Raw genomic sequence first — 135,466 nt, forward strand, 5'->3', positions numbered from 1 at the left:
AAGTCAAAATTATGACATAAAAAGTCGAAAATATGAGATGACTTTCTTATCTCATACTTTTGACTTTTTAGTGTCAAAATTATTTAAACCTTCTTATCTCATAAATTTGACTTTTTATCTCATAATTTTACAACTTTTATCTCATAATTTGGAAGTTATGACCTCATGATTATGACTTTTTATCTTAGAATTATGAAAGCTTGTTTCCACCACTAAAAAATAAAATAAAATATGCCAATGGTAAATCATAATTGTGAGATAAAAAGTCGAAATTCTAAGATAAGAAAGTCAAAATTATGAAAGAAAAATTCATAATTATGAGATGAAAGGTCGAAATTATGAGATAAAAAGTAATAGTTATGAGATTAAAAATCAAAATTATGAGATAAAAAAACTAAATTATGAGATAAAAATTCGAGATAAAAAGTCAAAATTATGACATAGAAAGTGGAAAATATGAGATTACTTTCTTATCTCATACTTTTGACTTTTTAGTGTCAAAATTATTTAAACTTTCTTATCTCATAAATTTGACTTTTTATCTCATAATTTTATGACTTTTATCTCATAATTTGGTATTTATAATTTCATGATTATGACTTTTTGTGTTAGAATTATGAAAGCCTGTTTCCACCACTAAAAAAATAATAAAAATACGTCAATGGTAAATCATAATTGTGAGATAAAAAGTTGAAATTCTAAGATAAGAAAGTCAAAATTATGAGATAATAATTCATAGTTATGAGACGAAAGGTCGAATTTATTAGACAAAAAGTAATAGTTATGAGATTAAAAATCGAAATTATAAAATAAAAAAAACTAAATTATGAGATAAAAATTCATAATTATGAGATAAAAAGTCAAAATTATGACATAAAAAGTCGAAAATATGAGATGACTTTCTTATCTCATACTTTTGACTTTTTAGTGTCAAAATTATTTAAACTTTCTTATCTCATAAATTTCACTTTTTATCTCATAATTTTACGACTTTTATCTCATAATTTGGAATTTTGGACCTCATGATTATGACTTTTTATCTTAGAATTATGAAAGCTTGTTTCCACCACTCAAAAAAAATTTAAAATATGCCAATGGTAAATCATAATTGTGAGATAAAAAGTCGAAATTCTAAGATGAGAAAGTCAAAATTATGAAAGAAAAATTCATAATTATGAGATGAAAGGTCGAAATTATGAGATAAAAAGTAATAGTTATGAGATTAAAAATCAAAATTATGAGATAAAAAAACTAAATTATGAGATAAAAATTCGAGATAAAAAGTCAAAATTATGACATAAAAAGTCGAAAATATGAGATGACTTTCTTATCTCATACTTTTGACTTTTTAGTGTCAAAATTATTTAAACTTTCTTATCTCATAAATTTGACTTTTTATCTCATAATTTTATGACTTTTATCTCATAATTTGGTATTTATAATTTCATGATTATGACTTTTTATATTAGAATTATGAAAGCCTGTTTCCACCACTAAAAAAATAATAAAAATACGTCAATGGTAAATCATAATTGTGAGATAAAAAGTCGAAATTCGAAGATAAGAAAGTAAAAATTATGAGATAAAAATTCATAGTTATGAGACGAAAGGTCGAATTTATGAGATAAAAAGTAATAGTTATGAGATTAAAAATCGAAATTATGAGATTAAAAAAACTAAATTATGAGATAAAAATTCATAATTATGAGATAAAAAGTCAAAATTATGACATAAAAAGTCGAAAATATGAGATGACTTTCTTATCTCATACTTTTGACTTTTAAGTGCCAAAATTATTTAAACCTTCTTATCTCATAAATTTGACTTTTTATCTCATAATTATGTCTTTTATCTCATATTTTGGAATTTATAATCTCATGATTATGACTTTTTATCTTAGAATTATGAAAGCTTGTTTCCACCACAAAAAATAAAATAAAATACGCCAATGGTAAATCATAATTGTGAGATAAAAAGTCGAAATTCTAAGATAAGAAAGTAAAAATTATGAGATAAAAATTCATAGTTATGAGACGAAAGGTCGAATTTATGAGATAAAAAGTAATAGTTATGAGATTAAAAATCGAAATTATGAGATAAAAAAAACTAAATTATGAGATAAAAATTCATAATTATGAGATAAAAAGTCAAAATTATGACATAAAAAGTCGAAAATATGAGATGACTTTCTTATCTCATACTTTTGACTTTTAAGTGCCAAAATTATTTAAACCTTCTTATCTCATAAATTTGACTTTTTATCTCATAATTATGTCTTTTATCTCATATTTTGGAATTTATAATCTCATGATTATGACTTTTTATCTTAGAATTATGAAAGCTTGTTCCCACCACTAAAAAAAAAATTAAAATATGCCAATGGTAAATCATAATTGTGAGATAAAAAGTCGAAATTCTAAGATAAGAAAGTCAAAATTATGAAAGAACAATTCATAATTATGAGATGAAAAATCGAAATTATGAGATAAAAAGTAATAGTTATAAGATTAAAAATCGAAATTATGAGATAAAAAAACTAAATAATGAGATAAAAATTCGAGATGAAAAGTCAAAATTTATGACATAGAAAGTCGAAAATATGAGATGACTTTCTTATCTCATACTTTTGAGTTTTTAGTGTAAAAATTATTTAAATGTTCTTATTTCATAAATTTGACTTTTTATCTCATAATTACGACTTTTATCTCATAATTTGGAATTTATGATCTCATGATTATGACTTTTTATCTTAGAATTATGAAAGCCTGTTTCCACCACTAAAAAAAAAATAAAAATACAGCAATGGTAAATCATAATTGTGAGATAAAAAGACGAAATTCTAAGATAAGAAAGTAAAAATTATGAGATAGAAATTCATAATTATGAGATGAAAGGTCGAAATTATGAGATAAAAAAAACTAAATTATGAGATAAAAATTCATAATTATGAGATACAAAGTCAAAATTATGACATAGAAAGTCGAAAATATGAGATGACTTTCTTATCTCATACTTTTGACTTTTTAGTGTCAAAATTATTTAAACTTTCTTATCTCATAAATTTGACTTTTTATCTCATAATTTTATGACTTTTATCTCTTAATTTGGAATTTATGATGTCATGATTATGACTTTTTATCTTAGAATTATGAAAGCCTGTTTCCACCACAAAAAAATAAAATAAAATACGCCAATGGTAAATCATAATTGTGAGATAAAAAGTCGAAATTCCAAGATAAGAAAGTCAAAAATGAGATAAAAATTCATAATTATGAGATGAAAGGTCGAAATTATGAGATAAAAAGTCGAAATGATGACATACAAAATCGGAATTATGAGATTCAAAAAAAGACACAGTTACGAGATTTTAAAAATCGAAATTGTGAGCGAAGAAAACTAAAATGATGAGATAAAAGTCGAAAAGATGTCAGGAGATAAAAAGTTATGATTATAATAAATGTGAATAAAACACAGGCCATATATTTCTAGGCAAACGAGCAAATATTGCTCTCATCACACTCTACTAACAAAACAATACACGGCAGATACTACTCTTGGTATCGAAACTGTCGACATTTGTGTCGGCTCGCCCATCTCTCGTGCTCGGACCCGGAGGTGCATCCTGGATCCCCATGCCACGTTACAGTTACACAACCCTCCCACTGACACACACACACACACACACACACACACACACACACACACACACACACACACACACACACACACACACACACACACACACACACACACACACACACACACACACACACACACACACACACACACACGCACACACGTTTTAATAACTTTTATTGATGATTCTAATCCCTTTTTCACCCGGACTTCAACATGAAAGTGCTTGTGATTAAGGCCACTTCATTAGGCACACCTTTACAATGACAATTCAGAAACTTCATAGTTGAACACATTTATGGTCACTTCTCTTCTGGATTTCCAAATAAAGGTGCCCAAAAGTGCGAATGGACACTTCATTAGGCACACTTGCTCAATGACATACAGTATAAATACAATTTAAAAAAAACACTTTCATTGCTGTTTTCATTTCTCAATCCATCCATTTTCCTACCGCTTGTCCCACTCAGGGTGGAGGGGGTTGCTGGAGCCTATCCCAGCTACACTCGGGCAAAAGGCGGGGTACACCTTTCTTTCAAAAAAAGAAGTGCTTATGGACACTTCATTAGGCACACCTAACATACATTAAAACTATTGTTTTGCTGTTTTCGCCATATTTTAAAACCTGGATTTAAAAAAGCTTCCAATACACAAGAAAAAGATCACTTTTAATGACGTTTTTATATTTCCCACCTGGATTTCGAAATAAAAGGACTTATGCATAGCCGTAAAATGCCTTTTTAAACATAATTTAAATAACAACTTTAAAAGCTTTTGTTTTTACATTCTCACCTTGTTTTCAAAATAAAAGTGGTTATGGACACATCACACTTCATTGGGCACACCTTCATGATGGCTTCTGATCCAAAATAAATAAAAGACAACTACTAAATTATTATAATAATTATTATTAATTATTACATTTCTCACGTGGATTTCAAAAGAAAAGCACACCGTGACAATGGGTTGTACAAAACCCAAACCCAGTGAAGTTGGCACGTTGTGGAAATGGTAAATAAAAACAGAATACAATGATTGACATCCTTTTCAACTTATATTCAATTGAATAGACTGCAAAGACAAGATATTTAACGTTCGAACAGGAAAACTTTGTTCTTTTTTGCAAATATTAGCTCACTTGGAATTTGATGCCTGCGACATGTTTCAAAAAAGCTGGCACAAGTGGCAAAAAGACTGAGAAAGTTGAGGAATGCTCATCAAACACTTATTTGGAACATCCCACAAGTAAACAGGCTAATTGGGAACAGGTGGGTGCCATGATTGGGTATAAAAGCAGTTGTTCTTAAATTGTCGAACAGTTAAAGAACAACATTTCTCAACCAGCTATTGCAAGGAATTTAGGGATTTCACCATCGACGGTCCGTAATATCATCAAAAGGTTCAGAGAATCTTGAGAAATCACTGCACATGAGCAATGATATTACGGACCTTCGATCTCTCAGGCGGTACTGCATCAAAAAGGGATATCAGTGTGTAATGGATATCACCACATGGGCTCAGTAACACTTCAGAAAACCACTGTCAGTAACTACAGTTGGTCGCTACATCTGTAAGTGCAAGTTAAAACTCTACTATGCAAAGCGAAAGCCATTTATCAACAACACCCAGAAACGCCGCCGGCCTGGCTGGGCCCGAGCTCATCTAAAATGGACTGATGCTGAGTGTAAAAGTGTTCTGTGGTCTGACGAGTCCACATTTCAAATTGTTTTTGGAAACTGTGGATGTTGTGTCCTCCGGAACAAAGAGGAAAAGAACCATCCGGATTGTCAAAATAAAAGTGCTTATGGACACTTTCTCCGGCATACCTAAGCAATGGCTTCCAATGCTAAAGAATAACAAAAACAACAAACTTTTTTTTTAATGTTGTTTTTGTTTTTCACATTTCTCACGTGGATTTCAAAATAAAAGAGTAAAAACAACATAATGTTTGGAGAAAAAGTACCTTTTTTTGTTTTTGGTTTGTGTGCTCCTGCTGTTGTAAATAGACAATTTCATGTAAATAAAATAATCCTTTTTTACATTTTTTTTTTACCGCTTTTCTTTCAATAAAAGTACGTCCAAACAAGTCTCTGACACAAGATGTTTTGTGAAGTGTTTTCTTGTGTTTACGTAAGAACATGTTATGATTGTCAGGATCACATGCATGGTTTTCTTTTTCTTCCTTCTTCTATTTGCTTTTTGTACTCCTGCAAGCAACCTCCCGCTCGCCGATGTGTCGTATAAAAAAGTTGTTTTCCTTCCCTCGCGGCCTAAAGCCCTTTTATCCTGCTGCTGTGCTGACTCAGCATAAACTTGCGCTTAACTCTTTCATTGCTGAGCTGGGGTAAGAAGTTTGGAAAGTTGTTTTTTTGCGGAAAACAAACGCACTTTGGGTGAGGTCACTAACAGTTAGCGCCCGCACAAAGTGGCTGGCGGGGCGATGGCGACATTAGCTAGCGTAGCGCTGATGTGAGACCATGTGACCTCTGACCCAGTGTCAGTCAATTGTCTTTAAAAAGCTGCATTATGATTGCGCACTCTAGGGCGGCCAGATCCAATCAAATAGATTGATCAGTCCTTGTCTGTTTATTTTCCTCCAATTAGCATATGACCTTATACATCATGTGTATTAATACTCACTACACTGCAAAAAGTCAGTGTTCAAAAACAAGGGAAAAAAATACAAAAATTAGGGGTATTTTACTTGAACTAAGGAAAATTATCATCCAATAGAATAAGAAAATTTGGCTTGTCAAGACTTTCCAAAACAAGTAATATTAGCTAACCTCAATGAACCCAAAAATACCTTAAAATAAGTATATTCTCACTCATAACAAGTGCACTTTTCTTGATAGAAAAAAAAGATATGAGACCTTTTTTCTCAATATGTTGAAAAATATTCTTAAATTAAGTAAATGCTAGTGCCATTATCTTGACATAATGATATTTCTTGAAACCAGCAAACTTATACTAAAAACTAGTTTCTTTTTCTTAATGGAAAGGCAACAAGGCAACCGCTTGTTACTCTCGGGGTCTCCTAGCCGCTCAGGCAAATCATATTGTCTAAAAATGCATTTTTCCATCGATAACATGACATCATTGCACCAAGTGCGTGCTTTTTCAGTCAATTAGTGTGCGATAAATATATATATATATATATATATATATATATATATATATATATATATATATATATATATATATATATATATATATATATATATATATATATATATATATATATATATATATATATATATATATATATATATATACAGCCCGGCCCCCAGCCAAAAAATTTTTTATTGTAATTTTGAAGAATTTATCTGAATGTGCATGAACTATTTCTGTTGAAAATAGTTTGAAATGCCACATGTTAAATGTTTAAATATTAACTGTCAATTTACTGTACTGTGCCAACTGTACGACTATATGAGTACGTATTTCCTATTGTTTCATTGAAAATCAGTCCATTATGATGCTAGTTGCAAGTACACTCGTACGTGTGGACACCGTCTGCTCTACATTTCCCCTAAGTGTTTTGCATTTTGTTTCGTTTTTGTCATAGCCTGTCCGGTCAGAGCACTTCCCCGCTGCTGTCACGTTTTGTTTGTTTTATTAATAAAAAGCTGCTAACTACTTGGTATCGGATCCATACCTAAATTTGTGGTATCATCCATAACTAATGTTAAGTATCCAAACAACAGAAGAATAAGGGATTATTACATTTTAACAGAAGTGTACATAGAACATGTTGAAACAAAAAAAAACAGACTTTAACAGTAAATGAACAAGTGGATTAATAATCAATTTTTACAGCTTGTCCTTTATATTTTTTGACAAAATAATAGAATGAGAAATGACACAATATGTTACTGCATATGTCAGCAGACTAATTAGGAGCCTTTGTTTGCTTACTTACTACTAAAAGACAAGTTGTCTAATATGTTCACGATTTTATTTAAGGCCAACATTGTTTTTCGAATGCAATAAGAAACATATGTTTAATGTAACGTAAGATTTTTTGTTAAAATAAAGCCAATAATTTCATTTTTTGTGGTTCCCTTTATTTAGAAAAGTATCGAAATACATTTTGGTACCGGCACTGATACCAAAACATTTGTATCGGGACAACACTAGTAGGTAGATATGGGAGGGAGGATGAAATAGTGGATGACTGGATGGATGGATGGTACGATCGGTCGGTAGGTAGGTAGGTGGGATGGTGGATGGATGAATGTATAGATTTGTAGGCAAGTGGGTAAGTGGATGGATGAAAGAATGGGTAGGTCAATAGATTATAGGTGGAAGGGTGGATGGGTGGAAGGATGTGTAGGTATAGTCGACAGATTAAATGTATAGGTAGGTAGGTAGGTGGATCGATGGATGGATGGATTCATGAAATGATGGATAGGTAGGTATATGAGAGGGAGAATGGATTAGTGGATGATTGGATGGATGGATGGAAGGATGGAAGGATGGTTAGGTGGTAGGGGTGGTGTGAGAATTAATGTAAAGATAGGTAGGTGGGTGGGTGGGTCAATGGATGGACTGATGAAAGGACGGGTAGGTCGGTAAATATGGGAGTGAAGATGGAATAGCGGACGATTGGATGGATGGATGGATGGATGGGTCGGTAGTTACTGTAGATATGGGGACGAATACAATTGCTAATTTGTAGGTATAGGTAGATAGGAAAGTAAGTAGAGGTGGGTGGGTCGATGGATGGATGGATGGATGGGTAGGTAGGTAGATAGGAAGGTATGTATAGGTAGGTGGGTCGATGGATGGATGGATGGGTAGGTAGGTAGATAGGAAAGTAGGTATATGTGGGTGGGTCGATGGATGGATGGATGGGTAAGTAGGTAGGTAGGTAGGTAGGTAGGTAGGTAGATAGGAGGATAGGTATAGATGTGTGGGTCGATGGATGGATGGGTAGGTAGGAAGATGGGAATGTAGGTAAAGATGGGTGGGTTGATGGATGGATGGGTCGGTAGGTAGATAGGAAGGTAGATATAGGTGGGTGAGTCGATGGATGGATGGGTCGGTAGGTAGGTAGATAGGAAAGTAGGTATAGGTGGGTGGGTCGATGGATGGATGGGTAGGTAGGTAGATAGGAAGGTAGGTATAGGTGGGTGGGTCGATGGATGGATGGATGAATGGATGGTTCGGTAGGTAGATAGGAAGGTAAGTATAGGTGGGTGGGTCGATGGATGGATGAGTAGGTAGATAGGAAAGTAGGTCTAGGTGGGTGGGTCGATGGATGAATGGATGGATGGGTAGGTAGGTAGATAGAAATGTAGGTATAGGTGGGTGGGTCGATGGATGAATGGATGGATGGGTAGGTAGGTAGATAGAAATGTAGGTATAGGTGGGTGGGTTGATGGATAGATGGGTAAGTAGGTAGATAGGAAGGTAAGTATAGGTGGGTGGGTCGATGGATGGATGGATGGGTCGGTAGGTAGATAGGAAGGTAGATATAGGTGGGTGAGTCGATGGATGGATGGATGGGTCGGTAGGTAGGTAGATAGAAATGTAGGTATAGGTGGGTGGGTTGATGGATAGATGGGTAAGTAGGTAGATAGGAAGGTAAGTATAGGTGGGTGGGTTGATGGATGGATGAGTAGGTAGGTAGATAGGAAGGTAGGTATAGGTGGGTGGGTCGATGGATGAATGGATGGTTCGGTAGGTAGATAGGAAAGAAAGTATAGGCGGTTGGGTCGGTGGATGTATGGGTAAGTAGGTAGACAGGAAGGTAGGTATAGGTGGGTGGGTCGATGGATGGATGTGTAGGTAGGTAGATAGGAGGGTAGATATAAGTGGGTGGGTCGATGGATGGATGTGTAGGTAGGTAGATAGGAGGGTAGACATAAGTGGGTAAGTCGATGGATGGATGGGTAGGTAGGTGGGTAGGAAGGTAGGTATAGGTGGGTGGGTCGATGCATGGATGGATGTGTAGGTAGGTAGATAGGAGGGTAGGCAAAGTGGGTAAGTCGATGGATGGATGGGTAGGTAGGTGGGTAGGAAGTTAGGTATAGGTGGGTGGGTCGATGCATGGATGGATGTGTAGGTAGGTAGATATGAGGGTAGGTATAGGTGGGTGGGTAGGTAGGTAGATATGGATGATGGGTGGATGGTAGATAGTTGGATGGATAAAAGGAGGGGTAGGTGGATGATGGATGATGTATTGATTATTAGTGATGTGATATTTCAGTGTGAATATGATGAACTCGAGAGTACGTCAGGATCAATGTATCAATGTATTTATTGATTGGTTTATCTCCCCTGCACATGACAAAACCTTACAGACACAAAGCAGTGATACACGGAGCGATCGACACACTGTTGCCATGGCGACGCTCTTTGATTGACAGCTCGGGGACGACGACGGGGAGCGCAGTGGAGCGAAGGGCAGCGCATCACTTCCTGCTCGGCTGAACGTGTAAACATCAGATCGCCAGGAGACAAAACTTCTCCCAATGCTGCGTCCGCGTGGGGCTCAGGTCATGTGACACGCCGCCGTGCAGCGGCCAAAAACACAACTTCATTGTGGCGTTGGCCCACTCCTCAAAGTCCCGACAGCTTTTGAAAAAAAAGAGTCTCCGCCCAAACAGGAAGCGAGCGTCAACTTCCTGCTCGGCACGGGTCGAGGGTCAGTCCGTCACGCTGGCGTTGTTGTCGCACGACAGCCGTCTCTTGGCGGCCGCGTGCTGATTGGCTGAGTGGAGGCCGGGCGAGGGGCGGCGGTTGGACCAGCAGGTGACCTGCGAGGACAATTACAGGAAGTGAGGGATCAGTCAGAGGGCCTTCACGTGGCACCACACAGGCACGCTGGGAGGAGTTTGGTGCGGAAGAAGTGCGCCTCAAAGTGAGTGAAAAAGGAGACTCACTGTGCCGGGCGGCTCCACGTGTAAGGACCTCAACAGCAGGTCACGTGACACGCCGCCACTTCCTCCTTTGTATCTGTGGACCCTCATTTTGCTGATATCGGCAAAGCCGCCCAGAAGCCTGCAGGGTCCACATTTGATAATGAATGCAGTGTAAAAGGACCATTTGGATCAATAGCAATGATTTCATTCAAACTTTTTCCTCTTAGGGCTGCGGGGGCCATTTTGATATATTTTTAGTTTTTAACAAAATTGCCAAAAACACATATTATATATATATATTCAAAGACAACACGTTGTGTTATAGGCAGTGTTGGGTTACTTACTGAAAACCAGTAACTACTTACAGTTACTTTATTTTAAAAGTAACTTAGTTACTTACACCAAAAAGTAATGCGTTACTGTGAAAAGTAACTATTTAGTTACTTATATATTTTTTAATTTTTTTTAAGGCCCCCTTTAATGCCCTTTTAGCCTTCATTTCAGTAGTTATTGCACTGGAGAATAATACAATGTGTTGATCAACTTGACATGCATTTGCATCACTGACCTCTGCTAAGCAATGTGCTCTACATACAACACACAAAGACAAAGATATGTTTCAAAGGGCCAATTTGTTTCAGGCCGGAACAAATTGACAAAACTATTTTAAATAGCTGCAACATAACATACTGTACATAAGTAACAAACAGCATAATAACAACATAGCTGTAAAGCAAGGAAGGCGCACACTACATACACAAAGCCTAACCAGGTGTTTTTTTCTCTCAAGGAATTCTGAAATAAAATCATGTCTGAAGCCCAGAACACTCTACACATTTCCCCAGTTTTAGTTTAGAGATAAGGAAAGACTGGCCTGGCCCACTAGCATCCCTCTTTATGTTTGTGAACTTTATAGTCTATACATTTAGAGTGATGTGATAATCAACACTCTAGAAGTCTAAAATGAAAGAGCAACAGTATATAAGAGAATTGACAGAGTGTGTGTACCTTCAGTGCTGAATGATGAGCAGAGGCAGATGCCTCGTTAAAATCCAGCCGCTGTTGCTTAGGAGGTAAAGTGTGTCTCTCTTTACTAGCTTCGTCGAAGCGTGTTGCTTTTGTAGCTGTTTCAGCAGATTTGAATTGCTAGGATAGGATCTTTGATCCAAGACACAACTTACATTTAACTAAACTGTTATTTTCTTTGTGGTCGACAAAAGAAAAGTAGTGAGAATATCTCCATGTTAAGAAACTCGACTTCTGGCTCTGCAATGATGTAAACACAGACACGCCCCCTCCCACACACACACATACACAGCGCGCGCCTCTTTTCCGGTCGCCTCTTCTGCAGCGCTCCAATAAAACACTCAGATCTTCTCAGTTTCTAGCCAATACTACATAAAAAATAAGGTAAAATAACGCAGTAACGCGTCATGTAGTAACGGTAACTGAGTTACTGAATATAAAAAATAACGCGTTAGATTACTAGTTACCGCCACTGGTTAGGTGACTTTGTATATGTCCTGTCTTGTTTGTTGAATTGAGAATATACAGTCGTGGTCAAAAGTTTACATACACTTGTAAAGAACATAATGTCGTGGCTGTCTTGAGTTTCCAATCATTTCTACAACTCTTATTTTTTTTTGTGATAGAGTGATTGGAGCACATACTTTTTGGTCACAAAAAATATTCATGAAGTTTGGTTCTTTTATGAATTTATTATGGGTCACGTTTTATATTGGGGTGGTATAGCTCAGTTGGTAGAGTGGATGTGCCAGCAACTTGAGAGTTCCAGGTTCGATCCCCGCCATCCTAGTCACTGCCGTTGTGTCCTTGGGCAAGACACTTTACCCACCAGCTGCCAGTGCCATCCACACTGGTTTAATTGTAACTTAGATATTGGGTTTCACGATGTAAAAGCGCTTTGAGTCACTAGAGAAAAGTGCTATATAAATATAATTCACTTCACTTCAAATGGATATAAAAATGGGACCCATAACCTCCCTGCTTGGCACTCAGCAACAAAGGGTTGGAGTTGGGGGTTAAATCACCAAAATGATTCCCGGGCGCGGCGCTGCTGCTGCCCACTGCTCCCCAAGGGGATGGGACAAATGCAGAGGACAAATTTCACCACATCTAGTGTGTGTGTGACAATCATTGGTACTTTAATCTTAATCTTTAATTCATTGAGATCAGCTTTGTCTTTTAAAATGGCACAATTCACTGTGATGGCCACACGATGGCGACGTTCCACAACAATGTGAGTCATTGTTAGATAAAGTAATGCAAATTACAACATGAACTTCTTTCCATGTCAACACAACAACGTTTGACTCACCGCTGCTCCTGACCACCGCTTCCCACCAGGAGCTGCGTCAACGTGGGAATAACGTCGGGGTCGCCCGGGTCCCGGGGGGTTGAGTCGGGTAGCGGGGGAAAGGCTGATGCAAAGAGACCCGCCTACGGAGAGAGACGCCGTCACTGAGTAACAATAATAAAGACAGAATGTTTCGTACCGGAGATTATTATACTGTGGTGACCACGGCATACAAGGCTTTAAATCAGGGGGGTTCAAAGTGCGGCCTGGGGGCCGGAGTCTTTTTTTTTTTTTTTTTGGGCCACATTGTTGGGAAAAACAGTCAAAATGTAAGGAAAAAGTGTAATGTTTATAGAAAAAGCTGAAACTATGATGCAAAAAATTTGCGGCCCACAGCTTGAATTTTGGCTATTGTCATAAAAAAACATAAAAATGTAAGAGAAAAGAAAAGAAATTTAATGTAATGAGAAAATGCTGAAATTATGATACTAATAATTAATAATAATATACTTTGTCAACTAAAACACAAAGCCGACACAAAGTTTTGTGTTAAAAAAATATAAAATATATTTGAATATACTGTGTATATGTATATACAGTATATAAATGTATGATATATATATATATATATACATATATATATATATATATATATATATATATATATATATTAGAGATGTCCGATAATATCGGCCTGCCGATATTATCGGCCAATAAATGCTTTAAAATGTAATATCGGAAAATATCGGTATCAGTTTTTTATTATCGGTATCGTTTTTTTTTTGCTTTAAATTTTTTTTATTTTTATTAAATCAACATAAAAACACAAGATACACTCACAATTAGTGCACCAACCCAAAAAACCTCCTTCCCCCATTTACACTCATTCACACAAAAGGGTTGTTTCTTTCTGTTATTAATATTCTGCTTCCTACATTATATATCAATATATATCAATACAGTCTGCAAGGGATACAGTCCGTAAGCACACATGATTGTGCGTGCTGCTGGTCCACTAATAGTACTAACCTTTAACAGTTAATTTGACTAATTTTCATTCATTACTAGTTTCTATGTAACTGTTTTTATATTGTTTTACTTTCTTTTTTATTCAAGAAAATGTTTTTAATTTATTTATCTTATTTTATTTTATTAATTAAAAAAAAAAGGACCTTATCTTCCCCATACCTGGTTGTCCAAATTAGGCATAATAATGTGTTAATTCCACGACTGTATATATCGGTATAGGCTGATATCGGCATCAGTAATTAAAGAGTTGGACAATATCGGAATATCGGCAAAAAGCCATTATCGGACATCCCTAATATATATATATATATATATATATATATATATATATATATATATATATATATATATATATATATATATATATATATATATATATATATATATATATATAAAAATATATATGTGTATATGCATTTAATGTATATAATATACACACACACACATATATATATACAGTGAGGTCCACAAGTATTTGCACACCCTGCAATTTTGCAAGTTCTCCCTCTTAGAAACTAGGGAGAGGTGTGAAATGTTCATGATAGATGTATTTCCACTGTTAAAGACATAATCTAAAAAGAAAATTGTGGAAATCACATAGTATGATTTTTTTAATGATTTATTTGTATGTTACTGGGGTTCATAAGTATTTGCACACATGAGAACATCAGTGTTAATATTTAGTGCAGAATGCAATTACAGAGGTCAAATGTTTCCTATAGTTCTTCACCAGGTTTGCACACACAGCAACAGGGATTTTGGCCCACTCCTCCACACAAATCTTCTCTAGATCTGTCGCCAAGCAACACGAAGTTTCAGCTCCCTCCAAAGATTTCCTTTTGGATTTAAGTCTGGAGACTGGCTAGGCCGCTCCAGAACCTTGATATGCTTGGTTTGGAGCCACTTCTTGGTTATCCTGACTGTGTACTTCATGTTGGAAGACCCAGCCACGACTCATCTTCAATGCTCTGACTGAGGGAAGGAGGTTTTTAGCCAAAATCTCACAATAAATGGCCCCGTTCATCCTCTCCTTAATACAGTGCAGTCGTTGTGTCCCCTTTGCTGAAAAGCACCCCCAAAGCATGATGCTTCCCCCCCATGCTTCACTGTAGGGATGGTGTTCTTGGGATGATACTCATCCTTCTTTTTCCTCCAAACCCGACGAGTGGAGTTTATACCAAAAAGTTATATTTTGGTCTCATCTGACCACATGACTTTCTCCCATGACTCCTCTGGATCATCCAGATGGCCATTGGCAAACTTCAGACATGGGCTGACTTAAGCAGGGGAACCGTCTGTGCGATGCATGATTTTAAAGAACTACGCCGTAGTGTTCTACTGATAGAAGCCTTGGAAAGAGTGGTCCCAGCTCTCTTCAGGTCATTCACCAGCTCCTGCCGTGTAGTTCTGGGCTGATTCCTCACTTTTCTTATCATGAGTGATGCCCCACGAGGAAAGATCTTACATGGAGCCCCAGTCCGGGGTAGATTAGCAGCCTCTTCCATGTTCTAACAATTGATCTATTTTCACCAAGCTGCTTCCCAATCGTCCTATAGCCTTTTCCAGCTTTGTGGAGCTCTACAACTTTGTCTCTGGTCTCTTTTGAACAGCTCTTTGGTCTTGCCCATGGTTTCACTTGTACCTTCACTGACTGTGGGCTGCACAGGTGACTTTAATGAGCTCAAAGTGGTGGTGGGTGGGTGATTAGTTGTGGGGTAAAGGTGAACTTTTTATAAGGTAGACTGACAGCTCTTTGAGAGTCATATTTCTTGCTGATTCTCATGTGTGCAAATACTTATGAACCCCAGTAACATACAAATAAATCATTAAAAAATCTTACAATGTGATTTCCGGATTTTTCTTTTTACATTATGTCTCTAACAGGGGAAATACATCTATGATGAACATTTCAGACCTCTCCCTAATTACTAAATGGGAGATCTTGCAAAATTGCAGGGTGTGTAAATACTTGTGGACCTCACTGTATATATATACACTACCGTTCAAAAGTTTGGGGTCACCCAAACAATTTTGTGGAATAGCCTTCATTTTTAAGAACAACAATAGACTGTCGAGTTTCAGATGAAAGTTCTCTTTTTCTGGCCATTTTGAGCGTTTAATTGACCCCACAAATGTGATGCTCCAGAAACTCAATCTGCTCAAAGGAAGGTCAGTTTTGTAGCTTCTGTTACGAGCTAAACTGTTTTCAGATGTGTGAACATGATTGCACAAGGGTTTTCTAATCATCAATTAGCCTTCTGAGCCAATGAGCAAACACATTGTACCATTAGAACACTGGAGTGATAGTTGCTGGAAATGGGCCTCTATACACCTATGTAGATATTGCACCAAAAACCAGACATTTGCAGCTAGAATAGTCATTTACCACATTAGCAATGTATAGAGTGTATTTCTTTAAAGTTAAGACTAGTTTAAAGTTATAATAACAACTGGTAAGAGTATGACTGAACATTAATTTTCGTACAAGCAGAATGCTACACACCCCAGGTTGTGCAGTTACACAATTGTATTATTATCATTATCTTCATTATATTTTTTTTTACAGGAAAAGGTTTGTTAGAAAAAAACAAAAATGTAAGAAAAAACAGCAAAGAGGAGAAAAAGATGAAATGTTGATAATAATTATTAATAAAAATATACGTTGTCACCTATAACACAAAGTTGTGTCTTTAAATATGTATAATGTCTGTTTTTAGCACTTAAAAACAAAAAATATATATCAAAATGGCGCCCGCTTACTTGAGTTTTGGAAAAACTTTGGACACCCCTCCTTTAATTGTTGAAATTTCACCATGATTTTGTCATTGTATTAAAAGTGAAAGTACAGCGGCAATGAAACATGACGTCACCTCCCTCTAAACGTTTCAAGCCATTCCTCCGATCAAACATTAGTGGCCAACACTGCCACCTAGTGGCCAACTCAACACATGACGGGAACGACCTGGATGGGAACGGACTGGACATTGAACGTCTCACGGAAGTGGTCCAGAAGTGAAATGAAAGTGATGCATCATGGGAAGGACCTGTGGGCGGGGCCTTCGGGTCTTATGGAAGTGCTCACGTTGGATGTGAGAGTGCCATAAGCCTGATTGAGCGGTGGGGAGGTTGGGGGCGTGTCCCAACGATGTGGGTGTGGCCTCGCTTCAACCTCTTAAGGCTCAAGCTGTTTGTTTACATGCTATTTTTTAATTTCTCTTTGCTATTTGGGCTTATTTACGGAGCCCCTAAAGCAGGGGTCACCAACCTTTTTGAAACCAAGGGCTACTTCTTGTGTACTGATTACTGCGAAGGGCTACCAGTTAGATACACACTTAAATAAATTGCCAGAAGTAGCCAATTTGCTCAATTTACCTTTAACTCTGTTATTATTAATAATTAATGATATTTATCTTTGTGGAAACACTGATCATCTTAATGATTTCTCACAATAAATATCAATATGCAACACTTTATTTTTATATTTTCTATAAGTGCACATTTTTCAAATTGAACATTTTCAAATGATCACTTCTAAGACAGTCTTGTGAAATCACAATATCCCATTTTAACTAGCTAGCCACTAACATTTTTTTAACAAATCATGAATTACTTTGCACCATGTTTGTCCAAATAATAACTCATGTAAAATACAAAAGTAAACTCTCAAATTTTTAAATCATGTCACACTTTGAACTGGACACCAAATCTGTTATCTGTTTCTTTGTCAGTTAGTGGGAAGCCTGGCATTGCATGCTGTTAACTAGTGTGTTGTACTCTGGTGTGTAACTTCACACTGCAACTCTGAGTGAGTCTTGCAGATGTGCATCAGTGAGGCGTGTTCTGTGTTTGTTCTTGATGAAGTTCATGTCAGAAAAGGCTGATTCACAAAGATAAGATTTTTCCTCATTGTTTGCGGAACCTTCTTAATCTTTTGGACATATTTTCACAGCAATCTGGCCTTAAGCTTAATTATGATAAATGTAAAATGTTAAGGATCGGAAATCTAAAGGGAACGTCCTTTCGAATGGAATGCAAAGTGCCTGTTTTGTGGACAGATGGACCACTTAACATACTTGGTGTTGTTGTCCCAGAAAATCTGGAAGATCTAGGCTCAGTAAATTATGATAATCGACTAAGAAAGCTGGACAAAATTATGCAATTATGGAAAGGGAAATCCCTAACCTTGTATGGTAAAATGTCTATTGCCAACTCGTTAATTATTCTTCAATTTATTTATTTGTTTTTGTCATTACCAGCTCCATCACAAAACTTTTTTAAGATTTATGAGCGGAGGGTCTTCGATTTTGTCTGGAACGGCAAACCAGAAAAGATTAAAAGAAAGGTTTTGTACAAAGAGTATGAATATGGGGGCCTGAAACTTCTCAACCTTGAAGCTATGTGTCTGTCTTTAAAAGCATCAATTGTTCCAAAGATGTATTTAAACATTGAGCGGTACACAAATGTCCTGTTGGACAAAAAACATGTACTGTATCAAAAGAAATTGTATCCTTTTTTACAAGTGATCCCCTCCCAGAGAGTCTGCTGGGAAACATGGCGGGGTTCATAAAGGAAACAATCCACTCATAGTGGTGTTTTCAATTTTATGTGCCAGAAAAAAGAGACGATATTTTGCAGCAGTTAATATGGATGAACTCTAATATTGTAATAGATGGAAAGCCTTTCTTTTGGAAAAATATGTTTGAAAGAGGAATCATTTTTGTCAATGATATTATCAATGAGAATGGTAAAATTATGAAGTATGATGAATTTAGAGCTATGTATGATGATGCTTGCTCAAGCTTTTCATTTTATCAACTAACTGGAGTCATTGGGAAAAGATGGAAACAAATAATTAATTATGGAACTACTAAATTATTAGTTTGTAAACCTCTAATAAGAAATTCTAGTTGGCAAAAAGGAACTAAAATAAATAGAAAAATATATAATTTTTATTTAATAAAGAAATCTTTGAAGGCTGCCTCATACAACACAAATGGAAAATGGGAGGACTTTTTTGACTGCCCGTTGCCATGGGATGCCATATTCAAACTAATCTATAAAACCACTATCGATGTGCAAAATCGTTATTTTCAAATTAAAATTATTTATAACTTCTTACCCACAGGGAAAATGTTAAAATTATGGAATATGACAGAGTCAGATGATTGCCGATTTTGTTGTCAGGAGCCTGAATCCACTCTGCATTTGTTTTGGTATTGTCATATTGTGTCTTTGTTTTGGGTGGAAGTTGAAAAATGTGTTTAAGGATTGGTTTGTTTATGAAGCTTAATGTGGTTTCTGTTATTTTAGGAGAGTTCATTGACAATCATGATTTAGTCAATTTAATTATAGTACTCTGTAAAATGTTTATTTTTAAGGCCAAAAACAGATATTCACTTAGTATTACTTTCTTTAAAACATTTATTCAGTATTTTCTAACTTTAGAAAGTTACATGGTTGAAAACGATAATGATGCCAAAAAATATTTAAAAAAAGATGAGAAGTCCTCAAAGGCTTATTTTGAAAGTATAATTATGTTTATAGATTATATGATATCTGTTGTTGTGTTCCCTAATTTGATTGACCTGGACATAATCTGGACTGTACATAAATGCTTATTTTGAAAATGTAATTTTGTTTATAAATTATATGCAATCTGTTGTGTTCCCTAATTTTTTTCTGTGTACATGAATGAAGGTGTGTGTTGCTGAGTCCGACTTGGACATTATCTGGACTGGGCCTGGTTTAAAAAACCCTTTAAACAAATCTAATTTCATTGACAACCTGGTCTGTTGAAGATAAGGCCCTTTTTTAAAAAATAAAATAAAATAAGATAAATAAATAAAAAACATTTTCTTGGATAAAAAAGAAAGTAAAACAATATAAAAATAATTACATAAAAAATAGTAATTAATGAAAATGTTAGTGGACCAGCAGCCTATACAATCATGTGTGCTTCAGGGACTGTGTCCCTTGCAGATGTGTTGTCTATGTTGTGGGAACCAGAATATTGGTAGCAGAAAGAAATAACCCTTTTGTGTGAGTGGGTGTGGATGAGTGTGCATGGGGGAGGTTGTTTGGGTTGATGCACTGATTGAAAGTGTATCTTGTGTTTTTTCTATGTAGATTTAATTCAAAAAAAAAAAAAAAAAAAAAAAAGAAAGTAAGTTTTTTTTTTACTTTTTTTTTTTTAGAACAGGCCCGCGGGCGACTCATCTGGTCCTTACGGGCGACCTGGTGCCCGCGGGCACCGCGTTGGTGACCCCTGCCCTAAAGGGACATGGGGGAAAAAAAAAATTATAATTTTTTTTTACATATATATTTTTTTAGACATGTATCTCATGCGCACGAGAAACTTTTTATAAAGTTATAAAAAATAAAAAATGTTTTAATTATTTTTAATTTTTATTTTTTTTAGACAAGTATCTCGTGCGCACGAGATACATGTCTAAAAAAAATAAAAATAATAAATATATATATATTTTTTAGACATGTATCTCATGCGCACGAGAAACTTTTTATAAAGTTATAAAAAATAAAAAATAAATGTTTTTGAAATTTTTTTTAATTTTAATTTTTTTTAGACATGTATCTCGTGCGCACGAGATACATGTCTAAAAAAAAAAAAAAAAAAAAAAAAAATATTTTTTAGACATGTATCTCATGCGCACGAGAAACTTTTTATAAAGTTATAAAAAATAAAAATAAATTTAAAAAATTTTTATTTTTATTTTTTTAGACATGTATCTCGTGCGCACGAGAAACTATCTTGTGCGCACGAGATACATGTCTAAAAAAAATAAAAGTAAAAAATAATTTAATTTTTATTTTTATTTTTTATAACTTTATAAAAAGTTTCTCGTGCGCATGAGATCAATGTCTAAAAAAAATTAAATAAAATAAAAATTATAAAATGTTTCCCCCCCATGTACCTTTAGGGGCTCTGTACTTATTGGACCCTAATTAGAATAAAAACTAAGAATCATCTTTTTATATGATGTACTTAAAGTAACAAACGTGTACTTCATGTTTAGTGACATGCTAATTCTTATTTTTACACTTTTTCCCCCCAAATGCCATTGTATGTTATACTCTTCTGACACCACCAGATGGCAGTATAAGTGTCCACATAAGGGCCATAAGACCTCAATTCAGTAGTGTACATAATTTTGGAAATAAGAGCTAAAAGTTGCTGTCCACGCATGTGGCCAACTAAGCCTTTAGAGGTTAAGGTAAACCTGCTTACCAGATTGTGATCATCAGCGCCTCTCCTCTCCTCCTCAGGCCACCAAAGTCCCGCCTCATGCCGACCTTCGCCCCTTGCGTCCTGAGGGAAGGCGGCCCAGGCGTCGCCCGGATGCTGGATGGGACTTCCTGTCCAGGTAGGCGTCCAATCAGACGACTCCCCCAACGCTGTTTCAAACACACAAAGATGGCCACTGGAATGTTGGATTACGTAAAATAATCAATACAGTAGTTGAAGAACAATTAACTAGAATACATCTTCCTAACTGACAATTGTCTTATTAACTCTTTGGAGTCCATAACCTCGCATAACTAAATGAAGTTATTGATTATATTATTTTCAAGGCTAGAGCACTTGCCAGCTGCTAGCGGAGGCTGAGCCAATCAGTGGCCACCATACTGAACAGCAAGCTCTGACTGTAGTATTGATAGTTTTAGTTCATTCAGACATTTTTATGCTTAGAAAATACTTTATTTGCGCCAAAATATGTGGAATAAGCTAAAAAAAAAAAAAAGAAGCCGTGATAGGATGAAACCGCAAACTTTGACGCGCGATGAAACGAGGTTCGACTGTTTGTTGCTATTAAAAGTAAAACACAAACATATGTAAAACTGATAAATCTCGGGGTGGGCTTCAAAGAGTGAACAATGACAATAATGTCCAGGAGTGTCCTCGGGTTTTTGTCTACCGACTGGGTTGTTTTAAAGCACTACACGTGACAAACTAGTCCGTTTGTGTTGTTACGTGAAACAGAGGGGCCTAACAAAGAATCACACACGTTGGGGACTAGGTCGCTTTGTTTTCTCATTGAGTACAACTGCAAAATAATCCGCCATGGGGCCGAAGAAAGTTGTGAGTGCCAGCGCTTTGATAAAGAAGGTGAGAAACACTGGTGGGTTTAGGGAAAGAGCTTGTTGCAAAGTCCTCCTCCATCTCCACTCATTACCACCTTTGCCAACTAAAGTCTTCAATAGAAGTGGTGTTTATTGTTGCTGTTTTCAAAATTAATCAATTCACAAGTTAGTATCATTTTACTTTTTAATGAAATCACTGACTAACTTTGTCTATATACATATACATATATATATATTAAATATATATATATATATATATATATATATATATATATATATATATATATACACACATATATATATATATATATATATATATATATATATATATATATATACATATATATATATATATATATATATATATATATATATATATATATATATATATATATATATATATATATATATATATATATATATATATGTATATACATATATATTAGTTTGAAAGTCCTCCTCCCTCTCCACTCATCTCCTTCTTTGCCAACTAAAGTTTTCAATAAAGGTGGTGTTTATTGTTATTTTCAGTCTGTGGGATGCTCTCCCTGACCACCTGAGGTTACCACAGACTGTGGATGCTTTTAAAAAAAGCTTGAAAACCCTTCTTTTTAAAAAAGCCTTTTTTTTTTTTTTTTAGATGTATGCATTCTAGTTCTAGCTATTAGGCTGTTTTAGTTTTTATTTTTATTTATTTTTATTATCTTTTTATTTTTTTAATTTATTTTTTAATACACTGTAGCACTTTGAGGTTGTTTACTTAATGTAAAGTGCTTTTTACAAATAAAATCTATTATTATTATTATTATTATTATAAAATTAATCAATTCATGAGTTAGTATCTTTTTACTTTTTAATTAACTAACTGACTAACTTTGTCTATATACATTTATACACACATATATGTTTGTATATATATATGTATACAGTATATATACATACTGTACATACATGTATATGATCACATTTGTATAAATATATATATAGTATATTATTATTAATTTTTAGTTTGAAAGTCCTCCTCCCTCTCCACTCATCACCGTCTTTGCCAACTAATGTCTTCAATAAAAGTGGTGTTAAAAGTTCATTCATATATTTTAATCAACATTTCTATGTATTTCATATTGTTTCCTGCATGTAAAACTATAATTATACTTTACAAAATGTGTTTTATGTCCATATTTGTGGGTGTCTGGAACATATTTGTTGGATTTATATTACTTCTTATAGGGAAATTGCTACGATTTTTGCGGGATTTGGTTTTCGTCTGCAATTTTGGAACGGATTATTGATAAACATCAAGGGTACCACTGCCTGCAACATAGTAATATTCCATCCCGCATGCTTATGGCGAGCGGTCACTTCAGTAGCTGACCATCAACGTGGTCGTCGTGCTCTGCAGGTGTTAGTTTGTTTCACTTTGATGGACTGTATGACACAATTATGGCCGTGTCCATTCAAAAGTCCATAGAGGAAATTGCTAATTTAGCATGGCCTCAAAACACCGTCATTGTGACAGACATACGGCCGTATTTATAAAACCAGACTACTATTTAAGTTTATATTGTAGCCAAACTTTTCCCCAAAAAATATAATGTCTAAAAACCTTAGTTTTTTTCATAGGTTTTACCCATTTATTGTGTTTAAATAATTTTTTCAATTAATGCCGAAGCGGCATAGCAGTTTTGAATTGGCTTCACTGCAGCAGGAGATATCCATCACTGTTCTGTTCCACCATGGACCTATCAACGTACTAACTAGCGTGATACACGAGTAATATTAAAGACCCCATTTCGGGGGCCACAAACAATCTTGTTTAGGGCCTACATGTTGATTACATTGAGCACTGTTGCCAGCTAGTTGCAGGCTTGTGTATCGTTCTAAAGTGAATACTAGAGCGTAGACAACAATGATGAAAATTTCTTCTGCTGCTGGTGACCTTGCCAGTGGGTTCAATGTTCCTACAAAGCACAGGTGTCCAAAGTGTTGCCCGAGGGCCATTTACAGCAGATCATTTTTTAACGGCTCACGGCAACATTCTAAAAAATATCATTACAAAAATAAAGTACATAAAAATGTGAAGTAAAAGAGCAAAAAGTTGCAATGTTGACTTAAACAACACAAAGCTACCATACACGCTGTTTTTTGTCTTCATTTCATTCTTTTTGTTTTGTCATTGCTCAAAAAATAATAATGAATCAAAATCAATGTTTTTATGAATTATTGACCTATTCAAGGCTCCAGTTACTTTATTTTGCCATATTAAAAGAAAACTGTGTTTTCTTTAAAAATAAGGGTATAAAACAAACAAAAACATCTAAAAATATTAAAAACTTATAATTGACAAATAGTTCTGAAGTTGATCCACAGACCTAAGTTTTGAAAGTAAAAAAAAAAAAAAAGTATGACACATTTTAACACTTTTATGAGTGAGGCCCTTTCGAATTGTATTTTAAGTGCCGTTGCTCAAAAGGATAATAATGAATCAAAAATCAATTACTGACCCATTCAAGGCTCCAATTACTTTACGTCAAACATTCCATTTTGGGGGAAAATACTGCTTGTTTTGTGTGTTTGCCAAGTAAATAAACCAAGGTTTTCTTTGAAATGTTCTTATGAATTATTGACCTAACATATTCAAGGCTCCAATTACTTCATATCAAACATTCCACTTTGAATTAATTTTTGAAAAAAAGAAAAAACATATTTTGTGTGCAAATAAAACATGGTTTTCATTGAAAAGAAGAACATAAAACCAACCAAAAAAACGTCAAACAAATGACAACATTTAATCGGCAGATGGATCTGAAGTTGATCTACAGACTTCAGTGTTGAAAGTAAAAAAAAAGAAAAAAAAGATGACACATTTTTAACACTTATATGGGATTTTTAAAAACGTTTTTAACACAAAAATAAAAATGAATGAAAAACAATGTTGTTATGAATTATTGACCTATTTAATTAAGGCTACAAATATTCCATAATATGGCAAAAAAAAATACAATTTTAAATCGACATATAGACCTGTTGATCTAAAGATTTAAAGGCCTACTGAAATGAATTTTTTTTATTCAAACGAGAATAGCAGATCCATTCTATGTGTCATACTTGATCATTTCGCGATATTGCCATATTTTTGCTGAAAGGATTTAGTAGAGAAAATTGACGATAAAGTTCGCAACTTTTGCACGCTGATTAAAAAAAGCCTTGCCTGTACCGGAAGTAGCGTGACGTCACAGGAGCTAGTATTCCTCACAATTCCCCGTTGTTTACAATGGAGCGAGAGATTCGGAGCGACAAAGCGACGATTACCCCATTAATTTGAGCGAGGATGAAAGATTCGTAGATGAGGAACGTTACAGTGAAGGACTAGAGAGGCAGTGATGGACGTATCTTTTTTCGCTCTGACCGTAACTTAGGTACAAGCTGGCTCATTGGATTCCACACTCTCTCCTTTTTCTATTGTGGATAACGGATTTGTATTTTAAACCACCTCGGATACTATATCCTCTTGAAAATGAGAGTCGAGCACGCGAAATGGACATTTAAAGTGACTTTTATCTCCACGACAATACATCGGTGACACACTTAGCTACTGAGCTAACGTGATAGCATCTGGCTCAAATGAAGATAGAAACAAAAGAAATAAACCCCTGACTGGAAGGATAGACAGAAGATCAACAATACTATTAAACCATGTACACGTAACTACACGGTTAAAAATACTCAGCCTGGTAAGGCTTAACAATGCTGTTGCTAACGACGCTAAGGCTAATTTAGCAACTTAGCAACCGGACCTCACAGAACTATGATAAAAACATTAGCGCTCCACCTACGCCAGCCAGCCCTCATCTTCCCATCAACAACCGTGCTCACCTGCGTTCCAGCGATCGACGGCGCGACGAAGGACTTCATCCGTGGGTTTGGCGGCAAGCATCGGCTAGGCGTAGTAAGTAGTCCTTGTTGTGTTGCTGTAAGTATTGTACTTAGCCGCTAAGACACCGATCGATCCCACCTACAACGTTCTTCATTGCAGCCTCCATTGTTCATTAAACAAATTGCAAAAGATTCACCAACACAGATGTCCAGAATACTGTGGAATTTTGTCGAAGAAAACAAGAGGTTTTTGTATCGGGTTAGATGGGGTACAACCACTTCTGTGGATTTTGTGACGTCACGTGCATAAATCATATCCAAAGGAGTTTTTCAACCAGAAGTGTGGCGGGAATTTTAAAATTGCACTTTATAAGTTAACCCGGCCGTATTGGCATGTGTTGCAATGTTAAGATTTCATCATTGATATATAAACTATCAGACTGCGTGGTCGGTAGTAGTGGCTTTCAGTAGGCCTTTAAGCGTTGAATAGTAAAAAAAATAAAAAATAAAATAATATATGACTAATTTTTTTTATTTTTATGACTGAGACCCTGGGACCAAACTTGAGGGGCGCCCTGAAAGTAAAACATGTAAATATTGTATTAGTTTTGAAAATTTAAAATGTCACTCACAATGCCCCCCCACTTGTCAGTGTGCGGCCCTCAGTGGCAAAAGTCTGGACCCCCCCCCCTGCTTGAAAAGCTTTCATCTAAAACAAATCCCTGTTAATCCCAAACAACATGGCGGAATCATTCCAAAAATGTTATTAGGCGGATCAGGAGCGAGGACGTCACAGGAGTGTAATCCTGGACCACTCCTGCTCACTTTGTTTCACATGTCCTCACGTAGTTTACCTAATGAAGTGACCAAGGAGAGAAGCACTCACCCGCTGAGTTCCCACAAGGCACTGGGGCAGACATGGCGACGCCCTGGCTGCTCGCTGCTCCTCCCTCGGCCTGCATGAACACTCCAAACTCATCTTCCTCCTCCTCCTCGTGCCAAACCTCCTGGTGCTCCACTTCTCTCCCGTCTGGGCCTCCTCCTCCTTCTGCTGCTGCGTCCACGCGGGGCAGACTGGTTGCCATGGCGCCAGGGGGGCGCACAGAGGGGGCAGGATTATGCAGGCGGGGAGCAAGAGGAGAGACTCCGCCCCCTTTTCTCCCCCTGCATTCAAGTGCCGTCTCCTGCAGCGTCCAATCATCTTCCTCATCACCTCCTGGAGACCAACCGACCCTCTCAAGGTGGCCGCTGTCGTCCACGTGTCCCGGCGGTGCGGCCCACTTCGCCACCTTGCTCCCCGGCGCCCTCCTGACCCAGCAAGTTTCACTTTCGTCTTTGCCGGTGCTGCCCCCTGCAGGACGGGAGGGCTCAGTGACTGCGACGTCTCTCACTTCTTCTCCTGCAGGAAGAAGCAGGTCCTGCTTTTTGTCTTTCATGTTCCAGTCGTTGCTGCGTCCACTTTCCATGTGAGCAGATTCCAGGTCAGGGTTGGGCTCCTCCCCCCCCTCCTCCTCCTCCCTCTCCTCCTCCCGCCTCTTATTTATGGCCGTCACCTCCTGGCTTGTCGGAACGCCTCCTCTCAGCCTGTCCTCCTCCACCTGAGTGTTGGAATCATGTCGACAGCGTTCAAGATGTCCCTCGCGGTCTTTACACGCCCCGCCATCATGCTGCTGCTCCAAGCCCACTTCCTGTTTCTTTGCAGCTTCCCCCTCAGGCTCCTCCCCCTTGCCTTTTTTCTCCCGGCCGGCGGCGTGACCAGACTTCCTCCATCTGCGGCCTGACCGCACGCCACCTCTGGCCTCCGTTTGAAGAGAGGAAGCGGCGTCCCTCCTCGCCGCTCCCGACTTTCCCCTCAGCCAGCCCCCCACCCCGGTCGTCCCGCCGGAGGCGGGCTTGGCTGTGGAGTACAAACAACTTCCTTTGTCGTTACGTAGGAAAAGACACTGAGTCTGCGTTTTCCCGTTGCCTTCACACGTCTTCAGGGTGGCGACCGTCACCAGGGCGCCGAGCCCCGCCTGCCTGGCGTCCAGGGGCAGGCCGTACCCCGTGCGACCCCACCCTCCGCCCAGGTGCACGTCTGCGGGCCTGGGACAGGAAGTCCTCCGGCCGGCAGGCGGCGTTGCTGGCGCCCGCCCACCCGCCGCCGGGCCACCGCCCCCCTTCTGGCGGCTCTTGGAGCACAGAACCCAGGCTCGCAGCCCCCGGATGAGCGGGAGGTCGCCCAAGCCCATCTCCAGCCTGCTGGGGAAGGGCACGGCGGCGGCGGAGCACTTGAGGGGCGCCTCGTGGGCGGAGCCGCTGAGGCAGGGGTAGTTGTTGTTGTTGTTGTGCTGCAGCATGGCGCTCCACCTAGGACGCATTTAGATCCCAAATATCTTCCCGTGCAAGCCGAAAGGTCCAAAGTTCATCGCTGCAAAGCAATTCAAAGAGTCTCCAAAGGGGGCAGCACTGCGTCGCCCTCTGTGGGCCCTTAACCAGAAGACCGGCGCAAGTTGGATGGTTCAGATGTCCTCTGACGTCCTGCAGAGACAAAAGACAACATTTTAGTGCAGCTCCGCTTTCAACGCAAAGACAATAAGGTGAAGACATGAATTTATTCATCGTATTCCTGTGAAAATGATCATTTCACGTGAAAAAGTGACAATTCAGCGAGATTGTGCTGCACAAAAAGAATGAGTTTGTCCCTCAGTGCAGTTAGTGCTGCAACAACTAATCAAATCATTTCATTAGAAAGAAGCTTTGATTCGAATTGTTTGCTAAAATTAATCGCTTATTGCAGGGGTGTCAAACTCGTTTTTATTGAGGGCTGCATGAAACAGTGAATGTATGAATATAAATATATGATAGCCTCGTTGCATAAATGTGGTGGGCGACGTTAAATGATGTGGTGGGTCACAAAAAATAACATGGCGGAACAAATAAATTAAACGTGGCGGGCCACATTAATGAGGTGGCAGGTCAAATAAAATGAAATGGCGGAACACATAAATTGCTGTGGCGGGTCACAGAAAAAAAAGTGGTGGACAACATAATAAAACCCGGTGGGCCAAGATGAATGTGGTAGGCCACAATAAATGAAGTGGGGGGTCAGATAAAATGATATAGCATAACACATAGAATGAAGTAAGCGGACACGTAGAATAATGTGGCAGACAACATAAAATGAAGTGGCGGGCCACAAAAAAATAATGCGGCTAGCCAGATAAAAAGAAGTGGTGGGTGACGTTAAATGATGTGGCGGGCCACTTAAATGATGTAGCAGGTAAAATAAAATGATATGGCGGAACACATAAATTGCTGTGGCGAGCCACAGTAAATGATGTGGCGGGTCACATAGAACAAAGTGGTGGACAACATAAAAGGACCAGGCGGGCCACAATGAATGTGGTAGGTCACAATAAATGATGTGGGGGACAAGATAAAATGATATAGCGGAACACATAAAATGAAGTAGGAGGCCACTTAGAATAATGTGGCAGGCCACATATAATGATGTGGCAGGCCACGAAAAATAAATTGGCAGGCCAGGTAAAATGATATTGTGGGCGATGTTAAATGATGTGGCAGGCAACATAAAATGACATGGCGGGTCACATAAAACAAAGTGGTGGAGATCATAAAAGGACCTGGCAGGCCACAATGAATAATGTGGTCGGCTATGTTAAATAATGTGGTCGGCTACGTTAAATGATGTGGCAGGTCAAATAAAATGATATGGCAGTACACATAAATTGCTGTGGCGGGTCACATAAAACAAAGTGGTGGACAACATAAAAGGACCAGGCGGGCCACCATAAAAGTGGTAGGCCACAATAAATTATGTGGGGGCCAGATAAAATGATATGGTGGAAATGACTTAGGAGGCCATTTAACATAATGTGCCAGACAACATATAATGTTGTGGCGGGCCACGAAAATTAATCGGCAGGCCGGGGATACATTTATTTGGTGGGCGGTGTTACATGATGTAGCGGGCAACATAAAATGATGTGGCAGGTCACATAAAACAAAGTGGTGGAAATCATAAAACAACCTGGCAGGTCACAATGAATAATGTGAGCGGCTACATTAAATGTGGCGGGCCACATAAATGATGTGGCAGGTCAAATAAAATGATATGGCAGTACACATAAATTGCTGTGGTGGGTCACATAAAACAAAGTGGTGGACAACATAAAAGGACCAGGCGGGCCACAATAAAAGTGGTAGGCCACAATAAATGTTGTGGGGGCCAGATAAAATGATATGGCGGAAATGGCTTAGGAGGCCACTTAGTATAATATGGCAGACAACATATAATGTTGTGGCGGGTCACAAAAAAAATTAATCGGCAGGCCAGATAAATTTATTTGGTGGGCGGTGTTAAATGATGTAGCGGGCAACATAAAATGATGTGGCGGGTCACATAAAACAAAGTGGTGGAAATCATAAAAGGACCTGGCAGGTCACAATGAATAATGTGAGCGGCTACATTAAATGATGTGGCAGGTCAAATAAAATGAAATGGCAGTACACATAAATTGCTGTGGCGGGTCACATAAAACAAAGTGGTGGACAACATAAAAGGACCAGGCGGGCCACGATGAATGTGGTTGGCCACAATAAATGATGTGGGGGCCAAATAAAATGATATGGCGGAAATTGACTTATGAAGCCACTTAAAATAATGTGCCAGACAACATATAATGTTATGGCGGGCCACAAAAAATTAATCGACAGGCCATATACAATTATTTGGTGGGTGGTGTTAAATGATGTAGCGGGCAACATAAAATGATGTGGCGGGTCACATAAAACAAAGTGGTGGAAATCATAAAAGGACCTGGCAGGCGACAATGAATAATGTGGTCGGCTACGTTAAATGATGTGGTAGGTCAAATAAAATGATATGGCGGTACACATAAATTGCTGTGGCGGGTCACATAAAACAAAGTGGTGGACAACATAAAAGGACCAGGCGGGCCACAAAGAATGTGGTAGGCCACAATAAATGATGTGGGGGGCCAGTTAAAACGGTATGGCGGAACACATACAATAACGTAGCAGGCCACATTGAATAATGTGGCAGACAACATAAAATGACATGGCGGGTCACAAAAAGTAAAGCAGCGGGCCAGGTAAAATTATTTGGTGGGCGGTGTTAAATGATGTACGGGCCACTTAAATGAAGTGGCGGGTCACAAAAAGTAAAGCGACGGACCAGATAAAATGGCGTGGTGGGCCATGTAATTGATGTGGCGGGTCGCATAAAACAAAGTGGAGGACAACATAAAAGGACCTGGCAGGCCACAATGAATGATATGATCAGCGACGTTAAATTATGCGGCGGGCCACATAAATAATATGGCTGAACACATGAATTGGTGTGGCAGGCCACATAAATGATGTGGCGGGCAACATAGAATCATGTGGCAGAAAACATAAAATTATATGGCAGGCCACAATAAATGCCATGGCGGGCCAGATAAAATGAAATGGCGGGACACATAAAAGGCCGTGGTAGACCACATCATGTGGGTGACGGATGTGGTGGGCCAGATAAAATAATGTGACAAACCACTTTAAATAACGTGACGGGCCAGATCTGGCCCCCGGGCCTTGAGTTTGATACCAGTGGTTTAATGAGTGGATCTCTTTAAAACTGATCAAATCTGGACCACATGGAGTGCCCAGAACTTCGATATTTTTTTCTAAATGAATAAACACTTGTTAAAAGTGCTATTTCAATGTTGATGATGTGCATTTATTAGAAATTAAAGAATGAAAGTTACGGCAAGCAGAAAAATTATTGTTTCAACTTTTCCCCCCTGAAATAGACATTGAGGTTATGAAGAGGGTTTGATCGGAATACTCCATAACTAATCCATGAGTAACCGTTGACTAAAATAACCGATAACTGCAGTCCCCAGTGCAGAATAGACATCTGCCAGGGCCTGGCAGTCTTAAAGGAGACCTTTTATGGAAAAACATCTTTTATTACCTATTGGGACCAGTTTTTGTGTATTTGGGATCTGCATAAGTCCTGAAAATGTGAAACCATCAAACCATGGAGGCATGGCGGAGATATTTATAAAAAATGTAGTCTTATGTCGTACTTCCTACAAACAAGCTGTTTGGAATTTACACAACCTTGAGACCTCCGAATTCGGGAGATGGGGGGGGGGGGATGTTGGTGGTAGCGGGGTGTATATTGTAGCGTCCCGGAAGAGTTAGTGCTGCAAGGGGTTCTGGGTATTTGTTCTGTTGTGTTTATGTTGTGTTACGGTGCGGATGTTCTCCCGAAATGTTTGTCATTCTTGTTTGGTGTGGGTTCACAGTGTTAAAGTTGTTTATACGGCCACCCTCAGTGTGACCTGTGTGGCTGTTGATCAAATATGCATTGTATTCACTTATTTGAGCGTAAAAGCCGCATATATATAAAGCACGCTGTTTGTATGGAGGAAAAGCGGACGTGACGACAGGTTGTAGAGTGGTGGAAATCGGCAGAATGGTTGCCCCGGGAGATTTTCGGTAGGGGCACTGAAATTCGGGAGTCTCCCGGGAAAATCAGGAGGGTTGGCAAGTATGCTGGTATCATCAACGAATTGTCCATATATGGCACAAATTTACCTGAAGAGCTTTGTGCGAGTCTGCCAACCTTCTTTTTCACTATCCTCTTGTTGTGGAGCAGACTGGCTCGTACATGCACATGCATCCTCCGCTGTTGCCATTTCTAATACAAAGTAGCGTACAGTTCCAACTTATATCTGTCAGTAGCTTCGCTATGGAAGCGCTTAAAAACTAGAACTACAACAAAGACGACGGGGAGTAGACGCTGTCGAAGTGGAGGCACGTAAACAAGACGGAAACGGTCAGAAAGCGGCTTGGAGACGGTCTGTAAAACATAATCTATGCAGCATTTTGAGCAAAGAACCGCCGTTGCATGTTATGTAGACCACAAGTGTTTCAAATAACATTTGGTTCTAGTTCATCAGTTCCATTCCAACGCTCTAGGTGGCAGTATTCAAAATGGGGGTGCGCCGTTTCACACACGCTCACTGGATCTGCTCGCCCACTGCCACAACGGAAAGTGAGGAAAATAATGCAGTATATCCAGATCTGCACTAAAACGTAGAAACCGGGCCCATGTGACACATCGTCATGCTGTTTGTGTAATCTTGTGACCTATACGCCAATGTGGACTTTTGCTCATTAACAATTTAAATATATTTGTGTTTGTAGAGCACAGTATTGTCATATGTTGACCCTCTCGGGTCGCTATTAGGGTAGTCACAATAATAGGAACAGTAAGAGTAATATTGTACGATTGATAATTAGATGTACCTCATGGAGTGTCCAGGAGGACTAATGTAAAAACCTGTAAAGATATATAGGGCAGCGTGACGTCATATGAAACGCTCGCGCACGACGCGGAATTACGTCATTGGGTTTGGAGAGCCAGCACACCTGGCAACGCATCAGGGTTGAAAAGAGGAGCAGAAAAAGAGCGAATCTGTACCTCATGAGAAGACTGAATGATGTTCCACAGGACGACCCACGGTGATGTTTCACGGGCGGAAGCTGACCATCATCGTCCTCGGCGGGCCTTCATCCGCTCAGGAAATGTGCACGTCCTCGTCACGCACGCCGCTGTAAGAAGAGAAACCACAAAGGCAGCCTCCCACCCTCCCCCCTCCACGGCGTCAGGATGTCCCCCCCTCCCCCTCCCCACCACCGCCACTGCGGCCGTTGCGCATCATCTGCGCCACACCGATGAGGATGATGCAGCCCACGATACGCTATGTGGGACCCAGCATGGCGTGGGGAGGAGTAGGCGGGTCTGGGGGAGGAGCCAGACGGTGAAGCTCCAGAGGACACAGTGCTTGAGCAGAACCAGCAGGTGGCACTGTTTCCTCTCTTTAATGCAGTGATACCCGCTTCTGTGTGGAACTCATCAAATTCCACCGTGAAAACAACATTAAACATTTTTTTACTCGATTTCATTAAAAAAAAAAAAAAATATATATATATATATACAAATTTATTTTTTATTTTTTTGTAGATTAATAAATGTTACAATGGTCAGATTTTTTTCTCTCATGGAACATCCCCCCAAATAATATATATAAATAAAAAAAATTAAAAAATTATATATATATATATATATATATATATATATATATATATATATATATATATATATATATATATATATATATATATATATATATATTTATATATATGTATATATATATATATATATATATATACATATATATATATATATATGTATATATATATATATATATATATACACATATATATATACATATATATATATATATATATATATATATATATATATATATATATACACATATACAGTATATATATATATATATATTAGGGGTGTAATGGTACACAAAAATTTCGGTTCGGTACGTACCTCGGTTTAGAGGTCACGGTTCGGTTCATTTTCGGTACAGTAAGAAAACAACAAAATATAAATTTTTGGGTTATTTATTTACCAAATTTGCAAAATCTTCCACCAAAAATATTTTTCTTAGTGGAATATTTGATGTGAAGTAATCGGAACCTTTGATAGGTCAATAATTCATAATAACATTGATTTTGATTCGATATTATGTTTTGAGCAATGACAGTTTGAAAAAAAAAAAAAACAGCTTTGTTTTATTAGTCAACATTGCAATTTTTTCTAAATTACATTTAACCTTTAAGCTTTTTTATTTCACTTTTGTTATGTTTTTGTTTATTTTAATAGTATTTTTAGAATGTGCCGTGGGCCTTTAAAACATTAGCTGTGGGCCGCAAATGGCCTCCGGGGCACACTTTTGACACCCCTGCTATAGATAATAAAAAATTTAATGTGATAAATCTATGGATAAAAAGCAGAGCCTGGCGATGCATGCGCGTTTATCATAACTCTCTCGCTCTCTCTGTCTCTGCCCCTCCCTCACCAATGCTGCTGCACGCACAATTTGTTTTGTTTTTAACCCCTTCTTAACCCTGAACGTACATTGAAAATACACGCAACCCTAACTCAAAATGCCGGACATTTGAGGCATTTAAGAAACGCCGCCCTGACAGCTCCGCTAAAGAGGACGTGTCCGGTTAAAAGAGGACGTATGGTCAGTCTATCCTAGCCCGTTAGCTGCTAGCATGCCGTGTGTTGTGCCTCGGTGTGCATTGTTTACACAACGTGCGTTACGCTACTTAATATGTCCGTGGGGAAACTCGCTCGGTACACCTCCGAACCGAACCGGAACCCCCGAACCGAAACGGTTCAATACAAATACACGTAACGTTACACCCCTAATATATATATATTATATATATATATTGGTGGGGGAGGGATGTTCCACTTTTGTTAATCTACACCGGGGCTATTCAACTACATAATGAAGAGGGCCGCAGTTTCAAGAGTCCGAGGGCTCAGGGGCCGGACGTCGAAATTTGGATGTTTTCAACCTTCACGCTGCACTGTCAATAAATTCATTATTTTACAGTTGCTAGTCGTTTCCAGCGTGTGCAGCGAGACAGATAGTTAACAGAATGAAGAACCAAAAGCTCCAGAAGTTTTGTTGAGGATCGATGTTTCTTTTGAATGATTTTAATTCTTTATTTTTATTCCTTTACACTTCTTCCTTCATTTAGGTTTGTAAGACTGAAATCATAAACATAAACATTACGAAACGTCTATCATGTATTTTACATAAATCAAATAGAACGTTTACTGTTAATACATTGACACAATAAACTACAGATGTTTACGCATATAGAAATTAAACAACATCCACAGCAAACATTGCATACAATGAACGTGGCTCATCACAATGAAACCTAAGGTGTAGCATTATAAATTTAGCCCTACATGTATTAAACAAACTTTGATTGCCAGAGTTATTACTCTCAGACAAATAACAACACGACCTCAAATACAAAAGACATAAAGTCAGCAATTTCAATACAAAACTAACTAAATATCTTCATGCACAATATCTACTCACAAAGATCTGACCAAGTTTCGTGATGAAGCTTACGCATGTAGATTTCTACCGTGGTTGCTGCTTCCCTGGAACAGTGTGTCCGTTGCTTGAAAGGTTCGACAGGAAACAATGACTCGGGCACTTGATCGGGGCAGAACATTCATACTTTGTCCAGTCGCTGTTAAAAGTCAAATTTTTCACAATTTATTTTTATTTTTTTCCAGGGTCAATTCAATTTTCTTCTACTCACCCCACTGCTTCTTCATTGTGACACACATGCCTCGCTGTTGCCCCCTGCGGGGTGGCGGGAGTACTGCATACATGAGCAACCCTAGTTTGGATGGTTTCATCGAGCGTATTTGGGGGATGTTCGGTGGGCCAAATGAAAAGCTTTGGTGGGCCGGATGTGGCCCGCGGGTCGCCAGTTGAATAGTTCTGATCTTTACTGTACATTGTTTTTGTTTTATCTTGTTTTACCTCAAAAGTGTTTAGCAAAACAATTCTGTTAATGTATTACTTTATATTGTGTTATTCACTGTTTTATTGCTTTTCTGCAGCACTTGGGTCAAGAACTTTATTTTAATGTGCTACATAATTAATGTTTGACTTGACTACTACACTAATGATGCTTAATAAAGCAGAATATTAAAAATGAAGAAAAAAGAACAATTTGGACTAAACTACATATTAAATAACATGAATGCAATAATTGAATCACTGCTCCAACTACTCTTTATCTATCCTAGGAGGTTGTATAATAGTTGCTGTTAGTTATTTAGTTAGTTAGTTATAGGCAGATTTTTATGAGACTCTGAGGAAATGTCCAAAATGTGATATTAAAAAAATTTACCTTTAGGTCAGACCCAAATCATTTCTACTATGTTACCTTAAGTATGCCAGCCCAGCAGACGCAGACACGCGTTTCTTTCATTGCCTTATAGATAGCTCAAAAAGTTAACGGCAGATTTCCCTCAAACTGTTAGGAAATGTCTAAAAGAGGATAAGGAACGAGTGATGACATTTTGGGGTTTATTCGGATAATTTCTACTAAGTTACGTGTTTCAACTTCTGCTTGTGTATGCTTGCAAACCTGCCTCCACCCACAGAGACAAACACAGGTTTCACTCTGTTTATTTCATTCCGCTACAGATAACTCAAAATGTTGTGGGTATATTTTGATTACATTTTCATGAAATGTCCGAAATGGGATACGGAACAGTTTAAAAAAAAAAAAAAATACACTACTATTGGGAGATAAGACCTGGCGGAGGTCTGCAGTCTCTGAGTACATCTTTTTAGTAATGATAATTGTTTGGTTAATCTTACATTAAAGTTGTTGACAGTTCTGTCTCTTTCAGCAAAAACTAATGAATCAATCAATAAAAGATTGACAGAAACTAAAATATTTAGTAAGTACATGATATTAATTACTTTTTTTTAAAAGAATACATTAATAAAGAGTAAATTCCAGGTGATATTAGAAACAGAGAATTCCTCCATGACATGCTTTTGATTGGACAGTGACAACTGCAGCTATTTTTGACTGGCCTATGGGAAAGCTATTGAATTCTGCCTAGCAACATGTTTAGCTACCTTGCTAAAAAAAAATACAAATCTAATTTATGTTGTTGATTGTGCAAATTTCAACATTGAAACAACCACTTGTGTGTGCATATATTATTTTATTTCTCTTAATCAACAATCCCTCCAATTTGAACACAACACTTACCATTTAACTTAAACAACAACAAAAAAATAACCTGCATGACCAAACCACAATGGCCTATCAGTTCCAAACAACATAATTTAACTTCATCCAGCATTTGAAACATTGAAAAAAAAAAAAATATATATCAAATGTGTTCACCTGCAAAACAGGCACAGCAATGAAAGCCAGACAAAGTAATTTACTGTAAGTATACATTCTATACCGTCCACTTGAAAGCTTCACTAACTAACCGACAATGCGTCTGATTTTAGTTTTATTCTAACAATACAGTTTAAGCGTCAAGTTCTGACTTTAACTCAAAAAAATTAATCAATTACGGGTTGAACTGGATTCCTTAGTAGTCTCTGAATCTTAATTATTCACTTGGGACAATTCTATGCTTCCTACATTGTGGGGACACTTTGGGCAGCGTCCTTTTCGGATGTAGGTTTTCAAATTGACTTAAAAATGTAAACAAATCACCATAGCATTTTTTAAAAAGGTGGAAGCTGCTAAACGTGACACCAAACGTGTCCAAAGCACGGCTCAGGGAGCCATTTGTGGCCTTGGGCTGATTTCCATCTTAATAATTGTAGATGATTTGTCATATGAGTGGATATACACTGCTCACAAAAAGTTAGGCATCGGGTGAAATTTCAGCATGAAGCAACAATGCACTTTAATTTTAAATTAAATGTACCTTCTTGAAACTTTTGATTGTCCAACTGTTTAATATTACCCATCTGGAATGGACTTAAGCTATCTTTAAATTGAAGTGGAGTGGTATTTTTTTTTTTTAGCAACACCTACTGGTCACAATACTTTATTAAGTTATGGTATAAATAAATTGAATGAGGCAAACGCGCTTTTACTTGATACTTTCTAATACACCTCTGCCTTGGAGACTTTGTATGTGTAAGTAATATGCAACTATAATGATTATTACTTGTTTATATTGACAAATGTGCTGTTTTAGACTGCAACATTGTTAAATTAAGGATAATTATTACATATGTCTAGCTTGTGTGCTATTGTATGCTTAGCTGTTGCGTAGCTGCTAGCCCCTAGTGTATAGCTTACCATGTTTAACCTTTGTAAATAACTTGACTAAATAGAATAAAATGCCAACCATGGAAGACATTTCGATGTTTACTGGCTGTCCAACTTTGCACAAGAAAAACACGCTGCAGGAGTGCTTGTATCGAAGCACAAGCCGATATAATAACATACTTATTTTTGTTGATATCGGATCGATATCAATATCGGACACCTCTAGCAAAAAGTACTGAAACATTCAACAGTTGGACATTCAAAAGTTTTAACCGAAAGCCCAATATCCCTAACTTTTGTACATAAGTATATGTATGTATATATATATATATATATATATATATATATATATATATATATATATATATATATATATATATATATATATATATATATATATATATATATATATATATATATATATATATATATATATATATATATATATATATATATGTGTGTGTATGTATGTATATATGTATAGATATGTGTATAAATATACACACATACATATATATGCAGACACGCACATATGTAAATATATATATATATATATATATATATATATATATATATATATATATATATATATATATATATATATATATATATATATATATATATATATATATATATATATATATATAATTAATTTGGATTTTTAGCTTCCAAATGTTGAGAACTGAGAGCTGGAGTTGTAATGGTAGTGCATGAAAAATAACTAGGATAGCAGCAGTTTGAACAAAATGTTTGACCGACAGCAGCTAGAAGCTTACAGTGATGACGGTGATCCATCGAAAAAAAAAGCAATATTTGAACATTATCGACAAACTAAATGCTTTAAAAAAACAAATTGCAAAGACAAACAAAAGCAACTGTGACTGCTACTCTTGGAGACAATACTAATAATGCTAATAAAGACTGTTAGCTCCATACATGGCTTGCTGTATTTACATTGTCCTCTGGCAGTAAATGGACATGAAATGATGACATTTAGTGTGAAATCTTAACTCCAACTATTCTAACACCCTTTAGATGCAGTAACAAAAAGGCACAAATATAATAAAAATGTAAATATATATTACTCTACTGAAAAAAGACGTTTATGCTCTCAGAGGTCTGAAGGCTGGCGAGTGCTCACCAACGATCCGCTGCCCGTCCGCGTCCCACCTGGCGTGGATTGTCGCGTGATCCTGGACGTCTTGGTCACCATGGTGACGGCCCCTCCTCCCCCGGCGGAAGACACTTCCCGGGTGGTGACGTCCATGTCTGCCGTGTGCAGGCAGAAGGACCCTAAGACGTTGGCCTCGCCCCCCACCTCTCCTCGGCGCTGCGCCTGAGGAGACCCCTCTGGCGTGATCTGGAGGAAGCCTGCCAGAGGGTGTAGCCAAAGGACAAAGACAGGACAGGAGGGAAGACAGGAAGGGTGTAAGGCGGAAGGGAAACTTAGTCTTTATAGCAGAAAAAAAAAAGATGTGGTGATTAGGAAGTTGGAAAATTATCAACATGAAGGAATGAGATCTTACGCCATCTAACGGCTGGAGCTCTTAAAGGCCTACTGAAACCCACTACTACCGACCACGCAGTCTGATAGTTTATATATCAATGATGAAATCTTAACATTGCAACACATGCCAATACGGCCGGGTTAACTTATAAAGTGCAATTTTAAATTTCCCGGGGAACTTCCGGTTCAAAACGCCTTTGGAGGATGACGTATGCGCGTGACGTAGCCAGTTTAACATAGGTATGGCTTCCCCATTGAAGCCAATACGAAATAGCTCTGTTTTCATTTCATAATTCCACAGTATTCTGGACATCTGTGTTGGTGAATCTGTTGCAATTTGTTCATTGCAATATGGAGAAAGAAGCTGAGCAAGCAAAGAAGAAAGTCGGTGCGAAGCGGAGTATTTTGCGAGGCAAGTCAGCAACACAACACAGTCGGTGTTTCATTGTTTACATTCCCGAAAGATGCAGTCAAGATCGAAGAACTCGGACAACAGAGACTCTTACCAGGAGGACTTTGACTTCGTTAACAGACGCAGACGCGATACAGTGAGTACGCTTCCAAACATTTGATCGCTTGCTATAACTAGCTCGAGCTAGTAGCTAGGAGCTAGGAGCTAGCATAACAAACACCTAGGTGTTTGTTATGCGGGATTAATTTGTGGCATATTAAATATAAGCCTGGTTGTGTTGTGGCTAATAGAGTATATATATGTCTTGTGTTTATTTACTGTTGTAGTCATTCCCAGCTGAATATCAGGTCCCACCCGCCCGCTTCCAAACATTTGATTGCTTGCCCGTACGTGCGTGTCATGTACGTAACTTTGGTTAAATATATAAGCTTTATGAACCTTGGGTTAGGTGAACGGTTCTTTGGGCTGAGTGAGTGTGTGTGTTGTGCAGGTGTTTGAATTGTATTGGCGGGTTATATATACGGGATCCCGTCCATATTACCCGCTCGAGCTATAACTAGCTCGAGCTAGTAGCTAGTAGCTAGCATAACAAACACCTAGGTGTTTTTATGTGGGATTAATTTGTGGCATATTAAATATAAGCCTGGTTGTGTTGTGGCTAATAGAGTATATATATGTCTTGTGTTTATTTACTGTTTTAGTCATTCATAGCTGAATATCAGGTCACCCCCGCCTCTCACAGCATCTTCCCTATCTGAATCGCTTCCACTCCCCACTAGTCCTTCACTTGCACTTTACTCATCCACAAATCTTTCATCCTCGCTCAAATTAATGGGGAAATCGTCGCTTTCTCGGTCCGAATCTCTCTCACTTCATGCGGCCATCATTGTAAACAATAGGGAACTTTGCGTATATGTTCAATTGACTACGTCACGCTACTTTCGGTAGGGGCAAGCCTTTTTTTTATCATTTACCAAAAGTTGCGATCTTTATCGTCGTTGTTCTATACTAAATCCTTTCAGCAAAAATATGGCAATATCGCGAAATGATCAAGTATGACACATAGAATAGATCTGCTATCCCCGTTTAAATAAAAAAAATTCATTTCAGTAGGCCTTTAAAGTGAATTATGCTCGCAATTTAAAGCATAACAAAAAGCAGAGAAAGACCTCATATCTCCAAATATGTATAAGTTAAGGTACACATAAGTTGAGGTAACATTGTAAGTCCAAATATAACTGATGTTAATGTTAAAATTTGTTTTAAAAGTGGACCAAATCATAGTTAGACCCATGTAACAGAACTGTGGTCAAACTCTAATATACCATTTCAAACAAAATGTCTACATGTGTCTTATATGACACACCTGCACACTAATGCTCCTACCTGTGGAGTGTGGCTTCAGGGTGAACTTTGGGGCCTTGAACCAGGGGGAAGACTCTCCCTCTTGGGAGTCTCCTTCGGTGTCTGTCTTGCTCCAAGTTTGGACCTTTGCTGAGCTGAACTCCACAGTATAACCAGAAGGAGACCGGGAACTGTCTCTTTCCAGCTTCTCTGTCCGAGAGAGTGAGACGAGTTCCCTTGGAGAGTCCTCATGGAAACCTTCAAATGAAATATTGTGGGGTTTTAGCTGCATTCCTCCAGGGTTTTGCTCAACTTCTCCTGTTGATGAATGTTGAACAACTTTGCTTCCTCTTTCCAGGTTGGCGTCGGCTGCAGTCTTCTTGCCGTGAGGAGACGTGAATTCTACCTTTGGAAGTCTGACCTTGCTGCTCACGGTGCTTGTGTCCGCTTTAAATACCTTGTCAGGACTTGAACTTGAATTTTCCGCCTTGAGAGCGACGTCAGCTGACCATGATTTTCCAGGACTTACTGTCACTTCAGGAAATCTAACAGTCCCTCCCTGTGTGACAGAAGTTTCTATTGACTTTGTTTGGATCTTTGACATCTTCAGCTTGGTGTCACCTGTAGATAGAGTAACGTCCTCTGTTCGTGGTGGATTTGCTAAAACAAAAACCGCTTTCTTCACTTTAGGGATTTTGGGGCCCTCGTATCTGATCTCTGGCCCACAGAACTCCATCCTTCCTTCAGGGGAGGACATGGCGGGTAACGGAACACCAAATTTTGGGATTTTGATCTTCTTTTCTTCCTCTTCATCCTGTGATGTGCCGATGTCAAAGTCTATGTCTGGAATATTTGGTAAAACTATTCCTCCTTCTTTCCCCACACTGGCTGAGCCACTTGGTAACGTGACACCTTCCATTTTGATGTTTGGACCTTCTGTGTGTCTATTGTGGTTGTCCTGCTCAACATTTTGGGATATCTTTACACCACCACCGTTTTTCTTTTTTGGCATTCCAATATTAAACTTAGTTCCTTTTACTTTTGGCCCTTTGACTTTGCCAATGGCTTCAGTTGAGGCCTTTCCTTTGCCAAGTCCTAAATCCAGTTCCAGGTCTCCTTTAGGAGCTTTGATATCAAGTCTTGGCATCTTCAGTTTCAGACCTGTTCCCTCAACATGCACATCAGCTTCGTCTTTGTTGCCCGTGTCTTGTTTGGCTTTACCAAGACGCAGATCAATGTCCACGTCTGGTGATTTGACTTTTGTGTCCACTTCAAAATTTGTGCTTGCTTTTTTTGCTTCTCGTAGGTCAATGTCAGCAAGCGGTGTCTTCAAGTTTCCTCCATGCATGTCAACATGTGGCGCTTTGTGGAGGGACACATCAACTGGCAGTATTTTTAACTTTCCCTTGATTTCAACTTCTGATTCTTCAGTCTTTAAAGGTTTTGCTTTCGGCAGTGTCATGTCCACATCAGGAATGACTTTGTGAGGGATTCTGAACTTCCCCCTTTCAACTTCAGCTCCAGCATGACTTCCTGCAATGTTGCCTGCCTTCCCTTTAGGTAAGGATATGCCAACATCAGGCATCTTGAATTTGGCTCCCTCTCTCTCATGACTGAGACCATATCTTATTTTTGTATGATGATGGTCTGATACATCCACCTCTGCTTTGGGAAGAAGAACCTCAGTTTCTGGTGATTTGGAGGCTGGTAGTGACAGCTCTACTGAGGGCACCTTGACCTTAGCCTTTGTTTCAAGGTCACCACCTGGCTTTCCAAAATCTATGTCTTTTGAACCAAATGCTGGCATGGAGAATTTTGGTAGTTTGATGGTGACATCAGGTGCATGAAATCGACCTTTACCTTCCATGTCGGCCTCTGGGAGTTGAACATTTGATTGAGGAAGGTCAACTGCCCCCTTTTTTAAGTTAACATCTAATTCAGGACAAGACACCGATACATCTGCTTCTATTTTGGATGTTCCCCAGGAGGGCTTTTTGAGTTTATTTTTTTTCCCCTTTATGTTTTTGTCTAAGTTCAACTCCATGGAGGGTGCATTGAGAGAAATATCCCCCTCGCTGCTTTGCCCTGATATATCCAAATTTCCACTCTTGGATTTACCACCAAATCGGGGTAAAGAAAAGCTTGGGACTTTGAGAGAAACACTGGGCAAATCAAAGCTTCCCCCTGAAGAAGGCCGACTTCCCTCAGCCTTTAGAAGCGCCACTTCCACATCATCACCTTTTGGTTTGGAGATGCCAAAGTCTAGATCCACCTTTGGAGCGGAGATGTCCACTGTTGGCAATTTAACTGTGTGAAGTTTAAGAGATGAATCTGGACCTTCTACGTTACCTGTCTTAATGTCCACACCTTTTACGTCAAATGTGGCTGGACGAATATCTCCTTTTATTCCAGAAATTTTGACACTTTCACCTTCACCATCAAAGTTGACATCCACTTCTGGAGATTTAATTTTGGGAAGGGAAACATCAACACTTGGCATGGAGACCTTTCCACCTTTCATGTCAGGACCTTCAATGTTTATCTCAGGACCTTTTGTTTTCATTTTAGGAAGAGAAATATCAACAGAGGGCATATGGAACTTTCCTCCTTTGTCAACATGTCCTTCAATTACCATTTCTCCTTCTGCTTTTCCTTTGAGAAGTGAAACATCAGCATCTGGTATTTCAATCTTTCTGCCAAAGTCTGGACCTCTTATTTTAACGCCACTCTCTGGAAGATTCACCTTTGGCAAAGAAACATCAATTGTTGGCATTTTGTACTTTCCTTCTTTCATTTCTGGACCCACAACATCCAGGTCAGCTTCAACTTTCCCTTTTGGCAGTGAAATATTAACACTTGGCATTTCAAATTTTCTTTTGAAATCTGGTCCTTCTAAACTGGGATTGAACTTTGGGAGATTGACTTTTGGTAGAGAAACATCCAATGCGGGCATTTTTAATTTTCCTCCTTTGACATCAGGACTGTCAATACCAAAGTTTTCTTCAATTTTTCCTTTGGGAATTGAAACCTCAACATCTGACATTTCCATTGTTCCTCCTTTAAGGTCTGGACCTTTCAGTTTGATACCACCCTCTGGAAGATTTACTTTTGGTAAAGAAACATCAAATGCTGGCATTTTGAACTTCCCTCCTTTGATAACAGGTCCTTCAATATCCAGGTCTCCTTTAACTTTGGGAAGCGAAACATCAACACTTGGCATGGGCACCTTTCCACCTTTCATGTCAGGACCTTCCATGTTTATTTCAGGACCTTTTGTTTTATTTTTTGGAAGATAAATATCAACAGAGGGTATATGGAACTTTCCACCTTTGTCATCATGTCCTTCAATTACCATTTCTCCCTCAGCCTTTCCTTTGGGAAGTGATACATCAACATCTGGCATGTCCATCTTTCCTCTAGAATCTGGACCTCTTATTTTAACACCACCGTGTGGAAGATTGACTTTTGGCAAAGAAACATCAAATGTTGGCATTTTGAACTTTCCTCCCTTCATCTCTGGACTCTCAACATCAATGTCAGCCTCAACTTTTGCTTTTGGCAGAGAAACATCCACACTGTGCATTTCAATTTTTCCTTGGATATCTGGTCTTCCCAAACTGAGATCAAACTTTGGGAGATTGACTTTTGGTATAGAAACATCCAATGTTGGCATTTTGAATTTTCCTCCTTTGACATCAGGCCCTACAATGTCAAAGTTTCCTTCAATCTTTCCTTTGGGAAGTGAAACGTCAACATCCATTTTTTCCACTGTTCCTCCTTTGAGGTCTGGACCTTTTAGTTTGATACCACCCTCTGGAAGATTGACTTTTGGTAAAGAAACATCAAATGTGGCCATTTTGACTTTTTTCCCTTTGGCATTAGGACCTTTAATATCCAGGTCTCCTTCAACTTTGGGAAGGGAAACATCAACACTTGGCATGGAGATATTTCCACTTTTCATGTCAGGACCTTTAATGTTTATCTCAGGACCTTTTGTCTTCATTTTAGGAAGTGAAATATCAACAGAGGGCATATGGAACCTTCCTTCTTTGCCAACATGTCTGTCAATTCCTATTGCTTCCTCTACTTTTCCTTTGGGAAGTGATACATCAGCATTTGGCAATTCCATTTTTCCTTCAAAGTCTGGACCTCTTATTTTAACACCACCCTGTGGAAGATTGACCTTTGGCAGAGAAACATCAAATGTTGGCATTTTTAACTTTCCTCCTTTCATCTCTGGACCCTCAACATCAATGTCAGCCTCAACGATTCCTTTTGGAAGTGAAATACCCACACTTGGCATATTCATTTTTCCTTTGCCAACATTTGATCTTTCCAAACTGGGATCCAACTTTGGGAGATTGACTTTTGGTAAAGAGACATCTAGTGTTGGTATTTTTAACTTTCTTCCTTTGACATCAGGACCTTCAAGATCAACACCTGTCTCAACTTTTCCTTTAGAAAGCAAAATATCTAAATCAGGCATCTCAATCTTTGCATCACTGAACTCTGGACCTTTTAGTTTGATGCCACCCTCTGGAAGACTGACTTTTGGCAAAGAAACATCAAATGTTGGCATTTTGAATGTATCTCCTTTAATACCAGGACCTTCAATATCCAGGTCTCCTTCAACTTTTGGAAGGGAAACATCAACACCTGGCATGGAGACTTTTCCACCTTTCATGTCAGGACCTTCAATGTTTATCTCTGAACCTTTTGTTTTTATTTTAGGAAGATACATATTAACAGAGGGCATATGGAACTTTCCTCCTTTGCCAACATGTCCTTCAATTCCTATTTCTCCTCCTGCCTTTCCTTTAGGAAGTGAGACATCAACGTCTGGTACTTCCATATTTCCTCCTTTGAGTTCTGGACTTTTTATTTTGATTCCAGCCTCTGGAAGATTGACTTTTGGTAAGGAAACATCTAACGTGGGCATTTTGAACTTTCCGCCTTTGACATCAGGACCTTCAAAATCTACGTGTCCTTCAACTTTTCCTTTAGGAAGTGAAACATCAACATTTGGCATTTCCATCTTTCCACCAAAGTCTGGACCGTTTAGTTTGATGCCACCTTCTGGAAGACTGACTTTTGGTAAGGACACATCTAACGTGGGCATTTTGAACTTTCCTCCTTTGACATCCGGACCGTCAAGATCCACACCTCCACCAACCCTTTCCTTGGGAAGGGAAATATCTAAATCAGGCATCTCAATCTTTGCCCCACTAAACCCTGGACCTTTCAGTTTGATGCCACCCTCAGGAAGATTGGTTTTTGGCAAAGAAACATCAAATGTTGGCATTTTGAACTTTCCTCCCTTTATTTCTGGACCCTCAACATCAAGGTCAGCTTCAACTTTCCCCTTTGGTAGTGAAATATCAACACTTGGCATTTCAATTTTTCCTCTGATATTTGGTCCTTCCACTCTCGGCTCAAACTTTGGGAGATTGACTTTTGGTAAAGAAACATCGAGCGTTGGCATTTTGAACTTCCCTCCTTTGATGTCGGGCCCTTCAATGTCAAAGTTTCCTTCCACTTGTCCTTTGGGGAGTGAAACATCAACATCCGGCATTTCCACATTACCTCTCTTGATTTCTGGACCTTTTAGTTCAATACCTCCTGCTGGAAGATTGACTTTTGGTAAAGAAACATCAAACGTTGACATTTTGAATTTTCCTCCTTTGTTATCAGGACCTTCAATATTCAGGTCTCCTTCAACTTTGGGAAGTGAAACATCAACACTTGGCATGGAGACCTTTCCACCTTTCATGTCAGGACCTTCAATGCTTATCTCAGGACCTTTTGTTTTAATTTTAGGAAGAGAAATATCAACAGAGGGCATATGAAACTTTCCTCCTTTGCCAACATGTCCTTCAGTTCCTACATCACCTCCTGCTTTTCCTTTAGGGAGTGAGACATCAACGTATGGTATTTCCACATTTCCTCCTTGGAGTTCTGGACCTTTTAGTTTAATCCCATGTTCTGGAAGATTTACTTTTGGCAAAGAAACATCTAACGTGGGCATTTTGAACTTTCCTCCTTTGACATCCAGACCGTCAAAATCAACACCTCCCTCAACCTTTCCTTTGGGAAGGTTAATATCTAAATTAGGCATCTCAATCTTTGCCCCAGTGAACCCTGGACCTTTCAGTTTGACGCCACCCTCTGGAAGATTGACTTTTGGCAAAGAAACATCCAATTTGGGCATTTTGGCCTTTCCTCCTTTCATTTCTGGACCGTCAACATCAAGGTCAGCTTCAACTTTTCCTTTTGGCGGTGAAATATCCACACTTGGTATTTCAAGTTTTCCTTTGATATTTGGTCCTTCCAAACTTGCATCAAACTTTGGGAGATTGACTTTTGGTATAGAAACATCTAATGTTGGCATTTTGAACTTCCCTCCTTTGACGTCAGGACTGTCAATGCCAAAGTTTCCTTCAACTTTTCCTTTGGGAAGTGAAACATCAACATCTGGCATTTCCATTGTTCCTCCTTTAAGGTCTGGACCTTTTAGTTTGATACCACCTTCTGGAAGATTGACTTTTGGTAAAGAAACATCAAATGTTGGCATTTTGAACTTTCCTCCTTTGATGCCAGGACCTTCAATATCCAAGTCTCCTTCAACTTTGGGAAGTGAAACATCAACACTTGGTATGGAGACCTTTTCACCTTTCATGTCAGGACCTTCAATATTTATCTCATGACCTTTTGTTTTCATTTTAGGAAGAGAAATATCAACAGAGGGCATATGGAACTTTCCTCCTTTGCCAACATGTCCTTCAACTCCTATTTCTCCTTCTGCTTTTCCTTTAGGAAGTGATACATCAACATCTGGCATTTCTATCCTTCCTCCAACGTCAGGACCTCTTATTTTAACACCACCCTCTGGAAGATTTACTTTTGGCAAGGAAACATCAATCGTTGGCATTTTGTACTTTCTTCCTTTAATATCAAGACCTTCATGATCAACACCTGCCTTAACTTTTCCTTTAGGAAGTGAAATATCTAAATCAGGCATCTCAATATTTACATTACTGAACTCTGGACCTTTCAGTTTGATACCACCCTCTGGAAGGCTGAACTTTGGTCTTACAACAGGACCTTCAATATCCAGGTCACCTTCAACTGTTCCTTTAGGAAGTGAAACATCAACATCTGGCATTCCTATCTTTCCTCCCTTGACATCTGGACTTTTTAGTTTAATGCCACCCTCTGGAAGATTGACTTTTGGTAAAGAAACATCAACCTTTGGCATTTTGATTTTCCCTTCTTTGATATCAGGACCGTCAATATTCAGGTCTCCTTCAACTTTGGGAAGTGAAACATCAACTCTTGGTATGGAGACCGTTCCACTTTTCATGTCAGGACCCTCAATGTTTATCCCAGGACCTTTCGTTTTCATTTTAGGAAAAGAAATATCAACAGAGGGCATATGGAACTTTCCTCCTTTGCCAACATGTCCTTCAATTGCCATTTTTCCTCCTGCTTTTCCTTTGGGAAGTGAAACATCAACATCTGGTATTTCCATAATTCCTGCTTTGAGTTTGTGACTTTTTACTTTGACTCCACCCTCTGGAATATTGACGTTTGGCAAAGAAACATCAAATGTTGGCATTTCAATCGTACTTCCCTCAAAATCAGGACCTTTTAGTTTGATGCCACCTTCTGGAAGATTAACTTTTGGTAAAGATACATCCATTTTTGGCATTTTTAACTTTCCTCCTTTGAGATCAGGGCCTTCAATAGCAAGGTCTCCTTCAGCATTTCCTTTAGGAAATGAAACATCAACATCTGGCATTTCCATTTTTCCTCCAAAGTCTGGACCTTTTAGTTTGATGCCACCTTCTGGAAGACTGACTTTTGGTAAAGAAACATCAAACTTTGGCATTTTAAACTTTCCTCCCTTCATCTCTGGACCCTCAACATCAAGGTCAGCTTCAAGTTTTCCTTTAGGAAGTGAAACATCAACGTCTGGCATTTCCATTTTTCCTCCAAAGTCTGGACCTTTTAGTTTGATGCCACCTTCTGGAAGACTGACTTTTGGTAAAGAAACGTCGAACTTTGGCATTTTAAACTTTCCTCCCTTCATCTCTGGACCTTCAATATCAAGGTCACCTTCAACCTTTCCTTTAGGAAGTGAAACATCAACATCTGGCATTTCCATTTTTCCTCCAAAGTCTGGACCTTTTAGTTTGATGCCACCCTCTGGAAGACTGACTTTTGGTAAAGACACATCAAACTTTGGCATTTCAAACTTTCCTCCCTTCATATCTGGACCTTCAATATCAAAGTCACCTTCAACTTTTCCTTTAGGAAGTGAAACATCAACATCTGGCATTTCCATCTTTCCTCCAAAGTCTGGACCTTTTAGTTTGATGCCACCCTCTGGAAGACTGACTTTTGGTAAAGACACATCAAACTTTGCCATTTTAAACTTTCCTCCCTTCATATCTGGACCTTCAATATCAAAGTCACCTTCAACTTTTCCTTTAGGAAGTGAAACATCAACATCTGGCATTTCCATTTTTCCTCCAAAGTCTGGACCTTTTAGTTTGATGCCACCTTCTGGAAGTCTGACTTTTGGTAAAGAAACATCAAACTGTGGCATTTTAAACTTTCCTCCCTTCATCTCTGGACCTTCGATATCAAGGTCACCCTCAACTTTTCCTTTAGGAAGTGAAACATCAACATCTGGCAATTCCATCTTTCCTCCAAAGTCTGGACCTTTTAGTTTGATGCCACCTTCTGGAGGACTGACTTTTGGTAAAGAAACATCAAACGTCGGCATTTTGAACTTTCTTCCCTTCATCTTTGGACCCTCAACATTAAGGTCACCTTTAACTTTTCCTTTAGGAAGTGAAACATCTACATCTGGCATTTCCATTTTTCCTCCAAAGTCTGGACCTTTTAGTTTGATGCCACCTTCTGGAAGACTGACTTTTGGTAAAGAAACATCAAACTTTAGCATTCTAAACTTTCCTCCCTTCATCTCTGGACCCTCAACATCAAGGTCAGCTTCAAGTTTTCCTTTAGGAAGTGAAACATCAACATCTGGCATTTCCATTTTTCCTCCAAAGTCTGGACCTTTTAGTTTGATGCCACCTTCCGGAAGACTGACTTTTGGTAAAGAAACGTCAAACTTTGGCATTTTAAACTTTCCTCCCTTCATCTCTGGACCTTCAATATCAAGGTCACCTTCAACCTTTCCTTTAGGAAGTGAAACATCAACATCTGGCATTTCCATTTTTCCTCCAAAGTCTGGACCTTTTAGTTTGATGCCACCTTCTGGAAGTCTGACTTTTGGTAAAGAAACATCAAATTTTGGCATTTTAAACTTTCCTCCCTTCACCTCTGGACCCTCAACATCAAGGTCAGCTTCAAGTTTTCCTTTAGGAAGTGATACATCAACACCTGGCATTTCCATCTTTCCTCCAAAGTCTGGACCTTTTAGTTTGATGCCACCTTCTGGAAGACTGACTTTTGGTAAAGAAACGTCGAACTTTGGCATTTTAAACTTTCCTCCCTTCATCTCTGGACCTTCAATATCAAGGTCACCTTCAACCTTTCCTTTAGGAAGTGAAACATCAACATCTGGCATTTCCATTTTTCCTCCAAAGTCTGGACCTTTTAGTTTGATGCCACCTTCTGGAAGACTGACTTTTGGTAAAGACACATCAAACTTTGGCATTTTAAACTTTCCTCCCTTCATCTCTGGACCCTCAACATCAAGGTCAGCTTCAAGTTTTCCTTTAGGAAGTGATACATCAACACCTGGCATTTCCATCTTTCCTCCAAAGTCTGGACCTTTTAGTTTGATGCCACCTTCTGGAAGACTGACTTTTGGTAAAGAAACATCAAACTTTGGCATTTTAAACTTTCCTCCCCTCATCTCTGGACCTTCAATATCAAGGTCACCTTCAACTTTTCCTTTAGGAAGTGAAACATCAACATCTGGCATTTCCATTTTTCCTCCAAAGTCTGGACCTTTTAGTTTGATGCCACCCTCTGGAAGATTAATTTTTGGTGAAGAAACATCCAATGTTGGCATTTTAAACTTTCCTCCTTTGAACTTAGGAACTTCAATATCAAAGTCACCCTCAACCTTTCCTTTGGGAAGTGAGACATCAACCCCTGACATTTCCAGCTTTCCCCCCTTGAGTTCTGGACCTTTTAATTGAACACCACCTTCTGGAAGATTTACTTTTGGCAACGAAACATCCACTGTTGGCATTTTAAATGTTCCTCCTTTGACTTTAAAACCATCAATATCCAAGTCTCCTTCAGCTTTGGGAAGGTCAATGTCCAGGTCTTTGCTTTTGGGAAGAGTCAGGTCCACAGTGGGTAATTTAAACCCTCCTTCAACATCTGCTCCTTTGAGATAAACCTCTCCTTCATGTGGTTTGACGTTTGGCAGGGATACGTTAAAATTAGGCAGTCTGAACTTCCCATCTCCACCAATGTAAACGTCCATGTCTATGTCTCGAGTCTCAGCTTTTACTTTGGGTGGGGAGACGTCTACAGAAGGCAGACTGAACTTCCCTGCACTTTGTGAACCTTTAACTTTCCCATCAGAGGATCCCATCTTTGATAAAGAGACATCAAGTGTGGGCATGGCAATTTGCGGTCCTTTAAAAGTGCCCTCTACCTCATCAGGAAGTCTGCCAACATCCAGCTCCAGGTCAGGCACTGAGATGTCCATGCCAGCTTTTCCTTTGACTTTAGGTAAAGAAATATCCACGGAAGGCATGTTCATTGAAGGAAGGTCTGCTTGTATCTTTGGTTTGTTGACATGTCCTTCTATCCCACTTCCTGCTTTCATTTCTACCTTAATGTCTCCTTGAGGAACTTTTACCTTGACACCATCATCGCTGTCATCCAAATGACGTGAGAGTCTCACTTTGGGAAGTTTTATCTTTGGCATTCTAAGTTTACCGTCTCCTTTTCCTGACCCTACTTCAACTTTTCCCTGAGTGGCTTCAGCTTCTAGTCCTCCGACCTTCCCTTTTCGAGCTTTAATTTCCAGTTTTCCCTTCCTGGTGGGCAAAGAAGCCTCAGCTTTGCCGGAAGGAAGAGCAAATTCTACATCAGGGGAAGTAAATATCGCCCCTTTCTTCTCTTGACCAGCAGACAGACTAAACTCCACCGATGGAGGATGGATGTTCGTGTCTGGCTTCTTCAGTTCCACAGATCCAGACTTGGTCTTTGGAAAGCTAATTCCAAATGTGTGACCTTTTGCTTTGCTCTTTACTTTAGCTCCAGGAATCTCAGCTCCCTCCAGCCGTCCAGTGTCCTCTTTTCCTCCAGTGTGACTTTTTGTCTTAATGCGAGGAAACCTGAGGAGACATTGTCAAATGACTCAAACGGGCCAAAAACAATTGGGAAACACATAAACTTTCCTTTGGAAGATAAGTTAACTTTTCCCATGTGCTCGAATTGATATAATCAGTTTATTAGAAGTAGATAAAGTACTAATATGTTAGTGCAAGAAATATTATTTATAGAACACATGAGGCATTCATACAGGGGAACTGCCAAAAGTGACTTTAAAGGAGGTCATATTAGGATTTTCTTTCTACATTTAAAACAATTCCTTGTGGTCTACATAACATGTAATGGTGGTTCTTTGGTCTAAATGTTGCATAGGTTATGTTTTACAGACCATCTTGAAGATGGGCCGTTTCGTGGGCGGTCTTATTTACGTGCTTCTACTTCGGCTGCGTCCCTCCCCCGTCAGCCATGTTGTAGTTTTTAGCACTTCCATATGGAGTCCACTGACAGATATAAGTTCGAACTATATGCTACCTTATATTACAAATGGCAACAGCGGAGGATGCATGTGCATGCACGAGCCAGTCTGCCCCACAACAAGAGGATAGAAAAAAAGAAGGAACTTATTGACTACAGCGTAGGACTACATCGGCGGACTCGCACAAAGCTGTTTGGGTAAATTTCTATCATATATGGAGATATTCCGTGATATAATTATAATTGGGAAAAAGGTCACAAATCGGGGAAAATTCCAAACGGCTCGTTTGGAGGAAATATGAAGGAAAGCAAGACTGTTTTATAAATATCTTCGCCAGATGGATGGATGCCTCCATGGTTTGGTGTCAAATACTTTAAAACAATGACTGAATCTGCAAAAGGATCAAGCTTTAAGCCATCATCAAAACGTTACTGGCTGTACAAGCAATGTTTCATAAGAATGTTTCAGTTTATAGTGTAAGAAAACTAAAGTAATGTAGAACTCTTTACCCTTTAAAGATGACTAACCCACACATAAAGGAGAGGAAACCGGAAGTTGTAACCTAAAAGAATTACAGCCTTTAGACCAGTGGTTCTTAACCTTGTTGGAGGTACCGAACCCGACCAGTTTCATATGTGCATTCACCGAACCCTTCTTTAGTGAAAAAAAAATAAATATTTTTTTCAAATTCAAGACAAAGTTATGTTTTTTTACTGGTGCACAAAATGAACCGTGCATGAACATCACCTTGTTCATAGAAGAAAACCAACACAGTGCATGAACTCACAACGAATTACACACCTGCAAATCAGTGTGACTTCTGCTGTTGCCGTATCCATAATGCGCCAACAGGTAGAAGTTTGTATTTACACGATGAGTCGGGTGTGTTTTGACCTTCGCGGCAGAGGCTCCGCCGAACCCCTGAGGCCGACTCACCGAACCCCTAGGGTTCGATCGAACCCAGGTTAAGAACCACTGCTTTAGACGTTCAATGAGTTGTATTGACAGTTCTGTATTGAGCAGTCATCTCGTGTTCCATGTTTATCATCACAGTTTTTCTTTTTGCCATCACAACATTTCTATGGTGGTATCACACAAAAGCCAAATCATTTGTGGGGTAAATCCTGTGGATCAGAGGTTCTCAAACTTTTTTCACCAAGTACCACCTCAGAAAAAAATTGTCTCTCAAAGTACCACCAAAATTGGAATACAGTAGCATATTATAAGTAGTAACAAGTATATTTAATATTTGTGCCACTGTAACAATACACATAGTTTGAATAGTAACACTGTGTTTGAAAATAGGAAAATAAAACACTGTACTTTAATCAAGTGATTGTTTGGCGTACCACTAGATGAAGCCCAAGTACCACGAGTGGTACACGTACCAGAGTTTGAGAATCACTGCTGTCAATGCTCACTAATCTAAAGTCTCACAAGGGTTTTTTTTGTGGGGGGAGGTGCTTAATGTACAAGATGTGGGCTGTTTTGACTTTAAGGGTTCCAGTGTTTAAAATAGTAACAATTAAGTAGTATATATCGAAGAAAAGAATACCTGATTTTCCTCTTTCCCTTCACTGCAGCGCCACCTTCTGCCTCGTCCAGGTGGCCGCCCTTTCTGTGTTGGAATATAGGGAGGGCAAACTCCACGTCACTTATCTCCAGCCTGGGTGGCGTTCCCTCGATGACCAGCTCCTCTCGACGCTTCTCCTTCAGCCTCTTCAGACCGAAGCGGCCACCTCGCTTCTTCTTGGCCTTGAATGCCTTGGTGCCCTTCACGCTCTCAAACACAGAAAAAATTGAAACGGTAAACATGCTAACTTCACAGCTACTGACCTTGAGGCCAGAGCAGCCAGCCGCTAGTTAGCATGCTATGTTGGCGTTAGTGATGTGTGATACTACTGATTTTCTTCATGATCCGATATCGATTAAAATTCAGGCTGGTATCGGCAATACCGATCCGATACTTTGTGCAAATATACGTATTGCACAGGTGTCACACTCCAGGCGCAGGGGTCATATCTTGCCCGCCACAAATAATGTGTGTCAATAAAGTACTTAATTTTTCTTCCTAAATGTAATATTTCTTGCAATTTTGATAGAAAAAATTGCATCTACTGCATGCAATTGCATATAGTTTAAACTGTATTATGTGATCATCCAACAAATATATTATTATATTACAAAATATAGAACAACTACCGTATTTTCCGCACCATAAGCCGCACCTAAAAACCACAAATTTTCTCAAAAGCTGACAGTGCGGCTTATAACCCGGTGCACTTTATATATGGATTAATATTAATATTTATTTTCATAAAGTTTAGGTCTCGCAACTACGGTAAACAGCCGCCATCTTTTTTCCCCGTAGAAGAGGAAGCGCTTCTTCTTCTACGGTAAACAACCGCCCCCATAGAAGAGGAAGCGCTTCTTCTTCTACTGTAAGCAACCGCCAAGGTGAGCACCCGCCCCCGTAGAAGAAGAAGCGTGCGGATATTACGTTTAATTTCATTTGTGTGTTTCTGTAAAGACCACAAAATGGCTCCTACTAAGAGACACGCGTACAAGGTTCCACTGACTTTTGATATTCCTGTGAACCGCACTGTGGATACAACGGGAGCACGTACGGTGAATATCCGTTAGCTTGCCATGCTAACGGCCAGAAACTTCCACCCACGGTGATATTCAAAAGGAAGACCTTGCCAAAAGAGAACTTTCCAGCCGGCGTCATCATAAAAGCTAACTCGAAGGGATGGATGGATGAAGAAAAGATGAGCGAAGAGACCGGGTGACTTTTTTCACGCAGCTCCGTCCCTGTTAATCTACGACTGCATGCGTGTCCACATCACATATGGTGTCAAAAAACAAGTGAAGCACACCGAAGAAGAAGAAAAATTCGAGGGATTTGTGGATGAGTAATAACTTCAGAACGTGAGCTTTAAATGTTTATTTTGTGTGTTGTGTGACATTAACGTTCAAGCAACGTTGAGTTATTGATGTTGCTATTGCTCTGCACTATTTTGAGTGTTACTATTTTTGTGATTGCACATTTGCACATTACATTTTGGGAGTGAACAGAGTTGTTAGAACGCTGGTTTGTAATATATTATTAAAGTTTGACTGACCTATCTGACTGTTTTTTTGACATTCCCTTTAGCGCAGCGTAGGTGCGGCTAATAACACGGGGCGGCTAATAAGTAAACAAAGTTTTGAAATATGCCATTCATTGAAAGTGCGGCTAATAACACGGGGCGGCTTATGGTGCGGAAAATACGGTAAGTACTTTAATAACTAGTTGTCACCATAACTAATGATTTCAACGCAAGTTATTTATCAATTTTTACATTAAAAAATACTCTATAATAATCAAATTTGTTGGAAATTAGCTAATATTATGAGGCAATTACACACTTTTATTCATATACTGTATATTCACCGTTAAAAGTAGCCCCCTGAAGGCAGCCATAACTGCGATGTGGCTGTCAATGAAAACAAGTTCGACACCTCTGACCTAATGTGTCTAGTAAAAATTTAAAAAGTAGTGTATTTCAAGTGTTGCTACTCTTGGGGAATCATCTTGAAACGATAAAAATTCACAGAGCGGAACAACTGATGGCATTATTCTGCACTGAAAGCGTTATCTTATTTATATTAATCTCTGTATCCAAGTGTCTACAAACAGCCCACAATAAAAGGATGTATACACTTGCTGTTTTAGAATACTGAGTGACTCATTTTAATTGCCAGTACTTTTCTTAAAGGGGAACTGCACTTTTTTGGGGGAATTTTCCTTATTGTTCAAAATCATTGTGAAAAGCATGATGACGGATGTATTTTAACTTGTGAATATACGTAAATAAAAGTCCGCTTGCAGCAATGCCAATAGGAGGTCCTCTATTCCGCCTATAAAACCCAATTAAAAAAACATCCAAAAAGCGCAAAAAATACTCCATTTACCTATATGACTTGAATATTAACCAAGTATTAGTGATTTTGTTATTATAAGCGCTAACGCAGACAAACTATTTATAGCAGCGCCGTGATCATACCATGAATTGATTTACATGGACCCCGACTTAAACAAGTTGAAAAACTTATTCGGGTGTTACCATTTAGTGGTCAATTGTATGGAATATGTACTGTGCTGTGCAATCTACTAATAAAAGTTTCAATCAATCAATCAATCAATCACAAACTTGTGTGCCAATGTTCACATGATCAACTGGTGAGCTGTTTCCTTGTTTCCATGTTTGTCAAATGTTAGTCTAGATCAGTGGTCCCCAACCTTTTTGTAGCTACGGAATTTTACGGAAAAAGTTGTCCCACGGACCGGGGGGGATGTATTTTAATTTTTTAAAATTTTAATTTTATTTTTTTGTCATAAAGCAATACAATCATGTGTGCTTACGGACGGTATCCCTGCAGACTGTATTGATCTATATTGATATATAATGTATATATTGTTTTTTTTATGTTGATTTAATAAAAATAAATACATAAATACAATTATTATTATTATTATTTTTTTTACATTTCTTGTGCGGCCCGGTACCAATCGGTCCACGGACCGGTACCGGGCCGCGGCCCTGTGGTTGGGGACCACTGGTCTAGATCATAAAGCATGCCTCTCACATGGATAGTCAAAGGATGAGGATGTATTCCGAAAAGTTAGTACACTTTGACAGACAATTTAGACCCGGAACTGGCGAGAACGACACAAAAAGATGCTTGGTCCCACCCCCTTTTATTCACGAAGATTATGAGTCATTCTTCATCTAAATGGGAATATATGAACATCTGAGTAGTCGGCATCCAAATGACTCAGATCTTGTACAGTAAGTGATGTTTTATTATGTTTGTTGGCTCTCATGAAGTCTGCAGTGAGTAGTAATCAGTGATAGAGTTTGAAAAAAAATTAATGATAAATAATGATAAATGGGTTATACTTGTATAGCGCTTTTCTACCTTCAAGGTACTCAAAGCGCTTTGACAGTATTTCCACATTCACCCATTCACACACACATTCACACACTGATGGCGGGAGCTGCCATGCAAGGCGCTAACCAGCAGCCATCAGGAGCAAGGGTGAAGTGTCTTGCCCAAAGACACAACGGACGTGACTAGGATGGTAGAAGGTGGGGATTGAACCCCAGTAACCAGCAACACTCCGATTGCTGACACGGCCACTCTACCAACTTCGCCACGCCGCCCCGCGAATGCTTAAAATGATCAAAATAGGTAAATATTAAATGTTATTATAAATGTGCCCGTTACTATATTACATATATACTTACATCAAAACCTTAATTGAGGTGTTTTGATGTTTTTTAAGGGCTTTATAGGCAGAATAGAGCAGTTCCTAGGCTCCATTATAAGCCGACTTTTGATCGCATTTATCTAATATTTAGAATGCATTAACAAAAAAAATACATCCGTGGTCTTGTCTTTCATAATGACTGGCAAAATTCCCCAAAAAGTGCAGTTCCCCTTTAAATAAACAAATGATAGACTAAATGACTGAGCACAGCACAGGCGGAAGAAAAAGTAGTTCCCACCAATCGCGTTTCATTGAGACAAAATCTCAAGGATTGAGTTACTTTACACTGTGTTCTTATAAATGATGTGCATTATCTCAAATATCTAAAGTATCAAAAGTATCGATATGAGTTCATGAAGATCTGGTATTGGCAGTATCGATATTTCAGTATCGATTCACACCTCACTACTTGGCGCCTAGCTGCATATGGCCAAAATGAAGAGAAGGCTCTGAATATCTGTGAAAATTGCAGCCTGGTGTTTATATTTTTCTTTCAGCCACCGTTCTAAAAACTACTTGAGACTGTAACCTTGTGGGGAGTTTTCGACTGCTAAGACATGAAACAAGTCCACAGTAATAGTGAACTGATTACCATTTTGGCCATCTTGGCTTTGGGACCTTTGACCTCCACGATGGGCACTCCAGTTCTCACAATGATGTCTGCTTCTGGGACGGTCCTCTTAACCAGGAAGCTGACCTTGTAGGGCTCGGCACACTGGAGGATCTTCAGAGCGTCTTCATACCTCACGTTGTCAAAGTACACTTTGGCGCTCAGCAGCTGGTCACCTGAACGCAACATTGGAAAGAGTTGGTCACTAATACAGTTCCTGGCCTGACTGTGGTAATTTCGCAAAGTAGGATCGTTCCTAATAAGTGTAATATTTTTTATAACCTGTTCACAACCTTCTAATTACATTTTAAACATTATTAGAGCAAGACTAAAACACCTACATAGTCACCTTTATTCTGCTTTAATTCAAGACAGTAGCTTTGAGTACGTTCTACATGCTGGTACCCGGAGGAGTTTCCTCGTGCAGAGGTTTCCAAAGTGCAGCCCGCAGCTAATTTTTTAAAGGCCCGTGGCAGATTCTAAAAATATGATTACAAAAAACCCCCATAAAAAAGTAGAATAAAATAGCATACGGGTGAAATGTAATGAGAACAAGTTGCAATCTTGACTCCAATAACACAAAGGTGCCATGCAGGTTTGCTTAAAAAATAATAATGAATCAAAATCAATGTTGTTATGAATTATTGACCTATTGAAGGCTCCAATTACTTCACATCAAAAATTCAACTTTGAAATATTTTGGGGGGAACATTTTGTATATTTTGTGTGTTTACCATTTTAAAAAAGTGTTCTATGACAACAAAGACGTTAAGCAAACAAAAAAAAAAAAAAAACAAAAAAAAACTTAAAATTGACGGATGGATCTGAAGTTGATTTAGAGATTTATGTATGATTTATTTACATCACTTTTAAGAAAAACATGTGTTCATGTCTTATATAGGGATTGCGAATGATAGCACATCTCTCTCCAATTTTGAAATATTTCCAGTATGACTGATGTATATAAATACAATTAGATATGATTTAATGGATACAATCAAGCATAAAACTTGTTTTTCAACTCTACTGGTACTTTAAGGTGTGAAGAGAGTACCTTGCTGCAAACTGAGATGTTTGGCGGCCGGCGAGTCTTTGAGGACGTCTTTAACGAAGATTCCTTGCTGTCCTCCGCCCGTCACGCTGTAGCCGCTGGCTCCGGCCTCGGCCTCCGTCTCCACCACGATCTCCTGCGGCTTGGAGGCTTCCGCCTCAACCTGGTCCACAAAGGCAGAGAGTACGTTTAGAGTGATGACCCCAGTTTAAGGTGGAGAGGTTGCTGGCGCTTACGGTGGGCTCGCTGCCAGGTTGTGGATCCATCACTGGCTGCGCCAGTTGACAGGCGGACTCTCTCAGGTGACTTCTCTTCTGACTCAGCACCTGCTTCAACTCCGCATGGAGCTTCTCCTTCTGCTCCTGCAGAGCACACACGCACTCGATGAGGTAACACTGCAATGTCTTTTTCCCCTTGTTGACGGGCGTCCACCTGCTGCCCGATGAAAAGACCAGCGCTGAAAATCTGCTGACAGGATGGGAATGAAAGTTGTTTACGCGGCCGGTCCAGACCATTGTGTTCTACAACAGTGAGGGGTGAGGGTTTGCTAACTGCAAAAACTGAAATCTAAGTAAGATTAAACTTAGACTTAGACAAACTTTAATGATCCACAAGGGAAATTGTTCAACACAGTAGCTCAGTTACAATGATGGAAAGTGTAAGGATGAAAAGGACAATGCAGGTATAAATAGACTAATATAGCTATAAAAAAATCTAACATATATACGAATATATACATATGTGTACAGAATAATTTATATACAGATATATTATATTATGTCTATAACATATATACAATATAAACCAATGACCATGTACAATATTACAGTATATACAGTATATATGACAGCAGCAGCATAAAATAGGGAGTAGGTCCAGCAGGAAATAGAAAATAGACATTATAAACATTATAAACAAAGAGAAGTAGCTAACATGTCACATGTCAGGTAAATATCTCAAATAAGGGTGATATTTGCTTATTTTCTGTCTGATAAGACAATTCTTCTCCCTAAGCATATTTTATGTTAGTATTTTACTTGTTTTAAGTGTTTTGGTCCTAAATGATCTCAGTAAGATATTACAGCTTGTAGCTGGGATGTTATGACCTATATTGAGTAAAACATGCTTGGAACTAGAATATCAACTGTTGCAAAGCTGTGTCATCAACGCTCACAAGTATAAAACTACTTTTTTAAAGTAATAATTTCTTATTTCAAGCATGAAAAAAAAAATCATGACTTTGACACAATTGTGTCTCATATTAAAACAGATGACAGCCAAATGGACTTTGCTGTTTTATTTTCAATGAAACAATAGAAAATACGTACTCATATAGTAGTACAGTTGTTATTAGTGAGAATATACTTATTTTAAGGTATTTTTGTGTTCATTGAGGTTAGCTAATTTTACTTCTTTTGGAAAGTCTTGACAAGCCAAATTTTCTTGTTCTATTGGCAGATAATTTTGCTTAGTTCAAATAAAATACCCCTAATTTTTGTATTTTTTTTCCCTTGTTTTTGAACCCTGACTTTTTGCAGTGCTGCTAGGGCAGGGGTCTGCAACCCGCGGCTCTGGAGCCGCATGCGGCTCTTTCATGCCGCCGCCGTGGCTCCCTTTGGCTTTGAAACCGAATGTCAACAAATAATGGTTACTTGATTTATTATATTTCATTTTATTTAGTTTATTTTAATTTAAAAGTTGTTATTATGCAGAGTTCTGGGATCTTGTCATATGAAAATAAAACACATTTTAATATACACTACCGTTCAAAAGTTTGGGGTCACATTGAAATGTCCTTATTTTTGAAGGAAAAGCACTGTACTTTTCAATGAAGATAACTTTAAACTAGTCTTAACTTTAAAGAAATACACTCTATGCATTGCTAATGTGGTAAATGACTATTCTAGCTGCAAATGTCTGGTTTTTGGTGCAATATCTACATAGGTGTATAGAGGCCCATTTCCAGCAACTATCACTCCAGTGTTCTAATGGTACAATGTGTTTGCTCATTGGCTCAGAAGGCTAATTGATGATTAGAAAACCCTTGTGCAAGTGCAAGCATGTTCACGCATCTGAAAACAGTTTAGCTCGTTACAGAAGCTACAAAACTGACCTTCCTTTGAGCAGATTGAGTTTCTGGTGCATCACATTTGTGGGGTCAATTAAACGCTCAAAATGGCCAGAAAAAGAGAACTTTCATCTGAAACTTGACAGTCTATTCTTGTTCTTAGAAATGAAGGCTATTCCACAAAATTGTTTGGGTGACCCCAAACTTTTGAACGGTAGTGTATTGTCGATGGAAATGTATGTCACAGCCCTTATGCGACCTCTCTTGCTGCCATGCAATTGTATTGTTTTTAGCGGTCAACCCCTAGCAATGGACGGATCAAAAAAGAGAAACATTTTATTTATTTCCATTTTTATTAATTTGCTGTTTTTATTGATGACTAGGTAGTTGTTTTAAATTTTTAGTCAAATGAATATGCCGCAGTCGTATGCCTTCAGAACACTGGAATGAGTTGATTTTTATTTTTTTATTCATTAATAAGGGAAGGAACAGTGTATTTTTTTCTAATGTTCAAAATAATTTGATGATTTGCTTCGTTATACCCAGAAATACATGAAATAAGTGTTTATTTTCATAAGTCCTATAGCACAAGTTAAGAAAACTATAAGTGGTGTTATCGTCATTTTAGGAATCTAACAGAGTTTGTGTCTCTAGGTTGGTTTTATTTGGGGGGAAATGGGCTCCAATGGCTCTTTGTATGCTGAAGGTTGCCGACCCCTGTGCTAGGGGGTTGTTGCCACAAATACAACATATGGACAAAAGTAAAGGGACAAAGATCTTCATCTGTTCATGGATTGATAAGAGATTTAAAGGCCTACTGAAATGAATTTTTTTTATTTAAACGGGAATAGCAGATCCATTCTATGTGTCATACTTAATCATTTCGCGATATTGCCATATTTTTGCTGAAAGGATTTAGTAGAGAAAATCGACGATAAAGTTCGCAACTTTTGCTCGCTGATAAAAAAAGCCTTGCCTGTACCGGAAGTAGCGTGACGTCACAGGAGCTAGTATTCCTCACAATTCCCCATTGTTTACAATGGAGCGAGAGATTCGGAGCGACAAAGCGACGATTACCCCATTAATTTGAGCGAGGATGAAAGATTCGTAGATGAGGAACGTTACAGTGAAGGACTAGAGAGGCAGTGATGGACGTATCTTTTTTCGCTCTGACCGTAACTTAGGTACAAGCTGGCTCATTGGATTCCACACTCTCTCCTTTTTCTATTGTGGATCACGGATTTGTATTTTAAACCACCTCGGATACTATATCCTCTTGAAAATGAGAGTCGAGCACGCGAAATGGACATTTAAAGTGACTTTTATCTCCACGACAATACATCAGTGACACACTTAGCTACTGAGCTAACGTGATAGCATCGTTCTCAAATGAAGATAGAAACAAAAGAAATAAACCCCTGACTGGAAGGATAGACAGAAGATCAACAATACTATTAAACCATGTACATGTAACTACACGGTTAAAAATTCTCAGCCTTAACAATGCTGTTGCTAACGACGCTAAGGCTAATTTAGCAACTTAGCAACCGGACCTCACAGAACTATGATAAAAACATTAGCGCTCCACCTACGCCAGCCAGCCCTCATCTTCCCATCAACAGCCGTGCTCATCTGCGTTCCAGCGATCGACGGCGCGACGAAGGACTTCATCCGTGGGTTTGGCGGCAAGCATCGGCTAGGCGTAGTAAGTAGTCCTTGTTGTGTTGCTGTAAGTATTGTACTTAGCCGCTAATACACCGATCGATCCCACCTACAACGTTCTTCTTTGCAGCCTCCATTGTTCATTAAACAAATTGCAAAAGATTCACCAACACAGATGTCCAGAATACTGTGGAATTTTGTCGAAGAAAACAATAGGTTTTTGTATCGGGTAGATGGGGTACAACCACTTCCGTGGATTTTGTGACGTCACGCGCATAAATCATATCCAAAGGAGTTTTTCAACCGGAAGTGTGGCGGGAATTTTAAAATTGCACTTTATAAGTTAACCTGGCCGTATTGGCATGTGTTTCAATGTTAAGATTTCATCATTGATATATAAACTATCAGACTGCGTGGTCGGTAGTAGTGGCTTCCAGTAGGCCTTTAAGTCCTGGGTTGGCCTTGAATCTTATCTATTCATCTTCACAATTGGACATTGAATGTTTTGATGCATGCATATTTGCGTCTCACCACTCTCTCTGGACTCTCGTGGTCCTCCGCAGAGCCGCTGTGGTGAGCGTTGCGATGCGGGCCAGTGGGGGGAGACCGCCTCTTATCTTTTACCTGTGGACATTAGGACAGCGTCTTACTGACACTTGATGAACAACACGTAGGTAGATTAGTCATGTGTGGCTAAATGTTTGAGGTCAGCGTTCACTTACAGCTTGATCTCTGCTCGTGCTGTAAACATGGCCGTCCTCTTCTCTGTCAGAGTCTGAAAAGGGAACAACGTCGCGTTCATTCGTGCTTTCTGTGACTGCTGAGCTCGCTGGCAATAATAGTTTCATTTTTTCATTTTATTTTATTAGTTTATTTGAATGGGGACAACGCACATTGATCAACGTTGCTGTAAGTGCTCAGGTTTTAGCTACAAAGCTAGTTTCCAACCAAAGTCCCTGGGCAAGATGCATAGACCGCCAGCAGAAAACAGTATCCAATCAAACAATCATTAAGAGCTTACTTAAAATAGAAAAACAATTGATTAATATCTTTATAATAAAAATAATATTCTTAAATGTTCTATCTCTAAGGTGTCCGAAGAGCGGCACAAAGACATTTTCGGCCCGCATGTAATTTTTTTTTATTGGCTCTTTTGCTTTACACTAAATCAGTGATTCTCAAACTGTGGTACGCGGGCTTTATCTAGTAATACGCCAAAGAATCACTTAATTAAAGTACAGTGTTTTATTTTCCTATATTCACACACAGTGTTACTGTTAAAACTGTGTGTAATGTTAAAGTGGCCCAAAATATTAAATATACTGTAAATTCCGGACTATACGCCGCCACTTTTTTCCTACGCTTTTAACACTGCATCTAGTTTGGCTAATTTATGGGTTTTTCTTCGCTGACGGCCACAATGCAAATGGTTAGAAAAAATCAAGCAAATACACTGAAAAAGTGTTATTGTTTGTGCTATGGCGCCATCTTTTCGACAAGTTTGCTCACTGCAGGTGCTGCAGTGCTCTTCTGTTTCAGAGCTTTGAGCCGTAAGTACAAGTGCCGATCCGTCTTCAAAGTCGTCCATAACGTTTTTACTCGAAAGGATTTTCATCTTTCCAAGCAACATTCATATTTTTTACAATACAACTAAAACAATTCAGATTTACTAAACCGTCCCATGTGTAGGAGTGTTTTCATGCATATTTGTACGTAGCACTAGCTAACATGCTAACATGTTTACAACTATCTGTGTTGGCATTAATAACTTACAATGGCAATCTTTTCGTATTGTTCCGGTATCACAAATTCCTCAGTAAATTCTCCAAAACGTCACCATGGACTTATTGAAGAGCTAGCCTACGCAGCTAGTGGGTTCCATAACCAAAATATCCGATAACACATTGTTTCATTAAAGGACAAATCTGCTAATGATAACGGCAACCAATCCGAAGGTCTATTGACAAGAGCATGTGTGCCTGGTTGGAGATCAATAAAACAGGTTATATTGTTTTAATCTAACATGCTAACATGTTTACAACTATCTGTGTTAGCATTAATAACTTACAATGGCATTCTTTTTGTATTGTTCCGGTATCACAAATTCCTCAGTAAATTCTCCAAAACGTCACCATGGACTTATTGAAGAGCTAGCCTACGCAGCTAGTGGGTCCATGACGATGACTTCTGTTTTGTTTGATCATCTGTTTTAATGCCGTGTTACAGGCACCGTTTGGAAACAATTAAGGTGCGTAAACAAACATTTACAACATTTCTGTGTAAATAACTCATTTCACAACGTATATATCTGCGGCTTATAGTCCGGTGCGGCCTATATATGGGAACACATTTTTTTCCCTAAAATTTAGTGGATGCCTATAGTCCACAAAATATGTTACTTGTGAAATAAAATCTCTGCCTTTTTTTTTCATAAATACGTAAGTCTACTACGCTATTGTATTTTAATGTTGGTCATCATGGTGAAACTGGGAGAGCTAAGGTTTTTTCGAGGTTGTAAAAAAGTTTGAGAACCACTGCACTACATTTTTGCAGCCTTTCCATAACCAAAATATCCGATAACACATTGTTTCATTAAAGGACAAATCTGCTAATGATAACGACAACCAATCCGAAGGTCTATTGACAAGAGCATGTGTGCCTGGTTGGAGATCAATAAAACAGGTTACATTGTTTTAATCTGACAACTCTTTGAACACAAAATCCTAACTATCGATCAGCCAACCCTGTTGCTATGAGACAAGAGGCAGATTTGAGACATCATCATCAGCAGCAGCAGCAATCGTAAACAGGCAACAAACAGTAGGAAGCAAGGCTGGTTAAGGTTGTTACTGCACTATATTGTGTGTGTGTGTATAAACTGGCATGCCCCCGCCCAATCACTTTGGGAATGACTTGGCTTGCGTTCACTGTGGCCCCCCTGCTATGTCATTCCGGAGAGTTCCGCCTTCCTGTGATCACTTTTTTAACTCGCATCTGCTATGTATGTGCACGCACCTGTGTGTGTGTGTGTGTGTCATTTCAGCGTGGATGCCGAGCCCGTTTGGGCGTGTTGGAGGTGTTGGGTGTCCAGCGGGTCACAAGATGACATAACACACATTCTCTGGTGCTCATTTAAAGAAAATACAAGACTTGCTGTGTCTATTCTCGTGTCTGCAACTCGGTGAGCTTTAGCGGAGCGTCCATTGATCACATCTCCCATCCAAATATTAAGTCCCTTTTCACCTTTACACAGTGGAGATGGTGCAAGAGCGCAACCAGCGTCTGATGTGAAAGCTCTCCACCGTAAAGATGAAGACCACTTGGAGGTTTCAGCTCGGACTGCAGACAGACGGCAGCAGGTGGACGAGGAGGCGCAGCTCCCTCCGTTTGCCACATGCCTGACCACGCTTACCTCTTATTATAGACCAGGAGTGCAGGCCCTGCCCGACTGGTGGAGAAGATCCCCACATGATGGACGGAGGCGGGAACATGCTGAGGTACGAGGAGCTGTCTCATATAGTGGATGTCAGCAGCATGAGAAGAAGTACAACAACTTGTGCATGAAGGATGCACATGATGAGAAGTCACTGCACGGCAGTTCTGTTACACTAGAACAGACTGTTCTGTTCCACTAGATCAGAACTGTTCTGTTCCACTAGATAATGACTGTTCTGTTCCATTAGAACATGCCTGTACTGTTCCACCAGAACATGACTGTACTGTTCCACTAGAACATGACTGTACAGTTCCATTAGAATATGATGGTAGTTTTTCACATTGAAGATGACTGTATTGTTCCACTAGAACAGGGGTCGGGAACCTTTTTGGTTGAGAGAGCCATGAAAGCCAAATATTTTATAATATATTTCCATGAGAGTCATATAATATTTTTTAACACTGAATACAACTAAATGCGTGCATTTTTAAGTAAGATCAACATTTTTAGAGTATAATAAGTCTCTTTTTATTTTTAATAACATTGTTATTCTGAAGCTAACCAATAACAAATAAAATACTTCTTACCATTAACTTATTGAACAGGTGCGGTAGAAAACAGATGGATGGATTAAAATGCATGAGAAAGTTTTATATTTTGAACGTTATTTTTAACACTGTGATTACCAGCGGAATTATTCCTTACTTATGTTAAGCAATGTCAGCTAAGATTTATCTGAGAGCCAGATGCGGTCATCAAAAGAGCCTCATCTGGCTCGAGAGCCATAGGTTCCCTACCCCTGCACTAGAACATGACAGTACTGTTCCACTAGATCTGACTAGAACATGACAGTACTGTTCCACTAGATATGACTAGAACACAACAGTATTGTTCCACTAGATCTGACTAGAACACGACAGTACTGTTCCACTAGATCTGACTAGAACACGACGGTACTGTTCTACTAGATCTAACTAGAACACGACAGTACTGTTCCACTAGTTCTGACTAGAACACAACAGTACTGTTCCATTAGATCTGACTAGAACACGACCGACAGTACGGTTCCACTAGATGACTAGAACACGACAGTACTGTTCCACTCGATCTGACTAGAAGACGACGGTACTGTTCCACTAGATCTGACTAGAACACGACGGTACTGTTCCACTACATCTGACTAGAACACGACTGTACTGTTCCACTAGTTCTGACTAGAACATGACAGTACTGTTCCACTAGATCTGACTAGAACACGGCAGTACTGTTCCACTCGATCTGACTAGAACACGACAGTACTGTTCCACTAGATCTGACTACAACACGACAGTACTGTTCCACTAAACCTGACTAGCACATGACTGTACTGTTCCACTAGATCTGACTAGAACACGACAGTACTGTTCCACTCGATCTGACTAAAACACGACGGTACTGTTGCACTAGATCTGACTAGAACACGACAGTACTGTTCCACTACATCTGACTAGAACACGACAGTACTGTTCCACTCGATCTGACTAGAACACGACGGTACTGTTCCACTAGATCTGACTACAACACGACAGTACTGTTCCACTACATCTGACTAGAACGCGACGGTACTGTTGCACTAAACCTGACTAGCACATGACTGTACTGTTCCACTAGATCTGACTAGAACACGACAGTACTGTTCCACTCGATCTGACTAGAACACGACGGTACTATTCCACTCGATCTGACTAGAACACGACGGTACTGTTCCACTAGATCTGACTACAACACGACAGTACTGTTCCACAACATCTGACTAGAACACGACAGTACTGTTCCACTAGATCTGACTAGAACACGACGGTACTGTTGCACTAGACCTGACTAGCACATGACTGTACTGTTCCACTAGATCTGACTAGAACACGACAGTACTGTTCCACTAGATCTGACTAAAACACGACGATACTGTTGCACTAGATCTGACTAGAACACGACAGTACTGTTCTACTACATCTGACTAGAACACAACAGTACTGTTCCACTCGATCTGACTAGAACACGATGGTACTGTTCCACTAGATCTGACTAGAACACGACAGTACTGTTCCACTAGATATGACTAGCACACAACAGTACTGTTCCACTCGATCTGACGAGAAGACGACGGTACTGTTCCACTCGATCTGACTAGAACACGACGGTACTGTTCCACTAGATCTGACTACAACACGACAGTACTGTTCCACAACATCTGACTAGAACACGACAGTACTGTTCCACTAGATCTGACTAGAACACGACGGTACTGTTGCACTAGACCTGACTAGCACATGACTGTACTGTTCCACTAGATCTGACTAGAACACGACAGTACTGTTCTACTACATCTGACTATAACACGACGGTACTGTTCCACTAGATCTGACTAGAACACGACGATACTGTTCCACTAGATCTGACTAGAACACGACGGTACTTTTCCACTAGGTCTGACTAGAACCCGCCAGTACTGGGTGTGATCCTACTCAATAGCCCTCATGAAGTTGATGATGTTATTGTTGGCATTCGAACAAAACAAGCAACATCCTCTCATCATGAAGAACACACACACACACACACACACACACACACACACACACACACACACACACACACACACACACACACACACACACACACACACACACACACACACACACACACACACACACACACACACACACACACACACACACACACACACACACACACAGTTTTTTCATGTTCACAATTACAAGATCTAATCTGAACAATCATATGATCAGAGGAGTCAATGTTTGTTTATGAATAGGACGGCATGAAAACGACAACATTAGACACAAGACAACATGAGACAAGCGAAAAACAACATTAGAGTTAATAACATAAGACAGGAGAAGGCATCTGACAAGGTAATATGAGAACCGAGGCATGAGAAACGATATTAGATAGCACTAAAAACATGAGACAACATTAGATCAAATGAATGATGATCTTACACAGCATCAGACAGACCACACAAAATGGACAAACAACACAGAATTGGAGGCACATGAGGCAACATGGCAAAAAAATACTGCACAGCATGAGACAAAACTAGATAATTGTTAGACAACAGGTAAGATGAAACACAATTAGACAACATTAGACACAACACAACCTAGACCAGAGTTGAGCGGGGTGAAGATTTTTGTAGGAAAAAAAAGTACCTCAATCATCATCAACAAACTCCACTGACAACATACGCACACGTACACACACACGCACACACACGCACGCACACCCACTTCCTGTTTCAGTGTAAGAAGACAACAAGTACAGACAAAAGCATCCTCCACCTAATAAGTCAAGTGTCCAAGCCCACATGTCTTCTGACCGGTCAGGTGACCTCGCCTGTGGACAGGAAATGCGCCCATGTGAACAGGAAACAGAAATGTACACATAACTCATTTGTAACTCACTGTAAAAATTCAGATGCTGTATAACGGTGTGTTTACATGAGTCTTCCTTCCTCGCTGGTGTGTGGATGCTGAGGGAAGTTCTCCCTCCAGCACATGTCGAACAGTATTTCCTCACCTCCCAGACCCCCCGATCCACTCGTGACCGTACTTCCTGCTGCAAAATCAACCCCACCAACAAACACCACCACCGCCGCCCAAAGCCTGACGCCAGGAAGTGGTCTTCATTATCCATCATGTCACTTCTGTTCATCTCTGTGAAGTCCACAGCTGCCTTCATGACATGAGACACTTGGAACATTACTTGAGCTTTCGGACTGAGTTTGAGTATCGTCCACTTTTTGGCTTCTGTCACCCCAGCTGGACTCCCGGAGGCTTCGGATGTCTTGCATGTTTGAAGCAGTAAGAGGATCTACTCGATCCAGTTAGTGGGCAGAAGACAGTAATTGAAGTCCAAATGTGTTATGAGGTCACATAGAGAATTGACAATGTAGTCAAAAGACACTGGATCTAACCACAGCAGGAACCTCAAACACGTCCGGACATAGGACATATTTTACAACATTGTCCCCTTCCTCAGTATTTTGTCCAAGTGGTGTTGCCGTACCAATGCAGATTTGATAGCAACAATGAAGATGTGCATAGACATGGATGGCCAAAGGACAGTCACAGCATGCGGGAAGACGGGTCTTAAACAAAAACCAAAGTCCCAGCACAGTGGATGAATGTATGCTGACGATGACTGGTAGCAAAATCTCGTCTGGTGACCCTACATAGAATCAGAACCTATCTACCAGTGCTACCTTCAACACAACAGGACCTACACTTGAGCCAAATCCTGACAGATCTGCTCCAGTGTATTGTCAATGTGTATTAGTATACATTGTACAGTATAGTACAGCCCTTTGAGACACTTGTGATTTAGGGCTATATAAATAAACATTGATTGATTGATTGATAGTAAACAGGGATAGGAATCGAGAACCGGATCTTGTTTAGAACCTGTTCCTAGTGTATCAATTCCTTGGAATCGCTTGCCAATTTTTCTAACAATTCCCTTAATGCAGGGATGTCAAACTAGTTTTAATTGAGGGTCACATTGCAATTACGGCTGCCCCCAGAAGGCCACATTAATTGATGTGGCAGACTACATTAAATGATGTAGCAGACCACATTGAATGACTTGGCGGCCCACTTTGATGATGTGATGGACCACTTTAAAGATCAATCAATCAAAAAAAAAAAAAATCAATCTATATTTCTATAGCCCTTAATCAAAAGTGTCTCAAAGGGCTTCACGTATCACAACAATATGCTCGGATCTGAACCTAGAAATGATGTGGCAGACCACACTGATTGACATGGCGGGCAACATTAATGAGGTGGCGGACCGCGTTAAATGACGTGACCGAACACATTAAATGTTGTGACAGACTACGTCAATTACGTGACGCACCACTGTAAATGAGGTGACGGGCTACATTAAATGACATGGCGGGCCAAATTAAATGATGTGACAAACAACGTTAAATGATGCGGCAGAACACACTGATTGGAGGGCCAGGTTAAATGATGTGATTTCCAATGTGAATGCAATCTGACCCGCATGCGGACATGACGTCATGACGTCGCACGTACTGCAGTGTTTACCAAAATAAAATGACTTCAATTCAACTTGTCTCAGTAATGGCGCATTTGTGGCTATTTCAAGGATTTTGTGCACAGTCAACATTTTCTGAACCGGATTATTGTGCGCACAAGATTAAGAAAGAAGAGGACAAGAATTTTGGCTATCGCAGTTTAAAGGGATAAATTGCTACGACATTTCATTTTCACCCGTTTTCTGCTACGTTGTCAACTATTTATTTTGTAACAGTCTATTTTGGCAAATAATTACGACACTTATCGTTTTTGGTGACGTTCTGGTCGGATGAATGAGACCTAAGCGCTGGAGCGTTCACATTGAGGACGCAACGCATCTAGGCTTGAAATATATTGAGTTGCACGTTATGAGCCTATGTCATATATAGTTTCACTTTGTAAATCTAAACAAATCTTTGCACGGTATTCAAATGTTTTAAGTTTCACAAGTATATTTTCTAGGGAGATTACAAAGATTCTTAAAAGTTGTAAAAACTTTACTAAATGTTAAATTTTTATGTAATTTCCACACATGTTTTATTTTGTTAAATTCTACAGAATATTTATTTCTTAGATTTTTTTTTTTTTAAAGTTTTTTTTAAGCTGCATATGTCCCTCTTAAGACTTTACTGTTAGCTTTGTAAGGTCATGTTACCTCTAAACTAAACACAATTGATGCTAATCTACCTTTTTGTTATTTTGTTGAAAGAAGAATCAGAACCGGAAAAATCTTATCAATTTCCATCCCTATATGCAAGAGGGCTATGCTGCTGGTCTGGCCCGAGAAGAACACTGGACCAGCCCGTGAGTTCAGTTAAAAAACTTATAAGAGACTAATATTTGTGCAGCAGGTTCCAAAACACTAAGGTACTTTCATATAGATGATCTTCTGTTCAACACAGAGTGACATTCTGGACTCCAGGGTCTCTACTTAGGTTTCTTGGAGAACCTTAGACAGTAGCATCCCACAGAAAAGTAGTCACATTGAGACTGGTCGAAGGAAGAAGAAGACACATTTGTGTAGCCCTCTGTGTTGTCACACAGACTGTCATGGTTGTGCCCAACATACCAGGCTTCATAGGTATGTGGAGGTCGGGCTCGGTGCCGCAGAGGGGCACGGAGATCCAATGACTATGGCAGTGCAGCTGTCACTGCTGTGTAACGTCAACACACACACTAACCAAGTGACAGCTGTGCGTCACTCATTTTTAAAGGGATTCTGGAATGCCACAAAATTTGCTTTTTGGGTAACGCTTGGGCCAGGTCTTGTTACAAAATACTCTTATGGTCCTGGTGACACAAACTACTCTGTGTGGATGCTAACAGCGTGCCATTGTTCAGCCATGTCCACTCCTTCATGCAGTCTAAGCAACTTTCCACAAACTTTACTGCAAGTTGCTGATCCATCCTACCTTCTGCCCAGCTGCAGAGCTTCAATCTCAGCTTTTATCCTAAACTGCGGTCACTCCTTCTTCCTGCTGGTATTCCTAAAATCTCCCCCCTCTCCGTCTATAACTTTCGTCCCAGCCCGTTACTCCCTTACTGAAGCCTCAGGCCCGGTCTGGGACCACGGCATCTCCAGGAGGGACGGGTCAAACATCCTGATTGGCCGTCGGGCAGGGAGATGTCCCCACATTAGGGCAGCGAAAGGCGGGGCTTTGTGACTGATAACGGAAAGGGGAGAAGGAGATAACAAGGTTTGGAATATAGTGGACAGTCTGTGAGGGCGCAGAGAGGACTGACTGTCGTCAAGTCAACAGAGATGGATAACAAAACAAGTGAATTAGACTCATACACATTACGAGTTTGTTGTAAAAATGGGAATTTTAGGAATGTGCAGAGAAAATTAGGTGTATGGAGTGACGCTACCAGCAGGCAATGTTGTTTATAGATTATTTTTAAACCAAACAGCTAAAAATAGAACGAGCAGGATTTGAAGAAAGGGTGAAACTTCCTCTCACTATGCTGCACCAGCTGCTGTGTGTGTGTCTACCATTAGTGTGGGTGTGTGTGCATGTGTGAGTTTGCGTTCATCCTTCATGGTAAACAAAAAGCGCCTTCTCAACTGTACACTCCAAACCACAAACAGAACCAGCACACAAACATTCAGAATTCCTGCTTTGTGTTAGGGTTGACTAACCCTAAAGACAACATTCCTAGAATTCCTTTCGGCTTAAATTGACGCAGAAAGTTCAGTTTTGGACAATAAACATTCATGCATGTGCCTCACAATACGAAGGTCCTGAGTAGTCCTGAGTTCAATCTCGGGCTCTGGATTTTTCTGTGTGGAGTTTGCATGTTCTCCCCGTGACTGCGTGGGTTCCCTCCGGGTACTCCGGCTTCCTCCCACCTCCAAAAACATGTTCCTGGGGATAGGCTGATTGGCAACACTAAATTGGCCCTAGTGTGTGAATGTGAGTGTGAATGTTGTCTGTCTATCTGTGTTGGCCCCTGCGATGAGGTGGCGACTTGTCCAGGGTGTACCCTGCCTTCCGCCCGAATGCAGCTGAGATAGGCTACAGCACCCCCAGCGACCCCGAAAGGGACAAGCGGTAGAAAATGGATGGATGGAGAATCGCATTCAGCATCGGCCCGGCTGGTGTTGGAATGTTGTCTGGGTGATATTGAGATGCTAAAAATCAGTGGTTCTTGAACTTTTTTCCACCAAGTAACCACCTCAGAAAAAACTTGGCTCTACAAGCTGTCCCCACCATAATGACCAACATTAAAATACAGTAGTCGAGGAGTCCCAAGTATTATTTAAAAGCAAGGCAGAGGTTGTATTTAACAAGTATACTTAATATTTTTGGCCACTGTACGACTGCACATTGTTTGAACAGTAATACTGTGTTTGAATACAGGAAAAGAAAACACTGTACTTGAATCAAGTGATTCTTTGGTGTACCACTAGATGGAGCCCGCAAACCACAGTTTGAGAATCACTGCTACAAAAAATAACATTAGGATCTTTGCAGATGTCATCACTTTGTTTTTGGATGTTGTGGCATCATTATCAATTTAGCTACGGGACAGTCTTTGAACAGTGCTGCAAATTGTTGAATTGTTTTGGGAATGTTGAATGATGTTGGGTAGGGATGTTCCCATCAGGGTTTTATGCTGCAGATTCTGATACCGATCATCCATGAGTGACATTGGCCTATACCAATACCAGTGTGGTAAAGCTGTGATTTTTTTTTTCTATTGACAGTTAACCATTATCAACACAATATTTAAACCAGATTCTCTTTTATTACATAAAACTGTTTGAGCAAAACAAAATCAATAATATACAATACCTAAACAAAGCAAACACAACAATTTATTACTATTCATTTAAATCCTCTGGTTGTGGCCCTTAAAGTCCTCCTGTGTCTAGAGATTAGTGTGGGGAAAAATTGGTCGATTCTCCGATGCATCACGATTAAAACCTGGACGATTCATGAATAGATGGACAAATGTTCAAACATCGATTATTTACGTATGTTAAATAATATTTAGCTGTGGTGTTAAACTAGCTTGAATGTGAAGTAGTGAAACACGAAAAGAAACAATACTTTGTACATTTTAACAGAAGGCTAACAGGAACCACGTTACAGTAGAGAGTAACTAGTTAAGACTAAATATAAATAGTGTCAGCCGGGGGGAACAAGGTTTCTTATTGGCATTAAAAGAGCAAATTGGTTATAAAATGAGTTTGTTGCCATTGTGGTGGATAGTGTCAGAAATTATGTTGGGATTTTGTAGTGATTATGTCAGAATATTGAGGAGTTTTGAGAGGTTGTGTCCGGCGGTGTTGAGGTGTTCTTGTGACGTACCGGTATAGTGTTAAGATGCTGCTTTTAAGGTTTCAAGGATATTGTAAGGAAGTTGTCGCCACGGTTTTCAGAAAGGTGTCATTATGTTGGAAACTTATAAGATTAATGTTGAGATAGTTTTGGAATAGTGTTGGATAGTTGTGGTGGTGGCATCACGATCGTAAAGGTGTTTGGATTCTGTGGACAGGGTTTTGGGGATTCTGTGAGAACGGTGTTATGATGATGTTGGCATGTTTTGGCAGTAGAATTGGGATAGTTAGAACATGTTTTGGGTATATAGGGATTTTTTCAGGATGTTGTGGAGAACTACTGTCATGCTGTGATGTTGATCAGATGAACAGGAGGTTTGGCCAGGACAGTGCTGGGGTTTTCTGGGGATGTTGCAGGGACGTTGTTGGCATATTGTCATGATGGTTTTGGGATGCCTTTGGGATGAGGTGGTTTCTAGCAATGCCAGCAAACATGGACATTGATGAACTAAGCCAGGATTTAGATATCCACAATTTTTGTGTGCTTCGGGGCTTGAGATGTTCCTGTTGTTCAATGAATCCTCATTTATTGCTGGACGTCACACAGCATTAACATCTTAACCTCAAACATTAATAATCAGAACTTTTTTGATCAGTACTTAGCTGACCTTTTAACTGGAGATAATTTTTAGCACATGAAGAACTTCCAGTAGGCATAAAGTCAAATGACCATTCCAGCAGAGAACATCTAATCAAACTAACTAAACGCCCAAAAGGATCAAAGACTGCAAACAAGCATCGGTTCCTCCTGTCAAGCCAAATCAAATGTCACAGGATCTCACAACATTGGATACAAGCATCAAACTACAAGGCAGGCACTTTGACGTGTAGTCATCTCCATCAATTAGACATCCTAAGATTTGGTTAATAGTTGCTTTTAACCATTATCTGGTGTCATATTACATTTGAACTAATTAAATATCCTGATGAACAGACCCAAGTCAACCGTCCAACATGACGTCTATCTTTCCCAGTACTTTGGTTACATGTCCTAATGAACTAAATCAGTCAATGGTCCAACGTGTCGTCTTTCCCAGTACTTTGGTTACGTAGATGTCCTAATGAGCTGATCTTAGTCAACCGTCCAACATGAAGCCTTTCCCAGTAGTTTGGTACATGTCCTAATGAACTAACTCAGTCAACGGTCCAACATGACCTCTTTCCCAGTACTTTGGTACATGTCCTACTGAACTGACTCTATTTAACCATACCAAACATGACGTCTTTCCCAGTACTTTGGTACATTTCCTAATGAACTGACTCAGTCAACCGTCCAGCATGACGTCTTTCCCAGTACTTTGGTACATGTCCTAATGAACTGACTCAGTCAACCGTCCAGCATGACGTCTTTCCCAGTAATTTGGTACATGTCCTAATGAACCGATCCAGACCGCCACCCAAGTTTTTTCATCCTGACCTGCATCAGAGGAAGGTGTCCAGGTGACTCTGAATATTCCACGGAGACACTCACACATGGTCCGCAGGAGGACGCCGCTGGAGCGCACCAACACAGCTGCCTGCACTCGAGCCTCGGGGTGGGCGGACGCGATCCCGAAGGTGGGCTTGATGCGACGCTCTCAGTGTGGCTCACACCGAGTGAAAGACCAAGCTCAGAGGACGGATAGAGGGGAGCAAAAAGATGGGAGAAGGGCAGAGAGGGTAAAAAAAATCTAACAGTGAACTTTGCATTCTCACATCATCAGTGTGTGTGTATGGAGTGGGTGGGGGGTGTCAGGACAGAATGGACGTGCATTAGCTGTGGAGGACAGTCAGCAGTTTGCCGCGTGTCTCTGCAAAACTCCATTGTTGTTGGTGCTGGAGGCTTTAGCCGGCCTTGTTGGTGGGCTTAGAGGGGCTGGATGTTGGACCCCAACACTGGACAACGAAGCCTGATTATTGCGGCATCAGAACATCTTTTTAATGAACACATTGTCTTCTTGTCATTGCCCAAAACGTGTCCACAAAAAGTACTGAACCTGAAACTTTATTCGTGACAACTCATTATGGAAGCTATCATGAACCCTAACCATCTGCTTTATTAGAGCATTTTAGTGCTTAAGTGACATCATGTTGTCCTGCTAGCAGGTTAGCTCGCTACTAACTGATTAGCTTTTGTAGTATTAGATTTAGTATTCAGAAGTCAGGACTAATACTGTTTCTCATGTACGTCAATATTACCATGGTTTCCAAACTGCTTGAATGTATTTTATATTCGGACAACACAACCTTATTTTATTCACAACAAAATATTACAGATGTGTTAGAGGTGGTTGAAAATGAATTCATCAAAATTAAAAGATGGTTTGATGTTAATAGACTATCTTTGAATACTAGTAAAACAACATTTTGTGATTTTCTGCCGTAGTGGAAAAGTGTGGATACCTCATATGTCGAAGGAGTTGAGATCCAAAGAACACAAGAGATCACGTTTTTGGGTGTTATGATTGATGAACATTTGTCATAACAATCACATATAAATTATACACAAGCTAAAGTATCTAAAACTATTGCTATTTTACACAAAGTGAAGCATTGTATATTTTGTATAACTCACTGGTTGTTCCATATCTAACAAACTGTATTAAAGTGTGGGTTAGTGCCTGTAAAACATATTTAAATTCAATCTTCCTTCTGCAGAAAAGAGCCGTAAGAATCATTACTGAAAATGCATACAGGGAACCCACAAACCCAAAATTCAAACTATTTCATGAACCGGCAGAGTATAATATCCTAAAAACCGTGTACAAAGCACATGCAACAATTCTACCAAACAACATTCAAAACAAAAAAGAGAAAGTAATTATAATCTGAAAGGAACTGAGGTCTTTAATAAATCTAGTTTTAGAACAGTGGCAATGGAAATAAGTATTTCAATCAGAGGAGTTATTTTATGGAACAAATTTGACAGTGGAATAAAACAATGTAAATCTATTTCTGTATTCAAAAAATGCAAAAATCATGATGATGGAAGATATGACTGAGTAGAATAATTTATTGGTTTAATTGTTGTAAAATGATAATATGGCTTTGTAGTCATACCCGGTAAGGTCTATTCAGGTGTACTGGAGAGGAGGCTACGCCGGATAGTGGAACTTCAGATTCAGGAGGAACATTGTGGTTTTTGTCCTGGTCGTGGAACTGTGGACCAGCTCTATGTTCTCGGCAGGGTCCTTGAGGGTGCATGGGAGTTTGCCCAACCAGTCTCCATGTGCTTTGTGGACTTGGAGAAGGCATTCGACCGTGTCTCTCGTGAAGTCCTGTGGAGAGTGCTCAGGGAGTATGGGGTATCGGACTGTCTGATTGTGGCAGTCCGCTCCCTGTACGATCAGTGTCAGAGCTTGGTCCGCATTTCCGGTGAGGGTTGGACTCCGCCAAAGCTGCCCTTTGTCACCGATTCTGTTCATAACTTTTAGGGACAGAATTTCTAGGCAGTCAAGGCGTTGAGGGTATCCGGTTTGGTTGCTGAAGGATTAGGTCTCTGCTTTTTGCAGATGATGTGGTCCTGATGGCTTCATCTGGCCAGGATCTTCAGTTCTCACTGGATCGGTTCGCAGCCGAGTGTGAAGCGACTGGGATGAGAATCAGCACCTCCAAGTCCGAGTCCATGGCTCTCGCCCGGAAAAGGGTGGAGTGCCATCTCCAGGTTGGGAAGGAGATCTTGCCCCATGTGGAAGAGTTCAAGTACCTCGCAGTCTTGTTCACGAGTGAAGGAAGAGTGGATCGTGAGATCGACAGGCGGATCAGATCTTCAGTAATGTGGACGCTGTATCGATCCGTTGTAGTGAAGAAGGAGCTGAGCCGGAAAGCAAAGCTCTCAATTTACCTGTCGATCTACGTTACCATCCTCACCTATGGTCATTGGGTTATGACCGAAAGGACAAGCTCACGAGTACAAGCGGCCGAAATGAGTTTCCTCCGCCGGGTGGCGGAGCTCTCCCTTAGAGATAGGGTGAGAACCTCTGCCATCCGAAAGGAGCTCAAAGTAAAGCCGCTTCTCCTTCACATCAAGAGGAGTCAGATTAGGTGGTTCGGGCATCTGGTCACGATGCCACCCAAAGGCCTCCCTGAGGGAAGTGTTTAGGGTGCGTCCGACCGGTTGGAGGCCACGGGGAAGACCCAGGGAACATTGGGAAGACTAGGTCTCCTGGCTGGCCTGGGAACGCCTTGGGATCCCCCGGGAGGAGCTGGACGAAAAGGCTGGGAAGAGGGAAGTCTGGGCTTCCCTGCTTAGGCTACTTCTGGATGGATGGATGGATGAATGGGCTTTGTAGTCACCACCATTGAAAGTTAATTGTTGTATTAGTGAAAATAGGGGGCAGATATTGTATGTTTTTAACTTCTTTCAGCTCTTTTTCATTCATATTTGACTTTAATGTGCTGTTGATTGATTGATTTTTATTTTAATCCTTTGTTTGTTTAATGAATGAAATAAATAAATGAACTGAACTTCTTCCAGAGATAACTGAAACCAAACTTACATCAAGCGGTACACTAAATCTTCAGTTTTGTGTAATGATACTTGATGGTACTACTTTCAATAACAGAGATGCAACAAAAAATGCCCTAAACTGCTTGGCGCTAACGTTAGCATGTAGCAGAGGGTCATCATAATGCTGTGCTAGCTATCACTAACAACGAATTAGCATGAAGTCAAAAAAGGTCACTTGTGGGTATATATCTGAAAAATATACACAAATAATTAAAAAATAGCTTTAAAAACCTATTTTACGTCTGATTGACAACTTATGAAAGCAGTTGCTGGTTATAATTGTCTTTATAGCAGGAATGTTCTCTGGATCATGCTTTAGCATGATTAGCCTTCTAGTGGGCGTGATGTTTACTTAAATATTCTTTTTTTAAGTTTAGTTGATGTTTTATGGCTTTAGTGCAGTGGCCAGCAGACAGAAATAGACTCACCATGGGTTGGGCTCTACTGCATTCCTTACTACATAATTACACTGGAGGGGGACATGTTGTCCAATGTATATACAACATTCATTTTCTAACAGCAATAGCATCATCTAATGAAATCCAACACCTGAGTTGTATTTCAAATCCTAATAATGTATGTTATTACAATATTAGCGACATAATCTAATGCCAGCCAAAACAATAGGTGTATTAGAAATAGAAAAAATTTACCTTTTGTAATAATTGTAGTTTTCTGCTTTTAGTTTCTTACCTTGACGTTATTGTTGTATATGGCCACCCTTTAGCCACGCCCATTACCTCGTGTTTCAGCCAATCAGGTTCTTGCATCTCTCGAACACCTTCACTTCTTTAAATTAATTAGTGGATTTTTTAAAGCAACAGGAGCGCCCCCTGGTGGTAGCTTTTATAAAAGTTAAAGTTAAAGTACCAATGATAGTCACACACACACACATTAGGTGTGGCGAAATTATTCTCTGCATTTGACACATCACCCTTGCCTTGATCACCCCCTGGGAGCTGTGGGGAGCAGTGAGCAGCAGCGGTGGCCGCGCCCGGGGATCATTTTTGGTGATTTAACCCCCAATTCCATCACTTGATGCTGAGTGCCAAGCAGTATCCTTTGTCAAATGTGATATTTGTGATGCTTTAAATGTTAAACTCAAAACGTATTAGGAATAACTTAAATTTGTACAGATTCACCTCTTTTCACTTAGTTGGACAGTTGATTTGATGTTTGAGGACAAATTAAATTTTAATTTGATTGGAATTCACTTCCTTTCATAACATCCAGTGATTTGATTATTTACAGCACAGCAGATTCCCGCAAACAATTTTGTCCCTAAGATGCGCTGCGATGGATACAATCTGGACATGTAAAAATGATGACATCACCATGGTGGTAAAGTGTCAAGTCTGTCAAGAGTCTTAAATATGGCCGACAGAGCAGCTTTTCTTGTGTTGTCGAACGCTACAGGGAGTGCGGGACGCGTGGACTAGCAGACAACTTTGTGGTTTGTGTGCTGCGTGAGGGGGACGCTGTAGGCGGAGCTCCAGTCTCTCTCGAACACATCCCTCAGCTGTGATTGGACGGAGGGCCCTAGGGACGAGGATAATGTCTGGTTGACCACCAAGGCGGATCCTGCCGTGTTCACAAAGTAGTCTCCTGACCAGTTGGACGTCCCTGAAGACACAAATAGACGCAGACCTCCTTTTAATAGCAACCACATGCAGCTTTTATTACTATTTAAATCACAGAGGCGGTTATTTTTTTATTGTTTAATGTTTGTTTATTGTGGCCAAACAGCTCAATTTTTGTTTCATCTGACCACAGAACTTTCCTCCAGAAGGTCTAATCTTTGTCCATGTGGTGTCAGATGAAACAAAAATTTAGTTGTTTGGCCACAATACCCAGCAATATGTTTGGAGGAGAAAATGTGAGGCTTTTAATCCCAGGAACACCATCCTACCGCCAAGCATGGTGGTGGTAATATCATGCTCTGGGCATGTTTTGCTGCCAATGGAACTGGTGCTTTACAGAGAGTAAATGGGACAATTAAAAAGGAGGATTACCTCCAAATTCTTCAGGACAACCTAAAATCATCAGCCCGGAGGTTGGGTCTTGGGCGCAGTTGGGTGTTCCAGCAGGACAATGACCCCAAACACACGTCAAAAGTGGTAAAGGAATGGCTAAATCAGGCTAGAATTAAGGTTTTAGAATGGCCTTCCCAAAGTCCTGCCTTATACGTGTGGACAATGCTGAAGAAAAAAGTCCATGTCAGAAAACCAACAAATTTAGCTGTACTGCACCAATTTTGTCAAGAGGAGTGGTCAAAAATTCAAGCAAAAGCTTGTGGATGGCTACCAAAAGCGCCTTATTGCAGTGAAACTTGCCAAGGGACATGTAACCAAATATTAACATTGCTGTATGTATACTTTTGACCCAGCAGATTTGGTCACATTTTCAGTAGACCCATAATAAATTCATAAAAGAACCAAACTTCATGAATGTTTTTTGTGACAAACAAGTACCGTAATTTCCGGACTATAAGCCGCTACTTTTTCCCCTCGTTCTGGTCCCTGCGGCTTATACAAGGGTGCGGCTTATTTACGGCCTGTTCTTCTCCGACACAGACGAAGAGGATTTAGGTGGTTTTAGTACGCAGGAGGAAGACGATGACACAATGATTAAAGACTGACTTTTCATATACCGGTAGGCTGGTTATTTTGATAACGTACATGCGAGCACTTTGTATTACTTTGCACCGTTGTATTATTTGTACTCTGCACGGATGCTGTTCGCCATGTCAAAGATGTGAAAGTTTGATTGAATGATTGAAAGATTTATTGTTAATAAATGGGACGCTTTGCGTTCCCAAACAGTCATCTCTGTCCGGACAATCCCCTCCGTGGTAGCAGGAACCCCTATATACTACGGTAATTACACATCAAAACCCTGCGGCTTATAGTCGGGTGCGGCTTATATATGGAGCAATCTGTATTTTCCCCTAAATTTAGCTGGTGCGGCTTATAGTCAGGTGCGGCTTATAGTCCGGAAATTACGGTATGTGCTCCAGTCACTCTATCACAAAAAAATAGCCATGACATTATGTTCTTTACAAGTGTATGCAAACTTTTGACCACGACTGTATACATACATACATATATACATATTAAATGTGTATCGACTGTGTGTGTGTGTGTATATATATATACATATATATATATTATATTACCATAAAGGATATATAATTAATAATTATTATAATTGGATATTAAGAGACATCTACCTTGTTTACTTCTGTGACAACCTCCTTAAAGTTTTGCACTGTCACACTACTATTAAAACCTCTATCCACAGTCATGATTTAGTCAATTTAATTATAGTACTCGGTAAAAGGTTTATTTTTAAGGCCAAAAACAGATATTCACTTAGTATTTCTTTCTTTAAAACATTTATTCAGTATTTTTTAACTTTAGAAAATTATATGGTTGAAAATGATAATGATGCCAAAAAACATAAAAAAAAGATGGGAAGTCCTCAAAGGCTTATTTTGAAAATGTAATTTTGTTTATATATGATATGCAATCTGTTGTTGCATTCCCTATTTTAAGTGTACATAAATGAAGGTGTGTGTTGCTGAGTTCGACTTGGATGTGATCTGGACTGTACATGGGTGCTTAATTTGAAAATGTATTTTTGTATGTGGATTGTATGCAACCTGTTGTGTTCCCTGGTTTTTGGTGTACATGGGTGAAAGTGTGTGTTGCTGAGCCCGATCTGGACGTTATCTGAACTGGACCTGGTTTTAAGAACCCTTTTGAACAATCTGATTTCATTGACAACCCGGTTTGGTGAAGTTAAGGTCCTTTGTTTGTTTTGTTTGAAAGTAAAGCAATATAAAAACAATTACATAAAAGATAGTAATTAATGAAAATGTTAGTGGACCAGCACCACACACAATCATGTGTGCTCTAAAGACTGTATCCCTTGCAGACTGTATTATTCTATATTGTAGGAACCAGAAGATTTTTTTTTTAATAACAGAAAGAGACAGCCTCTTTTGTGTAAATGAGTGTGGATGAGTGTGAATGGGGGACGGAGGGTTTTCTTGGGTTGATGCACTAATGGTAAGTGTATCTTGTGTCTTTTTTTATGTTGTTTAAAATAAATACATTAAAAAACAAAAAAACAAAAAAAAAAACAAAAACAAAACGCTCTATTGTTGGTCATATTTGTATCATTTATATCGTATATATTGCGCAACCTTAGTACAGATTGAGGTCTTTAGTTTCCTGAAATGGGGCAGTGACCCAGCAGATGAGAGGGTTTTAGAAAAAAATTAAATAAAAGTTTTCTGCGTGTGGCAAACTGCACTTACTTTTTGCATTACTGCCACCTAAAGGAATGGAGTGGGATTTTGTTTTCTTCAGTGCGGACACATCCAGCATTATTTGGGCTTGGCGGAGGTCTGTACTGATATGAAGTGAAGTGAATTATACTTATATAGCGCTTTTCTCTAGTGACTCAAAGCGCTTTACACAGTGAAACCCAATATCTAAGTTACATTTAAAGCAGTGTGGGTGGCACTGGGAACAGGTGGGTAAAGTGTCTTGCCCAAGGACACAACGGCAGTGACTAGGATGGCGGAAGCGGGAATCGAACCTGGAACCCTTAAGTTGCTGGCACGGCCACTCTACCAACCGAGCTATGCCGCCCCATATGCATTGTTTTGTCTCTTTGATATTTCGTATCGGCCGGCGAACTTACCGATGTAGGCGACCTTGTCGGTCACCATGTATTTGTTGTGGTTGACTCTGGCGTAGGGTATCCGCTTCTGCTCGGTAGTGGCAGGAACCACGAAGAGTCGCTGCAGAGAGAAGAGATGTGTCGTCTTTCAGCTCGTGATGTGCGTTACAGCTAGAGATGTCCGATAATATCGGGCTGCCGATATTATCGGCCGATAAATGCTTTAAAATGTATTATCGGAAATGATCGGTATCGGTTTCAAAAAGTAAAATTAATGACTTTTTAAAACGCCGCTGTACGGAGTGGTACACGGACGTAGGGAGAAGTACAGAGCGCCAATAAACCTTAAAGGCACTGCCTTTGCGTGCCGGCCCAATCACATAATATCTACGGCTTTTCACGCACACAAGTGAATGCAAGACATACTCTGTCAACAGCCATACAGGTATAAACAACTTTAAAACTGTTACAAATATGCGCCAAACTGTGAACCCACACCAAAAAAGAATGACAAACACATTTCGGGAGAACATCCACACCGTAACACAACATAAACACAACAGAACAAATACCCAGAACCCTTTGCAGCACTAACTCTTCCGGGACGCTACAATATACACCCCCCCCCCACCTCAACCTCCTCATGCTCTCTCAGGGAGAGCATGTCCCAAATTCCAAGCTGCTGTTTTGAGGCATGTTAAAAAAAAATATGCACTTTGTGACTTCAATAATAAATATGGCAGTGCCATGTTGGCATTTTTTTCCATAACTTAAGTTGATTTATTTTGGAAAACCTTGTTACACTGTTTAATGCATCCAGCGGGGCATCACAACAAATTTAGGCATAATAATGTGTTAATTCCACGACTGTGTATATCGGTATCGGTTGATATCGGAATCTGTAATTAAGAGTTGGACAATATGGGAATATCGTCAAAAAAGCCATTATCGGACATCTCTAGTTACAGCGCCTTGGGACGAACATGGCGTCTGCTCACCGCCTGGATGTCCAGTTTGCTTTTTGGCTCGTTGATGGCCGCCAGTGACTTGAGGAAGGGGAACATGGCGGGCGGCGTGCTAGCCCAGCAGCTGATCAGCAACCGCACTCGCACGTGCTTCTCGTAGACCATCCGCCTCAGCTGGGTGTCGATGGCATCCCAGTACCTGCGGGGGTGCGCCGCATGCAGGAGTGTGACGGGTCATTTTAGGAAACGGGGAGGAGAAAAAAAGAGAGGTACCTTGGAAAATGAGAGTACTCCATGGTGGGCAGGTAGTTCATGACAGAGATGTAGATGAAGCTCTCAGCGTCCTCCATCACGCTCAGGATGGACTCCAGGTCAGACGTCCTCCCGGCGGCACAGAAGGCCGGAGGAGAGCTCTGATGGGCGAGAAGAACAACATTGGAGCGGAAAAAAAACAAAACAGCTTTGTCAGAGTCTCACCGACAAGTAGACGCTGGAGGGCGTGTTGTTGAGAGGCAGCTGGAGGGGCGTGTCCTTGTTGTACGCCGTGGAGAAGCTGCTGGGCCACGGAGACGGGATGGACTGGCTCTCGCCCAAGAACCAGTAGGCCTCGAAGATCTTGGACAGGTCCGAAGCCAGGCAGCTGCAGTTGTAGACCACGGCACCCAGCTCCTTCACCTGGAACACACACACGCTGCTTTGTAGGATAGGATGGATGTGATTTATCCCAAAATGGGAAAATGATGTGGTTGCAGTGCAGACACAAAAAGTCCCCCAAAAATGAAGTAGAAATACATGAAAGCATGAGGGAAACATTACAGAACATGAAATAAATTAAAAAAGAGCGAAAAGATGATGCATCCAGCTGACCTGTGTTTACATACAGTGACAAAAGTAAAACAACGAAAACCCCCAAAATTTGCAATAAATAACACAATTTGCGCACATACAATTGCACCATGCATAGACAAACAAAACAAAAACATACGCCTCTTCCTAATATTTTTACCCTCTAATGTCGCATGTTGCCTTAACTTGAAACTTATTTTTCCCATCGGAGAATCATGGAATAGAAATGGTCTGTTCCAGGGTCAAGCTATGGCCACAATAAAAGCTTTATTTAGCGTACCGCAATGTTTGAAGTCACATGATAACATTCTTCTCTGTCATCCAAGGAGGAGTACTTTTCACTTTTGAGTCGATGCGGTGCAAATTCCTGGTACCTGGGAATAGATACCGGTACTCCACGGAACTGATTTTTGGAAGTTTTGTATGTGTTTAAATGTGTTAATAAATGTTAATTGTTTAATAATAATTGTAGAAAGAATTCTACCATCATCCAACACTGAACAGTGCTGTCCAGTTTTCTTGTTTTCTTTGTCCCATTTGCACGTACTGTATTACACTGTATTATATAGTAGACTTTGCATGCAGTTGCAATTCCTAGAATTCAGTGGTGTATAAACTCCTGTGTTTGCCTTAGCCAGATAGTAGTCTTTGCCATTAAGCTGAATGTGCCAGTCTTTCCTTTTGTTGAGTCGTACAAAATGTTTATATTACACGCCAGCTGTTTGATTGTAACGTGCATTTTAGCTGTAGTTTTCATTACCAAATTTGGGGGTGTTGAAATTGCCATGCAAAAATTGCTAATGCTAATTTAGCATGTCGATGGTAAATCCAATGTAACTTAGCATCGACCAAGCGCATTTTGAAAAGTGGAGCCTTGCTGTACTTTCAAGCGACTTCTTCTTACTTTGTTGGCATGGAAAATTTTAACATTACCTTGAGGCAGTCTGACTGAGCGCTTGACTGCTTGTTTCCCAGCCTAGTGCTTGAGCTGGTAGCGGGTCTGCACCCACAGTTGACTGTCACTACACGGTTCGTACCGTAATACATTATCGGTCTACGCATACGCAAAGACTACGTCACTTCTTGTCAACTTGTTTTATAGCAGTTATGTTTGTAGCAGACCGTCACTGTTACCACAGTTAACCTTTTTTGTCATCTTTCTTTCAATAACAATGTCATATAAAACATTACATACAAAACAACAAATGAAAACAAACGGTATTTAAGGATACAATATTCATTTTAAAACCGTACAGATCCATAGAGAAACCCAAACGATGAGCTCAGCAGCCTTAAATGATTAAGAAATTAAGTCCCATCTTAAAACTCATTTGTATACTCTAGCCTTTAATAGACCTCCTGTTTAGACTAGTTGATCTGCCGTTTCTTTTCTTTATCTCCTCTGCCCCCCTCTCCCTTGTGGAGGGGGAGAGACACACAGGTCCGGTGGCCATGGATGAAGTGCTGGCTGTCCAGAGTCGGGATCCGGGGTGGACCGCTCGCCTGTGCATCGGTTGGGGACATCTCAACGCTGCTGACCTGACCTCGGGATGGTTTCCTGCTTGCCCCACTATGGACTGGACTCTCACTATTATGTTAGATCCACTATGGACTGGACTCTCACTAATATGTTAGATCCACTATGGACTGGACTTTCACAATATTATGTCAGACCCACTCGACATCCATTGCTTTCGGTCTCCACTAGAGTGGGGGAGGGGGGGTTACCCACATATGCGGTCCTCTCCAAGGTTTCTCATAGTCATTCACATCGACGTCCCACTGGGGTGAGTTTTCCTTGCCCTTATGTGGGCTCTGTACCGAGGATGTCGTTGTGGCTTGTGCAGCCCTTTGAGACACTTGTGATTTAGGGCTATATAAATAAACATTGATAAAAATAAAAATAAAAAAACATTGAATGATGCGCACGTTCGTGCCATGCTTTGAACTTGTTAAATAAAATCTAAACACAAGAGTCTTGCATTCAGCCGTGTAAATAAGCTATTCAGAGTCCAGCAAGACCCACAATGTTATCGTCACACTTTCAAGCCCTATACTTTGTGTGTGTCTGTACCTGTGTGAGGGATCTCCAGTCCATGTTGGCGCTGCCGATGTAAACGTGTTTCTTGTCCACCACCCAGAATTTGGTGTGGAGGACCCCTGTGGTGAGCCTTTTCATGTCGACGGTCCTAATAGTGGCTCCTACAAACACACACAATTTACTTGATGTTTCCATGGAAATTTGTGACTACACGGTAAAGTCACGTGACAAAAACACATCATCCGCATTGAAGCTTTTGTTGACTCACCAGAGGCGTTGAGCACATTCAGGTTGTCAGGAAGTCGACCCCCTTTCGGCGCGTTGACGGCGATGCGGACCGACACGGACCCAGAGAGCTTAGCAAGGTTCTTCAGGATGTTCTCGCCCTGCACGTTGGCATCAACTGATAAATGTCACTGCGCGTGCGTCGGACGACTACGTCAACGTGTTGGCGCTGACCTGATCGGCTGTGGGCTCGTCAGTCCCGGTGTCTTTGTTAGTGAGCGTCCAGTAGAAGGACGCAATGTCCACGCTGCTACGTGCCTGGGCCATCAGATGGAGCCAAGCCTGGTAGATGGAGCCATGAGTGGTGCTGGAGTTGAAGCCCACGCCCTGAGGAATGCTCTCCACCAGGAAGATCCTAATGAGGAGACCAGGGACCTCATGTGTTAAGACTGTGATCGCACAAAAACCTGGGGTATGCCCTTTTTCACGGCAAAGTTGAGATAATAATAATAATAATAGATTTTATTTGTAAAAAGCACTTTACATTGAGCAAACAACCTCAAAGTGCCACAGTGTTAAAAAAAAGAAAAAAAGAAAAGAAAAAGAAAAATCGTAATAATAATAATAATAAAAGATAATGAAAATAAATAAAATATAAAACTAGAAACAGCCCAATAGCTAGAACCAGCATGCATATCTATAAAAATCTATAAAAAGGCTTTTTTAAAAAGATGGGTTTTTAAGCCTTTTTTAAAAGCATCCACAGTCTGTGGTGCCCTCAGGTGGTCAGGGAGAGCGTTCCACAGACTGGGAGCAGCAGAGCAGAAAGCCCGATCTCCCATAGTTTGTAACTTTGTCCTTGGGGGTTGGAGGAGGTTAGCATGTTTGGAGCAGAGATGTCGTGTGGAGGATTTGGGGGTGAGCAGTTCTTTAAGGTAGACGGGGGCATTTCCATGGAGGCACTGGTGAGTTAGTAAGGAGATTTTGAATTCAATCCTGAGTGGAACAGGAAGCCAGTGAAGGGATTTGAGAGTTTGTGTGATGTGGTCATATTTACGCACTCTCATCAGGATCCTAGCAGCACTATTTTGTATGTACTGCAGCTTCTGAATGTTCTTGCTGGGGATCCCGACAAGAAGTGCGTTGCAGTAGTCGATGTATCAAGAGGGAACTGAATGTGGAAATGTGCCGTGCCTCACAACAACTTCATGGCTGTTATAGACACATTTCTACATGCTGTGGATATTTCAGTGACACTCAGATGTGATGCGGGTTCACAGTGTGAATAAAAAAATTTCAAATAATTACTCCTGAGACTGATTGATGTGCACATCAGAGACATGAGAACAATCAACACATCCTTGTATTTTGATATCGGGGATCGAACCAAGGACCTTTGTATTGTGAGGCACATGCACCAACCCCTGGTCCACCGTGCTGCTAATTACTAAAAACAACACTGTAGCTAAAACTACACAGATAAAACATGTAGCAGGTAAAACACAAATAGTAGCAATTTGTTACAAAATTCTGTCATTTTATTTGCATTAGTATTTGTTACGTAGGCGGTTTGGACTCCGCTAATATTTGGCATCAAGCGAAGCAGCTGGGTGAGCATCTACGTATCTACATGGGCACAGCAAGGGAGCTATTTAAGTGTATTACCTGTCGATCTGACTGCTTGTTATTTAATAGTTTAGCTAAGTTTGAAGCAAAGGTAGTAATACTTTAATCATGCAAGCTTTGGCGAGGCATGTTTCAAACCCTAGCAGCATGGCACTTCCGTGTTTAGAGCGTTATCTTGATCGAGAGTTTTGAAGCCTAAATAGCTGCCATATTGCACTTCAGGCACCCTCTTTATTAAGCAATAGAATTGCCTTTATTTGCCATTGTTCCTCTCCTTGCAGTGTCTTCTTGTGCGCTCTGTAAACATGCTCCTCAACATGAAAAACAGTACTGGTATTTTTTTAAAAGGCAGTATAGTACCGTTTTGAAATCATTAATACCGCAGTACTTTATTAGTACCGGTATACCGTACATCCCAACACCCGTGTGTGTGCAAATACACAAAAGCACAGCCTAAGTGGTGAAAAAAACAACATTAAATTATCGGCATATTAGCCAGGTATCTTAAATTTCATTCCAAGACAGCTGAACATGCCGGAATTAAAGCGCAATTTGAAGCCATAGATGGTTTTCCTAATGTATTTGGAGCTATCGACTAAACGCACATTGCTCATCATCACAAGGCACCAGGAAACATTTCAACGGATCAATGGATGTGATGTGCAAATGTATTGAAGCAACATTGTAGCGATGTGGCCTGGTTAAATGCATTATTTGTGCATTGTGCGCCATTTGTGGCTTCATGGTGACTACATTTATTTATGTAATTGTCTTGCTTTTAACTCCTGCGATGCAAATTGAGCATATGTGCCCCCAATATTTTATATCCTGTCTTTACAGTATCATTACGAGTAGGTGGTTAAAGACAGTGACTTGCTGTCTTTTCTGGTTAAACTACATCTGAAGATCTTTCAAACCAGTCCCTGATTCTCGCTGTGTGTCTCAGTCATAGTGGAAATAATAATAATAATAATAATGGATTAGATTTTGTATAGCGCTTTTCCAGACACTCCATATTTACACTTGGTGGTGGTAAGCTACATAGACCTGACAGAAGCGTGGCTACCAATTTGTGCCTACGACCCCTCCGACCACCACCAAACATTCATGTGAGCAGCAATGGGAGCAAGGTGGAGAATAGCATCAAAAAACAAAAATCTACAAAATAAACTTTTGGCCTTCCTATTGCCTAGATCTCAATGATGCAACTTCCTGTAAACCAGGGGTTCTTAACCTTTTAGACCTCATGGCCCAAATTTTCCACTACAGAGTGTCCCGGGACTTACTCAATTATTAACACTGAATTAGTCATCTTACTCTTGTTTTTAATCATATTCAATAACCATATCTAACCGACTTACAGTTTACAACATTGCCAAATGATATGAAAGCATGTGTTAATCAAAAATATTATTTGTTTAACACATAAACCTTGGGCTCAGGTCAGGCTGATTAGAAAAATACATACTAACCAAATATACTACATTAGGAGGGGACTCATAAATAACTGATGAAATATACATATACATACAATTGTGTTGTACTAAAATAAATAAACTGAAGTATTAATTATGTTTAAATAAACTGTCAGTAAAATGAAAATACAGATTCATTGCTTTAGTCATCATTTTTACGCTTAAGAAACTTCTCTATGACTTTAGCTCCGGACTTCCTCTGTTTGTTTGATATCGTCATTACTGCCAAAATTGGTGAAAAAGTGTATTACAACTGAGTACCCATACAGACCACATCTGAGAAACAATATTTATTGGTGGCCCTCTATGGGGGGCTCGAAGCTTTATGGTTAACAAACATTGCTGTAAACCACGTGACTTGTTAGGGTAACAGGACTTAGTGTAAAAAACACACGGACATGATTAGTCTGTATTAGGGTTGTACGGTATACCGGTACTAATAAAGTATCGCGGTACTAATCAATAGAAATCGGTACTATACCACCTTTGAAAAGTACCTGTACCGTTCTTTCATTTAAGTGCTGCTGTGCGGCGGTGACTACAGAGCCGAGGTGCATGATGTTGTGTGTCAAAACGCACACACAAAGTGCATACAAGGAGTAACATCTTGGAAAGGAAAAATCTCAAAAAAACAACAATTCTACTTGTTAATAAAGAGGGTGCGTGAAGCGCAATATGGAAGTATTTGGGCTTCAAAACTAACAATAAAGGTGACGCTTTAAACAAGGAGGCACCGCGTTGGAAGTGCTGTTTTACACCTTTCCTGCTTGTCAGCTTCCAGACGGTGGTCGAGGAGTGCAGAGCAGACGTTCCCTCCAGGAACGATGTTTTATCGGGGGCAACCACCTTCAATTCACAATGGGTAAGTAAAGCTCTGCTTTTAGGCCGGAATGACCAGGCCGTCGATTAGCTACTTACAGTCACTTTATTTATAATTTCCACAGGGCACAACCGGACCTCCACCATGCTATTAACACTCCTGCACATGCTAGCGCTACCTCTCCTAACTTGCCCACTCACGTCAGTCACCCCACATAATGCCATTCTTAAAGGAGTACACACACACATACGCTACTCTCACAACAGCTGCTTTAAAACACACCTCGCCAAATGTGGCGATTAGTATAACCACCCGTGCTTCAAACTTAGGTAAACATTTAAATAATAAGCATTCAGATCTGCACAAGGAGTTATTAAGAGTGACAGGTAATAATGTAGTTGTTACACCTGTCCTGCTGTTCGGTTCGGTGCAGACCGTAGTCGAGGAGCACAAGAAAGACATTCTCTTCAGGGTCGATGCCATTTCAATGCCTTTTAGTTTATATTTTAACCTTGTAAAATTGTTCTTTGACTGTGAGTGTTTAATGTAGTTTAAGATGTTCTGTTAAAATAAAGCCAATATTGAAATTTTTCGTAGTTCCCTTTATTTGGAAAAGTATCGATATTCATTTTGGTACCGGTACCGGCACTACATCATTGGTATCGGGACAACCCTTGTCTGTATTATAATTGACATTATTTCATGGTAATGTCTAATTTTAGGAAGTGAGAAGAGGCAACAAATGCTGTTTTTCCAGTGTTCATGGTAGTTTAAATACGGTTTTAAATGAATCAGATCACAGCTACACAACAAAATGTATTGTATAGTTAATTTTATTGTACATTTATTTCTTGGGGAAACAAATGGTACCAATTTGGTGGACTGGCCACTATTTCATTAATAATGAATTCATTTAATTTTACAAAGACGCGGACCAAAAGAAACAACCTGCTCCCGGACTGCTCGGATTTACATGCTGCACCCAACAATTTCAGTTTGCTTTCAGTCGAATGAAAGCAGACTATTTAATTATTTCTTCTGTTGGCGTTGGCTTACTTGCATGGGTCCGAGCAGGACTCCACCGAGTCCAGTCGTAAGTCGCCACTCGCTTTTAGAGGCGCGGACAAAGCAGTCGGCACCAGCAGGTTGTAGAGCACCGTGGCAGCCAGCAGCGAAGAGGCGATGGCAGCCACGGCCAGCAAACAGCAGGAGAACTGCGAGCAAAACCCCAACAGATGTTCGTGTCAGTCCGCCTGTGACTGAATTCACCATGTGTCTTACCGTTTGTGCTCTTCTGTTGGAGTCCGACCTTGTCCATCTGACGTCTGCCAGCTGGAGAACAACATGGTCAATGTTACTGAGGGAAGTTTTTAATAGGTTAAGAATAGAATAGAATAGAATGCCTTTTATTGTCGTTATACACAGGTACAATGAGATTAAAAACAACTCCCACTCCAGAGAACTTTTTACCCACCTCAAAGCTATTTTTTTTGGTACATGGAGTAATGATTAGTGTGACCAGTAGATGGCAGTCATTTTAAATGTTCCATTGAAAATATAGAACATTACACACGCCCTTTGGTAAGCTATGAAGCCGCACCGCTTGATGGATTGTACTGTGCTTCAACATACGAGTATTATTATGGTGTGTGTATAAGGTAAGACATATTATCTGGTGTTTTGTTTTGCAATATTATGCAAAAGCAATTTTTCTTACCTTCTGGTACCTGCTGATCTGTATTTGGGATCTGCATAAATCCTGAAAAATTGCACGCTTCCGCCTTTGTAGTCCGTGCCGACATCGTAGTCCATAAGCTGCTTCTTTTTCTCTATCTTCTTGTTATGTGACATTCATCCTCCGCTGTTGCTATTTCTAATATAAAGTAGTGTAAAGTTCTTACTTATATATCTGTCAGTAAACTCGCCATGAAAGCGCTAAAACATACCGGTATAGTGAGTTTACATTATTCACCCAAGGAACTTTAGTTATTAGAGAGTTCAGGTCGGACGGTTTTTCACGGGACACATTTCCGGTGTTGTTTCCGAATTAGGATATGCTGCTCCGTTATTGATTTAAGTAAAGTCTGAATGTCATTAAAACAGTTAGCTCCATCTTTTGACACTTCTTCCACCCCCGTCCTTGCACGCTACACCCCTACAACAAAGATGAAGGGGAGAAGACGCTGCCGAAGGTGAGCCACGTAATGGCGCATCCGGAAGCAACTGTCAGAAAGCGGCTTGAAGATGATCTGTAAAACAATCTATGCAACATTTTAACCAAAGAACCACCGTTACATGTTTTATAGACCACAAGGAAGTTTTTTCAATTTAGAACAAAATAATAATAATATGACTCCTTTAATGCGCCCTATAATCCGGTGTGCTTTATATATTAAAAAAGATCAAAAATAGACCATTCTTTGGCAGTGCGCCTTATGATCCGGAAAATATATCATTCTTGAAACAGTGGATGTTTCAGTACATTTTTTTGCTAAAAAAATAACAGTTTGTTGTAATAAATATGGTTAAAACATTTTAGCCTTATGTTTGTGTTCAATTACAGTAAGTGTGTTTATCCTAAACATTCCTGCCACTTAATTTTACAAACTATACATTTTAAGCAAGCTTTTTTTTTTGCATGTACCACAATAATATCATACAGTGGCCTTATTACTGTAACGGTATCATACCATGAGGTTAAAATAAAAAAAAAGTCGATCTCTAGTATTTTGCTCGTAAGCAACACTAAATTGGCCCTAGTGTGTGAATGTGAGTGTGAATGTTGTCTGTCCATCTGTGTTGGCCCTGTGATGAGGTGGCGACTTGTCCAGGGTGTACCCGCCTTCCGCCCATGTGCAGCTGAGATAGGCTCCAGCACCCTCCGCGACTCCGAAAGGGACAAGCGGTAGAAATAAGATGGATGGATGGATGGATGACACAAAAATGGCAAAAAGGACAAACACAAACCTTTGTGAAAGAGTGAGGAAAAGCTTATTATATTTTCAGAATGTTTCAAAGGTTTGCTTTAGCCTTTTAAAATATTTTCCTTAATTAGTCAGTGAAAAATACATGAGGTGTGTTTAGATGTAGTAGTTTTTGAATCCAAGAGTAGACAAAAAAGTATGAAATAAGTTGTTATCAGAGCAACATTTTCAGAAAGATACGGACCAGTAGTACAACTACTTTAAGTATTATTCTTATTTGATATATAATGTCAGTGTAACCAGCAAAAACTGACAAAATGGTCATGAAGTCATATTTAATGCTTGTCAAAGATGGCCGAGCACAAAATAAAGTGTAAAGGAGAATTGAAACAAGAGAACCGTGTCGTTTTACCTTTTCGTAGGGGATGTCTATCGCCATGTTCACGCAGGAAGTCGCTCTGGTTTCATGCGGCGGCTCAGGCCAAATGGTCAGATGTTCTCCTGCGAACAGGAGAAAGCAGTTTCATGTCTTGCGTTTGCGGCGACAACGCGTGACAACAAAAGCGGCAGCAATCACGTGAGCCGACAAAGAGCTGTGCACAAAGAGAAGGTTCCAGGAGCTTTTGTACTCTGTGAACTCACTCGCTTTAGTTATGCAGCGCTTTTAGGATGTCCTATAGACATCATAACAATAATATAATTGTTACAAATAGTCATGGTATTGATTTAGGGAAGTGGTGAAAAACACAAGACTTCTGCTTGACGTTGGACTTCTTTTTTAGCTGATACTGACAATTTGGGATACATGTCACATGTCCTTATACGCCTTAGGGCAGATTTTAGCGGTCATGTGATAAATAGTGTTTTTTAACGGAATAACGAGGACGCAGTTAGAACATATCCATATTTCTGCCAGCTTATCAATGTGTTAGACTGCCCTCAAGTTTTCCATACTATTTTGTTAAAACTTAGCAAACATGGTATTTTTTCAAAAACAGAATCACAGTGTTTTGGTTGGTTAGAAGTATTAGAAATGTTGGTACTGATCATGATTATATTTAGAATAAAGATAAAGATTTGTATCAATATTAGTATTAACACACAACAATTGTTTAACATTAATAACAGCAGCAACACAATATTTGCAATTATTCCGTTGTTCCCTTTTTATTGTTTAGGCAAAATAAGGTAAATGATAGAACATAACTTGCAAAAAATATATAAATATTGGCTCCCATTTAAAGCAGGGGTTCTTAGTAGAGATGTCCGATAATATCGGTCTGCCGATATTATCGGCCGATAAATGCGTTAAAATGTAATATCGGAAATTATCTGTATCGTTTTTTTTTTTTATTAAATCCACATTAAAAACACAAGATACACTTACAATTAGTGCACCAACCCAAAAAACCTCCCTCCCCCATTTACACTCATTCACACAAAAGGGTTGTTTCTTTCTGTTATTAATATTCTGGTTCCTACATTATATATCAATATATATCAATACAGTCTGCAAGGGATACAGTCCGTAAGCACACTAGATTGTGCGTGCTGCTGGTCCACTAATAATACTAACCTTTAACAGTTAATTTTACAAATTTTCATTAATTACTAGTTTCTATATAACTGTTTTTATATTGTTTTACTTTTTTTATTCAAGAAAATGTTTTTAATTTATTTATCTTATTTTATTTGATTCATTTTTTTAAAAAGGACCTTATCTTCACCATACCTGGTTGTCCAAATTAGGCATAATAATGTGTTAATTCCACGACTGTATATATCGGTTGATATCGGTATCGGTTGATATCGGTATCGGTAATTAAAGAGTTGGACAATATCGGCATATCGGATATCGGCAAAAAGCCATTATCGGACATCTCTAGTTCTTAGCCTTTTTGAACCCGGGACCTAACTTCTCCACTACACAGGGGCCCGGGACCCACTCAAATAATTACTCTGAATTGGAAATCTTATGTAGTAGAATTTCTGACCTTTGAACTATATTTCGTGTCTATTAAGAATGTCTGCTCATTTAATTTCTCTTCTATTCTATACCATTGAAGGACCAGATGTAGGACAAAGTTGAATATGGAGTTGCTCTGACCATTCTACAAAATGTTTTGATTGTCTAAGCATGACTAAGGGATTCAAGGATGTTGCAAAACAAACATGTCGAAAACAACGGGACCTTGGGGCATGGGGAAACAGATAAAAATGGCCAGGAGACCAGGACTCTGAGAGATTGCTTGATTCGTGTGTCCTCCGGAGGACGTTTGTTTGTCTGCAGGGACAGCTCAATCCGACTTGCACTTTTGACTATGGGTAAATACATTTTTTGTACTAAATTCACTTTTGTTGCTGTTTAAGCTTCGGACAATCCACTACACTTACTCTTGATTTTTTTCTTATAATAGTCAATTATTATATATATTTATTTACCACATAGCTCCATCCTATCTTGCTGACTGTATTGTACCATATGTCCCGGCAATCAATCTGCATTCTAAGAACTCTGGCTTATTAGTGATTCCCAGAGCCCTCAAAAAAGTCTGTGGGTTATAGAGCGTTTTCTATTCTGTCAATAAAATTAAAGTGCAAATGAAAATACAGCTTCACCACTTTAGTCATCATTTTTGCGCTTTAAAAACGTCTCTATGACTTTAGCTACAGACTTCTTCTGTTTGGTTGATATTGTCATTACTGCCACACGTGGTGGAAAGGTGTATTACAACTGAATACCGCTGCGGCCCACGGACCACAGTTGAGAAACAGATATTTTTCACAGCCAAACAATAAGCCCTGGACCTATGGTTAAGAAACACTGATTTAAATCCTTGAGCTTTGCTATATATTATTGACTATATACCAATACAGTATATGAACGTATTTCATACTTGCCAACCCTCCCGATTTTCCCGGGAGACTCCCGAATTTCAGTGCCCCTCCCAAAAATCTCCCGGGGCAACCATTCTCCCGAATTTCTCCCAATTTCCACCCGGACAACAATATTGGGGGCGTGCCTTAAAGGCACTGCCTTTAGCGTCCTCTCTCACCTGAAAAGGAGACTATTATATATGTCTCCGTTATCCATAGGTTTATCTATTACCCATAAAGTAGGCAGGCACGGAGCTATTTCTCAGCGTGTGTTTATTCCAGCCGGCACGTTAATACACTGACACACAACATCCGGATTCCCATCATGCATTGCTTCAAAACTACGGCAAGTAGTAATGTCCAAAAACATAACAGAGACGAAGCAGAAGAATGAAGAAGAGACATGGCGACGACGAGTAAGAAGTATGCCTGCAAGTTCCAAAATGATTGGAAAAAATAATTTCAGTTCATCCAGGACAGCTCGAAGGGGAAAGGGTATGCTGCCTGCAAATTTTGTAGATCAGACTTCTCCATTGAACACGGTGGCCGAACGGATATACTCATTCATGAACGGATTATTTATATGTATATATATATATATATATATCAGTGGAGGCTCCTCCATAGAGGTGGGGGAGGCCTGGCCTCCCCAATAATTTGAGAGAAGAGAGAGATTTAAAAAAAACAATAAATATATTTATTTTATTTATTTATTTTAACAAAAAACATATTTTTTATTTTTTATATTCATATTATTTTAGTTTTGTTCATAAATCTAAATGTTCCCATGGCTAAAACCCAATATTGCAATTGTAAAGCAACAGGCCAGATTTCCCTATCAGTTTGTATTAAGGGAGGCCAGGCCTCCCCTAGGAAATTAGCTTCTCATAGAAGTCAATGTAATGCATGCTTTTTCATGCCAATATGTGATTGGCCAGATCACTGAAAATGGGTGGGCAACGGAGGCCTGGCCTCACCATGCATTGTGTCCAGGGCTGAAAGATTGACATTTTGTTCGTCCAATCACATGCTACTGGTTCATTTGGAATCAATCCTTTCCTTTCCTAATCAACACAGAAGCCATTTTGAGAATTCGCCAGCCACTTCAGTCAAACAAACACTCGCCATAGTGGCTACGAGTGTCCTATCAACTTGTGCTTTTCAGGAAATTTAGAGAACACCCCTGGCTATCATCCGTGAAGTTTATAGCTCATATAGCCAAATACTTTTGCTTAAAACGACCTCGGAAATCGGCGAGATTCTGGCGCAATTTGAGATCTTGGGCTGGAGATAGATATTTTTAATTGTTGAAGGGAAACAAAAAGCAGAGACAAGACCGTTTTTGCAATCAACGTTACAGTTTTTTTTTAATCTGGGGATGGATGGCTGAGTTGGACACGTTCTGGATCCACACGACCTGTGAGTATTCTCACTACTTTGCTCTCAAGAAATTGCAGTACAATCTGAATTACTTTTTGGATGAACTGGGTGTCTACCAGTGTTACACCACTAGTTCTCAGTAGTAATAACACTCCATTTCATGTCTCTCAGTAGATGAAGCCAGCTGCAACCCGTAGAGTGGAGTCGTGGAGAGAGCCCCTCGCCCCTCAGCTAAACCAGAGGTGGGTTGAAATCTCTACCAGTGTTATACCACTAGTTCTCAGTAGTAATAGCAGTGTTACACCACTAGTTCTCAGTAGTAATAACACAAAATTTCATGTCCTGTATTTCTCAGTAAATGAAGCCAGCACCAACCTGTGGAGTGGAGTCCAGGAGAGAGCATGCCGCCCCTCAGCTAAACCAGATGTGAGTTGAACTAATTAGATGTCTCTACCAGTGTTACACCACTAGTTCTCAGTAGTAATAACACTCCATTTCATGTCTCTCAGTAGATGAAGCCAGCTGCAACCCGTAGAGTGGAGTTGTGGAGAGAGCCCCTCGCCCCTCAGCTAAACCAGAGGTGGGTTGAAATCTCTACCAGTGTTATACCACTAGTTCTCAGTAGTAATAGCAGTGTTACACCACTAGTTCTCAGTAGTAATAACACAAAATTTCATGTCCTGTATTTCTCAGTAAATGAAGCCAGCACCAACCTGTGGAGTGGAGTCCAGGAGAGAGCATGCCGCCCCTCAGCTAAACCAGATGTGAGTTGAACTAATTAGATGTCTCTACCAGTGTTACACCACTAGTTCTCAGTAGTAATAACACTCCATTTTGTCTGTGTTTCTCAGCAGATAAAGCCAACTGGAACCATATTTTTACATATTTTATATTAAATATATTGAATAAAACTACATATGATAAAGAAAGTGTTATCTTATCTTTTTTATATGCTAAACTTGATTAAATTGGTGATTACATGTTGAAGCTGTAGAAGAATGAAAAATGTAAGCTAAACAAAATTGTTTTTAACTACATAATTAAAATTCCTGCCTTTTACACATGTTCACTTGGCGTTTATATAACATCCAAATGTCATTTCTCAGCTTAATTATCAGGCAGGCTCATAGACTTACAGCAATGTAATTTCTTCAGGAAGGCACAAGGCTAAGCTCTGCACAATGAATTGCATCAGCAAGAACTTTCTGACTGTAGCTTACACTCCAAATAGTATGCCTTTGGCCAGCACAAAGACAGATAAGAGAACAGGGAACATTCCATCGCGAGTGAAGTGAGCAAGCGGAAAAAAATGGCCTCCTCAATTCTGGAAGTCACCAGCCTCCACTGATATATATATATATATATATATATATATATATATATATATATATACATATACACATATATATATTAGGGCTGTGAATCTTTGGGTGTCCCACGATTCGATTCAATATCGATTCTTGGGGTCACGATTCGATTCAAAATCGATTTTTTTTTTCAATTCAACACGATTCTCGATTCAAAAACGACTTTTTTCCTGATTCAAAAGGATTCTCTATTCATTCAATACATAGGATTTCAGCAGGATCTACCCCAGTCTGCTGACAAGCAAGCAGAGTAGTAGATTTTTGTAAAAAGCTTTTATAATTGTAAAGAACAATGTTTTATCAACTGATTGCAATAATGTTAATATGTTTTAACTATTAAATGAACCAAAAATATGACTTTTTTTATCTTTGTGAAAATATTGGTTGGAGAATCGATTCTGAATCGCACAACGTGAGAATCGCGATTCGAATTCGAGGCGATTCTTTCCCACACCCCTAATATATATATATATATATATATATATATATATATATATATATATATATATATATATATACTGCTCAAAAAAATTAAAGGAACAGTTTTTTATCAGGGTATGGCATGAATTCAATTGCACTTTTCTGATAAGGTTTTGGTACGTGGCAGAGGGGGTTGTTAATCAGTTTCAGCTGCATTGGTGTTGATGGAATTAACAACAGGTGCACTATAGGGGCAACAACGAGATGGCCCTCAAAACAGGACTGGTTTTGCAGGTGGAGGCCATTTCAAGTTCCTCCCTCTTGATCTTTTTTAACTGTTTTTCCACAAGTGTTGGCTTTAGCTAGAGTCATTATCACGACTGGGAGCATGAGGCGATTTCTTAACCCTCCTGAAGTTGCGCAGATTGTCGTACTCCTCCAGGATGGCACATCCATGCGTGCTGTTGCAAGAAGATTTGATGTGTCTCCCACTACAATCTCCAGAGCATGGAGGAGATTCCATGAGACAGGCAGTTACTCTAGGAGAGCTGGACAGGACTGTAGACGGTCCTCATCCCATCAGCAGGACCGATATCTGCTGCTTTGTGCAAGGAGGAACAGGTTGAGCACTGCCCGAGCCCTACAGAATGACCTCCAGCAGGCTACTGGCGTGAATGTCTCAGCCCAAACAGTCAGAAACAGACTTCACGAGGGTGGCCTCAGGGCACGATGTCCTGTAGTGTGCCCTGTGCTCAGTGCTCAAAACCGTGGAGCTCGATTGGCATTTGCCATAGAACACCAGAATTGGCAAGTCCGCCACTGGCGCCCTGTGCTTTTCACAGATGAGATCAGGTTTACCCTGAGCACCTGTGATAGACGTGAAAGGGTCTGGAGAAGCCAAGGAGAGCGCTATGCTGCCTGCAACATCATTCAGCATGACCCGTTCGGTGGTGGGTCAGAGTCTGGGGAGGCATTTCCATGGAGGGACGAACAGACCTCTACAGGCTAGAGAACGGCAGTCTGACTGCCATTAGGTATCGGGATGAAATCCTTGCACACATGGTCAGACCCTACGCTGGTGCAGTAGGTCCTGGGTTCCTCCTGGTCCACGACAATGCCCGGCCTCATGTGGCAAGAGTAGGCAGACAGTATCTGGAGGATGAAGGAATTGACACAATAGAATGGCCCTCACGATCACCTGATCTAAACCAGATAGAACACCCCTTGGACATAATGTTTCGGTCCATCAGACGCAGCCACGTTGCTCCTCAGACTTTACAGGAGCTCACTGATGCCCTTAGACAGATCTGGGAGGACATCCCACAAGACACCACCCGTCGTCTCATTAGGAGCATGCCGCGACGTTGTCAAGCATGCATACGAGCACGTGGGGGCCACACAAGATATTGAAAATAATTTTTAGTTGCAGAAATTGAATTAAGGCAAAATGGACGAGTCTGCCACATCATTTTTTCACTTTTGATTTTTGGGGTGTCTATATACTGAGCCCTCTGTAGGCTGAAAACTTTTATTTCCATCAAAAGATGTGGCATCCTTTTGTTCCTGAGACATTAAACTGTCCATATCAGTATAGATATCCGACATTTTTTTTTCACCATTGAAATCTGATGTGTTTTCAAAGTGTTCCTTTAATTTTTTTGAGCAGTATATATATATATATATATATATATATATATATATATATATATATATATATATATATATATATATATATATATATATATATATATATACATACATACATATACATATACATATATATATATATATATATATATACACTACCATTCAAAAGTTTGGGGTCACATTGAAATGTCCTTATTTTTGAAGGAAAAGCACTGTACTTTTCAATGAAGATAACTTTAAACTAGTCTTAACTTTAAAGAAATACACTCTATACATTGCTAATGTGGTAAATGACTATTCTAGCTGCAATGTCTGGTTATTGGTGCAATATCTACATAGGTGTATAGAGGCCCATTTCCAGCAACTATCACTCCAGTGTTCTAATGGTACAATGTGTTTGTTCATTGGCTCAGAAGGCTAATTGATGATGAGAAAACCCTTGTGCAATCATGTTCACACATCTGAAAACAGTTTAGCTCGTTACAGAAGCTACAAAACTGACCTTCCTTTGAGCAGATTGAGTTTCTGGAGCATCACATTTGTGGGGTCAATTAAATGCTCAAAATGGCCAGAAAAAGAGAACTTTCATCTGAAACTCGACAGTCTATTCTTGTTCTTAGAAATGAAGGCTATTCCACAAAATTGTTTGGGTGACCCCAAACTTTTGAACGGTAGTGTATATATATATATGAAATATTTAAGTTAAGTTAAAGTTAAAGTACCAATGATTGTCACACACACACACTAGGTGTGGTGAAATTTGTCCTCTGCATTTGACCCATCCCCTTGGGGAGCAGTGGGCAGCAGCGGCGACGCGCCCGGGAATCATTTTGGTGATTTAACCCCCAATTCCAACCCTTGATGCTGAGTGCCAAGCAGGGAGGTAATGGGTCCCATTTTTTATAGTCTTTGGTATGACTCGGCTGGGATTTGAACTCCAACCTACCGATCTCAGGGCGGACACTCTAACGAAAATATATACACCCCCCGCTACCTTCATAGCTTCATTTCATTTTTATTTATCTCCTTCATTGATGTGCATCTTTGATCGATAGACAATTCTACCTCAATTATTCAATTATACATTTACACACCAATGCCTGAGAAGGAGCAGGATGAAGAAAAATCTTATATTTTCCTGCCCCTTCAACATAATACGTAGTCTTACTTAATGGATATCATATAAACCAACAATTACATCCAAATATAATGAAAACACAAAAAAACACAACAAGTGCAAAACTTCATGAAGTACAAAGCTGAAAAGATACAAATAATAATGCTAAAGCTTGACGCATTAACATAGTATAAATGTGTGATAATTAAAAACAAAGAAACACAACACGTGATGCTTTCATTGGAGGAAGCGAGCTTGTTTTGTCAACAAGTCGCTGACCGAGCAAAAGCAAGTTTCTTTAAGTTATTTTAAATCTGACTCACCTGCTCAAACGCGTCCTGACCCACTAGAATCCCCACAAAAAAAACACTTTTTAAAGCAGCTTTTTCAAGCTTATTTTCAGCACAAAAAACAAAGAAATGGGTCAGCGTCATAAGAGAGGCCAGCTAGCGTCGGAGTGATAATCATGTGACTGGACCGGCCAGCCAATCAGGACGTGAGTTGGTCACATGACTTCCCCTGCATGTTACGTAGTACTACCGCCAGTGGGCGATGTCGGCCTGCTTTGAATTTCAGCAAGAGCGGCAAAAGCGGCCCTCAAGGGCTATTTGTTTGTATCTGACTATAAGCTAGTTTGATAACTTTCTCCTCATTTGCAACCACCGTCGGCCATTACGCTCTGCCAGGTGATTATGCAACAAAATATTGACGTTTATTAACACTGACATACAACGTCGTCAGTAATGCGGGCTTCCATAAACAGCGAAGATGTAGTATTCATTCTTACCTTCATCATGCCGTTGTCAGAGTCACGCATTTCCCCCCAGATATAACGTTCTTGAGACGTATTCACTTATCAAGTGTTACCTTAGTCCTTGTTGGCTCGTTGTTCATTCAAACGTTCCCCGTAGAAGGCCAACTACATGGACTGTAATCATCTTGTGTTTGTGTACTCTTTGACAAGGGAACGACGCCATTGATTAACCTAATTAAAGTCACGTTCTTCTTGATTAAAAACGCTTCAGATGCTACCCACAAGACCAAAGGAACATGTGAGTACATAATAAGTAAAATAAGTGCTGTCATTTGTGGACAGTTAAGGCTAAACGGGCTGATTTTTGGGTACATTGAGTGAGCCATACTTAAAGTAGCCGCTAGGGGGCGCCATATTGAAAGTACTATACCAGTGTTTTTCAACCTTTCTGAGCCAAGGCACATTTTTTTCATTGAAAAAATCCCGAGGCACACCACCAGCAGAAAACATTAAAAAATGAAACTCAGTAGCCGATATTGACAGTAAAAAGTAGTTCTCGCAATTGGTGGATATGAATTCAAACCATAACCAACCATGCATCGCTATAGCTCTTGTCTCAATGTAGGTGTACTGTCACCACCTGTCACATCACGCCGTGACTTATTTGGAGTTTTGTGGTGTTTTCCTATGTGTAGTGTTCTACTTCTTGTCTTGCGCTCCTATTTTGTTGTTGATTGTCATGTCCTATACGGATGTACTTTGTGGACGCCGTCTGCTGCTCCACACGCTGTAAGTCTTTGCTGTCCAGCATTAATTTTTTGTTTACTTTGCAGCCAGTTCAGTTTTAGTTTAATTTTGCATAGCCATCCCTAAGCTTCAATGCCTTTTCTTAGTGTCACTCGCCCTTTGTTTATTTTTGGTTTAAGCGTTAGATACCTTTTTACCTGCACGCTGCCTCCTGCTGTCGTCTGCATATTGTGATTGCGACAAACCATGTTCCCAACATCTACAACGCAATTAGCTACCTGCTGCCACCATCTGATATGGAAGAGTATTACACGGTTACTCTGCCGATCTCTAGACAGCGCAGACACTCAACAACGGCACATTTGCGGATTATAATTACTGGTTTGCAAAACATATTTTTAACCCAATTAGGTGAAATGACATAATCTCCCACGGCACACCAAACAATATCTCACGGTACACCAGTGTGCCACGGCACAGTGGTTGAAAAACACTGTACTATACACTGCATTAGTTATCACATGAAGTTCTATTTGCCAAAAACTACCGTGTATCACTTTTAATTAGAGATGTCGATATATGCTTTAAAATGTAATATCGGAAATTATTGGTATCGTTTTTTTTATTATCGGTATCGTTTTTTTTGTGTTTTTTTTATTTTTATTAAATCAACATAAAAAACACAAGATACACTTAGTGCACCAACCCAAAAAACCTCCCTCCCCCATTTACACTCATTCACACAAAAGGGTTGTTTCTTTCTGTTATTAATATTCTGGTTCCTACATTATATATCAATATATATCAATACAGTCTGCAAGGGATACAGTCCGTAAGCACACATGATTGTGCGTGCTGCTGGCCCACTAATAGTACTAACCTTTAACAGTTAATTTTACTCGTTCTCATTAATTACTAGTTTCTATGTAACTGTTTTTATATTGTTTTACTTTCTTTTTTATTCAAGAAAATGTTTTTAATTTATTTATCTTATTTCATTTTATAATTTTTTTAAAAAAGGACCTTATCTTCACCATACCTGGTTGTCCAAATTAGGCATAATAATGTGTTAATTCCACGACTGCATATATCAGTATCGGTTGATATCGGTATCGGTTATTAAAGAGTTGGACAATATCGGAATATCAGATATCAGCAAAAAGCCCTTATCGGACATTCCTACTTTTAATATGTGAATTATGTACAGTGTTCACATTATCCAATTTAGGAATATTAGTGGAATCTGATCAAACTTTTGGAAAAAAAACTGAAATGTTTAATGACCCATAGGTGCTTTATTTTGAGCAGTAAAATGTTGGGGGTTAAAACTGTGGAATGTGCCTTTATGAAAGGGTGAGGTCATATTCCCTTTTGTTGAGGGTGAAACCTTTCCACCAGATAAGCAAGAAAGAAAGAAATTCCAAGATTGTGAGGTGAAAAGCACGTTTACCTGTCGCAGGTGCACATGAGTTGAAATAGTAAGGCATGATGGGTAATGTGCCTGCATGCATCTATTGTCGCCTTCCCAGACTGTTTACTGTTTATTGCAGCTACCGGGGCAGAGTTACGGGCCAGTCATAAACGCTGGCTTCCAGTCAATATTACCCAACACTCGCTTGAAATATTCTCTACTAACTGGTGCTTTTCTGTCATTATCAACCAGTGCTACATGTGTACTTTTTTGTGTGGTTTGCTGCTTTTTTTGTATCTTATCAAGATGGTTTGAATGAAGAATAAGTACTTTACTAGACCTCTTGATGATAAATCCACCTAAAGGTGTGTAGTGATGTAAAATGACTCATTCGTAGACGTCACCGGTTGAGTTACTTCCTGCTCTGTGTGTGTGTGTGTGTGTGTGTGTGTGTATGACTTGCATATGAACTCTCATATTAATAAGTGGGTGACGTCGCCAAAGGTGTGTTTGTATCCTGGTGATAGTGGATATGAAGACGTCAGGTCGCCGAGCAGCAGCATGGACACGGCAAAACTCTTCCTGATTTTTAGTTCTGCTTAAAGACATGGATGTAGTTAACTTTGGTCACGTTTACAGTGTGGTCACACATTTAGTACAAGCGTGTGGGGACCTGCAAACTATAATGTGCATGCCAGGCCAGTAGGTGGCGAGAGAAACACTACACACCTGCACACTCCTCCAAATATTATATCAACCATCTTTGGCCCCGTTTACACTGCATACCAAATCTGATTTTTTTGTCCTCAAGTGACACAGATTGGGTATTTGTTTGCCAGTCGAAACGCTCCAAAGGGCTTCAAATCTGATCTTTTCGCATCAGATTCAGGCCACATCAAGAGGTAGTCCTGAATCCGATCTTTTCTTTTCTTCCGTCTAAACGGCAATGCGCCCTGAATGCGACCCGTACGTGACTTTTTTTGTCATCTTTGGGCGAGCTAAGTCATTTGTGTGCGCCGGAAAGACGGAGCCCGCCAGTGGAAGTGGAAATTTCATCACAACATCCGGTTTCGGTGAGCAAAGTCTTTTTTAGAAAGCAGAATTTTCGGTGCTTCACTTGTCAACAGTGCGCAAATAATAGGCTTTATGTACCGTATTTTACGGTACATAAACTCGACAGTGCGCCTTATAACCCGGTGCGCCTAATGTAAGGAATAAGTTTGGTTGAGCTTACCCACCTCGAAGCAATTTTATTTGTTACATTGTGTAATGATAAGTGTAACCAGTAGATGGCAGTCAAACATAAGAGATAAGTGTCGGCTGCACCGTTTGATGTGCTTCAACATAGAATATTATTATGGTGTGTGTATAAGGTAAGGCATATTATCGGGTGTTTTGTTTCGCAATATTATGATAAAGCAACTTTCCTTACCTTCTGGTACCTGCTGATCTGTGTTTGGGATCTGCATAAATCCTGAAAAATTGCACGCATCCGCCTTTGTAGTCCGTGTCGATTATTTAGTAGATAAGCTTCTTTTTTTCCTCTATCTTCTTGTTATGTGACATTCATCCTCCGCTGTTGCCATTTCTAATATAAAGTAGTGTAAAGTTCTTACTTAAATCTGTCAGTAAACTCGCCATGAAAGCGCTAAAACATACCGGTGTAGTGAGTTTACATTATTCACCCAAGGAACTTTAGTTATTAGAGTTCCGGTCGGACGGTTTTTCACGGGAAACATTTCCGGTGTTGTTGTTTCCGAGTGAGGAGATGCTGCTCTGTTATTGATTTAAGTAAAGTCTGAATGTCATTATAACAGTTCGCTCCATCTTTTGACACTTCTTCCACTCCCGTCCTTGCACGCTACACCGCTACAACAAAAATGACGGGGAGAAGACGTAAATAAGACCGCCCACAAAACGACTTGAAGATGATCTGTAAAACATAATCTATGCAACATTTTGACCAAAGAACCACCATTACATGTTATGTAGACAACAAGAAAGTGTTTTCAATTTAGAAAAAATAAATAAATAATATGACTCTTTTATTGCGCCCTATAATCCGGTGCGCCTTTTATATGAAACAAGATAAAAATAGACCATTCATCGGTAATATATATTTTGATTTAGAAGAAATAGCAATTGTTGAAGGACCAGAATTTACGCTCTGGCGCAATTGTTTACATGTTACGTACGTTGCGTAAATTCTTTACGTAAGTGAGTTAAAAAAAAAATCTTACGTAGATCCACGCTGATGTCTGTGTTGCCTCTACTTAACAGCCATACAAAGATTAGAACCCTCCCAAATATATCACTTAATATCTATCCATTCATACATTATCATACACACATTACTTTCATTTATTTAAAAAAAACACACCCATTTTTAAGGTGCGGCGACTTTTATTTTATTTTGTAGTAGAAGCGACTTCCTTGTTCATTTACGGAATCTGGCCAACGTCCTTTGTTTTCACTTTATTGAACTGCATTGGCCTGTGTGCGTTTACACTGAAGTCTGATAAAGATCACATTTTACTTGTAGTGTACACAGCTGGAAAAATCAGATAAAACAAAAGTCAGATTTCGGACTCTTTGGTGTTAAACGTAGTCTCTTTAATACCTTTTGCTGGGTTTGGAAGTCAACATATACAATAAAACCTTTTTTATCGCGGTTAATTGGTTCCGAAACTTAAGCTAATTTATGCAAAGTAGGAGTTAATAAAAATGTTTAATAAAATATGTTCATAGCTATAGCATGAAATAAGTTTTTTAACATTATGAGGACCCTCGAGACATGAAAAAACGTCCCATTAGTCACCTTTAAACTCGTAAAAGCCGGACTGGATGCTGCCTGAGGCTGAGCCAATTAGGGCTGAAACAATTAATTGATGAATTTGATTACAAAAAGGCTTCAATTCATATTCTGTTGCTTTGATTAGTCGTTCGAGTGTGACCAATAAAAATGTATCACATCCGCGAACATTGCTTTCGCACGGCCGCTGGACTAGAGCACATGTGAGTGGTGGTAGAATGTTTAAATTAATATAATTTTTGATTTTTTGGGGACGGCGTGGCGAAGTTGGTAGAGTGGCTATGCCAGCAATCGGAGGGTTGCTGGTTACTGGGGTTCAATCCCCACCTTCTACCATCCTAGTCACGTCCGTTGTGTCCTTGGGCAAGACACTTCACCCTTGCTCCTGATGGCTGCTGGTTAGCGCCTTGCATGGCAGCTCCCGCCATCAGTGTGTGAATGTGTGTGTGAATGGGTGAATGTGGAAATACTGTCAAAGCGCTTTGAGTACCTTGAAGGTAGAAAAGCGCTATACAAGTATAACCCATTTATCATTATTTATCATTTATTCATTTACACACCGAAAAAAGTGCAGTTTCAATGTCTATTTGTTAGAAAAAAGAAAAAAGTTATTGTGAGCAGAAAAATCCTTGTTTATTTTAAATTGTTTATTTTGAAATATGCATTGATGTTAAATGTTTACTAAATTAAAATGGAACAAATTAATCGATATATTACACGATTACTAAAATATGCGATAGCTGCAGCCCTTGAGCCAATCAGTGGCCACGATACTGAACAGCCTGCTGATTGGTTTGGTCTCATCAAGTTGTCAATCGTACTGTAGCATTTTTAGTTATTTATATAAATATGCTGTATTAAAAGCTCAGAAACGCGATGTGGTGAGGTATGACTGCAGTCCCTATCAATTCTGTGTAAAATCCATGCCGTTCACTAGATTTCAATGTATATCAAATTTTACGGACTGTAAGCTGCTACTTTTTTCCCATGCTTTGGACCCTGCGGGTTATAAAACGGTGCGGCTAATTTATGGCTTTTTCCTTTGCCAACGGCCATAATGTCTTGTATTCATCAAATAATTTTCATAGAACACCGACCGAGACACTGATATTATGTCTTATTGTTTGTGCTATGGCGCCATATTTTGGACGACTTCGCTTACTGCAGGTGCTGCAGGTTGAAAATGTACTTCCTGTCTTGTTTGTTGAACAGGAAGTATTCGTCCATAGCCTTTTTGCTCGAAAATATTTATCATTCGTCACTCCAAGCAACGTGTGTACATTTTGCAATGTAACTAAAACAGTTCATACTGACTAAACCATCCTATGTGTGATGTCTGTAGGAGGGTTTTCATGCATATTTTTACGCGCTATCGTAATGTAATCAAGCTACTCACAAGTGGTTAGCATTAGCGAATATGCTAACATGTTTACAAGTGTCCATGTTCGTATTATTAACTTACAATGGCACTCTTTTTGTAATGTTTCAGTTTTGTAAATTCCCCAAAACGTCACCGTGGACTTTTTGGAGAGCTCGCTTCCGCAGCTCGTCGGTCCATGACGATGACTTCTGTTTTTCATTGATCAGTCGTTTTACTGCCGTGTGACAAAAAACGTTTGGAAACAATCAAGGTATGTAAATAAACAGTTACACAACTTTTCGTACTGTTATGCAGTATGTCTGCGCCTTATAGTAATAAGGTAAAATATGGAAAATACGCCAAATTGGATGCATTAAAAAGAAATTAAGAAAGAAAAATACAATTCTTTAGTTTTTCCACTTCTCCTTTTAACTAGATATTTTTAAACTCGCTCTATCTACTCCACTGTTGGCTCCATTAGTAATTTTTTATTGATCTGTTCAAAGCCGTGTGAGGTTATCTCCCGCCACACACACACACACACACACACACACACACACACACACACACACACACACACACACACACACACACACACACACACACACACACACACACACACACACACACACACACACACACACACACACACACACACACACACACACACACACACGGCTCTTTGGAAAGGCAGTCATCTGTGCCGTTAAAGGATGTGGAGAAGGAAATGGAACGCCAGCTCAGGGTGCTTTGAGGCGCCAACACCTGATGGTTTGTGGGGTGGGGTATTTTAGACCAGTGTTTCTTAACCATAGGGGCCCATTGTTGGTTTGTTTGCACCCCTTAGAGGGCCACCAAAAAATATCAGTTTCCCAGTTGTGGTCCGTGGAACAATTTCCCTTGTGGATCAATAAAGTTTGTCTAAGTCTAATGTCTAAGGCTAAGTATGGGTCGCAGCAGGAATCAGTTGCAATACACTTTTCCAGCAGTGGCAGTAATGACAAGCTAAAGTCATAGAGAAGTTTCCTTAGCGCAAAGATTATGACTAAAGTGGTGAAGCTGTATTTTCATTTGCACCTACATGTATTTAAGAAACATCTACATTATTATTATTTATCATTCATTTAGTTAGAATGTATTTATTCTAGCACTCTGTAATTGTGTGTGTATGTAAATGTTTTTTTCAGCAGTTTTTTTTATAACTCCTTTCTTTTTAATATAATTGATTAGTATTAATTTTTGTATTCAGCCTGACCTAAGCCTTGATAATAATTGTTGTGATTAAAACATGATTTCATATCATTTGACAAGGTTTATCCTGTTAAACTGTAAGTAGGTTAGATATTCTAATTGAATATGAATAAAAATCAAGAGTAATATTCCTAATTCAGTGTTACTATTTGAGTGGGCTCTGGGCCCCTCTGTAGTGGAACATTTGGGCCCCGAGGTCAAAAAGGCTAACACCTGATGTAGACCACAAGGAATGCTTTTAAATGTAGAAAAAAAATAATAGTATGACCCATTTAAGTGCAAAAAATACGGTATGACTAAAGTGGTAAAGCTGTTTTTTCATTTGCACTTTTATTTTACAAACATATATCATCATTATTATTATTATTATTATTATTATTATTATTATTATTAATCTAGTTAGAATGTATCCATTTCACCACAACATAGTTTGTAAATTGTAATAAAAAATTATAATACATTTTAATAAACATGTGAAGTTATTTTTAATCAGTTTTTAAAGTCAAAATTAGGTGTATTTAAGAAACATATACTATTAATTATTATTGCAGTATATTTGATAGGTGTTTGTGGCAGTAATGACAAGCTAAAGTCATAGAGAAGTTTCCTTAGCGCAAAAAATATGACTAGTGGTGAAGCTGTATTTTCATTTGCATCTACATTTATTTAAGAAACGTCTACTTTATTATTATTTATCATTCATTTAGATAGAATGTATTTATTCTAGCACTCTGTAATTGTGTGTGTATGTACATTTATTTTTCAGCAGTTTTTATGAGTTTTATTTTTACTATAATGGATCAGTATTAATTTTTGTAATCAGTCTGACCTAGCCTTGATAATATCTCTGATTAACACATGTTTTCATATCATTTGACAAGGTTTATCCTGTTAAACTGTAAGCAGGTTAGATATTCTAATTGAATATGAATAAAAATCAAGAGTAAGATTCCTAATTCAGTGTTAATATTTGAGTGGGCTCTGGGCCCCTCTGTAGTAAAAAATTTGGGCCCCGAGGTCTAAAAGGTTAACACCTGATGTAGACCACAAGGAATGCTTTTAAATGTAGAAAAAAAAATCATAATATGACCCCTTTAAGCGCATAAAATATGACTGAAGTGGTAAAGCTGTATTTTCATTTGCACTTTTATTTTACAAACATGTATCATCATTATTATTATTATTATTATTATTATTTTTATTATTATTATTATTATTACTATTATTTATTTAGAATGTATCTATTTCACCACAACATAGTTTGTAAATTGTAATAAACAATTACAATACATTTTAATAAATATGTGAAGTTATTTTTTGTCAGTTTTTAAAGTCAAAATTAGGTGTATTTAAGAAACATATATATTATTAATTATTATTGCAGTATATTTGATAAGTGTTTTTTTTTATAATCAGTCTGACCTAAGCCTTGAAAATATTTCTGATTAACACATATTTTTATATAATTTGACAAGGTTTATCCTGTTAAACTGTAAGTAGGTTAGATATTCTAATTGAATATGAATAAAATCAAGACTAAGATTCCTAATTCAGTGTTAATATTTGGGTGGGCTCTGAGCCCCAAGGTCAAAAAGGTTAACACCTGGTATATTCCACGAGGAATGCTTTTAATGTAGAAAAAAAAATCATAATATGACCCCTTTAAGCGCATAAAATATGACTAAAAGTGGTACAGCTGTATTTTGATTTGCACTTTTATTTTGCAAACATATATCATCATTATTATTGTTATTATTATTGTTAATTTAGTTAAAATGTATCCATTTCACCACAACACAGTTTGTAAATTGTAATAAATAAATACATTTGAATAAATATGTGAAGTTATTTTTCATCAGTTTTTAAAGTCAAAAAGAGTTATTAGTTATTATTGCAGTATATTTGATGATCTTTTTTTAAATAATCAGTCTGACCTAAGCCTTGATAATAATACATGTTTTTATATCTTTTGGCAAGGTTTATTCTGTTAAACTGTGAGTAGGTTAGATATAACTATTGAATATGAATACAATCAAGAGTAAGATTACTAATTCAGTGTTAATATTTGAGTGGGCTCTGGGCCCCTCTGTAGTAAAGTTGGACCCCGAGCTCCAAAATGTTAAGAACTTCTCATTCAAACAGCCTCCTTACTGCAATGGCCCCTCCAGGTGAGGACCAGCCTGTTCCGCTGTCCCCTGGGTTCGACACCGTCACATATGAACTTTTATAGCGATACTTTTTTTTTTTGAATGAGGTCATCACTGGACCAAATACACAACATCAACCCTTTCTGCCCCCACTGCCTGTAACTGTTGCAAAAGTCCAAAGAACCCACACCAACTTCATAACTGCTCCGTCCTGTGGAAGCCTTTTCCCGTCAGACACAAATATGGTCCTTCTTATCAGGAGGTGTGGTTCAACTTTAAAACCTTTCCCGTGGCTCCAAAAGTTGTTTTTGCAACATCTCAGGTGGTCAGTTTGTTGCCGCCCCTCTGAGTCCAATGTGTCCCCAACAGGCCTGAGGTGACGCCTCGCCTTCCTTGGCTGATTTAGAGAGTAGACCATGTGACCAGGAATTGATTTGGACAGTTGGCCAGTTCTTTCTGTCCACCTACGTGAGCTGGACTCTGTGACCAGGGCGGGGTCATGCTAGGAGGTACACCAGTGAAAGGTCGGCGTGGGGGCGGGCAAACGAACCGGTCGTTCAGCTTCAGGTGAAGGCTGACAGATAACCCACTCACAAGGCGGAGGGGCATCGGGTCAAACTGTGGTGTGGTAGGGCGCACCAGATTATAAGGCGCACTGCCCATGAGTGGGTCTATTCAGGTCTGTTTTCATACAAAAGGCGCATTAAAGGGGTCATATTATGATTATTTTCTACATTTAAAACATTTCCTTGTGGTCTACATAACATGTAATGGTGGTTCTTTAGTCAAAATGTTTTATAGATTATGTTTTACAGACCATCTTCAAGCAGTTTTCTTCAGGATGCGCCGTTTTGTGGGCGGTCTTATTTACATGCCTCCACTTCTCCCCATCATCTTTGTTGCAGATTTTAGTGCTTCCGTAGATATAAGTTAGAACTGTACACTACTTTATATTAGAAATGGCAACAGCGGAAGATGAATGCCCCGCAAGAAGAGGATAGAGGAAAAAAAAGGAGCTTATTGACTATGACGCTCAAATTTTCGGTAGTCACGCACATCCCAAAAACACATCAGCAGGTACCAATAGGTAGGTAAAAAAGTTTGTTTTGCATGACATTGCGAAACAAACGCCAGATAATGTCTCCTAATAGGTGCCATTTTGGGTCACACACACCACAATAATACCCGTATGTTGAAGCACAGCACGTCTGACTATGGTAGACGTAATGCTCCGCGTTCCATCAAGCGGTGCGGCTTTGTAGCTCACCAAAGTTGTACTAAAACATTTTGACATATTTTTGAGCGCCGTGTGTAATGTTCTACATTCTCAATGAAACGTCAAAGTTTTGGTCTTACTTGCTTCCAGGTACTTGCTTGCGTCATTTATTGAACAGCCGTTAGTCAACCTGCAGACCACACGTATCGCTTGTGTGTGACTGCCATCTACTGGTCACACTTATCATTACACCATGTACCAAATCAAATTGCTTCAAGGTCAGTAAGCACGACCAAAATTAATCCGTACATAAAGCGCTATAAGGCTATAAGGTGCACTGTCCATTTTTGAGAAAAGGAAAGGATTTTAAGTCCAAACATTTTTTTTTAGAAGTTTTATAGTCTGTTTGATGACACTAGCTAGGTTTCATTCCAAAACAACTGTTAGTGAACACATCCAGTAGCAGAAGTTTCTCAGTCATCAACATGCGAAGTCCAAATCGTCCAAAAGTTTACTTACAGGGTTGCCATCCTAAAAATGTGAACAAAGAAACATGAGCAGGTTGCAGATCAGAAGTTTGACATCACTTTAAAGCTGGAGCCTATCCTGCTTTACTGAGAGCAGGGGTCTCAAAAAGTCCAGCCCTATTTTTTACTCCCCTCCTGCTCATTTTTTTTACTGTCCTGCAACGTGTTTTTAGAGTTAATTCATTATTAATTAGTACCGAATTCTGTACTTTTATATCAAGCTCAAGGAGCACGGACCAGATCTGGCCCGCCACATCATTTTATGTGGCCTGTGAAAGCTTGGAAATAATATGTTATAAAGCACCTCCTCTATAATGCTAAATGTATGTTTGTTCTTTCATCCATCCATCCATCTTTAACCGCTTATCCGGAATCGGGTTGCGGGGACAACAGCTCCAGCAGAGAGCTCCAGACTTCCATCTCCAGAGCAACATTAGCAACTTCCTCCTGGGGGATCCTGAAGCGTTCCCAGGCCAGAGAGGAGATGTAATCCCCCCATCTGGTCCTTGGCCTGCCCCGGGGTCTCCTCCCAGTGGGACGTGCAACGAGGACCTCCCTAGGGAGACGCTCGTGAGGCATCCGCACGAGATGCCCGAACCACCTAAGTTGGCTCCTTTCCCAGCGAAGGAGCAGTGGCTCTACTCAGAGTCTCTCTTGAGTGACTGAACTTCTCACCCTATCTCTAAGGGCCAGCCACCCTTCTGTGGAAACTAATTTCAGCTTCTTGTATCCGCAATTTTATTCTTTCGGTCGTGACCCACACTTCATGACCATAGGTGAGAGTAGGAATGTAGATAGCTCGGTAGACTGAAAGCTTTGCCTTCTGGCTCAGCTCTCTCAGTGCGGCAGAGAGACTGCAATACTGCCCCAGCTGCTCCGATCTCCAGCTGATTTCCTTGTCCGTCTTTCCCTCACTCGTGAACAAGATCCCGAGATACTTAAACTCCTCCACCTGGGACAGAGTCTCGTTCTCTACCTGGACTGTACAAACCATTGGTTTCCTGCTGAGAACCATGGCCTCAGATTTGGAGATGCTTATCCTCATTCCAGCCGCTGAACACTCGGCTGAGAATTGATCCAGTGAGAGCTGACGGTCACGAACCGATGGTGCCATCAGGACCACTTCATCTGCAAACAGCAGTGATGCAACCTTTAGCCCCCGAGACGTATACCCTCTCCGCCATGGTATCGACTCTGCCTAGAAATCCTGTCCATGAAAATCACAAACAGGATAGGTGACAGAGCGCAGCCCTGCCGGAGACCAACCCCCACTGGAAACGGATCCGACCTACATCCAAGCACCCGGACACAACTCTCGCTTTGGTTGTACAGAGATTGGATGGCCCTAAGCTGGGTCCCCCTCACCCCGTAGTCCCTCAGCACCTACCACAGGATCTCTCGGGGGACCCGGTCGTACGCCTTCTCCAAATCCACAAAGCACATGTAGACTGGATAGGCATACTCCCAGGCCTTCTCCAGGATTCTTGCAAGAGTAAAGAGCTGGTCAGTTGTTCCACAACCAGGACGGAATCTATATTGCTCCTCTTGAACCTGAAGTCCGACTATCGGCCGGACCCTCCTTTCCAGTACCTTGGCATAAACTTTCCCAGGGAGGCTGAGTAGTGTGATACTCCTGTAATTAGCACACACCCTCTGGTCCCCCTTTTTGAATAGGGGAACCACCACCCCAGTCTGCCACTCCCTCGGCACTGTCCCAGACTTCCACGCAATGTTGAAAAGGCGTATCAACCAGTCCCTCAACACCCAGAGCCTTCAGAATTTCTGGACGAATCTCGTCAACCCCCGGAGCTTTGCCACTGTGGAGTTGTCTAACTACCTCAGTTACTTCTCTCCGAGAGATCGACGTCAATCCCCCATCATCCTCAGGCTCAACTCCTGTCAGGGAGGGTGGGTCTGATGTAGTTGGGCTCAGGAGTTCCTCAAAGTGCTCTTTCCAACGCCCTACGACTTCCTCACTTGAAGTCAGCAGAGTCCCATTCTTGCTGTACACAGCTTGGTTGGTTCCCAGCTTCCCCCTCCTGAGGTGCCGTATGGTCTTCCAGAACAGCTTTGATGCCGCCCGATAGTCCTTCTCCATGGATTCCCCGAACTGCTCCCACACCCTCTGCTTAGTCTTGTCCACAGACATGGCCGCTGCCCTTTGGGTCTGTCGGTACCTTGCAACTGCCAACGGAGTCCCCTGGGATAACATACCCCGGTAGGAGTCTTCTTCAGTCGGACGGCTTCCCTGACCACCGCTGTCCACCAGGGTGTTCGAGGGTTACCGCCCCTTGAGGCACCTAAGACCTTCTGGTTCTTTCATCCATCCATCCATTTTCTACCGCTTGTCTCTTTTGGGGTTGCGGGGGGTGCTGGAGCCTATATCAATTTTCCTCATTTGTTTTTTTCACCAGGTACCACCTCAGAAAACACTTGTCTCTCCAAGTACCACTATAAGGACCAACACTAAAATACAGTAGCGTAGTGGGGCTAAATGTTCAATAAAAGCAAGGCAACGTTATTATTCAGCAAGTAAAATATCTATTTTTGACCACTGTAACATTAAACACAATTTGAACCATAACACTGTTGAATGGTTACTTTGGCATACTACTAGATGGAGCCCGTGTGCCACGAGTGTTACGCGTACCACATTGTGATAATCACTTTTCTAAACTTTATTATTATCTGACCATGCAACAAGATATTCCAAAAAATTTTTTATCATCAAAAACTAAATACCTAAATTAGAGGTGTGCCGATACAACTTTTTGACTTCCAGTACAATATAGTATAGGGGCTTGAAGTATTGGCAGATACCGTTATTAATCTGTTACGGTATACTACATATAGTACATACTTTTATTATTTTTTGTAGTGTTGGATGTTAGAAAATGTTTAATCAAGTGAAATGAGTCAAACAGAGAACAATGAAAAACATTAACCTATTTATTATTAACCGTATGACAGATTTATGCTGTCTTTAAATTGAAGTAGAGTGGTAATGAGTTTTTTTTGGTGACACCTCGTGGCCACAAGTTAAGCTTAGTGCTTTGCACAAGTAAATATGCTGCAGGATTGCTGCTATCGAAACTTTTGTCTAACATTTTACATGCAGGTCGATATCATTCAATCTTTGTTACTTTGCCAATATCAAACTGATATCCGATATCAATATCCGATTGGGAAACTCCTTACCTAAATATCATTATCACCTTGACTTATGAGTTATCCATTAGTAAAAAATATAAGAAATATAAGGCGATTAAACATTTGCATTCATATATTCACTGTTACAACCGGACCTCCGAGGGTGGCCATAACTGATACGTGGCCCTCAATGAAAGTGACTTTGACCCCCCTGTATTATAGGTACAGACTGAATTCCAGTAGTACTGACTCACGTGAAATGGAACGGTACCATGTTTTGATAACTTTTCATGTCCGCTCGCAGTCAAGTCCTCAGAGCACCGCCTCCACTGAATGTTACAATTTTCCATGCCAACAAAGAAAGAAGAAGGCACTCAAAAGTACACTTTTAAAAATGCTAATTTACATTTGACATGCTATAAACGTGCTATCAATTAGCATTAGCGATTTTATATGGCGATTTCAACACCTCCATATTTGGTAATCAAAACTACATCTAAGATGCACGTTAAAATCAAATAGCTAGTGCGTAGTAAATACAATACTTACAGTATAAACACTTTGTAGGGTGCAACAAAAGAAAATACTGGCACATTCAACATAATGGCAAAGACTAATTCCTGGCTGAGACAAAACACCATCGTACTGCCATCTGACGTCTTGGAATTACAACTTCATGCAAAGCCTACAATATAATACTTGCAAATGAGACTCAGAAGTGTAAGAAAACACAATTTAACAACTGGGCAGCACAGTTATCATTATCACTGTTAAATGTTAAATTAAAAGATAGATTTTATTATGAAAGAATGAACATTTATTAGGTTGAGTGCCGGTATTGATTCTTAGGTACCAGGATTTGGTACCGTACGTATTGATTCATGTGTGAAAGGTAGCCATCCCTATTCATTAGATGTATTATAAGATATTGCACTAATGTGTTTTTTCACATATAACCCAAATCTAGTGTGGGAGTGGGAGGGGACTTCATAATTTTGACCGTAGGATTGCAGTACCATTTCTGGCCACATTGCTACATATGGCAGCTTTAATACATTCACACAATAAACTACAAATATTTACGCATGTAGAAATAAAAAAAACATGAATATGACTCAACACAATTAAACCAAAGGTGCAGTGTTATCGCCCTGTACTGGTCAAACACAACCAGAAATACAAAAGACATAACAAAGTCAGCAATACAAAACAAACTAAATATATTAATGCACAATATCTACTTACAAATGTTTGACCAAGTTTCGTGATGAAGCTTACAAGTGTGGATTCTTACCATTGTTGCTGGTCTGGAACAGTGTGTTCCGCTGCTTAAAATGTCCGACAGGAAACAATGACTCGATCACTTGATTGGGGCAGAACATTCATACTTTGTTGTCCAATCGCTGTTAAAAGTTAGATTTTCGCAAAATATTTAGATTTTTTTCAGGGTCGATAGTGCAATTTTTTTCTACTCACCCAACTGCTCGCTGTGTCTCGCTGTTTGCCCCCTGCGGTGTTGCGGGAGTACTACATACATGAGCCACCCGAGTTTGAATCAAGCCTATTTGGGGGATGTTTGGCGGGCGAAATTAAAAGCTTTGGCGGGCTGGATGTAGTCCGCGGGTCGCCAGTTGAATAGTCCTGCCATAGTAGTTTCTGCTTTTGTTCAATTGTCATGTAACACAAGGGAGTAATGAACAAATGTATTTAGTTGTGACATTGTCTTATATTGTTGTATATTTTGTTACATTGGTCACAAATATATTAATGGATAAAAGTGTTTTAGGTATCGGCGATGCTAGACTTGTACAGTATATGCTTGGTATCCGTTTCGATATCAAATTTGCTGTACCCCTATAATGTGACCTTTTTAGCATCTTTTAATGCAAAAAACGTAGTTGGTGGGAAAACTTTGGACACCTCTGACTCAGGGTGAAAGGTCTAATTTGCCAGATCCCAAACCAGCTACAAGAAAAGCCGCTACGTGACCCACTACACTACCAATGGCCCCTCTGAAAACGCAACAAATATTGACGTGTGCACTAGAAAACGCAACAAATATTGACGTGTGCACTTTCAAAGAAATCAGTTTGGCAATCTTTGTGCAACGCCAACAAACAAATTATTAAAAACCCTGGAAGAGGTAATTTTTTTGAGACCATGACCAAAAGGTAATCTTCATCCTCAAACATCAGCAGCTTTAATTGTCTTGATGCTTGCTTATGTTTGGTACAATTTTAGCTTTTTGCCCACATTAGTGAGGAAATAGTGGACTTTGGAGACTGTGTGTGTGTGTGTGTGTGTGTGTGTGTGTGTGTGTGTGTGTGTGTGTGTGTGTGTGTGTGTGTGTGTGTGTGTGTGTGTGTGTGTGTGTGTGTGTGTGTGTGTGTGTGTGTGTGTGTGTGTGTGTGTGTGTGTGTGGAAGAGGTTCGATAGAGCAGGTAACTGATTACCCAGCGGTCGAAGAAAGCCTGGGTGTACCGAGAAGGGGCTGAGCCCCCGCCGCCCTGGTTAAACCTCTTCATTAGTTTAACCCTTAAAGTACCAGTATAATGGGAAAATAAATGCTATTTATATGCAGAATTTTGTTTTATTTTATCCGTTAAACCATATCCAATCATATTTCCACTCCGCTAAGTGTGTGAAAATATCGTCCAAACATCCACAAAATGCCACAATTTCAAATTCGGTCATAATGGAAATGAGCAAAATTGGGGAATAGTATTTTCCGGCCCATAGGGCGCACCGGATTATAAGGCGCACTGCCGATGAGTGCATCTATTCAAGTCTATTTTCATACAAATTATGTATAATATTTGATATTATGATTTTTTTCTAAATTGAAAACTCTTCTTTGTGGTCTACATAACATGTAATGGTGGTTCTTTGGTGAAAATGTTGCATTGATTATTTTTTACAGACCATCTTCAAGTCGCTTTGTGGGCAGTCTTATTTACGTGGCTCACCTTCCACCGTGTCTTCTCCCCGTCATCTTTGTTGTAGCGGTGTAGCGTGCAAGGACGGGAGTGGAAGAAGTGTCAAAAGATGGAGCTAACTGTTTTAATGACATTCAGACTTTACTTAAATGAACAACGGAGCAGCATTTTCCTCATCCGTGGCTCGATAGTGCAACAACAACGCCGGAAATGTGTCCCGTGAAAAACCGTCCGACCGGTACTCTCCAATAACTAAAGTTCTGTGGGTGAATTATGTAAACTCTCTACATCGGGCATCGAAATGAAAACAATAACAAGATTTCAGGGCTGTAAATCTAATTTTGAAATGAGCATGAATTGATTACGTTGAAAAACTTATTCGGGTGTTACCATTTAGTGGTCAATTGTACGGAATATGTACTGAACTGTGCAATCTACTAATAAAAGTTTCAATCAATCAATCAATCAAGCATATCCGGCTGAACTACTGTTATAAGTTATAAAGGTATCCGAAAAGAACATGATTTATTAATGCCTTTTGACATACCAGGGCCATTTATTGATGACTTGACATTAAATTATTACACATGGCACCTTTAACTCTAAACCTTCTATTTTATTTATGCTTTCATGGCGAGTTTACTGACAGATATAAGTTAGAACTTTACGCTACTTTATATTAGAAATGGCAACAGCGGAGGATGAATGTCCCATAACAAGAGGATAGAGAAAAAGAAGAAGCTTATGGACTACGGTGTCGGTACGGACTACAAAGGCGGACACGCGCACATTTTCAGGATTTATACAGATCCCAAATACACATCAGAAGGTAAGAAAAGTTGGTTTTGCATAATATTGCGAAACAAAACGCCCGATAAAATGTCTGCTAATAGGTGCCATTTTGCGGTCCTTATGTATGTTGAAGAGTACGTCTGACTACTGTAGCCGTAACGCGCCGACAATCCATGAGTGCCATGTGTAATGTTCTATATTCTCAATGGAACATTTCAAGTTTTAGTGTTGTTTACTGGCGTCATATTGCAGTCTACACATATTTCTTATGTGTGACTACCATCTACTAGTTACACTTATGATTACACCATGTACCAAATAAAATAGCTTCGAGGTTGGTAAGCACAACCAAAATTATTCCGTACTTTAGGCGCACCAGGTCATAAGGCGCACTGTCGATTTTTGAGAAAGCGAAAGGATTATAGTCCGAAAAATACGGTATTTTTTGTGGCGCCGCGATCACAGAGCGCTATATTAATATATTAAGACCGTGCGGTTTCCTGCTGCTGCTTCGCCTTGGGCTGCAACTAACATTTTTTTTATATAATCGATAAGTCATCGACTATCCTAACATGGTCGATTGGTCGGATAATAAAGCGTATACACACATTTAATGGCTCTGATTTTCCCATCAATTTCTAAATGCAGCTTAAATTATTTTAAGCATTTGCTTACGAACAACAAAGATAACTAATTCATTCATAAATATTCATTTATACTCTAACTCTGCTGCTCGTTCAACTGTTACAAAATGTTTAATGATTATTAAAATCTGTTCACTAACAAGAAAGGAAAGGCAAAGTGCTAAAAAAAAACAATTAACCTTGTATATGTATTAAGAATAGTTAAAATATCAGCAATGAAAACAACACAATCTAACTTCCTCGAAAAGAAAAACATTTTGTGATGTTTGAAAAGCTGCACACTGGTATATTGAGTATTGATTAACTCATGGCAGTTTCAGCACTTTAATAGACGCAATGTGTAGAATTCTATCTTAGATTAAGTCTTAAAATGTTGCCTGTCTCTGTGTGTGCGTGTGTCTGTGTGTGTGTGTGTGTGTGTGTGTGTGCGTGTGTGTGTGTGTGTGTGAATGTGTGTGTGTGTGTGTGTGTTCTGGCAATGCTTACGTAATGGGGACATCGCTCTGTTTACACAGTCACCTTTAGGGGACCTCTGACGGTATGGGGACAAAAAAACAGGTCACCTAAAGGGAAGCCATTTTAAATGATAGTCAGATCCATTCTGAAGATGCCTAAGTGATTTTTAAGCTTTGGCCCATAAAACATGTTTACTGGTTAGTTTGAGTGTGAGACATTTGCACAGCAGCCCCCTCATCGGGCTGTAGCTGGTACTGCACTCGCTGCTTAAGTAGAACAGTTTTTTATGTTCTTTATGCTCAATGTTGTTAAAAATAAAAGTTTAAATGAGTTTGTATTTTATTTCTGTGGTTTAAGGTAAGATAAGATAATCCTTTATTGATCCCACAACAGGGAAATGTGGGTTACTTTGTTTATGTGTTTCAAATACTAGTAAAAGAGAAAATACATTTTCTTGAAAAGTGAAACATTTGTTATCCTGGCATTAATCGTACTGTGATTCTGTATGGTATCCATCCTTAGTTAAAACTAATATCCATCCATCCATTTTCTACCGCTTGTCCCGTTCGGGGTCGCGGGGGGCGCTGGAGCCTATCTCAGCTACAATCGGGCGGAAGGCGGGGTACACCCTGGACAAGTCGCCACCTCATCGCAGGGCCAACACAGATAGACAGACAACATTCACACCCACATTCACACACTAATATATTTTTCCAAAAACAAAATCTGGTTTAGTGTTCCTTAGGATGATATTTTCATACAGCATGATTATAAAACATTATTACCTTAAAGTATGATTCACATTCAGAACTTTCCATCCTTCTATATATGGTAGTTGGAGTTGCAGACAACTTCATTACTGCTAAATAGCAGTTTTCAGTGATGTCACAGAAGATGCAGGATTTGCTTTAACATTTAAGTGGTGACACTTCCTATAAGAGGACAGCTGTAGTGCTGTATTCTGAGCATCATGTCATATTTAATTTTAATTCCCCTTAAAGCATATGTGCTAAAGTCAAGGCCCGCGGGCCGGATCTGAATGATCTATGGCCCCCGGGATGATATTTGATTAGTATTAGAACTGGCCTGCAGGCCACAGCCGCCTGCTGCTGTTTTGCATGCACCAATACTCCATCAGTGTTGGCGCTAGGAATTTTCAAAATGGGGTCCCAGGTACCCGACCCCATCAAGTCAAAAAAATGGGGTCCCACAGTAAATTTTTGGGGTCCCACTTTTTTGTAACTGTTTTGAAAACAAATGATACATGCATGCATTATCCTGTTATATCTCACATTCTATATTGTTTTGGTAAAAGGTTGTCATAAACATTACTTAATTCATCAAATAAAAAAATACAGAAGAAAACGTGTTTTTATGCATATGTAAATGTATTCAGTTATAAGCATTCATTCACTTTCTTCTTTCCTTCATGGATCTAAACCAGGGGTGGGCAATTAATTTTTACCGGGGGCCGCATGAGCTACCCGAGCACTGCCGGAGGGCCACATCGACAATATTTCAATTAAATTTTGCTCAATATTATTTTTGATATATACCGTAAGATAAATAATAATAATAATAATAGTAATACTTCAACATAGTGTGTGTAACAGCATTCCATGACTAATATATATAAATTAACATTAATAATAAATGACAGTAAAATAAGCACACGTATGACTGAGGAGTCATAGTGTAACTTTGTGTGGTGTTTGAGTTGTCCGACTTTTTGTGTGGCCTTAAACGCACCAGTGGTTTAGTGCTATGCGTGTTGGTGACAGATGACAAGTTGGTTTTGGCCTGGTTTGTACGGCAGAAAATGACTAGTTTTTCGAGATTGAATTGTTTTACTCATGTTTTTGGTGTGGTTATGTCCGAATATAAACAGTTTTGTTCAATAAAGTGATCGATATAATTCCTGTCCTCGAAGCATCTCGATAGACGTTACAATAATTGAACGGTGTTCAATTGAACGGTGTTGACGAACACCATTAGGGCCGCTTGTTGTCACTGTCACTCAAAGTTGCATTGCAAAATTCCATAGAATAAATATGTTTATTTTGTTTATAATTCAGATGGGATTTCATTTGGTGCGCGGCATATACTTGCTGCGCGCAGCAGACACTTGAGCAGTTCGCAAATGCGCAGGCACGCACCTTAGGTGAGGGGACGTTGCTTTGCAGTTCATGTGTTGTTGAAAACACGCCATTCCTCATCAACTTTTCTCTTTTTGGCGTCTCGGGTGTAAACCGTGCATCACTTGTCGCTGCATGTGCACCTTCACTCGCAGGTTACACACGGACACACGCCCATAAATAATACTTTTCAAAATAAAAGCAGCACAGTTGTATTGCGCGCAGGACATAGATGTTTTTTAACTTTATTTTGTAATTGCAGTTGTTCACATTCACTCACAATCACGCATACGTCCACACGGAAGTAATACAAATAACGATTTTCAAAACAAAAGCAGCACCGTTGTATTGCACACTCGACATAGATACTTTTTAAAATTTATTTTGTAATTTATAATTGGCCTCACGCGGGCCGGACAGGGACGCACAAAGGGCCGGATGCGGCCCGCGGGCCGCAGAATGCCCAGGTCTGATCTAAACTTTACCGCTGCAGGGTATTTTTTTCTGTATTTTTATTGTAATATTTTCAGAATGTGTTTGTTCTATTTTTTGGCCAAAGTAAGACGAAGAAAACAATCTGAAGTTGTCTTTATTTTTTAGTTTTAATGCCATGATTTTAATAGTCCGGCCCGCGTGGGCACAGATTTTCCTCCATGCGGCCCTTCAGTAAAGTTAGTTTGACACCCCTGCCTTAAAGCATTCTCATGTGTCACAATGAAATGTAAGCATGGGATAGAGTGTACACTCATGTAACTTTCTGTCTGTAAAATATATCTTTTTATGAGCCTTTCTGTAATCTAGTAACAGCATTTCATGGTTATAATCCATAAATTAACACTCTTAATAAATACAGTAGAATAAGCACACATCTGATTGAGGAGTCATAGTGTAATGACCTGGCATTTACACTTTATGTCCGACTTTTTGTGTGGCCCTAAACGCATCAGTGACTGATCGACAGATGACAGAGAGTTGGTCTTGGCCTAGTTCAGGGGTCACCAACGCGGTGCCCGCGGGCACCAGGTCGCCCGCGGGCACCAGGTCGCCCGTAAGGACCAGATGAGTAGCCCACTGGCCTGTTCTAAAAATAGCTCAAATAGCAGCACTTACCAGTGAGCTGCCTCTATTTTTTAAATGTTATTTATTTACTAGCAAGCTGGTCTCGCTTTGCTCGACATTTTTAATTCTAAGAGAGACAAAACTCAAATAGAATTTGAATATCCAAGAAAATATTTTAAAGACTTGGTCTTCACTAACTGACAAAGAAACCGATAACAGATTTGGTGTCCAGTTCAAAGTGTGACATGATTTGGTTGACTTCCGGTTCCGGTTCACCGTGCGTGACTGCTCGCCGTCTGTTCGCTGTTGCGAAAAAGCTAAGTATCGCTCTATCTGTGTGCTTTTAATTGTTCTACAGCTTTCTTTATCACTTCTCAAACATATTTAGTGGTACTATTTAACTTGCAAATCACCCGATCTCTGTCCCACCACCCTTTCCCCAGCTAGCTAGCTGCTAAGCTAGCGCGGAGAAAGGCAGCGCCGGTCAGTAAGAAGCTACTCCCACAGACCGCGACCACTTCCCTGAGGACAGCAGGAACTTCACTCGGTGACAGAAAACACTGTGAGTAATGGCTTCCTGCGCGTCTTGCACCATACTCACGGAGAGGTTGGCTCTGCTAGAGGGCCGTGTCCGCCAGTTAGAGCAGAGTAATGTCGTAACTTTAGATGTTGCGGACACATCTGCTAGCGTTAGCTGTAGCGAGCTAACTAGCCCAGCTTGTAGCAGTCCTAAGCGGCCTACAAGCTACGGTGTACCGGTTGAGACGCATAATAGATTTAGCTCTTTAGGTAGTCCTACACCCCAGTCTACCGGGCACCACACCTTAGTCATAGGGGACTCCATCACCCGAAACATAAAGCTTAGCAAACCAGCCACAATAAAGTGTATCCCCGGGGCCAGAGCACCTGACATTGAAGCTAATCTTAGGGAGCTAACTCGCAACAGGCCTAGTAAACACGTACGACAGGCTAATCGCACCACTAATTATGCGAATATAGTTGTACACGTTGGCTCCAATGACACTAGAATGAGACAGTCAGAGATTACAAAGAGAAACATAGCCAGGACTTGTGATCTCGCCAGAAAGATGTCCAGGCATCGAGTAATTGTCTCTGGCCCCCTGCCTGCGAGAGGCAATGATGAGAGATATAGCAGATTAGTCTCGCTTAACAAGTGGCTGGCTAGCTACTGTAGGCAGCAGGGACTAACGTTTATTGATAACTGGCCCTCTTTCTGGGGCAAACCAGGCTTGCTGATGAGAGACGGCCTTCACCCTAACCAGGAAGGCGCCATCATCCTGTCTAGAAACATAGACTACTATTTAAGTCTCACTTGACTGACTACACTAGAGCAAGCCCGGTCACAGGCAATTACAATGTCTGTTAGTCCGGGTAAGGAGTCAGTTAAGCTAGAACTAGCCAGCGCCAGGCTGGATAATCCATGTACGCATAGCAATTCTCTTAGAATAATACACAATTCACATAATGTTTTTTCTGTTGTGTCTGTGTCAGAGGTGGACATGCATTCTACTGAGGTGGCAAATTATGATATGTCCAGTCTATTGCAGCACCAAGCAAACAATCGGAAAATTCCCGTCATATCAATTCCTAGATATGGTCGAAACTATTTAAAGTGCACTACGCATAATAAACGCAACATTGTTAATATTGCCACTACGGATAATCTTAACAAAAACTCGTCAAAACAGCCCAATACCTATAATATGGGCTTTTTAAACATAAGATCATTGTCTCCCAAGGCGTTATTGGTTAATGAGGTCATTAGAGACAACAATCTTAACGTCATTGGTCTTAGCGAAACCTGGCTCAAACCGGACGAATTTTTTGCGCTCAATGAGGCATCTCCTCCTAACTATACGAATGCGCATGTTACCCGCCCTCTTAAAAGGGGAGGGGGTGTCGCACTAATATACAATGAAAATTTCAACCTTACCCCTAACCTAAATAATAAATATAAATCGTTTGAGGTGCTTACTATGAGGTCTGTCACACCGCTACCTCTCGACCTGGCTGTTATCTACCGCCCCCCTGGGCCCTATTCGGACTTTATCAGTGAATTCTCAGAGTTCGTTGCTGATCTAGTGACGCACGCCGACATTATAATCATAATGGGGGACTTTAATATCCATATGAATACCCCATCGGACCCTCAGTGCGTGGCGCTCCAAACCATAATTGATAGCTGTGGTCTTACACAAATAATACATGAACCCACGCATCGCAACGGTAATACAATAGATCTAGTGCTTGTCAGGGGTGTCACCACCTCCAAAGTTATGATACTTCCATATACTAAAATAATGTCCGATCATTACCTTATAAAATTTGAAGTTTTGACTCTTTGTCAACAAGCTAATAATAATAATAACTGCTATAGCGGCCGCAACATTAATGCTGCCACAACGATGACTCTTGCTGACCTACTGCCTTCGGTAATGGCACCATTCCCAAATTATGTCGGCTCTATTGATAACCTCACTAACAACTTTGACGATGCCTTGCGCGAAATTATTGATAGTATAGCACCGCTAGAGCAAAAAAGGGCCCCTAAAAGGCGCACCCCATGGTTTACAGAAGAAATTAGAGCTCATAAATTATCATGTAGAAAACTGGAACGCAAATGGCGCGCGACTAAACTTGAGGTTTTCCATCAAGCATGGAGTGATAGTTTAATAACTTATAAACGCATGCTTACCTTAGCTAAAGCTAAATACTACTCAAATCTCATCCGCCTCAACAAAAACGATCCTAAATTTCTGTTTAGTACAGTAGCATCGCTAACCCAACAAGGGACTCCTCCCAGTAGCTCCACCCACTCGGCAGATGATTTTATGAATTTCTTTAATAAGAAAATTGAACTCATTAGAAAGGAGATTAAAGACAACGCATCCCAGCTACAACTGGGTTCTATTAACACAAATACGACTGTATATACGACGGACACTGCCCTCAATAGTCTCTCTATTTTTGATGAAATAACATTAGAGGAATTATTACAGCGTGTAAGTGGGATAAAACAAACAACATGTTTACTTGACCCACTTCCTGGGAAACTTATCAAGGAACTGTTTGTATTATTAGGTCCATCAGTGTTGAATATTATAAACTTATCACTTTCCTCCGGCACTGTTCCCCTAGCATTCAAAAAAGCGGTTATTCATCCTCTGCTCAAAAGACCTAACCTCGATCCTGACCTCATGGTAAACTACCGACCGGTCTCCCACCTTCCGTTTATTTCCAAAATTCTCGAAAAAATTGTTGCACAGCAGCTAAATGAACACTTAGTGACTAACAATCTCTGTGAACCTTTTCAATCCGGTTTCAGGGCAAATCACTCTACGGAGACAGCCCTCGCAAAAATGACTAATGATCTATTGCTAACGATGGATTCTGATGCGTCATCTATGTTGCTGCTTCTTGATCTTAGCGCCGCTTTCGATACCGTCGATCATAATATTTTATTAGAGCGTATCAAAACACGTATTGGTATGTCAGACTTAGCCTTGTCTTGGTTTAACTCTTATCTTACTGACAGGATGCAGTGCGTCTCCCATAACAATGTGACCTCTGACTATGTCAAGGTAACGTGCGGAGTTCCCCAGGGTTCTGTTCTTGGCCCTGCACTCTTTAGTATTTACATGCTGCCGCTGGGTGACATCATACGCAAGTACGGTGTTAGCTTTCACTGTTATGCTGATGACACTCAACTCTACATGCCCCTAAAGCTGACCAACACGCCGGACTGTAGTCAGCTGGAGGCGTGTCTTAATGAAATTAAACAATGGATGTCCGCTAACTTTTTGCAACTCAACGCTAAGAAAACGGAAATGCTGATTATCGGTCCTGCTAGACACCAACATCTATTTAATAATACCACCTTAACATTTGACAACCAAACAATTAAACAAGGAGACTCGGTAAAGAATCTGGGTATTATCTTCGACCCAACTCTCTCGTTTGAGTCACACATTAAGAGTGTTACTAAAACGGCCTTCTTTCATCTCCGTAAAATCGCTAAAATTCGTTCCATCTTGTCCACTAGCGACGCTGAGATCATTATTCATGCGTTCGTTACGTCTCGTCTCGATTACTGTAACGTATTATTTTCGGGCCTCCCTATGTCTAGCATTAAAAGATTACAGTTGGTACAAAATGCGGCTGCAAGGCTTTTGACAAAAACAAGAAAGTTTGATCATATTACGCCTATACTGGCTCACTTGCACTGGCTTCCTGTGCACTTAAGATGCGACTTTAAGGTTTTACTACTTACGTATAAAATATTACACGGTTTAGCTCCAGCCTATCTCGCCGATTGTATTGTACCATATGTCCCGACAAGAAATCTGCGTTCAAAGAACTCCGGCTTATTAGTGATTCCCAGAGCCAAAAAAAAGTCTGCGGGCTATAGAGCGTTTTCTATTCGGGCTCCAGTACTCTGGAATGCCCTCCCGGTAACAGTTAGAGATGCTACCTCAGTAGAAGCATTTAAGTCCCATCTCAACACTCATTTGTATAATCTAGCCTTTAAATAGACCCCCCCTTTTTTAGACCAGTTGATCTGCCGTTTCTTTTCTTCTCTCCTCTTCTCCCCTGTCCCTTGCGAGGGGGAGTTGCATAGGTCCGGTGGCCATGGATGAAGTGCTGGCTGTCCAGAGTCGGGACCCCGGGTGGACCACTAGCCTGTGCATCGGTTGGGGACATCTCTGCGCTGCTGACCCGTCTCCGCTCGGGATGGTTTCCTGTTGGCCCCGCTGTGGACTGGACTCCCGCTGATGTGTTGGATCCACTGTAGACTGGATTTTCACAATGTTATGTCAGACCCACTCGACATCCGTTGATTTCGGTCTCCCCTAGAGGGGGGGGGGTTACCCACATATGAGGTCCTCTCCAAGGTTTCTCATAGTCATTCACCGACGTCCCACTGGGGTGAGTTTTTCCTTGCCCGTATGTGGGCTCTGTACCGAGGATGTCGTTGTGGCTTGTACAGCCCTTTGAGACACTTGTGATTTAGGGCTATATAAATAAACATTGATTGATTGATTGATTGATTTATTTAAAAATTTGAGAGTTTACTTTTGTATTTTACATGAGTTATTATTTGCACAAACATGGTGCAAAGTAATTCATGATTTGTTAAAAAAAATTTAGTGGCTAGCTAGTTAAAATGGGATATTGTGATTTCACAAGACTGTCTTAGAAGTGATCATTTGAAAATGTTCAATTTGAAAAATGTGCACTTAGAGAAAATATAAAAATAAAGTGTTGCATATTGATATTTATCTGTTTCTATATATATTTATTGTGAGAAATCATTAAGATGATAAGTGTTTCCACAAAGATAAATATCATTAATTATTAATAACAACATAGAGTTCAAGGTAAATTGAGCAAATTGGCTATTTCTGGCAATTTATTTAAGTGTGTATCAAACTGGTAGCCCTTTGCATTAATCAGTACCCAAGAAGTAGCTCTTGGTTTCAAAAAGGTTGGTGACCCCTGGCCTAGTTAGTACGGCACAAAATGACCAGTATTGCAAGATTTGTGTTTTTTACTAATGTTTTTGTTGTTGTTACGTCCGAAAATAAAACATTTTTGCTCAGTAAAAGTGGTCGATGGAATTGATGTCCTCTTTAAAGCATCTTGAAAGACGTCGCAATGAACAGTGTTGACGATCATCGTCTTATCTGTTAGGGCCGCTTGTTGTCACCTGTCACTCACAGTCGCATTTCAAAATCTTACCGAACAAATTGTTATGTTTATTTTGTTTACAGTTCAGATTGGATTGAAACCCCATTTTAAAACCCGTGGAGACCTGGCATTCCAGGCTATAGCTCCCAGACTCTGGAACAACTTGCACCAGTCCCTCCGTGAGCTTGACTGTGTTGACACTTTTAAGAAACATATGAAGACTTCTCTTTTTAGTAAAGCTTTTAGTTAGTGCACCTTTTACCTATCATTTTTAATCCACTTTTGATCCTTTTTATGATGTTGACCCTGTTGTTTTAATTGGATTGTTGTTTTAATTTACCTATGTTTTGTACAGGTGTCCAAAACACCTCCAAAACCCTCAAATCTAAACTCCAAACATCTCAGAACAAGCTAGTCAGGTTACTTCTAGACCTCCACCCCAGATCCCACCTCACTCCTACCCACTTCTCTAAAGTGGGCTGGCTCAAGGTGGAGGACAGAGTTAAACAACTTGCACTGAGCCTAGTCTATAAAATCCGCTACACCTCCCTGATACCGAAGTACATGTCAAACTACTTCCTTAACGTAAATGACCGCCATAACCACAACACCAGGGGGTGCTCCACTAACCACGTTAAACCCAGATTCCGAACTAACAAAGGTCTTAACTCATTCTCTTTCTATGCCACATCAATGTGGAATGCGCTCCCAACAGGTATAAAAGAAAGGGCATCTCTATCCTCCTTCAAAACCGCTATAAAAGTTCACCTCCAGGCAGCTACAACCCT

At 39.7% G+C, this 135,466-nt stretch overlaps 3 protein-coding genes and 1 long non-coding RNA gene across 5 annotated transcripts; 1 reads left to right on the forward strand and 3 right to left on the reverse strand.

Moving 5' to 3' along the window:
• Positions 1-9,883: 9,883 nt before the first annotated feature.
• Positions 9,884-33,497, reverse strand: si:ch211-14c7.2 (uncharacterized). The gene is made up of 6 exons (XM_062060631.1): positions 33,326-33,497; positions 26,714-28,347; positions 21,098-21,264; positions 12,844-12,965; positions 10,527-10,644; positions 9,884-10,400 (listed from the first exon to the last, which is right to left on the reverse strand). Exons 2-6 carry the CDS (start codon positions 28,185-28,187, stop codon positions 10,290-10,292), a joined length of 1,992 nt encoding a protein of 663 aa, XP_061916615.1. The 5' UTR covers positions 28,188-28,347; positions 33,326-33,497; the 3' UTR covers positions 9,884-10,289.
• Positions 33,498-39,241: 5,744 nt separating this feature from the next.
• prx (periaxin) lies at positions 39,242-78,238 on the reverse strand. Of its 2 annotated transcripts, none has more exons than XM_062060632.1 (9): positions 78,082-78,237; positions 65,011-65,063; positions 64,820-64,912; positions 60,795-60,920; positions 60,562-60,721; positions 59,490-59,683; positions 55,136-55,362; positions 41,877-53,167; positions 39,242-39,942 (listed from the first exon to the last, which is right to left on the reverse strand). In XM_062060632.1, exons 1-9 carry the CDS (start codon positions 78,137-78,139, stop codon positions 39,683-39,685), a joined length of 12,462 nt encoding a protein of 4,153 aa, XP_061916616.1. In that variant the 5' UTR covers positions 78,140-78,237; the 3' UTR covers positions 39,242-39,682. The 2 variants fall into 2 exon arrangements, with proteins under 2 accessions (XP_061916616.1, XP_061916617.1); XM_062060633.1 differs by having other exon boundaries at positions 39,797-40,022; positions 78,082-78,238.
• Positions 78,239-82,309: 4,071 nt separating this feature from the next.
• On the reverse strand, positions 82,310-106,060 carry pld3 (phospholipase D family member 3). Its single transcript, XM_062060635.1, has 12 exons — positions 105,896-106,060; positions 97,177-97,265; positions 95,122-95,172; positions 94,897-95,054; positions 90,154-90,334; positions 89,963-90,080; positions 89,728-89,855; positions 87,285-87,482; positions 87,077-87,220; positions 86,841-87,002; positions 85,864-85,963; positions 82,310-82,776 (listed from the first exon to the last, which is right to left on the reverse strand). The coding sequence occupies exons 2-12, from the start codon at positions 97,201-97,203 to the stop codon at positions 82,589-82,591; spliced, it is 1,455 nt and encodes a 484-aa protein (XP_061916619.1). The 5' UTR covers positions 97,204-97,265; positions 105,896-106,060; the 3' UTR covers positions 82,310-82,588.
• LOC133659364 (uncharacterized) lies at positions 100,435-102,065 on the forward strand. The gene is made up of 6 exons (XR_009827627.1): positions 100,435-101,060; positions 101,193-101,263; positions 101,377-101,447; positions 101,531-101,601; positions 101,715-101,785; positions 101,873-102,065. It is a non-coding gene; the product is annotated as an uncharacterized LOC133659364 (long non-coding RNA).
• Positions 106,061-135,466: the final 29,406 nt, after the last annotated feature.

The sequence above is a fragment of the Entelurus aequoreus genome, linkage group LG10, assembly GCF_033978785.1.
Source record: "Entelurus aequoreus isolate RoL-2023_Sb linkage group LG10, RoL_Eaeq_v1.1, whole genome shotgun sequence".
Classification (NCBI taxonomy): domain Eukaryota; kingdom Metazoa; phylum Chordata; class Actinopteri; order Syngnathiformes; family Syngnathidae; genus Entelurus; species Entelurus aequoreus.

Bases quoted from the DNA above. Each gene is read 5' to 3' on its own strand.
- si:ch211-14c7.2 (XM_062060631.1), bottom strand. From the start codon at position 28,187: ATGCGTCCTAGGTGGAGCGCCATGCTGCAGCACAACAACAACAACAAC. The intron at 21,265-26,713 runs GTGAGTGCTTCT...TGTTTGAAACAG, and splicing joins GCCTTGTGGGAACTCAGCGG to CGTTGGGGGAGTCGTCTGAT. The intron at 10,645-12,843 runs GTGAGTCAAACG...TGGACCCTGCAG, and splicing joins AGCGGTGGTCAGGAGCAGCG to GCTTCTGGGCGGCTTTGCCG.
- prx (XM_062060632.1), bottom strand. From the start codon at position 78,139: ATGTGTGAGTGTCTCCGTGGAATATTCAGAGTCACCTGGACACCTTCC. The intron at 60,921-64,819 runs GTGAGACGCAAA...TGTGCTCTGCAG, and splicing joins ACGAGAGTCCAGAGAGAGTG to GAGCAGAAGGAGAAGCTCCA. The intron at 60,722-60,794 runs GTAAGCGCCAGC...TTTGTGGACCAG, and splicing joins AACCTGGCAGCGAGCCCACC to GTTGAGGCGGAAGCCTCCAA.
- pld3 (XM_062060635.1), bottom strand. From the start codon at position 97,203: ATGGCGATAGACATCCCCTACGAAAAG. The intron at 95,173-97,176 runs GTAAAACGACAC...GTTGTTCTCCAG, and splicing joins TAGACATCCCCTACGAAAAG to CTGGCAGACGTCAGATGGAC. The intron at 87,483-89,727 runs GTACAGACACAC...TGTGTGTTCCAG, and splicing joins ACTGGAGATCCCTCACACAG to GTGAAGGAGCTGGGTGCCGT.